We start from the raw sequence: 136900 nt of genomic DNA, 5'->3' as shown, positions 1-136900 counted from the left end.
ATTTCTACTACAAGCAATTCCCGGAGAACATGCGGAGCGTCGCCGGCGCCGTGCTCTCGCTGGGATTCGCCGTCGCCAGCTACGCCAGCGGGCTCATGGTGACGGTGGTGAATCAGAGGACGGGTGGGCGCGACGGCCGGCCGGACTGGCTGGCGCAGGACCTCAACCAGGGGCGATTGGACCTCTACTACCTGCTTATCGCGGCCATGGCAGCGGTGAACCTCGTGTACTTCGTGGCGTGCGCGCGCTGGTACAGGTTCAAGAAGTCGGACGCCGGCATCGCCGTCGTCGTGCTGCAGGGAAACAATGACGGCCTCAAGGTTAAGGCTGCAGCTCCTCCCGTATGAAGGCTTCCACACCTTAATAAAGATATGGAATAGTTGCCATCGATTTAACGTCTGAATTTGGGAGAAGAAAACAAGCAAGAACAGAGCAAGCTTTGAGGATGGTAGTACAATGGACAGGTAGAGCAGTCCTGGGAATCGCCAAGTGCTATGGTCGCTGTTTCATCTTTTGCAACTCGTGCTGCCAATTGTTCGCGCCATACCAAAGTTTCTGATGATCGGAGCTACAGTGATTAAATCAGAGATTCTGCAAGTCAACAGCATGCACTATGTGTGATTCTTTAGGTTCTCGTGCTCCTGTCCTGTCAAAGTAGGGTGTTTCCAGGGACCCGGATTGCTCTGCTTCTGCTGTCATGTGATGTGAGTGCATCAATTCGCACTGCGTTTCACAGAAATGTTCAAAGCACTCCCTCAAAAAGAAGTTAATAGCAGCACAAAACACTTTATTGCCAAATTAATAAGTTTAAAATCTTTTAAAGTTACAACGGAAAATAAACATCAACAGAAGAGCCTAGGATCGCTACTTGCACCAAATGTCAAATTGCTATGGTCGGAGGAACTGGCAGTCCAAGGGCCCGCAGGGTTCCGGCTCTAGCTTCTTCCACAGTTCCAGTTGGAGCTCTACCAAACAGTTTGGTTAAAAATAGTTCCACCCTTAGAGCATTAGAGTAGTCGGAGCTATTTTATATAGAGAAGTTGAAAAAAAATGGCTCCTCCAGCTCCTTCTCATATTAGGAGGAAAGAAGGTCTAAATTACGAGTTTTCATCCGGTTGACCCACTCCACGTGCATCCGGCATCCCCTCCTTCTCCGTTCTTAATAAAAAAATATTTTTTACACAAAAATTTATGCGACAAAAAGATCGTAGAAAAATATTTGCATGCAAAAGTTTGTGAACAGATTTCCGTGAAACAAAACTAGAAGAAAAGGTTTTTGAAAACAAACATTTGGGGAAAGAGTTTTGAAAAAGATATAGAAAAATTTTAGGAAAGATGTTCTGAAAACAAAAAATTGTGAACAAAGTTTAGAGAAAAAGATTCGAGAAAAATCTAGAACCAAAACTTTAGACAAAAATTTTTGGAAAAAAACGAAAAAGAAAATTGGCCTGACGGCGGTGGGAGGCAAGCTCGCCTCTGCGCTCCCAGCGGGGGAGCTTGCCACGGCGGCCCGCGCGCTACCGCCCCTGGCAGGAGAGCACACCCGGCCTAGCGACGCCGCTCCCCGTGGGGGAGCTCGCCGCGGAGGCTCACACGCCGCCGACGGGAATGCTCGGTCCATCCTAGCGCCGCTGCTGCCTGCGGGGAGCTCGCCCCCAGGGAACGAGCACCGCCACTGCCAGTGGGGGGCTGAAGCTCGCCATGGGCCGGAAGTCGGGGCAGCTCGCTTGGCCCGCGCACCCCCACCTGCCTCCGAGCAGCCGCGACACGCACCTCGCCTACGAGAGGAAAGAGAATGAAAGAGAAGAAAATGGAGGAGGCAAAGTCGCAGATGATAAGGTTGTCGTGGGGCCGTGCACATGAGGGATGGGCGTGTCGGGATATAAAATGGACCGGTAGCCGGCGAGCTTACAGCCATCCGCAGAATTAGGAATGGGCAACACTTTCAAAAATAGTTTTTTTCCCTGGAACAAGTCGCAATAGATTTGCTGTGCACATTTATTTGAAGAGGTAAAAGGAAAACGAATGATTATTACTCAATCACATTCAGTTAAATTATGCGGACAGTAGCGCCTGGCATAGCATACTTCCAGTTTTAAAACTTCATAAACTAATGCAAAGTTAGATATATTCAGTGTTTTGAGTCGTACAATGTCTAAATCTCTTATGCGAGCTCGAGAACAAGAGATTGCAGAGCAACACCGATGTTGCAGATTTATCTACGATCGAATTCGCATATATTTTGCACATTGAAAATTGAATGTTGGATTTAATGGGCATCAGACAGAATCAAGACGTTCGCTGAGGGCCTTGATCTGGGCAATGGTGTACTCCACACCTTGCAGGACCTCGCGCCTGGTGCTCTCGACCGTGTCCATGAACGGAGCAGTACCGGTGCTCTCGACCTCGTCGCCTGTAAAGGAGCTGAGCATGGAGACGACGTTGCCCAGCTTAGCCCGCGCCTGGTCCACAGATGCGCGACAACTGATCGACGGCCCTGCTATATCTCCGACTCCGATCCTGCTGCTTCAGTGAATATAATCGATCATCAGATGAACACTAAAGTATGTCGATCAGTATGCATGTCTGAACAGTATTGGCATTGTCTGGAATTCTAATCACCACAAACAACGGCAGCAGCCCAGGCGCAGGTGCCGGCGGCGGCAACTCATCACCCTCCCCAAGCAACACCAACGGCAGCGACCCGCCCACGCCCCCGGCCGTGCCCGTCATCTTGGACAGCAATACAGCATAGCCGATCTGGTGGATCCGGAGTCCAATTTCGATGAAGGCCCGATTTCTTGGTGCCCGTCATCTGGCGGTGGACTTTTGTAGCAGGGGTGCAACCAACAGGTGAAGGCCCGATTGAACCAACAGTTTCCCAAACCAAAACAGACACCATCAATTTCGATGCCGATTCCCCCATCCAAATATCAAACTATTTTTTCCATTTGTTCAAGTTTTTTAATTGGATTCGATTCACTTTGGATGGGAACGCACAGCACAGCCGGCCTTGCAGCAGGTTCACACTGTTTTTTGTCTTCCATCGCAGCGCAGCCTCGGTCGTCGTCGTCTCGTCTGCATGTGCAGGATTGTTTGTTTAGCAGTTAGCAGATATCCAAGCAATTAGGGTTAGAAATTAGGGCCTTACAAAAATCTGACTTAAATCCCAAAAATTGAGTTACCTGGCTTAAGTCAAATGTGGCCGTACAAAAATCTGACTTGTGTTCACAATTTCAGGCTGGCAAAGTGGGGTGGTACTTCATGGAAGTCAACATGAATTAGAAGCTAAATTTTGTGAGTTGTATAATCTTTTATTCGGCCAACCAAATAGACCAGCATAAGAACGGATATTATTTTCGGTTTTAAAATATCGAATTTGAAGGGAATTTTGCTACCCTCTTGAAAACTGGTGTAAGATTATGCTAGGGAATCGCTGAGTGCTAAGTTTCAGTTTTGATGGGGGCATTGGGCTCACCAGGTTTTGATGGGCCAACCGCTGCCCCACACCAAGGAGGTGTGCAGGCCCAGTTCAATTGTTTTTACCTTGCTTTCCACTTAAATATTCTTTTACAACGATGTGGCGAAACCATTTCTTTCCTTAAGAGTGTTGCGTATGGTCGAACTATAAAACATTGGGTGGTTAGATAGACTTTCCGACACCATTTTAGGGGCGATAGAATCGTTGGTACGGTGCACGGCATGACACCACCCCTTTAAATCCTGGTACCCATATTTAGTTGGGAAGATTCGACCTGAGCATTTTGCAAGCTGGGTCGGGCTCAGACGGAGCTGAAAAAAAAAAGCTCCGTTCGTTGCGAGCTGAAAAATTGTACCCTCGAAAGTCCCATAAACATTATCGGACTGAGTTTTTAGGTTGGGCTCAGGCTGACCTGATTTTTTTCGGACTTAGTTTTCCTGACCACGAAACCTACTGGGCTCGAGCCGTTCCCGAAATGCTTAGGGGAAGATACAATAATTTACCGGATTGTCTCCACTAATAAAAATTGTACACTCCTATACGTCCTAATTAGGAGGTACTTATGTTGTACTTAGAAGAGAAAGGTGCTGACATTGTGTTGGCGATCTCGGCACAGGATATGACAGTGTATTAGAACTAGTTTGTGACACCATCCACGCTTTTATGGGTCTGAACCGTATCACCAGACAATTAATCGTACGTATACAAAATTCTCAACAATAAATTAATTCATGTGTATATTGTTCAAAACTCAATCCATTTACTTATACTTCAAAAACCAATCCATATGTATATACTTAAATTCATTTACTTATACTTTAAAAACCAATCCATGTGTATATACTTAGAAAAATTATATTAAGTATTTCAATTCATTTGCTTGTACTTCAAAAACCAATCCATATGTATATACTTTGTAGAAAAATTAAGTATTTCAATTCATTTGCTTATACTTTAAAAATCAATCCATGCGTAAATACTTAAAAAATAGATTAAGTATTTTAATTCATTTGCTTATACTTCAAAAAAATTTCAATTGTTCAAAAAATTTAGATTAAGTATTTCTAATTCATTTGCCAATGACACAGATAATGACCAGGAAGGATAAACTCCTCGAGACCGAAGTTTTCAGGGGAATACAAGAACAACTATGTGGATTTCTTCTAGACGAGGTCACAAATCCTGCGGGGGAGTTTCATAATGATGGATCAAATCTAGTGCACCCTGAGGAGTCGGGTTCGGGATAATACATACGATATGTGTATGCACAATATGTATGTATGTATGTATGTATGTATGTATGTATGTACGTCTGTCTGTCTGTAGCACAAGCAATATATATATATATATATATATATATATATATATATATATATATCTCAAATGTTATATTAAAGATAAATAGAACTTTACATAATAGCGTATTAGAACTAGTATAAGTAAAGGAAACAAATACGAAATATGAATATAGAATAAAGAAACAAAAAATAAGGAAAGGAGGAAAAAACAACCGCTCCGTATATGGCGTGACATGCCCTTTAGTACTGATTATTTCAACCGGTACTTAAAGGACCTCCTCTAATACTATTAGAATAATTGTTAGTACCGGTTGTACGAGAGACGGGTTATGAATGGGTACTTGACCAATTTTTTCGGTAGTGCAAGTGTTCAGTTTTTGGGCGGTCGAGCCTCGAGGTCGGCTCAAGTGGCTTGATTTGTTATTGTGATGATATCGTATATTGGGATTTAGAACTTCAAGACAAGATGCCTCGCTGGCGTGTTTTTAACGTGATTCTCCCCTTGTTTGGAATAACGAGGTGTATTTTATTTTATTAGGACAAGCATTTGACCAATGAATACTCTATTAATACAATTTTAATATGACACAAAATATAATTATAAGTATTTTGTAATATGGGTAATCTAATAAAATCAAGTTTGTGTTCAAAAAATATATATAGTCGACTTGTCAACCAGTATCTCCATGTTATCTTGTCTGTTGGCTCTGAACGTCCAAAAAGAATGCTAATTGGTGAGCTACTGAGGTCAATTATAACCTGTGAGACCCATTGGTCCAAAAAGAATGCTAATTGGTGAGCTACTGAGGCCAATTATAACCTGTGAGACCCATTGGTACATCAGTGAAATCACTAAATTGCTTTGACTAGGTAAAAAGGGTTAATTTGTCTAGTTTTAAGAGATGTGAGATGCGTGTTGTCTAGTATTTGAGCTCAAGGTTTTTCTTACTCATCCCTTCCTTCCTCCTCCGAACCTCTCATCCGAGCCCAATCTCTCGCATGGCGCCCGACCCCTCTTAGGCCCCCTTTGGACCATAGGATTCATGTAGAAATTTTGTAGGATTTGAATCCTATAGGAATTTTTCCTATGTGTCTCTTTGGAACAAAGGATTGGTCAACCTTTTAATCCTTCCAAATTCCTCTGGAATGGTTCAGTCCATAAAAATTTTGCAGGAAATCTAACATGAGGTCTAACCTCTTGGAAACTTTTCTTTGTGTCTATCTCTCCCTTCTCATTTGTTTTTTTTTCCTACGTTGCATCTAAATACACAATTGCAAACTTTCCTACATTCTCAATCCCTCTAGAATTGGAAATGTCTACGTTTTTCCTATTCCTATGTTTTGAGATTTCTTTCAAAGAGGTCCTTAGCTTTTTGTTTTATTTGTTATCATGACTGATAGTACGTGACAGTAACCGTGCAACACCTAGGTACGTGACAAGGCGACACATGCATATACCAGCTCATTGGCTCGCCCTAATCAGGCACTACCATCCACAGAAGTGGCGCCAGAAATCTGACAACGGGCGTGAACCAGGCTGTACCCTCGTGGTCATTGTAGAATGCACATGGAAAGCCGTGATGATATTATTTTGTATTACGGCTTTCGATGCAACCAATAAATTAACAAGGTGTTAACGTGACTCTCCCTGGTTTGGAATAACAAGGTGTATTTTATTTTATTAGGACAAGCATTTGACTAATGAATTCTCTATTAATACGATTTTAATGTGATACAAAATATAAATATAAGTATTTTGTAATACGGGTAATCTAATAAAATCAAGTTTGTGTTCGAAAAATATATATAGTTGACTCGTGGATCGGTGTCTCCATGTTATCTTGTCAGCTGGCTCTCAACGTCCAAAAAAGAATGCCAATTGGCTCAATGTCCAAAAAGAATGCCAATTGGTGAGCTGCTACATGAGCGGAAAGCAAGTCGATTTGTCAACTTCAGATCTAGCAGCTAAAACAATTATTTTAGGCGAGCGCCATTTTGTATTACGGCTTTCGATGCAACCAATAAATTAAGCGCCCCAAGAAGGTCAGTGCTTGGCGTTGGTCTCCAAAGCGCTTCCGCAGACCATCCTCTTCTCCACTCCAAAGTGTTTCCCTGTCTTCTCATTTCTCAGCGTGCGTTCTCGTGAGCTCTGACTGCTCCAATGGCCGAGCTTGTGGGCAGCATGGTGGTCAGGCCACTGCTGTCCCTCGTGATGGAGAAGGCGTCCAGCTACCTCCTGGACCAGTACAAGGTGATGGAGGGCATGGAGGAGCAGCACAAGAAGCTCAAGGTCATGCTGCCGGCCATCCTGGAAAGGATCACTGACGCAGAGAAGCAGGCAACCTCCAGAGAAGCAATCAGACCCTGGCTTCAGGAGCTTAAGGTGGCGGCGTACGAGGCCATCCAAGTCTTCGATGAATTCAACTATGAGGCCCTCCGTCGTCAAGCCAAGAAAGAGGGGCGCTACATCAAGCTCGGGATGGGCAACCGCATCATGTTCCGTTACAGGATGGGCAACAAGCTTTGCAAGATTGTGCGCAATATTGAGGCCCTTGTCAAGCAGATGCGCGACTTTCGGTTCGACAAACAGCCACAAGCGCAGGTCCAGATAAACTATCTGCGTGAGAATGACTCCACCATGGTTGACCCAGAGATTGTCAGCAGATCCAGAGATGAAGAGAAGCAAAAGATTGTTAGAATGTTGGTCAAAGAACAAGCTAACAATAAGGATCCGATGGTCGTTCCCATTGTTGGAATGGGTGGGTTGGGTAAGACCACCCTAGCTCAGCTCATCTATAATGATCCTGAAGTGAAGAAGCATTTCCACCAACTGCTGAAGTGGGTCTGCGTGTCAGATGATTTCGATATTTGTAACCTTGCCAACAAGATCTGCAACGCTTCTGAGAGCAACCTGGAGAATGCCTTGCAGAACCTTCAGAGAGAACTCGCTGGAAAGAGGTACTTTTAGAATTTATTAAATTGATGTTGATTCACTCATCTCAAACACGCACACGGGTTTTGTTTCCTCGCACACGCTCAAAATATGTGCATTGCCCTTGATAATAACATGTAATTGAAAAGGACAAGTAAAGCGCATGCAAACTACATACACAAAATTCAACTTCAAACTTAGATCAAGAAGACAACAACGCCTCACCGCTAGCAAGTTTCCCTCTTGGATATGCACGGAACTTGCACATCTCACATACCATTTACGCTTCCTCTTGTGGCATTCACATAACTTAAGAAAAAAACGTACTCAAATAGAAACGCACTAATGGCATGATTATTTGTAACAGGTACCTTCTTGTATTGGACGACGTCTGGAATAAGGATGCTAACAAGTGGAACAAGCTGAATGCCTGTCTTAAACATGGTGATGTTGGTAGCGCCATACTAACGACAACCCGTGATAAAGAAATAGCTCAACTCATGGGTACAGTTGAAGAACATGGCATTGCACGTTTGGACAATAAATTCATCAAGGAAATTATTGAGGCTAAAACATTCATTTCGCAAGAGAGAAAACCAGCTGATTTAGCTGGCTTGGTTGATGATGTTGTTGAGAGATGTGCGGGGTCTCCATTGGCAGCGAAGGCACTAGGATCTGTACTACGTGGCAAGACAACCAAAGAATGGGAGGCTGTGCTTAGCAAAAGCATCGCCCATAACAAGGACGATCAAATCCTGCCTATTCTCAAGCTCAGTTACGATGACCTGCCATCACACATGAAGCAGTGCTTCGCTTTCTGTGCTGTGTTTCCCAAGGACCATGAGATTGACGTGGAAATGCTGATCCAACTATGGATGGCAAATGACTTTATTCCCGAACAAAAAGATGTTCATCATGAAACAATTGGTAAACAGATTTTCAGTGAGCTGGTCTCAAGGTCATTCTTTCAAGATGTGAAGCAAGTCAAAGGGGGAAGATATTTCTCTACAAGTACATGTAAAATCCATGATCTTATGCACGATGTGGCACTATCTGTCATGGGCAAAGAAGTTGCTACCATAACTGAGAAGCCAAAGCAGAGTGATGAGTTTTTTCAGAACACTTGTCGTCATATATTGTTATCATGTGACGAGCCAGAGGCCGTTTTGAATGATTCTCTGAATATAAGGTCTCCAGCTATGCAAACACTACTATGTGGTCGGCGCATAGGGAGTTCCCTGCAGCATCTCGCAAAATACAGCTCTCTGCGTGCATTGGAACTTCGGCAGGATAAGAGCACAATCCTACTGAAACCAAAGCAGCTACATCTCTTGAGGTATCTTGATATCTCGTGTAGTGATATAGTGGCACTTCCGGAAGATATCAGCATTTTGTACAATCTGCAAACGCTGAATGTTGCGCACTGTTGCAAACTTGGCCGGCTTCCAAAGGGAATAAAGTACATGACTGCCCTCCGTCACCTCTACACTCACGGATGTTGGGTGTTGAAGCGCATGCCACCAGAGGTTGGACATCTCACCTCCCTACAAACACTTACAAATTTTGTAGTTGGTACAGGCCCTGATTGCAGTAGTATTGCAGAGCTGCAGCATTTAAACAACCTTGGTGGTCCACTACTGCTTAGTCAACTCGAAAATGTGACAAATGCAGCAGATGCAAAACAGGCCAATCTTGGAAATAAAAAGGAGCTCAGGGAATTGTCATTAAGGTGGACAGCTAGTGAGGAGGAGAAACAACATTGTCATAAGGTGCTGGAGGGTCTCGAAGCTCCTCCTGGACTAGAGGCTCTGAGGATTGAGCATTACCAAGGAACCAGTTTCCCAACATGGATGGGTACGCTGACAAAAATGGTGGAGCTTCATCTTTCTGACTGTAACAAGTCCAATAAGCTTCCTCCACTTGGGAGTGTACCAGCTCTACAAGTTCTTCGTCTGGAAAGATTGAAAAAACTGGAAAGCTTGTGCAGTGGTGGTACATTCTTTCACTTTCCTAATCTGAAGGAGCTTAGGCTGGACGAACTGCCGGAATTTGATAGATGGTGTGAAGTAAACTGGGTCCAAGGAGAACAGATAATGTTTCCTCAACTTGAGAAGTTGTTTATTAGAGATTGTGGAAAGGTTACAGCATTACCAGGGCCAGCACTTCTCGGAGGATCGTGCTGTGGAGATTACAAGGAGCAAGACGAGAGGAAGCTTTGGTCGGCATTTCCAGTCCTGAAGGAACTCGAATTAGAATGCTTAGCAAAGTTTCAGAGGTGGGGGGGCGCTGCTGAAGCAACTCAAGGGCAGCAGATAATATTTCCTCAGCTTGAAATTTTATCAATTGGCGGATGTGAAGAGTTGACAACACTGCCAGAAGGACCTGAGCTCGGAGCAGCACCGAAGGTGCTAAAATCAGAGGACTTGACAACATTGTGTGGTGGAGATTATGGAAAGGCACGATCATCCTTTCCAGCACTGAAGGTACTTAGATTGTGTCGGTTGGACAACTTTCAGAGCTGGGAGGCAACGGAAGCAGATCAAGGAGATACAATATTTCCAAATCTTGAAGAGTTATCAATCGAAACGTGCCCCGAACTGGCAGCATTACCATCAGCTACATCTCAGGGAGTATCATTTGACCATAGTGATGTTACAGCATGGTCAGCATTTCCAAACTTAAAGAAGCTCTTGTTAGAAGACTTAGATAGTTTTAAGAGCTTGGGGATGACGGAAGCAACTCATGGTGAACAGCAGATATTCCCTGACCTTGAGACTCTGCGTGTTGAGAAATGTCCGAAGTTGACAACTCTACCGGGGGTGATAGAAGCACCAAAGCTCGGTGTATTAAAAATAAATGGCAGCCAACTGACAGCAATAATGGTGCCTAGAATTATTAACTCATTGTCCGAACTGGCGTTATCAGTCGAAGACACAGAAACTACTTTACCAACTGTGCATAGTGCCTTTGAGCTGGTGGACGCCAATAATAATAAATCCCCTCTGACACGTCTGCAGCTAAGAGGCTGCAACTTTCTGTTCCCCTCAATTCCACTGGCACTATGGACATGTTTTGTCCAGCTCCAATATTTGGTAATTGAGAGGATCAACCATGCGCTTGTCTACTGGCCAGAAAAAGAGTTCCAGATCTTGGTATCCTTGAGGCGCCTTTCCATTCAGGAGTGCAGGGGTCTGATTGGGTACGCGAAAGCTGCTCCTGGCCAACCAATATCAGAAAGGAGCCAAGTTCTGCCCCGTCTCGAGTCTCTACGCATATGGGATTGTGAAAGTCTGGTAGAGGTCTTCAACGTCCCCGCATCTCTCAAGAAGATGGATTTGCGCGGCTGCCCTGAGCTTAAGTCCATATTCGGAGAGCAACAGGACGAGCCAACATTCAATCAAGGGCCCAGCGCTGCACCGAAGCTGTCATCATCGGCCCGGGATCACTTACTACTTCCGTGTCTTGAATCTCTATATATACAGCGGTGCGAAAGCTTGTCAGAGGTTCTCAACCTTCCCCCATCCCTCAGGGAAATACATATTTCTTGGTGTGGCAAACTCCAACTCCTATCAGGCCAGCTGGATGGACTCCAAACACTACATATTTGGGTATGCCCAGAGTTGAGATCACTGAAATCTTGCTTGGGAGAGTTTTCAACCCTGGAACGCCTCAATCTTAACGGTTGCAAAAGACTGGCATCCTTGCCCGATGGGCCACAAGCATACTCATCTCTCCGTCATCTTTTCATTAAATCATGTCCAGGTATACAGTCGCTTCCTTCATCCCTGAAGAAGAGACTGGACAACCTCATTCATAAAAAATTGGATGCTCGTTACGAAGGTACCCACCAAACTCATTTGTCGTTTCACCATCAAATGCATAAATCTGCTCATGTTTATTATCCTCTTCAACCTGAGACCCCGCATTCTAGAAATATATATACCAGTCGCCTTAAAGCATCCATACAGTAGTTTGAACGATATGGTGTGATTATTTTTACATTAGAGAAAGGTGCAGCACACGACCACAGAATTTTGGTGCCTTGGTATAATCATGTCAAGTTGTATTACTTAATTATCCATTTCGAATTTCTAAATAGATATGACTACTAAAGAAGCTGCTTAACGAGACTGATATGTAAGGAAAAATAGATTATCTTTGGTCCTCCACTTCTGTCTTCAGTTCATCTTTATTCTGTGAACTGCTACTAGTATTTGCGTCTATAGACTATAGCTAGGTGTGAACTGTGCCCAGAAATTATTGACAAGAATAGTGGAAAGAACTCAGCAATCACTAAAAAAGCATGAAGAGTGTCCCATTGCACAATACGAAATTTAAAAAATCCAAGTGATCCCTCCCCACTTGGACAATTAAGAACACGACTATAGATTGTTTTCAATTTGCATTGAACTGATATTTTTCTATTTCCCTAATGTTACACCTCAAATAGAGATGCCAAGTTGCCAATGCAACGAAGGTTTTTACTTATCAATTTAATTGAATTTTGCTGTCTAAAGGACAAAATGTGGACTAAATAAAAGGTCCCAGGAGCCTACTGTGTGGTACCTTTCTTTTAATGTTTTTGGCTAACTTCACGCCTTTAGATGCACAAAAATGTACTATTTCTGTTTTTGTTTCATAAAGAACTGGAGTTTTTCTCTTTGCAATTCGGTAGTTGTATATTTTAATATGCATACTCGAATCTGCTTGACGCACACGTTTTTCATGTTATACTCTAGATTTCTATTGATAAATCCTAACATCAGCGATTACCAGGTGCCAAGTTATTGAAACCAAAGACATGGAAATATGCCATTCATTTGTAGAAATCAGTGAGCTGTCAAAACATTAAGTACCAGGTTAGTAGCATAAAAAGTTTGGGTTTTTATTAGAATCATTTCAATTAATCTAGTGTTGATTCCATATCCTGTCTAATGTAGGGACATGTTTGCCTCATTTACTATAATATGGAAATGCTATTTTCCTTCTATGTTGATCGTTGATCAAGGTCTGAGTTACCATACAGGCTCTGATGCAAGTTGTTAAAGGCAGTATAAATTCTATACCAGACATTTATTTATATTTGATAATCATGAGAGATATATTACTATTTTATTTTTACATCAAATGGATGTGGAGGCTGGGATATTAATACTTTCTCCCATTAATACAGCTACATCATGGCAGTTATCTCCCTGTGATTGGAAGAGAGTTCTGCATTTTGCATACCAACTGCAACTATGATGTTTATAACTGAGCCTGGAGAGATATTATGCCATTTCTGTGACCATTCTCTTCTATTATGTCCATTTCACATATTCAAAACAAAATTTTCCCTTAAGTGACTATTCTATTGAATTGATATTTTCCTTTTTCAGATAATACTGACATTTTTAACTTGCTTTACTTCCCCTTAACATGATTGGAAGTTGAAGACCATGCCTAAATTTCAAATGTGCCTTCCTTTTAGTGCATTACTTCTTCGGTGACCAATTAGCGTTTTGACTAGTTGCTACTGATCAATTATTCATACATGCCAAAGGACCAATAACTTCATGGTGCATCCAATTAAATTGTAACTGATTTCATGCTATCAACATGCAAAAAGATAGTCAGTTTGACACCCAGCCACAATCAAACAATAACTTAGTATTTTGAAATGATTATCGCAATTGCGATGCTTTGTGCAGAGAAGATGACTCTTCGAGGTTAAGGAAGATTCTACAAATACCCAACAAGTTTCGCGAAGGAGGCAGTGAATTATTTCAAGCTGGTGGCATAATAGTGCACACGAATACATACTTGTATGCGCATTGCAATATTGTAAAATGTACCAAAGTGCAGTCACTGCCTTCTTCCCACAAACAAACAGCACTCGATAAACACATAAAGTCATTCGCTCATGACTTGCCGGTGAGCTACTAAGACTCCAAGACACTGGCACATCTTGTACAAAGGTGGTTCACTCTAGAACCTGATCACAAGGTAGGCACACCTTGCACTCTCTCTTCTCTAGTCTATCCTAGCACTAATCATTTTTCTAAGTTTGTGCTAAGCTTTTGATGGATCACTTAAGCACTTTTGGTGGTTTGGATCAGGATGTGTTCTTGTCTTTAATGAACTCCTGCACACTTCAACATCATCCAGCAACTCCAAATGGCCAAATGGAGGGGGTATAAATAGCTCAAGAGCTTAAAGAGCCATTGCTCCAACAGCTAGTTAAAGTATACCATCGGATGTTTTGATGGTCTATTTCTAGGTAGCATCGGAACATCCGGTGCAACTAGCCGTTGGCTCCCTTGTGCCCAACTTCTTCGAGAATTCATCCGACACTTCATCCGATGCCCCCATCGCATCATCTGATGCTGATGGTTTTCTGGCCAAAATCTCTTTGAAACTTCTCAAAGTAAATATGCTTCATTCGAGGGTCACCTCCATAGGGCATCGGAACATCCGGTGCTATAGGTCAATTCCTGCCTTTCCTGAGAATTGCCCCAACACTACTAAAATTTCCACCGTTGGATCATCTGGTGCTTCTTGGAATTCAATTGATTTCCCCATTGGACCAATTGTTCCGATGCTTACTCCGATGGGCCATGGCTTGGTTACTTGAATACCAAATACCTTGATTTGGACCTTGCCATGGTTTGGTTTGCATACTTGAATACCATGATTTGGACCTTACCCATGGTTTGGTTTGCATACTTGGGACCTAGAAAAGTTTTCTACAAGGCATATCCTTGACAAACCATTAGTCCCGATGACTATGTTGTCACTCAATCACCAAAATCACAAACTACGAACCAATGGGGCCATGTTCGCTACAAGGTGCACGGTGGAGTGCTTGGAACTTGGAAGGTCATGTATTTGAGAGCTCGTGCCACTAGGAATGGTGTTGGGGGGAAATGTTAACGACCTCCTTATACTCCTTAAACAATGGTTATAAGGGCCCGGGCCCACCTGCGACAACAGTAACCTCAGCCGACTTGGCACGTACAAGAAATATTTCACTCCGCCTCGCCCGACCCATGGTCCTAGGGTCGGACGCGCCCGACCCCTCGCCGCAAGGCTTCGCCTCGCTCGACCCCGGGCGCAAGGGGTCAGATGGGCCCGACCCCTCCCCGCAAGGCTCCGCCTCGCCCGACCCCAAGCGCTAGGGGTCGGGCGCATCCGGGCCCACAAGACAGGGATTCGCCTCGCCCGAGGGCGGGCGCGGACCAACAGACGAGAGTGCGGATCTCGTGGGCCCCCACCGATCTCACCATAAATGCGACCTGTGGGGCGCCTACCCGGAATGCGGCTCTAACGCGCAGAAAGGCGCCCGCGCTCCTCGACGTGACCCGCCACAGTCTTCGGGTTGTACACTGTAGCCACGACCGCACGGGGCTACAACGGCATCGTCCTAACTCTCCCCTGTGGCGTTCGTCGTAGGGCACTCATTGCCCACGCCGCCTAGCAACGGAGGGAGCGCCGCCCGGTTTCCCGCACGGCTTGGCAGCAGGGGCATGTTGGCCGCACCTCCCGGTCGGCACGTGAGGCTACAGAGGTCGATCGTCCTCCACGACGTGCACAACAACGGCGGCTAGACATCATCATCATCACGCATGGCTACAGCGGACGGTCGCCACGCATATCTTGCATGCCCGGCTACAACGGCCGACCGGAGACAGACAACCATCCCCCTCCGGTGGTCATGTTGACAGGGGACAGAGACCGGAGGGGAAGGCGACGACCCCGGGGGCCTGGCCTTTCTCCCTACGCTTTTACTTCCCTCCTCACCTTCTTCACTTCCCTTCGGGTCCTGGCTCAATTGTAACTTTTGTGCCCTCCTTGCGCTATAAAAGGAGGACCAGGAGGCCCGAGACAGGGACGGCTCTCAAGCAACTAAAACGCCCAACTCACAACCCTTCCATTCGAGCATCAGTGCATACCCATAGAGACTTGGGACCAGCTTCCCTCTCTCGCCCGTTTGTAACCCCTACTACAAACTCTGCGTGAGTAACACGAGCAGCATCCCACACTGGACGTAGGGCTATTCCTGCCCGAACTAGTATAAACCCCGTGTCCTCTCGCGCAACCATCCGAGCCATACGCGCATAGAAAACAAATTCACTTGCCGTAGTCTTGACTCGTAATTCTTGACAATGACAGTTGGCGTGCCAGGTAGGGGACCTTTGCGCGTACGACGATCATCACTGGCTTCGGATGGCCAACCGCGACATTGGCTTCGCTCCCGGCTCCCACGTCCGCTTCGGGAGCCTGGACTTCCTCGCCACGGGAGAGGGAATCGAGCTGATTTCTCTCCTCATCCTGCCCGCTCACCCCATCGCCTCCGGCTCCACCGCCAGAATGGTGGTGAGCCGTCGGGCGCGCACCACGGGACCTCCTTCGGAGGAGTGGCCCCTTGGCCTGCGCAACACCGCGGCGACTTACGGTCGTCTCCTAGCACGGTCCATGATTGTGCCACCCGCGAACAATGAGTTCGTGGGCGTGATGGGGACAGCCTCCGATGTTGGTTCCGACAACAGGAGCCACCACCCCTCGCGTGAGTGCTTCATGGCTGACGTGCACTCTAAGGGGTCCAACAACAACGGCGCCGAAGGGAGGCAGTGCACTCCCCCATCGCGCGCCGTAGCTACAATCGGGGCCCTCGCCAGGGTCTCGGAGTGGCCACGTCTGCCGGAGGCGCGCACGGTGCCCAATCAGGAGGTCGAGCACCCCCGCAATGAAGGCGGGGCGCGTCAACGGGCGTGCGACGTCCAGCGGCGCATCTGCGAGGACGAGAATCGTCCTCAACTCTTCGCACGTGCCAGCCAGAACATCGTCGCTGCAGCGGCCCTACTTTGATGACTCCCCGAGCCGACGACGCCTGAGGAGCATCAGGCCCACCAAGAGGTGCACAACCTGCTCGAGTGCGCCGCAGTCCAGCAGGCGGAGAGCTCCGCGTCCCAACGACGCAGGCCCAACGCCAGCAGGGCAGTGCACACCGCGCCTCCCAAAAGGCGTGGGGAGTCTGTCCACCAACCTCCCCCCGGGCGGAACCGGGCCGCGCCCGCTCGACGAACCCCACCGCCTGCAGGCGGTGGAGCACCATCCGTCCACCAGCGCGTCGGTCCTGTCCGCGACGCCCGTGACACCCTGGACGCGCGGAGGCGTTCCCGCGCGGACAGGGAGGATGGAGCGGACCGCGGCTACCACGTCCACCGTGGTGGCCACTATGATAGTGAAGAAGACCGGAGCCCCACCCCGACCTGGCGGGGCCCAGGGCCTTCTCCGCACGCATCCTGAACGCGCCGTTCCCAGCGCACTTCAGGCAGCCCACCAACGTGGCCAAATACTCCGGGGAGACAAACCCCAGGCTTTGTCTCAGCGACTATCGGCTTGCTTGTCAGGCTGGTGGGGTGGATGACGACCTATTCATCATTCGCAACCTCCGGCTGTTCTTGGCCGACTCAGCGCGAGCTTGGCTGGAACACATTCCTTTGGGTCGGATCTGTAACTGGAATGACCTGAAGGAAATCTTTGTAGGGAACTTCCAAGGCACGTACATGCGCCCCGGAAACTCCTGGGATCTCCGGAGCTGCCGCCAGGTGTCGGATGAGTCCCTCCAGGACTACATCCGGTGCTTCTCTAGGAAGCGCATCGAGCTCTCCAATGTCGCCGATGCCGACGTCATCGGAGCCTTCTTAGCGGGAACCTCCTACAGGCCCTTGGTCCATGAGCTGGGATGTAGGGGCCCGCGGACCACCGAGGAGCTCCTCAACATCGCCACCAGCTTCGCCTTGGGTGAAGAGGCCATCGGGGCGATCTTCGACCGCTCCTAGGGCAAGGCAAAGCGGGAGGAGGACGCCAACGAGGGCACCTCCAACCGCCAGCAGAAGAAAAAGAACAAGCAACAGCGCGAGGCTCCCCTCGTGGCTATTGCCGAGCGAAAACGGGGACAGCCGCCTCCTGATGGCACCCCCAGCTTCTTCGACAAATTGCTTGAGGGACCGTGCCCGAACCACGAGTTCCCTACCAAGCACGCCTACAAGGATTGCAACCTCATGAAGAGGTACTTTGTGGGCAACCCGGTGAAGGGCGACCGGAGACGGAAGCCCGAAGAGGAAGAGAAGAAGGACATCGGAGAGAAGGAGGACGGCTTCCCCAACGTGGACGACTGCTTCATGATCTTCGGTGGGCCGGCGGCCTACGACTCCCAGTGCCGCCGGAAGCTGGAACGCCGCGAGGTCTACACGGCCAACCCCGCTACCCCGACCTTCCTCGACTAGTTAAGGTCCGCCATAACCTTTGACCAGTCCGACCACCCGGAGCGTGTCCTGCAGCCAGGACGCTACCCCCTCATCGTCGACCCCATCGTCGGCACAAAGCGCCTCACCAAGGTGCTCATGGACGGAGGCAGCGGTCTCAACATCCTCTACGCCAAGACCCTCGACGCCATGGGGATTGACCGATCCCGCCTCCGTCCCAGCGAGGCGCCATTCCACGGCATTGTGCCGGGAAAATGGGCAATGCCCGTCGGGCAGATCGACCTGCCCGTCACTTTCAGGACTCCTTCCAACTTCAGGAAGGAGACTCTCACTTTCGAGGTGGTGGGCTTCCGCGGGACCTACCATGCCATCTTGGGGCGGCCATGTTACGCCAAGTTCATGGCCATCCCTAACTACACCTATCTCAAGCTCAAGCTGTCGGGGCCCAACGAGGTCATCACCGTCGGCTCGTCTTTCCAGAAGACGTATGAGTGTGACGTCATGCTGCGAATACGCCGTGGCCATCACTTGTTCGGAGGACCACGCGGTCCGGCTTGCAGAGGGTGCCGAGGATCTGCTTGACTCCAAGCAGTCCACCACTTCCTTCGAAGCCACGGAAGCGTCAAGGAGGTCCCCCTCGACCCCAGCTGCACCGACGGCAAGACGATACGGATAGGCGCTACCCTATCTCCCAAATAGGAAAGCGCGCTCGTCGACTTCCTCCACGCAAACAGTGACATTTTTGCGTGGAAACCCTCAGACATGCCAGGCATCCCGAGGGAAGTCGCCGAGCACTCCTTGAACATCAAGGCCGGCTCCAAACCGGTGAGACAAGGCTTGCGCCGCTTCGACGAGGAGAGGCACAAAGCCATCAGTGAGGAGCTCCAGAAGCTTTTGGCGGCCGGGTTCATCAAGGAAGTTCACCACCCCGAGTGCTTAGCCAATCCTGTTCTTGTACGAAAAAAGAATGGGAAATGGAGAATGTGTGTTGACTATACGGGTCTCAACAAAGCATGCCCAAAGGATCCATTTCCTTTGCCGCGCATAGATCAGATAGTCGATTCCACCGCAGGGTGCGAAACCCTTAGCTTCCTTGACGCGTATTCCGGTTACCACCAAATCACGATGAAAGAGTCCGACCAGCTCGCGACCTCTTTCATCACCCCTTTCGGACCCTACTGCTACGTCACGATGCCTTTCGGCCTCAAAAACGCGGGGGCTACGTTCTAGCGATGTATGCTCAAGTGTTTTGGGGACCTCATCGGGCAAACCGTTGAGGCCTACGTAGATGACATCGTGGTCAAGTCCAAGAAGGGCGACCAGCTCATCCCCGACCTTGAACTGGCCTTTGAAAGACTGAGAGACAAGCGCATCAAACTCAACCCCGAAAAGTGCATTTTCGGGGTCCCGAGGGGCATGCTGCTCAACTTCATCATCTCCATGCGCGGCATCGAAGCCAATCCAGAGAAGATATCGGTCATCAGCGATATAGGGCCGATCCAAAACCTGAAGGGAGTACAGTGCGTTATGGATGCCTTGCGGCCCTGAGCCGCTTCATCTCATGCCTCGGTGAACGAGGACTCCCTCTCTACCAACTCCTGAAGAGGACCGACCGCTTTGTGTGGACCGCCGAGGCCCAGGAGGTGCTTGACCGGCTCAAGCACATCCTGACGAAGGCCCCGATCCTGGTCCCGCTGACCGACGGGGAGCCACTCCTGCTCTACATCGCGGCAACCACCCAGGTGGTTAGCGCAGCTCTAGTGGTGGAGCGAGAGGAGGAGGGACATGCCCTCAAGGTGCAGCGCCCAGTGTACTTCGTCAGCGAGGTGTTGTCCGAATCCAAGGCCCGCTACCCTCAAATACAAAAGCTCATATACGCAGTCCTCATCACGAAGAGGAAGCTGCGCCACTACTTCACCTCCCACCCGGTGACAGTCGTGTCATCATTCCCCCTCGGCGAAGTGATCCGAAATTAGGACGCCACGGGGTGGATCGCGAAGTGGGGGCTCGAGCTTATGGACCAGGGCATCACCTACGTCCCCCGGACAGCCATCAAGTCCCAGGTACTCGCCGATCGCAGAGTGGATGGAGATCCAGACGCCATCAGCACCAGAGAAGCAGGAGTACTAGACGATGTACTTCGATGGGTCGTTGATGAAAGCTCGCGCCGGAGCGGGTCTGGTCTTCGTCTCTTCCCTCGGCGTGCGCATGAGGTACATGATCTGCCTCCATTTTCCCGCATCTAACAATGTCGCCGAGTACGAGGCTCTCCTCAATGGGCTTCGCATCACCATCGAGCTGGGAATCCGGTGGCTGGACATCCGGGGCGACTCTCAGCTAGTCGTCGAGCAAGTCATGAAGGACTGGAGCTGCCACGATCCCAAGATGGCGGCGTACTGCAACGAAGTCCGCAAGCTCGAGGACAAGTTCGACGATCTGGAACTCAACCACGTCACAAGATGCTTCAACGAGGCAACTGATGAGCTGGCAAAGGACGCGTCCGGCCGAAAGCCATTCCCCGACGGCGTCTTTATCAGCGACCAGTACAAGCCCTCGATCCGCTACAAGGAGCCGGGAGAGGCCGGCAACGCGCCACCTGTCCCGAACTCGGGAGCCGACCCGGGAGAGGTCGGCAACACGCCACATGTCCTGGACTTGAAGGCCAATCCCTTTGACCCCGAGGTCATGGAAATCGACATGGGCCTGACCCCGCCTGACTGGAGAACCCCGTACCTCGATTACCTCCTCCACGAGTTGCTCCCAACGGACAAGACAGAGGCGCGAAGGATTGCCCGCCGTGCCAAATCCTTCGTCATCGTCGACCAGGAGCTCTACTAGCGGAACGACAACGGTATCCTGCAACGCTGCATTCCGATCGAGCAAGGAAAAGTGTTGATACAAGACATCCACGCCGGAGCCTGCGGCCACCACACCACACCGAGAACCATCGTCGGGAATGCCTTCTGACATGGCTTCTACTGGCCGACGGCGGTAGCCAACACCACCCGCGTGGTGCGCACCTGCGAAGGGTGCCAGTTCTTCGCGCGACAAACCCATCTGCCCGCCCAGGCACTCCAGACCATCCCCATCACGTGGCCCTTCAGGGTTTGGGGTTTGGACCTCGTCAGTGTAACAACTCTACGTAAATTAAGTGCTTTTGACTATAAACCAGTGGTTAATCCCTAATGAAAGTAAGGTGAAATGACCTTTATAAACCTAAGAACCTCTTTTTGGAGTTTGAAATAAAGCTTCTGCCCAAATGAGAGTTTTAAAACTTTTTAATTCAAACAACTTTTGTTAAAGACACTTTGGCTAATTCGGAGTGGAAGGGAGTCAAAAACAGCAATCCAAAACCGGTTTACTAAAGGACCCTAAAAATCTCTTAAGTCCTGGAATTCAAGTTTTCCTTCATCGTTGCAAGCTTTTATTTCACAAATTCTTATCTAAACTCAAGTCAGGGCCTGAATGAAAGTTGTAGTACCTAGAGTGTGTTCCAACTTTGTTACACAAACCCATGTCCAAATCGGGCCCGAACCTGTTCAAAACCCCGGTCAAAGTGAGGTAAAACGGTCAACTCACCCCTAATGCCTTAAAATCCTAAGTCTGGAATTCCAGATTTTTGGCTAACTTTGGCATGAAATATCTTCAAATCCTTTCACATTCTAAACCGACACCTTAAACAAAGTTCGAAGGACGTCCAGAGTTGAGCAAGTTTGTTTAAAAGAGTTTTGGAAATTGTGTTGGAAAATCGGGAGAAAGATCTCCCCAAAGCTGGTCGGGCTTGCTGCCTGAAGGGAGCCCCGACGCCCGCGCGCCAGAACATGTTCGCTCGCGCGCCGCACGCCGCGTGGCCACCGGCCACCAGCAGCTCGCCGGCGCCCTATTACCAGCGCGACAGCGACAGGACGAGAGCCACGGCGCCCAACCCGCGCCCGCGACAGGACGGGGCGAACGCCGGGCTAGCCAAACGCCGGCCGCACGCGTGTCGCCTTCCGCCTGCCACGGCTCTGTTGGAGGTATGCCCTAGAGGCAATCATAGAGATGATGATATTCCATTTGTATCCATGATTTGTATATTGTGTTCATTGAATATCCATTAAAGGCTACTTGAATTGATTTGCAATTATGTGAATTGTATGTGAAACTCTTTACTTGTATGGTTATTCTAAAGTTGTCCCTAGTCGGAGTTCATGTGAGGACACACATGAATATTAGACTAGCACATGTATTAGTTGATGACTATGTTTCACAAGTCATGGACATGGAGATGTTGAACTAATAATGTGGACACATGTGGAGACATGTGCTAGGACTGACCCAACATGAGAAGTAGTTCTCTTTTTAAACAACATATACGCTTTGTCCTTAGACCTGAGATTGTCGCATGTATTCTAGATGTGGATCGACCTACTTAGGGGCTATCAAACGCTACGCCGTAACAGGGTAGTTATAAAGGTAGCTTTCGGGTTTGTCAAGAAGCATGCTATGAGACATGGTCAATCAAGATGGGATTTGCCCCTCTCTGATTGAGAGTGATATCTCTGGGCCCCTCGAGTGATCGGATCCGAAAATGCATGGCCATGCTACGTACGGTTAAGAGTTAACCTACAAAGGGATTCCGAATCACAGGATCGAGAAAGAGCGGTCGGCTTGAAGCTAGACCAAATATCGTGAGGCAAAGGGAATAGCATGTATATTATGTTGTGATGGTTCGTCTGATATGATCTTCGTATGCGTATAGGAGTTGGCACGTCTTGCTAGAGGTCGCTACCGACTATTGGGCCGAGTAGGAGTACTCGGGCCATGTCTATACGTATCCGAACCCATAGGGTCACACACTTAAGGGGCTGGAAGCCCAATTCGGATCTGATCCGAGTTGGATTAGGTTTAGGAGTACTAATGGGCCTCGGATCCAGAGGCCCATCAGGAACCTCTATAAATAGAGGGGTGGGGGCGCCCTAGGGTTTACACCTTTTGGCGAAACACATCTGCCGCGCCTCCCACGCCCTCGCCTGTTGCAACTCGCGGATCTAGCAGTCCGGCTTGCGACGCTTCCTCCCTGCACGTGTGGATACCTTGGAGGTGTTGCGCCTGCAGCACTTGGACGAGCCATCGACGAGCCGCCGACGAGCCACGACGAGCCGACGACGAGCCGCGGCACCGGAGGCGATCTTGCTGCACGTGGACGAGCTGCTGAGGAGCTGCTGGACGTGATCGACTACGTACGACTACGTTGATCGACTACGTACGACTACGTGATCGTCTTCACTGCATCGACGCATATCTACATCTTCCGCACCAGTAGTGCGTCGAGTGGTAATCCCGTGATCCTTATACGGCAGTTCTTCCTGGTTATACGCGGTAGAAATTTTGATTTGCACTAGCGTAGCCTACCTCGTATCCCAACAGGCTCTGCTCCGCCAACCCCGTTCCGCCCGTCCGCCGAGAACGTTGCCACGCCCATGGCATCCCGCGCCTCCGCCTGCTCGCCCAACCCCCACGGTAGCCCTCCGCCTCGCCCGCCCGACAGACCGGAAGCCCCAGACGCGCGCCGCCCAAGGCCAATCGCCGCCGAAGACCACCGGAGCTCCGCCTCCTCTGCCCAATGGCGCCGCTGGCCAATGGCCGCCTTGCCCGCGCACTCGCCGCTCCCGGCCTTATCCCTTCCCCACCGGAGCCCCGCCTCGACCCTCCGCCCCACCACGGCTCTATAAAAGGGACCCCCTCACCGGCAATGCCACCCCTTGCCACCGCCCGCACCCGTGCCACCGCTTTCTCCTCTGCGCCACCGCTGAGCTTCCGTGGAGCTCACCCCTTTGCGCCACCCCACACTCCGGCAACTTTGCCACCACACTCGGTGAGGAAGTTTCCCTCTCCGCTCAAGCCACTTCTCCCAACCCACCAGCCGCCTGATCCTACGCACGGTGCTAGAGCTTGCTAGTTGTCCACAAGAAGCTCCGCCACCGCTGGAGCACCGTCGAAGCCTCGCCGCCGCCCAAGCCTTAGTGCGTACGACCTTCCACCCAAGTCTACTCCTTTTCAACCCCAAGGCTTCACCGGTAGACCTGGAGGTAAGCCGCGGACCCCTTTTGTTTCGTCTCGCCCGACCCCTTTTGTTTCAGTTCGCCCGACCCCTTCTGCTCGGTTCGCCCGACCCCTTTCCGTTCGGTTCGCCCGACCCCTTTTGTTTCGTCTCGCCCGACCCCTTTTGTTTCGGTTCGCCCGACCCCTTTCTGTTCGGTTCGCCCAACCCCTTTTGCTTCGGTTCGCCCGACCCCTTTCTGTTCGGTTCGCCCGGCCCCTTTTCTTTTCGTCTCGCCTGACCCTGTCAGTTTCGCCGACCTTTCTCCGCCTCGCCCGAGGGCTCAGCTGTATCTTTTTCTTTGACCCGAGGGTATCGGTGAAATTTTTTGGGGATTTCTCTGTGTTAAGTCTGAGGACCTCGGTACGGTTTTTCCTTAAATCTGAGGGTCAGACCATAAGTTTCTCCCAATCCGACCCTTTTATCCTGTTCTCCACCAACTGAAGTTGGACTCCCCCACCTTTCCTATAGCTTTGCTACAAGTGCCTGAGTTAAAACATGCGAGTGTGTTGAAATAACCATCTAAAATGTTTAACCCCTGCATTGCATTTCCGTGTAGAGTTAAATCTCGCCGACGGAACTTACGAGCTCCACCCGGCACCGGAAGAAGACCCCGCTGAGGAGCTTCACCCCTTCGAAGGAGAGCCCGAACCGGAGCAAGACCCCAAGGACCCACTAACTTTTCCTGAAGGCAAGCCCCGATGCATGAATTCCCTGTTTTCCATTTATGCCACTTATTGATGCTTATGATTGTGCATTTATGTTGGTAGGAGTTGATTGGAACCGTAGATGCATGAACTTAGTACCTTGATTTGAATACTAGTTGCTAAGGTCGAGTAGTTGTAATGCTTAATAGGTCCCGGTTAAAGTCGAGTGATTTCCTGTCACTAGCGAGTTATAGGAGTTGAATGTTTCAGTTATGTCGCAACTATAAGGACGACGGACGGGGTCAGGCTTATGTTTGATACTTGGTGGATTGCCCCGTCTGTCTAAATGAAAATGGACTAAGGTTGAAACGTGTCGGCGTTCGTGATCAAGTGTTTGAAAGTACTAATCTCATACCTAGTATGGGATGGGGAAGCCTAGTACCTGATTGAACTGGGACGTGGCATACCCTTCGGCTATCCTTGGAACGTCGTTCCCATGGTGCATCATGTGGGTGCAAGTGCGGTCACAGTGCAGCAATAGGCCAGGACTGTGGAGCATTGCACGCCAAAGGCAGTTGGTCCTGACACGTGCCTAAGGGATCGATGGGGACGGCTGACAAATGAAGCGACCCTTCGTGGTGCGCGGATGTCGTGAGATTAGGTTTGCCATGCATGGTTAATAAATTCGAATCGATTCGTCTGCCTCTCACAGTTTGGGACTACTTGATCGCTATTCTGCACTGAGTAAAGATGGAACACGATGATGATATTAATCTTGATGCTTGTTAAGTAATTGCTTGGAAATCATGCTTGTTTAGTATAAGTTGCTAATCTAGACGGGATAAAGAACGTATAACATGAGCTAAAATGTTGAAAGTAAGGACTGACTTTAGACGCTTTTGGCAAAGAAAACCCCAGAGCCAGAAAGCCTTGCATGTCTAGGTCTTGGTCGTGTTTATCCCCCGACGGGTCAGTCTTGCTGAGTACTAGTTGCTCAGCCTTGTTGTGGCTAATCTTTTTTAGGTAATGTAAATAGTTTGGTTGCTGGTACCACTTGGCCTACCTAGCTCCCTCCAGGCTGGACAGTCGAGTGGGATCCCTCCTCGGACGGCGAAGGAAGGAATTTTTGATGTCATGATCGGCTCCATCATGATGTCATGTATCGACGTTTAGCTTCCGCTGGTTTTATTTGACTTTCGAACCTCGCATTTCGGTCTGAATTTCGAAAACTCTGATGTAATAAAATGTTGAACTATGTTGTCGTGATGGAATGTTGTAACCTCTGTGCTACTTACCTTCGCGTGAGCGATGCTTCTCGATCCTGTTTATGTGGTTAATCGGATGAAATCCGACGGTCGATAAAGTTGACTTGCTTAAAGTGCATAATTGCGTGTCAGGCGACTTCAATGCATTTTAGTCAGGTTAATTTGGGCGGTTCCGCCACAGTCGGGCCCTTCAAGAAGGCGCCCGGGGGCTTCACCTACCTATTCGTCGCTGTCGACAAGTTCTCGAAGTGGATCGAGGCTCGACCGGTCGCGCAGATCAAGTCCGAGCAGGCGGTGCAATTCTTCACTAACATCATCCATCATTTCGGAGTCCCCAACTCCATCATCACGGACAACGGCACGCAGTTCACCGGGAAGAAATTCCTCAAGTTCTGCGATGATCACCACATACGAGTGGACTGGTCAGCCGTAAGGTCAGCCGTAGCGCATCCCCGCATGAACGGACAGGTTGAGCGAGCCAACGGCATGATACTCCAGGGTCTCAAGCCATGGATCTTCGACCGACTCAACAAGTTCGGCGGCCGATGGGTTGCGGAGCTCCTCGCGGTCCTATGGAGGCTGAGGACGACCCCTAGCAGGGCAACCGGCTTCACCCCATTCTTCATGGTCTATGGGTCCAAGGCAATCCTCCCCACCGACCTGGACTACGGGTCGCCGAGGGTCAGGGCATACGACGAACAAGGGAATCAAGTATCGCTCGAGGATGCGCAAGACCAGTTCGACGAAGCGTGTGATGTGGCCCTATTACACTCAGCCAAGTACCAGCAAGCTTTGCAACGGTATCACAGTCGTAAGGTGCGGGGTCGAGCCTTCAACGTCGGTGACCTGGTGCTTCGCCTCGTCCAAGACAACAGAGGCCAGCACAAGCTGACCCCTCCATGGGAAGGTCCTTTCATCGTCGTGCAAGTACTACGCCCGGGCACGTACAAGCTAGCGACCCCCAATGGGCAGGTCTTCACCAACGCTTCGAACATCGAGCAGCTAAGATGTTTCTACCCTTAGCTATTGCTTCCAAGTTTGTACATACATACTTCCGTCATCTTTTAGTTTGTGAAAAAGGGGCGGTTTTAACTTGCCTTCGCTAGAGTTTAGTCCCAAGCTTAGGGATATCCGACACTGGTTCTACCCCAGGGTCGCATATCCCTCGGGAGCTATCAAGGGCTCTGGCCCAAACCACTTGGCGTCTTCTCAAAACACTATTTTTCCAAACCGACCCCCTTCCTATACGTTTGGGTGCGAAAAGAAAGGAGTGCGCGAACAACGCTCAGGCAAGACCGATCGGACTGCGAGAAACCCACGCCCCAGCGGCTACGGTGCCTTCGCTCATCGGCACTTCCTGACGCGTCTGACTCGCGCTCTAATTTTTCCGAACCCAAAAAATAGGAAGAGGATCGAAAACTTTTTCGAAAAATTACACAAACAGAAAGGCCTCTGTGGCCATCGCAGAAGCAAGTTCAAAGTTAATTAACATATTTACATATTTTTGGGCACCTGGGCCCGATATAGCTAACTCGTCCCTGGGTCCTCCGGCGGGATGGCCTCATCCTCCAGGAGCTTCGCCAAGGCTTCCGCTGGATTGAGCACCGATGCGTCGATCTCGTCCAGCTCGGCCTCGGAGTAGCCGGAGGTGTACCCCCCGCTCATCGCGGCGAAGTTGATGCCAGAGCAGGAAGGCCGAAAACGCCAAAGGCCCACCTCACGCCGACGTGGAGTGCCTCCCGAGCGATCTGACGGGCCCGCCGGTACATCCCGATGACACGGGCCGCCAGCATGCTCGTCCCCTCCTCTTGGACCACGCTAAGGTCCTCGCAGACGATGCGAACAGCGTCCCGCAGGTTAGCGAGCTCGACGTGCTCCGCATCGGCGGCGTCCCTCAGTCGGGCGAGGTCGGCCTCAAGGCCTGTCCAAAAAAGCCTGCCAAGTCAGAAACCACCGCAACGCCGCAAAACAAAGGAACACGAAAGCCTTACCCTCAGACTGAGCTCTCAGCAAACGTTCCCGGTCGAGCTCTTGGGACACGACGGTCTAAAGCCCCTGCATCTATGACTGGAGCCGACCGACCTCTGCCCCAAGGTCGGCCGCCATCCTCTCAGCCTCAACCTTCCGGCCTGCCTCGAGGTCGCGCTCCTGCCGAGCCGTACATCGCTCGTGCCGGATGCGCTCAACGGTTTTTTGAAGGGCCTCATGCTCCTTCCTCAATCGCGCAAGCTCCTCGGCATCATGGCGAGCCTTCTCGGCAACGGCCCGGAACTCCTCGGCATCAAGGCGGGCCTTCTCGATGACGGCCCGGAACTTGTCCTCCGCCCGTCGCGCGCCTTCCCGCGTCTCCTGTTCCCATGCTCGCAGGTCGGCGGCGTTTGGCTGGGCGGCGGCGAGCTGCCCGATCAGCTCCCCAGTCTGTCGCACCTCCCTGACGAAGTGCTCCCAGACCCCCCGCTCGTGCCGGAGCAATTCAGACTTCCCCCGGCTGCATTCCTGGAGGGCCTGCAGAACAATTTATGCTCAGGAACCGTCGGGAGAAGAAAGGGACAGAGAAATGAAAGAAAAATAATCACCAAAGACGGCACCGTACCTGACCGCCGGGAACAACAACGCCATCCAGCTTCCCCATCACGGAAGATAGGGCGGCACGGACATCTTCGAGTCCGCCCTGCACCTCCTGCCATCTCTTCCGCTCCCTGGCATCGTCCAGCACGAAGCCGGGCCTCTGCGGGTCCTCACAGGACATCCAGCGCACGGTCGGCCCTCCCCACGCGTTGGGATCGCGACCAAGCGGGACGAGGGCACGGGAGGACTCTTCGGCCAGCCCCGACGCCATCGCCCCCGTCGTCGCCGCCGGGGTAGGCGCCACCGTCTCCGCCACCGCCGCCGTCTCCGTCGTCGCTGCCGGGGCGGGCGCCACCGTCTCAGCCGCCGTCGCCGTCTCCGTCGTCGCCGCCGGAGCAGGCGCCACCGTCTCCTCCACCACTGCCGCTCCAGTCACCGGCTCCTCCTCTGCCTCATCGTCAAGGTTTATCACCTCGCTGGGCGGAGGAACCCCAGGGGCAGCATCTTGCCCTGCAGGGTCGGCTGCGGGGGCAAAAGGTGGAACAGGGGTCGGCCTTTGCTCTGTGCCCGACTGCGGCACCCTTTCTCCAGTCGCCGCCGCAGAGGCCGCCACCGCAGGAGGCACCGCGGCCTCTCCAACGACACCACCGCTTGCTCCCGGCGGGGTCACGGTTGGCCCCACGGAGGTGGTCGGTACCCAGAGCGCCTTCTTCGGCGCCAGCGGCAGGACGAAGTTTCGAGGAGCAGCAGTGTAAAACAGCGACGACTTCATCAAACGCAAGGATCGGCTCGACACCAAAAAAGAATAAGGTACGCGGGAACTTTCCACTTATCCTGCCGCAGCGTGAGGGCGACGGGCACGCTTCACCTCCGAGCTCGACGCCGACCCTGGGACATCCGATAGCGGGCGCTTGCTGCTACCCCTCTGCTCATGCGATGCAGGCAAAGGGTCGGGGTCGGTCCGGTCGGTTCCCGAGGCGCGCCTCTCACCGACTCCTGGGGCGCGGCCCCCGAGCCCCGCGGGGACGGGCCCTAGGTGGGCGGTCCGCTCGACCTGTCATCCGCGGCCGGTTGAGGGGGCTGGTCCCGGATGACGAGCGCACACGGCAGGGAGGCCGGAACATAACCCTCCTCCTCCTCCTCCTTGGTCTCCTCCTTATCATCCTCATCGTCATCGTCGTCGTCGTCGTCCGACACGACCGCGCCCCTCCGCCGCCGTTGGAACTCTTTCGCGGCCCTCTTCCTCTTCCTCGTCGTCTCTTTATCTTTCCTCCTCTTCTGCTTTTTGGCGAGGAGGCAGTTTTGCAGCTGCCGCACTGCGTCCTCTGGCACTGGCGGGCGTGAGGTCACGACCTAGTTCAGCTCACCCTGCAGATCCAAAGACTCCGCGTCAGAACGGCAGACCAGGAAATGCGGGAAAGAAGAACGAGGGTGCAAAACTCTCACTAGCGTGACGAAGTCCTCATCCGGGCGCATCGGAGGGTGACCGGGTACCGAGTAGATGACGTCCCTGTAATCCAGTGCCTCCCGGACGTGCTGCTCGATCTCGACGTCGGCAAGCACACCTGTCGCAAGGACGGTGCCCTCGGTCGCCGCGCCGGGAATCATATCGCCAAGCGCGCGAGCCCGGAGCATCAGCGGCGCCACCCTCTGAGCGTGGTACGCACCGATAACTCCGGCCCCGGTCAGGCCCTTCTCCTTCAGGTGGTCAATGGCCTGAAGAAGACCGGTGATGTGCTTCTTCTCCTTCTCGATCGGACCGTACGACCAGTGGTCTGGTGCCGCCGCAATGACACGGCCCGTGAACTCCGGCAAGGGGGACTCGGGGTAGTTCTTCACATAGAACCACTGTTGATGCCACCCCTTGTGGGATGTCGCGGTCTTCATCGCCATGTACTCCTTAGCGCGGTTCTGGCGGAGGTGGATGCCAGTGCACCCCATCGGCACCGTAATTGCCCGCACCTGGATCTTCTTCTTCTCGGTCTTCTGATACAGGCTGACCGTGAAGAAGTACTTCAAGAGCGAGAAGTTGGGCTCAATTCCCAGGTACCCCTCGCACAGCGCGATGAATGCCGCGATGTGCTGGATCCCGTTGGGGTTGAGGTGTTGTAGCTTGAGCCCGTAGTAGTGCAGCAACCCATGGAAAAAGAGGCTCGGCGGAGCCGCGAACCCCCTCTCGTGAAAGTGCGCGAACGAGATGACGTATCCGTCGTCCGACTGCGGCGCATCTTCCCTCCCAGGGTACCTCCACTCGTTCTTGGTGGTCCTCTCGCAAAGGAGGCCCTTCTTCACGAGGCCGTTGGCGCGCACGGTACTGAAGCTCGAGCACATCCAGGACTTCATCGCTGAGGGAGTGGAAGGCTCAACGGCGGGGGCGGAGAAAGCTGCTGCGCTGAGCGAAGGGAGGCGAAAGGTGCGCAAGAAGGCAAGAAAGGCTTGAGGATGAGCGCGGGGTGGAACCAGCGAGGCGGACTCCCTCGTCTTATAGGGGGGCGCGTGGGAAGCGAAAGAGGCAATCCAATCGCAGTTATGGCGACGCCAGGTACGCCCGTCACCCCCACCTTTTTTGGAAACCGTGCGCACGATCTCTTCCTGCTGCAGGGAGCGTCTCCCCCTCCCTCATTTTGCGGGCCCGGTACTTTCCGCCACTTCGCCTAACAGAGGGCACACGCGCGTGACTTCCTCAACGTACGGTCCGGGGCCCACCAGCAAGTAAAAGGGGATACGGAGCTGAAAACGCTCCTACGGCCCATTACGGTCCAGGGGTTCAAAGGCTGGCCCACCGTGGGTTCGACAGCCGCCCCAGGATGCTCCCGAGCAAGGGGTGAGAAGGGACGGGTCCGCTAGCGACCACCACCCGGGCGGGCGAAAGCCAAGGGCGTCCTGGCCTCACGTTCGAGTCCGGACCGGTGTTTAAGTTCATAGTTTTTCCCCGAAGAAAGGCAACGAGCCCCCGAATCCAATCGAACGGACTCGGGAACTATATGAACTGACCATCCAGAATCTGGAGTACGCCACCGGCTTGGCCTGAGCCGAACCGCCCCGAACGGGAATCGGGACTCCACTCGAACTGACCCGTTCGCAGCTCAACGAGCACCACGGTTCGTCCAAAGAGGATAACGTGGCAAGGCTTACCCCCTCCGTCCCAGCGAACGGACGCTTGAGGGGTAACGATCGAAAGTCGATCTAACCTCTCGATCGGTCTCCCGCAACACGCGGGGCTCGGGGGCTGACATCGCAACCAATGACCACGCGTGTGGTCACAATTTGGGGTCTTGGAGCAGGAGTGGTCATTGGAACGATAGGGAACCTTCCCGAGCCGAGCCATCCTCGGAACACCCTGCCTACCCAAACTCCCCGGCCAAGCCGAATGAGCGAAACTTCTTCTCCCTGGTCAAATGCAGGTTGCAGGACAAACAAAGATCCTTGGCGAACGACGAACGTAGCCTCTGGAGGAGCATTTTTGCTCCACCAAAGGATCGAGGGCTACTGTTGGGGGGAAATGTTAACGACCTCCTTATACTCCTTAAACAATGGACATAAGGGCCCGGGCCCACCTGCGGCGATAGTAACCTTCGCCGACTTGGCACGTATAGGAAATATTCCACTCCGCCTCGCCCGACCCATGGTCCTAGGGTCCGACGCGCCTGACCCCTCGCCGCAATGCTCCGCCTCGCCCGACCCCGGGCGCAAGGGGTCGGACGCGCCCGACCCCTCCCCGCAAGGCTCCGCCTCGCCCGACCCCAGGCGCTAGGGGTCGGGCGCATCCAGGCCCACAAGACAGGGATTCGCCTCGCCCGAGGGTAGGCACGGACCAGCAGACGAGAGCGCGGATCTCGTGGGCCCCCACCGACCTCGCCATAAATGCGACCTGTGGGGCGCCTACCCGGAATGCGGCTCTGACGCGCAGAAAGGCGCCCGCGCTCCTCGACGTGACCCGTCACAGTCTTCGGGCAGTACACTGTAGTCACGGCCGCACGGGGCTACAGCGGCACCGTCCTAACTCTCCCCTGTGGCGTTCGTCGTAGGGCACTCATTGCCCGCGCCGCCTAGCAACAGAGGGAGCGCCACCCGGTTTCCCGCACAGCCCAGCGGCAGGGGCATGTTGGCCGCGCCTCCCGGTCGGCACGCGAGGCTACAGAGGTCGACCGCCCTCCACGACGTGCACAACTGCGGCGGCCAGACATCATCATCATCACACATGGCTACAGCGGACGGTCGCCACGCATATCTCGCATGCCCGGCTACAACAGCCGATCGGAGATAGACAACCATCCCCCTCCGGTGGTCATGCTGACAGGGGATAGAGACCGGAGGGGAAGGCGACGACCCCGGGGGCCCAGCCTTTCTCCCTGCGCTGTTACTTCCCTGCTCACCTTCTTCACTCCCCTTTGGGTCCTGGCTCAATTGTAACTTATGTGCCTTCCTTGCGCTATAAAAGGAGGACCAGGAGGCCCGAGACAGGGACGGCTCTCAAGCAACCAAAACACCCGACTCACAACCCTTCCATGCGAGCATCAGTGCACACCCATAGAGACTTGGGACCAGCTTCCCTCTCCCCTCCTACAAACTCTGCGTGAGTAACACGAGCAGCATCCCATACTGGATGTAGGGCTATTCTTGCTCGAACCAGTATAAACCCCGTGTCCTCTCGTGCAACCATCCGAGCCATACGCGCATAGAAAACAAATTCACTTGCCGTAGTCTTGACTCGTAATTCTTGACAAGGACAAATGGCAAACAAATTGGTGTGCTGGAGGTAGAAGATGATAGAGGGGCCCGCACAGTATGGATGGAGAGAGAAGGTAGAAAGAGAAAGCTTAGGTGGCAGTGGGCTAATGGCTTGGATGGAGAGAGAAGACAGAAAGAGGAAGCTTAGGTGGTAGTGGGCTGGCATTGGGCTGACATGGACGAGTTTGGTGCCACATGGCTGCTGAGGTCAATTATAACATGCAAGACCCATTGGTACGTCAGCGAAATCACCTAAACTGATTTGACTAGGTAAAAGGGGTTAATTTGTTTGGTTTTAAGAGATGTCCGATGCATGTTGTCTAGTATTTGAGTTCAAGGATTTTCTTACTCCTCCCTTCCTTCCTCCTCCGAACCTCTCATCCTAGGCCGATCTCTCGCATGACGCCTGACCCCTCTTAGGCCCCCTCTGGAACATAGGATTCATGTAGGAATGTTGTAGGATTTGAATTCTATAGGAATTTTTCCTATGCGGCCCTTTGTTCCATAGGATTCATGTAGGATTTGAACAAAGGATTGGCCAACCTTTTAATCCTTCAAAATTCTTATGGAATGGTTCAATCCATATGAATTTTAGAGGGAGGTCTAACCACTTGGAAACTTTTCTTTATGTCTATCTCTCTCTTCTCATTTCTTTGTTTTTCCTACGTTGCATCCAAACACACAATTACAAACTTTCCTGCATTCTCAATTTCTATAGGAATGCAAATGTGATGCAACTCTATTCCTATATTTTTTTCTATTCCTACCTTTCGAGATTCCTTTATTCTGAGGACTTTAGGGGGTGTTTGGATATGAGGTGCTAAACTTTAATAGTGTCACATCGGATGTTCAGATGCTAATTAGGAGAACTAAACATGAGCTAATTATAAAACTAATTGCAAAACCCTGTGCTAATTCGCGAGAAGAAGCTATTAAGCCTAATTAATCCATCATTACCAAATGGTCACTGTAGCACCACATTGTCAAATCATGGACTAATTAGGCTTAATAGATTCGTCTCGCGAATTACACTCCATCTATGCAATTAGTTTTGTAATTAACCAATATTTAATACTTCTAATTAATATCAAACATCCGATGTGACGGAGTTTCCCAACACCCCTTAGCTTTCTGTTAAAAAATTCGGAGTTTCCGTTTTGAAACTAGTCGGACTCGATGTTCCGATGGCAGCCTGCATCAACGTAACGGCTAGTTTGTGGTTGGAGGCAGCCGTTCCGTACGAAGCATCATGCAGCAGCAGATCGTGGTCACGTCAGGTCAGGTCCCGACATACATGACAATTCCAAGAAGCACTAGTCTCATCTCAAGAAGCACATTCAAACGCAGAACCGAATCATATATAGGCCATGTTAGTTCACTACAAAATTCCAACTTTAACACTTGCAAAAAGAAGATTTCTCATCATATCAAACTTGCGGTGAGTACTGAATGTAGACGAAATCAAAAACTAATTACACAGTTTTGTTGTACTTTGCGACACGAATCTTTTGAGCCTAATTAGTCAATATTTGGATAATAATTCACAAATACAAACGAAACGCTACAGTGTTGCTACATTAATTTTGGTTGCCCAAGTTGGGCAACTAAACAAGGCCATAGGGTCTGTTTACTTTGACACTATGCAAAAAGAAGATTTCCCATCACATCAAACTTGCGGTACATACATGGAATACTGAATGTAGACGAAATTAAAAACTAATTGCACAGTTTGGTTGTACTTTGCGAGACGAATCTTTTGAGCCTAATTAATCAATATTTAGACAATAATTCACAAATACAAACGAAATGCTACAGTATGCTACAGTGCTGGCACAGTGATTTTGGACAACCAAAATCAGCAACTATAGCATCGGAGTGTTTTGGTTTCCTTCCCTCTGTGGCCACCGTCTTTAATTTGATTTGGCACATATTTGTAACTGCCGCATGCATTCGAATACTGGCTGTTTTTTTACATTTGTTTTCATTCGGAATTTGTTCTTGCTATTCCTGTTTTTCTGGCCTGGTATCCTTCACGGCTTCACCTGATATCCGTCCTACCTACAATAATGTGTAGATACAAACACCTGCTGTATGAATGGCAAAAAGACTTTGATCATGATAATTTATCGTATACTACAAAGGAAAGAGTCTAATTTTTGACTATCAGTTCGGTTCCTATCATCAAACTCGAAAACCAGAAATATCTGACCACTCAACTCTATAAACCGTGTACAAATGATCATCGAGCCCTGTTTTGACTGGATCGATGTGGTTTTGACTGCCACATTGGTACTCTGTTCGTTTCAGCTTATCAGCCGGCTTATCAGTCATCGAACAGTGTTTTTCTCTCACAACAAATCAGCCGTTTCAGCTTTTCAGCCGGCTTATAATTCCAGCCGAACAGGCCATGGATTGGGACGCCATGTCACCGTGCTGAGTCAGATGGGACCCACACGTCAGGTCAGGCTCTTCGCCTCTGTCGTGGAGTGGGATGGCAGGGTCGGGATGGGGATGCCACGGCCGTCGTCCTCCTCATCGAGGAGGAGCGGCGTGGCGAGGCCGGCGGCGGGCGGCTTGCCCTGCAACTGCCAGCGCTGCCCTCACCAGCACGAAGCCCTCCAATCCGCCGCAGCTGTTGACCCGCCCAGAATGGCCTCCGTTCCTCCCCACCGTCACCTTCTCCCTGCCCTCCACGCCGACCACCCGTCGGGAGCTCCGCCGAGCTCGCCCAAGTGCACGCCGCCTCCAAGCGCCTCAGCTCCCTCCCAGCTCCCGCCCCCGCCTCCGCGCTCTCCGCCAACGACCCCTCCACGCCGCTCTCGCCACACCCGCCGACGTCCAAGCACAAGTCCAAGAAGGGCAGGGGAGCCCCGCACCTGCTGCAGCACGCGCTGTTCCAGTCGGTTGGTGACGCTCAACTGCTCTAGCAGGCGCTGCGGGCCACGCGCCTCCACGCGGACGACCCGCACCGGCGCGTCGTGCTCGACGCATGGCTCCGGTACAAGCGCCGCGAGGACGAGCTTGACCCGGCGCCACTACTGCTCACGCCCTGCACCGCGACGACGCCCTCCTCCTAATATGCTCCCACGCACCTGCAGCAGGGCGGCGGCGTGAAGCTCCGGGCGTTGGGCAGGGCTGCGGCAGCTTGCAGCGAGCGACTCCGACGGCGGCTGGCGTAGGGGAGGCGCGGGGAGGGCGGTGGCTGGCGCGGGTGGGAGGAGAGGGAGAGGATAGAAGAAAGAGATGGAGAAGAGAGAGAGGTGCTGGCAGTTGGGCCCGTCGCCACATGGCCTCCCCGTCACCAAAACCACCCAATAAAACAGCTCCATGTTCATATATGAACGGTTTTGATAGTTGAGTGGACAATAATTTTTGATTTTGCGATTCGACGGTCAAAGGGTCCGTTCAGCTTATAAGCCGGCTGAAAAGCTGAAACAGCTGATTTGTTGTAAGAGGAAAATACTGTTTGGTGGCTGATAAGCCGGCTGAATAAGCTGAAGCGAACAGACCCAAAGATAGTTAGATGGTTAAAAATGGACTTTTTCCTACTACAAATATACTACAACTAAATTCCAGGAGTACATGCTACTACCTACAGTGAGTGGCAGGAGAAGTAAAGCAATATGTCGTAGTAGCATAAAAGTTGAGCTTAGGTCAGTCTCAACTCTCAATGCACAATTTCATGAACAGTTATCAAGTTTTCTTCTCTCATATATGTTGAAACTACTTCTCCTCTCTCTTCGTAATGAGTTTGTGAGGTCAGTAAAATTGCTGGTGAGATATAGGGGGCGTTTGGATATCAGGAGCTAAACTTTAGCCCTGTCACATCGGATGTTCGGATACTAATTAGGAGGACTAAACATAAGCTAATTACACAACTAATTGCAGAACCCCTAGGCTAAATCGCGAGACGAATCTATTAAGCCTAATTAATCCATCATTAGCGAATGGTTATTGTAGCACCACATTGTCAAATCATGAACTAATTAGGCTTAATAGATTCATCTCGCGATTTAGCCTAGAGGTTGGGTAATTAGTTTTGTAATTAGTCTAGTTTTAATACTCCTAATTAGTGTCCAAACTTTCGATGTGACGGCCCCTCCTCCCAAACACCCCCATAATATGATAATGAAATTCTTGATGACACCTTCTTAGGCCTTGTTTAGTTCCCAGATTGGAAGTGGCAAAGTTTGCATTTTGCCATAAATGCGCAACTGTAGCATTTTGTTTGTATTTGTGAATTATTGTCCAAACATTGACTAATTAGGCTCAAAAGATTCGTCTCGCAAAGTACAACAAAACTGTGTAATTAGTTTTTGATTTTCTCTACATTTAGTACTCCATGCATGTACCGCAAGTTTGATGTGATGGGAAATCTTCTTTTTCATAGTGCCAAAATTGGGATTTTGGGTAACTAAACAGACACCTTATGCCAAGATTACGTGCTAGTACGGCTAGTGGATTAGTCAAGGATTTTAATTTAAAATCCAACAATAGCTTCTCGGTTCTCCGCGACCACGTACGCACGCCTGCCTGCGTCCGTCGTGGTCCGTGCTATGCGGACCCCACTCCCTGACACCTGGGTCCACGGAGGGTGGGTCCCGCAAATCAGTGGCCCAAGTCACGGGGAGCACGTCCGGACAGCCTTTTCTTTATTTTCCGGTCAGAAGAGGCTCGTAATTAAAGCAAGGCTGCAGACTCGCTCACTGTACCAGCTCAGTCCTCAGCTCACTCTTCTCCCACACACGGACACACCACTCCCCACTCCACTCGCTTCAAAACCTCCCAAAGAAGCCACAGGCCATCCTTCCGAGAAAAGCCAAGAACACTCCTCCCCCCTCTCCACCACCACCATGGACAAGATTGGCAGCAGGAGGAGGAACAAGGGGAGAGGCCGCCATGGTGCGGCGGGCCTGCGCGCCGCCGCCATCACCATGCTGGCCGCCCTCCTCCTCCTCTGCTCCACGGCCGCCATGGGTCTCACCCCGGACGGTACTGATCTGCAGTCCCGCATTGCAATCCATGTCCATTTTTTATTTTTACCACATTGCCGGAACCAGCTCTCACCTGCTTCATTCTTGCTTGCAGGCGAGGCCCTGCTCGAGCTCAAGCTGGCCTTCAACGCCACAGCACAGCGCCTCACCAGCTGGAGGCCCTCCGACCCCAATCCCTGCGGCTGGGAGGGCATCTCCTGCTCCGTCCCGGACCTCAGGGTCCAATCCATGTGCGTCCTCCTTGCCTGATCTGCATTTCTTCCTCTCCTTCCTTCCTTCTCCCCCTCCCTACCCATTTTACATTCCCCCCCTCTTCCCTCGGTTATTATTTGAATGAACTGTCAAATGTGTGATGATGGCTCGGCTACCGATGCCCTCTTCTTGGATTCCTTGTTCCCTCCTTTTTACAGCATCTGAATAGTAGTAATAATGTGTGCCTTCTTTTGGGTGCAGAAATCTACCATACATGCAGCTTGGGGGCATCATTTCACCAAGCATCGGGAGGCTGGACAAGCTGCAGAGGATGTAAGATTTTCTTCACCATCTCTAGGACCATATGCTTTTCTTCTCTCTCTCTCTTTTTTCCTTTTGTGTTAAGATGTGTAAATAGAAAGAACCAATACCGACTGAAATTGTCCTTTTCTCTTTGTGCTTGTGCATGTATTTATGCTGCCTGTGGACGGACGGACGGGTGGACCTTTCCCTTTTCAGAGCTCTGCACCAGAACAGCTTGCACGGCCCAATCCCTGCAGAGATCAAGAACTGCACAGAACTGAGGGCAATGTATGTAAGCTACTACTAGTATGATTTTGCAGCTACTCCCAACTATACTAGTTTAGTTTCCTCGATTTGTTCTGCTAACTCGTCAGGCTGTTCAAATCAATGATTGAACCTTTTTCTTGCTGTTTATGTTCAGTTACCTGAGAGCTAACTACCTGCAAGGTGGTATCCCTTCAGAGATTGGCGAGCTCGTGCACCTCACAATCTTGTATGCTCTTCACACTACAATCTTTCATTGTGCTTTTACGGCCTTCTGTTGATCTAATAATGTGCTGAAACTGCAGGGACCTGTCGAGTAACCTGTTGAGGGGCACAATTCCTGCGTCGATTGGAAGCCTTACTCACCTCCGCTTTCTGTAAGTTTTCTGATGAGCATTCCTCATACCCTTGTTGTTGGAGATGTAAAAGTAAAACTGAGAGGGCTGCACATTTACCATCTCCAGGAACCTGTCCACTAATTTCTTCTCCGGAGAGATCCCAAATGTGGGTGTCCTCGGAACCTTCAAAAGCAGCTCGTAAGCTTTGGTCCCGTCAACCTTTGTCCCTTGTTTCATTCATGCTTCCTATTGTGACGTTGGATACCTGTATTTAATGTTGTTGTGCATTTGTTCACGTGATGCAGGTTTGTTGGAAATCTGGAGCTTTGTGGCTTGCCCATCCAGAGAGCTTGCCGTGGAACCCTCGGCTTTCCTGCTGTGCTGCCACATTCCGATCCTCTCTCTTCAGCTGGCAAGTCTCCCATTCTATTTGAGTACAGTTCTTAACTCTTTTTTTTTACCAATTTTAGTGCATGTGTGGGCTAACCGCCGTTGATATTTATTATTTCTGTTTCAAATAGGTGTTTCTCCTATCAACAACAACAAAACATCGCACTTTCTGAATGGCATTGTGATCGGTTCAATGTCAACCTTGGCCCTTGCCTTGATTGCTGTACTCGGGTTCCTATGGATTTGCTTGCTGTCCAGGAAGAAGAGCATTGGCGGGAACTATGTAAAGATGGACAAGCAAAGTGTTCCTGATGGTAATGAAAATGACACACAATTTCGTAGTGTTTCTCCTCAAAAAGAAATATAATAGAAAGAAGAAAGAAATAAAATAGAAAGATGCTGATTGTGGTGACTAACCAGAGTTGTACAGTTTTATCCAGACTGACTACATGAAAACTAATTTTACTTCCCCCCCCCCCCCCCAATGATTTAGGTGCAAAGCTTGTGACATACCAGTGGAACCTTCCGTACTCAACAAGTGAGATTATTAGAAGGTTGGAGCTGCTTGATGAAGAGGATGTGGTTGGCAGCGGGGGGTTTGGCACAGTGTACAAAATGGTAATGGATGATGGCACATCATTTGCTGTGAAGAGGATTGATCTCAGCCGGGAAAGTCGTGACAGGACCTTTGAGAAGGAGCTCGAGATTTTGGGCAGCATCAGGCACATAAATCTTGTCAATCTGCGTGGCTACTGCAGACTCCCCACAGCGAAGCTACTCATATACGATTTTGTGGAGCTGGGCAGCTTGGATTGCTACCTTCATGGTAAGAATGCCCACCATCATGCATCTCTTGGCATGATCACTGTAACAATTCACTGGCACCAGTGCATTGCCTTCTTTGACATGCTGTTCTACCTGTGGCAGGAGATGAACAAGAGGACCAGCCATTGAACTGGAATGCACGTATGAAAATCGCCCTGGGCTCAGCTCGGGGTCTGGCGTATCTGCACCATGATTGCTCACCTGCGATTGTGCATAGGGACATCAAAGCAAGTAATATCCTTCTGGATAGAAGCTTGGAGCCTCGTGTCTCTGATTTTGGCCTTGCGAGACTGCTTGTGGACAATGGCGCCCATGTTACCACTGTTGTGGCTGGTACATTTGGATACCTAGCACCAGGTACTTATCTTACTTTACTAGGTGGACGTTACTGTTTTCATTTCTACAGTGCAAAATTTTCAACTAGTCAGACGGTTCTAATTGGATGTTAAGAGCTGACAGATGAAAGTTATTAGCTGTTACTGAAACATAAGACTGAAAGTGTGTCTTGTAGAACATCCTGACCAACAAGAAGTTAAACAAGGACAGTAAAAACAGATGTTCATTCACTGAACTGTAGAATTTCTGCATTATTCAGAGAACATTGAATGCTATTAGTTGTACTGAAATGAAAGACTGAAAGTGCATGTTGTAGAGAAACACGAACAAGACCAAAAAGAAGTTAAACAAGAACTGTAAAAAAAGGTTGATCATTCACTGAGCTGTAGAAATTTTCTGCATTACTCTTTTAATGGTAAAAATTGTAATTGTAGACATAAATTTTTGAATGTAATGTTGTGTAGCTCCAATTGAAAGTGAAATTTTGTTTTTTAAAAAAAGGTGAAATTGGATGCTTATTTTGACACTTTGGGTGACAGAGTACTTGCAGAACGGGCATGCTACTGAGAAATCGGACGTGTATAGCTTTGGAGTGCTTTTGCTGGAGCTGGTGACTGGAAAGAGGCCAACTGATGCATGCTTCATCAAGAAGGGACTGAACATTGTAGGCTGGGTAAGTGCTTTACTTATTACCTGTGGTTATAGTTGTTGGTGAAGTGGTGACCTGAACTCCCAAAACTGTGCACCTGCGCCTTTCTGCAGCTGAACACGCTAACAGGGGAGCACCGGCTGGAGGACATCATCGACGAGAGATGCGGCGACGTGGAGGTGGAAGCGGTGGAAGCCATTCTAGACATTGCTGCGATGTGCACGGACGCCGACCCCGGGCAGCGGCCATCGATGAGCGCCGTCCTGAAGATGCTGGAGGAGGAGATCCTGTCTCCCTGCATGAGCGAGCTGTGCTACGAGCAGCACCTGGAGCTCTGAGCTGATGAGTAGTAGTAATACACTACTTTGGTAGCTGATGCTGGAGCAACATGATGGATGAGAGTGGTGGGAAGCATAAGTTTTGTAGATGCATGATGATGAACCAAACCGTGTAGGAGTGTTGGTGGACAAGGTGCAGATTCTCACCTTCTTTTTTTTGTGCTCGGTCAACGCAAGTCAGTGGTTCTTGGCACAGAACCAACAACCTCTAATGGCTAATGAGCGTTGATCTCTGTTGTACATAGAGATGATCTTTTGCGTTTTTATCTGTCTGGTTGCCATTTTCTGATCAACTGCAGCTGGGTTCAACCTACTCTGGTTGCAGTGCAAATTTGACATCTTTGTTGCAGCAAGATATGGCTGAGGGGGGGAATCTACACGACAGTGGTTCTTGCACAGAACCAGCAACCTAATGGCTAATGAGCATGTACTGTCGTGCATAGAGATGATCTTCTTTTGCGTTTTTATCTGCCTGGTGGCTATTTTCTGATCAACTGCAGTGTAAATTTGACATCTTTGTTGGAGCAAGAGGGCTGAGGAGGAATCTACACGACAGGGGTGAGCCATTTTTTTTTTTTTGATAAAGAGGGGTGAGCCATTTTGGAATTGGGATGCAACATGCGAGAAAGAAAAGAAGTACAGCTGCAGTTTTATCTCAGAATAACCTAGTAGTACCTGATAAGATGAGCATCATGAGCGTGTCAAAGAGTTCGTGGCTCAACTCCACATGAAAATCTGCAGTGGTGATCCCTTTTCGAGAGATTCGACGGTAGTGAGATTAGAATATTAACCCAAATTGCAGGTGGTTCGGCAGTGAGATTAGAATATTAAGTAGTGCTCCGATGTAGTTCCAAAATTGTAAGTCTTTTTAATTTTTTAAACTAAATATAATTAAATTTGAACGGAGGAGTAATAGCTCGGGTGCAACGCTCGAGACGAGGCATGGACAGTCTATGCTGATGTGGCTCCCCACCCGGAAGGAAAGAAAGAAAGAAAACTGTGCCGGGTCACGTGTCCGTGTCCCACGCTGTGCGGCTTCGTGCCTCTGTCTGTCCGGCTGCCAACAAAACAGAGGGAGACTTTTTTTTTATTTTTTGAAAAGTAGTAACACAGAGAGTGTGACTGGCACGGGCATGAGTGACTGTTGCTGAGGTCTTGGCCCACCCACGTTCTGGCCGCAGGAAAGCAGGCAAGAAGGCTGTGCTGCTGGTTGAAAATGGGCTGGTTGGGCCAAGAGCCCAGGAACGGGCGGCCCGCTCTGGAGTCTGAAGAGTTATTGTTAGGATGCGTGTCGCAGCAACCGCCGCCGTGGAAATAGCCCGTAGTAGCGCCGTTTGATACGCTTTTCCTAGTTATTTTTTATTATAATTTAAGTGGAGATTTTCTCGCTTCTCATTTCTTGTAGTTTAAATCTCTGAAGCTTACCATATAAGCGAGCATCGATGGAAACAAGCAAAGTGATTGACAGAATTCTTACTTATTTCCACCAATAAACCGCTTATAGGTGGAAACAAACGGGGCATAGTACGTGGTCGTCTACTCTATTGCATTCCTCCAGAAGAAGATCATCTGCCTTGCCTGCATACCATGGATCGAGCCGAGTGTGAAGAAGGATTATTATCAGATTTACCTATCAATCAACTAATAACGTGTCCGATTGATTTGCACTCTGCTCCCCGCGCCAGATCCAAGGTGGCGTCCGCCATCGCCGACGGATGGCTGTGGGGCGCCAGCACGGCCATGGCGCACACGAGACCACCACGGCGGCGGCTGCAGCGGCTCCGGCTAGCAGCCCGTGCGAGATCCACGTCCAGGCCTTCCAGGACTGCATCAACCACAACGGCAGCGACATCAGCAGGTGCCAGTTCTACGTCGACGACATCCTCAACGATTGCCGCCGCGCGCCAAGGGCAGGTCGCCGTCGTCGAGGCCTCCGGATAGATAGCTCGCTAGCTTCATCTACACCGGTCACCGGCCGAAGAATCGAAGCTACGGCTCCAATCCACAATTAATAATAACTAATTATTGTAATACTTGAGCTCTTGGATTAGGATCAAACTTTACTTGAATTATTTCTTGTTGGTTCTCTTGAATCAAACTTTAATCATCATCGATCAAATAAATATTTATCTCGTGCGTACGTCCATTTGATTTGATCACTACAGTAGGAGCGATTTGTGATTATGATTGTGAATTCGAGTTAAATCCAGTTACAGTGATTGTGATTGTCATTTGTTTGCACGATCTCGACAGTTAGCACTGAAATTTGGCCGTCTAGTCAATCCTCCTCAAGGCCAATAATTGAGGGTCTTTTCCATGCATGCTCATAATCCTAATCGTGGCTGATAATCGTATATATTGCTGAGGACACATGCATAAAAAAGGACACAGAGTCGTCGTTGCCCGTGACCCTTGTGCCGTAATCAAGCCGCACGAAACGATCCTTCGGTAAACTACATGCTGCCCTTTTGTTGTCTACTACTCCAGTTGGATGCTGTGCATCATCAACACTACGGGAACCAGAAGCTTTGCCGAGTGCCACAGGCACTCGGCGAAAGCCCAAAAACACTCGGCAAACAGCACACGGCAAATTTCCTGTCGGCAAAGCCTAGTTTGCCGAGTGTCAAATCGCGAGCACTCGGCAAAAATTTTGCCGACGGTCAAAAAACACTCGGCGAAAAGATGTACTCGGCGAAATACGCGATGACGGCGTCGGGTTTGACGGCAGGTTTGCTGAGTGCCGGACGGGAGGCACTCGGCAAACACCAGGGCTTTGCCGAGTGTTGGCACTCGGCAAACACCCTAGCTTTGCCGACACACGGCAAAGCCAGGGTGTTTGCCGAGTGCCGTGTCCCTGACACTCGGCAAACATGGGCACTTTGCCGAGTGCCGTGTCCATGACACTCGGCAAACAAGCCGCGGCTCGACCTGGGAGTGGCCCCTTTGCCGAGTGTTAAAGCCAAAACACTCGGCAAAGGTCCCTCTTTGCCGAGTGTAACACTCGGCAAAGTGCCCAGAACCCCCCCTTTTTCGACATTTTGCCACGTATAACGGACCCCTCTCAATTCACAATACACATATCACAGGTATTTGTAATAAACAATCACATGCATAATTCACAACCACAGGCATAATTCAACATAAGCACGAAACAATCCATAAATCCAAGTTCAAGTCACAATTTAGTTTCCACATTGTTCACAACCAAGTCTACTTCCGTGGAGGCCAAGGAGACCACTGCGACAAATCTTGATCTTCATTATTCGAAGCCGCCGATTGATTCTGCACATAGGATAGGACATTCTGAGCTAACATCTAAAGTTGTCAAATTTAAAGTATTGAATCTTAAGCACAATGTGTCAAGTGACTCACAGGAGTAGTCGTGGGTGGCTGAGGCGGAGGGAACATCATCGGCGGTGGCGGAGGCAAAGACTGTCCCATGCTCGAAGCAAAGTTCTACATGTACTGGAACATCTGCTCCATCCTAATCCGGTTTTCCTCCTCCATCCTCCGCCGCATTTCCTCCATCTGCGCCGCCATCTCCTCTTGTTTCTTCCTTGCTTCTTCCACCTGGGCCTACAATATTTCATTGCAATGTTATAATGCAAAGCTAAAGTATAACAACAAACGAACGATGAATGGAAGAGAAAGAACCTGTAGAGCCTCCATCTGGAACTGTGCAGCGGTGGGTCGTGGCCGTATCGCCGGGCTCGAGTCCATGCTCCTAGCTCGGATCTGGGAGAGAGTTAGAGTAGAGGCCGTGTCGATGACGTCGTCGCCAATCCAATATCGGCCATGCTTCTTGCCTCCTCCCACTCTCATCACGATTTCTCCATCAATGTCCTCGGAGCTCGGATCGAAGTCTGGCCCGTGAACCTCCCTAGCCATCTTTGTATACTCGCTGATGCGGCTGTGTATGCTAGGGTGGCTGTACGCCTCGGACGGGTCGTCTGGGTTGAAATCTATATCGGCCGTCGCCTTGCCCTTTTTGGAGAGGACTCATGCCTTGAGCTGGGAGCAAGGTCGGCCATCATGTGACGCCGACTGCGGCAAAATACAAAATCATTAAAAAATACGTAGAACTGAACGTTACAATAAAGAATTGAAGTTGCGTACCCATTTTTCTCTATATTCATCAAGGCTTAGGCTGCCTTGATGGTGTGGTGCAGTCGGCATCTGCAAACGCCGCTGCCGGCAAGCAAGGTGGTTCTCCAACCACCCGGGCTCCAACCACACGTCGACCATCCTCTCCCAGCACGGCATATGCGCACGACACCACCACGGAGGCACCTACATCATCAAGCGTGTGACATATGAAAAAGAAAATGAGCCTAATTAATCTTAAATAGTAAGCATCAACGTTCTTTACTTACCCTCATGAATTGGTCCTTAGTCATGTTCATTGTTCTTGCCTCCTCTTTTCTAACCTTCATCTGTCTGTATTGAGCGTGGAATTCGATGATGGCCTGGATGCGCGCCTCGTAATGCATGTCCTTCACGAGCAAACATCACGGCAAACATCGGGACACTCGGCAAACTACATATTTGCCGAGTGCACCATCGAGACACTCGGCAAACATGGAGTTTGCCGAGTGCCCCCCGTCGACACTCGGCAAACCCTAACGGTCCATCACGGCGGCGGCACAGCGCGGCACGTGGAAGTCACGTGCTCAAGGATTTGCCGAGTGCCCCAGGTTTGCCGAGTGCCCAATGGGTGTTTGCCGAGTGTTTTTTTGGTGGCACTCGGCAAAGCATGTTTTCGCCGAGTGTATTATTTTTGCCGAGTGTTTCTAGGATTGCACTCGGCAAACCGGTCCTTCGCCGAGTGCCCGCAATAATACACTCAGTGAAGAAATTACACTCGGCGACTTTGAGGTTTCCCGTAGTGCAACAGTAAGATACAAACCAAGTCCTATAAAACTTCCTACCATGTGTTATCAAGTTAACTCACAGGTTAGTTGCTTAATTGCTTATTAGGCCAATGCAACAGGTAACCAATATCACTGCATGTCCAAATTTTATTCTACTACTGCGGCTAATAAGAAATAAACAAGAGCAGAACAGTATCAAATGCCAACTTCTTGGTCTAAAGTTCAATCTCATCTCTTCTTTTAACTTTCCAACTCACCGGTCTACGCATGCTCCGGTAAAACAACAAATACAGCACGCATTTCTCCCCCCACAAACTTTAGAACTAACTACTCCTTTCCAGTAACTGTTATTTATACTCATTAAGTAAGCAACTAGTAATCCAGAAGAGCACACACTCTGCTCGCGACAGGCAGCGCAAGCAAGCAGTCGTCGGCCATGGCGACCGCCGCGGCGGCGTTCGCGGTGCAGGTGCTGCGCGGGCGGTGGTTCATGGCGTATGGCTCCTTCCTCATCATGTCCGCGGCCGGCGCCACCTACATCTTCGCCATCTACTCCAAGGACATCAAGACCACGCTGGGCTACACACAGGAGCAGCTCAACACCGTCGGCTTCTTCAAGGACGTCGGCGCAAACGTCGGCATCCACGCCGGCCTCGTCGCCGAGGTCACCCCACCGTGGCTCGTCCTCGCTGTCGGCGCCGCCATGAACCTCGGCGGCTACCTCATGCTCTACCTCTCCGTCACCGGCCGCGTGCGCCCCGCGCCGCCGCTCTGGCTCGTCTGCCTCTACATAGCCGTCGGAGCCAACTCGCAGGCGTTCGCCAACACCGGCGCGCTCGTCACCTGCGTCAAGAACTTCCCCGAGAGCCGCGGCGTCATGCTTGGTCTCCTCAAGGGGTTCGTCGGGCTCAGCGGCGCCATCTTCACCCAGCTCTACCTCGCCTTCTACGGCCCCGGCGGCGGCGGCGGCGTCGACACCAAGCCGCTCATCCTGCTCGTCGGCTGGCTCCCGGCCGCCGTCTCCGTCGCCTTCCTCGGCACCATCCGCATCATACGCGCGCCGCGGTCACCCGTCGCGGCGCGCCGAGAGTACCGCGCGTTCTGCGGGTTCCTCTACGTGTCGCTCGCGCTCGCGGCGTTCCTCATGGTCTCCATCATCCTGCAGAAGCGGTTCCCCTTCACCCGCGCCGAGTACGGCGTCTGCGCCGCCGTCGTGCTCTCCATGCTCCTCGTCCCCTTCGCCATCGTCCTGCGCGAGGAGTCTGCTCTGTTCAGGAACGCGCATGAAGCGCGAGCAGAGGCGCCGGAGCCGTCCCCGGCGACCGTGGCCGCCAAGCCGGCGCCGTTGCCGGAGCCTTTGCCTGTCACCTCGAAGCCCGCGAGGGTCGGTGCGAGATTGGTCGCCGCGCTGAGGCCGCCGCCGCGCGGCGAGGACTACACGATCCTGCAGGCGCTGGTGAGCGTGGACATGCTGTTCCTGTTCACGGCGACGGTGTTCGGCGTCGGCGGCACGCTGACGGCGATCGACAACATGGGCCAGATCGGCGAGTCGCTGGGTTACCCGCAGCGCAGCATCGCCACCTTCGTCTCCCTCATCAGCATCTGGAACTACCTCGGGCGCGTCGCCGCCGGCTTCGCCTCCGAGGCGCTCCTTGCCCGCCACCGCATCCCGCGGCCGCTGATCCTCGCTGCCGTGCTCCTCCTGACCGTGCCGGGGCACCTCCTCATTGCGTTCGGCGTGCCGGGGTCGCTGTACGTGGCGTCGGTGATGATCGGGTTCTGCTTCGGCGCCGCGCAGCCGCTTATCCTCGCCAGCGTGTCGGAGCTCTTCGGCCTCAAGTACTACTCGACGCTGTACAACTTCTGCGGCACGGCGAGCCCGGTGGGCTCCTACATCCTCAACGTGCGCGTCGCCGGCCGCATGTACGACAGGGAAGCGGCGCGGCAGGGCGCGGTGGCCGCCGTGGCCGGAAAGGGCGTCACGTGCATTGGCGTCCGGTGCTACAAGGAGTCGTTCTTGGTCATCACCGCGGTGACCGTAGCCGCGGCGGTGGTGACGGCGGCGCTGGCGTGGAGGACCAGGGATTTCTACGCGGGAGACATCTACGCAAAGTTCAAGGCGGGAATTGGTGAAGACAGGGTAGAACCGAAAGAACAGCTGTAAGATTGGACCACATCCATGGAAAGTTTTTTAGAATATCGAAGTGTTCTTGTCCAACTCCAACAAATGTCACTGCAAAGAAACATGAAATCTGCAATACTCAACTCGATGCATGGTTTCACTATTTCAGTTAAATTTTGGTGGGTTTCAGGCGGAGAGCTAGTGCTTTGATTTAGATGCACATTGCTAGTCAACTTTTTAAATTTTGTCTCTTCTCCCTTTTTTAGTTGCAGAGAAGATATTGTTGTAGAGATTAACTATCACCTGGTCATACAAAATTCGCAATCCAAAACCCACCATAAAACGAACAAAAATTTCCAATCTTACCTGCTCTCTGGACAAAAAAAACTTGTTTTGATCCGACATTTGCATCCATCAGTCGCTTTCTCGCTGAACGCCTCCCCGGCGCCCATGCACCTCCGCCTGCTCCTTGGACTCCGCCACCGCCTCCTCGGCGGCGCCATTGCCCGCGGTTCCCTCCTTGAACCTGGCGTAGATGTCCCCAGCGTAGAACTTCCGCGTCCTCCACGCCAGAGCCAACGTGACCGCCGCCGCGCCTACGGTCACCGCCGCGACGACGAGGAACGACTCCCTGTAGCAGAGCGTGCCGGCGCACGTGACGCCCTTTCCGGCCACCGCCGCCACGGCGCCCTGCCGCGCTGCCTCCCGGTCGTACATGCGGCCGGCGACGCGGACGTTGAGGATGTAGGAGCCGACGGGGCTGGCCACGTTCCCGACGTTGTAGAGGGTGGAGTAGTACTTGAGGCCGAAGAGCTCGGAGATGATGGCCAGGATCATCGGGTACGCCGCCCCGAAGCAGAATCCGATCATCACCGACGCCACGTACAGCGACCCCGGCACGCCGAACGCGATGAGGAGGTGTCCCGGCACGGCGAGGAGGAGCACGCCTGCCACCAGCAGCGGCCGCGGGACGCGGTGGCGCGCCAGGAGCGCCTCCGAGGCGAAGCCGGCGGCCACGCGGCCGAGGTAGTTCCAGATGCTGATGAGGGAGACGAAGGTGGCGACGCTGCGCTGCGGGTACCCCAGCGACTCGCCGATCTGGCCCATGTTGTCGATGGCCGTCAGCGTCCCGCCCACGCCGAACACCGTCGCCGTGAACAGCAGCAGCATGTCCACGCTCACCAGCGCCTGCAGGATCGTGTAGTCCTCGCCGCGCGGCGGCGGCCTCAGCGCGGTCAGAAATCTCGCACCCGCCGTCGTCGTCGCGGGGGATTCTTGCGTCCCCTGCTTCGTGGCCGCGGTCACCGGCGGGGACAGAACCGGCGCGTCAGCGTGCGCCGGGGGCGCGTTCGTGATGTTGTGGTACTTGAATAGCGCGGCCTCCTCGCGCAGGACGATGCCGAGGGGGAGGAGCAGCATGACGAACACGACGGCGGCGCAGACGCCGTACTCGGCGCGGGTGAACCGGAACCGCTTCTGCAGGATGATGGCGACCATGAGGAACGCCGCGAGCGCGAGCGACACGTAGAGGAACCCGCAGAACGCGCGGTACTCCCGGCGCGCCGCGACGGGCGACCGCGGCGCGCGTATGATCCGGATGGAGCCGAGGAAGGCGATGGAGACGGCGGCCGGGAGCCAGCCGACGAGCAGGATGAGCGGCTTGGTGTCGACGCCGCCGCCGCCGGGGCCGTAGAAGGCGAGGTAGAGCTGGGTGAAGATGGCGCCGCTGAGCCCGACAAACCCCTTGAGGAGACCAAGCATGACGCCGCGGCTCTCGGGGAAGTTCTTGACGCAGGTGACGAGCGCGCCGGTGTTGGCGAACGCCTGCGAATTCGCCCCGACGGCGATGTAGAGGCAGACGAGCCAGAGCTGTGGCGCGGGGCGGACGCGGCCGGCGACGGAGAGGTAGAGCATGAGGTAGCCGCCGAGGTTCATGGCGGCGCCGACGGCGAGGACGATCCAGGGCGGGGTTACCTCGGCGACGAGGCCGGCGTGGATGCCGATGTTGGCGCCGACGTCCTTGAAGAAGCCGACGGTGTTGAGCTGCTCCTGGGTGTAGCCCAGCGTGGACTTGATGTCCTTGGAGTAGATGGCGAAGATGTAGGTGGCGCCGGCCGCGGACATGATGAGGAAGGAGCCGTACGCCATGAACCACCGCCCGCGCAGCACCTGCGACGCGAACGCCGCCGCGGCGGTCGCCATCGGTGGAGTGGAGTGGCTCTGCTTCTAGGATTCCTTTGGAGGCGTGTGTATGGTGATGATGAAGGCTTTCCTTGGCCGGGAGTGGTAGGCTGGCGGCAAGTAACTGCTAAGGTTGGTCAGGCTGCTCGGCAATAAAAGTGTTTGGACGAAAGCTAGCTAATTCAATGCAGACGTGCAAAGAAATCTCAACTCGGCATTCAGTTCATTAGCATCATATCAGATTTGCCATCTTCTTTAAGGGCAGACAAGAAGATTTCAAGCTCTTATATTATCCGATGATTAAACATTTCAAAAGTAAATAAGAAACCATAATTATTTTGGAAACCTTAGTGCTGCATGGCGGAGCTAATTGAGTGCAGCACTCTTGAGCTATATATCTATCAAGTGGACTCTCGTAAAGTGGTGACACCGACAGCTATGCGGTCTTGAACTAGAGGGATTTGTGCTGGCAGAGTGACAAGAGCAAGTGTGCTACTAGTGTGCTGCTAGGAGGACTAGGAGATGGTCATCCAATCGAGACACGCCCAATCCAATCTGGATTATCGTGCCACGACGTCGGGAAAAGCACCATCTCCTGACTTCATATTCAGAATCTTATTTGTAGCTGTCCTCCGGTTAGTTTGATTACAAGTACGTTTACCCTCTGTCGTATCGAGTGTTTAGGATTAAACATAAACTAATTATAAAATCAATTGTATAGGTGGAGATTAATTCACGAGACGAATCTATTAAGCTTAATTAGTTCATGATTTGACAATACGATGCTACAGTAAGTATGTGCTAATCATGAATTAATTAGGCTTCATAGACTCGCCTCGCAAATTAGCCTCCATGTGTGCAATTGATTTTGTAATTAGTCTATATTTAATACTTTTAATTAGTATCTAAATATTTAATACGATAAGGACTGATCTTTAGTTCCCCATTTTATTTTTGAGATGGAAATTTTTGGAACCGTCTATTGCCTCAAATCTCGATGAAACCCGTCTAGCCTGGCTGGTACTAGACATATATACGGTATAATGCTTACGGTATTGATAATAGCATATGGACTAGGCTTGCATTGCTCCCGTGTAAACGGGGCAAGGATCGGAATAGCCTCCCGGCGTCACTTTTCGTTAACGAGTAAAGAACTCGTGCCGAGGCTCGACGATGCTCATCCTCTCAGCGAGGCTCGCAACAATGATATCGAGATGACGCTCATAACTCATGCACTATTTGCTAGATCATGCTGTTGATCGAAGAACGGCAAGCCAGCGACGCTGGTGGAGAGTACTCGTCGGCGTAGCGAGAGGCTTGCTCAATATCCAAACCGTACGTATACGATCAAATCAGCCGGTGTATGACATGCGGCAAGGTACGTATACACCCCATGAAAGCTTGTACATCTTGGAGACGGATCATATTAACCAGCTAGCGTAGGTATGACTAACATCACACATGTTGCTTTCGCCACAGAAGAATGAGCATTGGGGCAGCTCACTCAAGCACACTATGCAAAAGTGAAGTACCCAATGGGTAACCACTTAATACCGTTAGCCATAACATGCTACAGGCAACTTGAAAGAAGCACAATCATATCTTGTAAGCAATAATCCCCCACATGGTTCTAATGATTCATGTGCAGTTTGATCAATTGCTCATCATGGAGAGTAGAATGGAAAGGAAGGCACTATGAAGCAAGCATTATACCCCCAAAACTTGTGATGTGGCTACCCACACACGCACATACATACTGAGAACAAATTGTGGTGGTGAGGTTCCACCGCTCGAATGGTGGTGTGGGTGGTATCCATCCATCCAAAAACGTCTTGTCTTATGGCGCTGCTGGTGATGCTGCTATCGCAAACGACAAGCCCATGTGGTTCCCATTGGGCCTGTGGGGGATGGGCTTCGAAGGCCGCACGGTTTAGCCGGTTTCAGTTTTGACTTCTCGCTACAGTAGTCGGGCATTATGCGGCACTATTTTCTACTGCAGCGTGAAGCCGGAATACAAAATGAGTTCAAAAATAAACTAAAACGAGGGAAGCCCATGGAGCTGAAAAAATTAGCTTACCCGTGTTAAGCTCCAGCACGCGCCACAGTAACGCACGCTGCTAAAGCGGGAGCCGGCGTAAGCCGCAGCCCATAGACAAGCTGAGGGGGAGGGAAGGAGGCAACTCGGCCGCATAATAGATGCTGGGCCGAATAATTTGTGGCCCAAACAAGATTTGCTCAGGCGTAGTGCAGTGCGCGCAGAACTCGCAAACTGCAGAACATGCCGCCCCGGCGTAGCAACTGATGAATTGACGCCATCATCTACGGTGGATCGCCGCCGTCGTCCGAATCCTTCGTCCCCTGTTTGCTCCCTCCCAGCCGAGGATGGCGGGGTCCTCCTCGACGTAGGGAACAGCCGACACCTCCTGTGCGGCCGTCTCCAACGTATGTACTACCCACAGGCTGCTCGATTTGCATCATATCTGTCGTCGTCTGCAGCTGGTCCACAGTGTGCAAACGCAGAGATGCCAAAGGTCGATGAGGACGAGGGTGTGCAAACGCAGAGATGCCAAAGGTCGATATGAGGACGAGAGCTGAGCCAAGAACGTATGTAGCCTAGCCGAGAGATCTCTGTCACCCTGGCAGCGACGACGCAGCACTGACTCCGACTTTTTATCCACGTGACAATATTGTGTACGAACAAGAAGAGATTAGCTATACCTATCGTATCGGCCGGGGCTACGGATGGCGCGCCAGCTAGCTCAAAAAATGAATGCATCGATGGATCGGAGGCAGCATAATTTTCTCTTCCAATGAAATGACTCCAGCGGAGGACCTGCACCATCATCACCGATAATTGCATTTCAACCTGAACGGGAAGCTAGCAAGAAGCCAATCACCATGAACAGGGCTCCAAACGACTTGATGCGCATGGTAGCGGATGATCCACGTCGTCTGGTACGCAGGCAACCACACGCCTCCTACTGCCCCTCTCCTGCCTGTACTAGCTGCTGGTGTTGGTGAATGCTGATGCCTTCCTCCGCTCTAGCTACTTAAAGCCAGCACTAGTGCAGCAGCATGCAGCCAGCCAGCGGGTAGTAGTAGTAGCAGTTAGTGCGTGGCCGCCATGGAAAGGAAGCCCGCCGCTGCGGCGGCGCTGGTAGTAGTAGTAGTAGTACTCGCCGCCGCGCTCTTCTCCGTCGGCGAGGCGGCGCACCCTCGTCGCTGTGTGACGAGCACGTACCGGCGGAAGCACCAGGCCTCCGACGACATGCCGATGGACGCGGACGTGTTCGCGGTGCCGCCGGGCCGCAACGCGCCGCAGCAGGTGCACATCACGCTCGGGGACCAGACCGGCACGGCCATGCTCGTGTCCTGGGTCACCGTGGAGGCCGAGGGCAACAGCACCGTCCTGTACGGCCGCGCCGCGGACAGGCTCGACCTCGCCGCCGAGGGCACCACCACCCGCTACACCTTCTACAACTACACCTCCGGCTTCATCCACCACTGCACGCTCACCGGCCTGGACCACGGCACCCGGTACTACTACGCCATGGGGTTCGGTGACACGGTGCGCACCTTCTGGTTCACCACGCCGCCCCCGCCCGGCCCTGGCGCGCCGCTCCGGCTGGGTCTCATCGGCGACCTCGGCCAGACGCCCGACTCCAACAGCACGCTCACCCACTACGAGCAGCACCCCGGCGACGCCGTGCTCTTCGTCGGCGACCTCTCCTACGCCGACAAGCACCCGCTCCACGACAACAACCGCTGGGACACCTGGGGCCGCTTCTCCGAGCGCAGCGTCGCGTACCAGCCCTGGATCTGGACCGCCGGCAACCACGAGATCGACTACGCGCCGGAGATCGGGGAGACGGTCGCGTTCAAGCCCTTCTCCCACCGCTACCCGACGCCGTACCGCGCCAGCGACTCGTCGGAGCCGTACTGGTACTCGGTGAAGATGGGGCCCGCGCACATCATCGTGCTCTCCTCCTACTCGGCCTTCGGCAAGTACACGCCGCAGTGGAAGTGGCTGGAGCAGGAGCTGAAGCGCGTGGACCGGGAGACCACGCCGTGGCTCTTCATCAGCGCGCACGTGCCCTGGTACAACAGCAACAACTTCCACTTCATGGAGGGCGAGCCGACGCGCGTGCAGTTCGAGCAGATGGCCGTCGACGCCCGCGTCGACATCGTCTTCGCCGGCCACGTCCACGCCTACGAGCGCAGCCACCGGTACTCCAACATCAAGTACAACATCACCGACGGCAAGTGCACGCCCGTCGCCGACCGCCGCGCCCCAGTATACATCGTCATCGGCGACGGCGGCAACATCGAGGGCCTCGCCGACGAGCTCACCTGGCCGCAGCCGGCCTACTCGGCGTTCCGGGAGTACAGCTACGGCCACGCCGTGCTGGACATCAAGAACCACACGCACGCACACTACGCCTGGTACCGCAACCACGACGGCAACAAGGTCACCGCGGACACCACCTGGTTCACCAACCGCTACCACATGCCCAACCACGACGACTCCGTCTACTCGAACACTGCCTACGTGTAATACTATCCACCACACAAACCTGCTTCCCCGAATGCATGCAGCAGAATTGTGCACTGCTTGTTGCCAACAATAAGGCTACTTACATTGCTGCCATGAAAATCGATACGATCATGTAGAGTTCCATCTACATGCATGGAGGAGATGTGCACTTGTGTATTTACATACAAATGAGAATAAGATGGCATGACCAGTTCATCATGATAATTGAGGGGTGTTATGAGTTGCATGTGTCACTTGTTTCGACGGCCGGTATGCACTGGCTGCTCACCCTCGCCGTACGTCTTCCCCGGTGAGATCTGATCGGATTGCGCCGCGTCGCCATGGATGAATACGTCCCCTGCTTGGATCCGCCGCTCCTCCCAACCGAAGTTGGCGGCCATCTGAGTCCCAGCTCGGTCATCCTCGACGACACGGCCTACATCTCCGCCGATGCCGTCTCCAACGCCACCACCGCCGTCGGGCAAATGAGCACCGGCGCTCCCATCCACGTCTCCTTCTGCCTCACCCGCCCCCCACGCCTCTCCTACATCTGCGTCCACTTCCCAGGCCCCGACGTCGGCACCGTCTGGACCCCGCCACCGGCACCCCCGCCGTCCGGTGCGTCTGGGATCCCCCGCTCGTCATCAGCACGCACGCCAACCTAGCCCTCCTCCGCGTCTCCATCCCGGGCTCGCTGCGCGTCAACAAGCACTGCAACTTCGACTACTTCGTCTACGCGGCCCGTCCGCGCCCGGGCGCCTCCTCCCTCGACCTCCTCCCGAAGCCCACCGGCTTCCGTCGCTTCCGGGACCAGGATGCCGCCATCATGCGCTGCCCCGGCGGCTCCCGCTACGTCATCACCGTCCTCAGGAACATCCTCGGCCCCATGGAGTGGAGCCTCCAGCTCTACGACTCCGACACGAACTGCTGGACCTCCAAGCCGTTGCCCCCCGTTGAGGCGCCGGAGAGGGACAGGGTGCTCCCCATCCCGGACTCGGCCACCGAGGTGCTCTTCCACGACACCACCAAGGTCATCGCGCTCGAATCCACCACCATCGGCTGGGTGGATCTCTGGAGGGGCATCCTCTTCTGCAAAGATGATATTCACAGGCAACCAAACTTTGATTAGATTCCATGTCAATGGTTCAGTTGGAACAACACCGGACAGGGATAGAGTAGAAACTATGGTCACTGATACGATGTTCTGCAGTAACAGAACATGGAAAAGATGCTTGAAGGAAGGAACAAAACTGTGTTGCATGAGAATTGGAAAGTAAATAACCAGCACTAGCAGTATACCTGGTACAGCATCAAAAATACTGGAGCATTGAAACCATAGCCAGATAGAACAAATTTGTTGACTAAGATCATGCTGCATGATGATATGCAGTAAGCCAGACCAGATAGGAAAGCCTGATTCTGAATCTTTGGGAGCCTGAGTGACTGTGCGGAGCTCTCCCTTTCTTTTGAGGCCTTACCATCTTCTAAGTCATTGTCATCAACACAGAAGGATCTTGTCAACGATCTGGAGAACATGATACTTCATTATTATCCAGAAACATAGCAGATTGTGTTAACTTCCAGAGCAGTTGCTACGGAGACATTTCATTAGGTAGACAAGATCATGTTTGTGAATGTTTTTTTCTTTCAGTTATAACTATCTGTGGAGACATTTTCATTCAGATAATCAGATAGAGAAGATCAGTGTTCATGGAGTTATTGTGAGTTTCTAAGTTTTATCTATGCTGAGGTAAACAGTGAAATTGTATGGGAACAAAAAAGAGAAAAAAAGAACAGATCACACCAATCAAAGGGTTGCATAGATGCCTGTTTCCAATTTCTCTCCTCACAGGACTTGCAAGTGCAGTGAACCCTGCATTCTGATTCCGAAAGAGACCCTTTTCACCATACATGAGAGGGCTACTTACACTCCCTGGTACATTTCTCCTAGGAGAGGCCTCAGAATCTGCAGAAACGTCTAACTGAAGGACTCTACAGGACAAAAGAGAATGGTTGTAAGTTGTAACCAACAGTAATCGAATTTGTTTGCAGGAAGCCTGCACATCACACAGTGTTGTGTTAACATTGAACCATATTAGCTATGATATTCAAACTAAAATTTGAACATAAGGATCAAGCAAAAGAATGAAACAGCTGGCTATGATCCCAGAAATTATCTATACGCTTCAACTCTGAACCACCAAGCTGTTTCTAAAACCGGGTTATTCATACAAAAGGAATAGGTGTGCACAAGATTTCCATATACGGGCGGTTTAAGCTGTTTATTGCTGAAACTAAATGGAGGCATGAGCATGACCCATTTCCATTTTGCTAGTCACTGACGTCCAATCCACTAAGCAACATGGTTAAAACATTCTTAACTGCAGTCATCAGCCTCAAGTTGTCAACAGTTCGCGGTACCAAAACAATTAGTAGTAACCTCAAGTGCAACAGTTGGTGGTAAAGTAGAGATGCAGACAGATACTGTACTAGTAACCTTGAGTTCAGAGCAGTTAGTAAACAGTTTTTTTTTAATGCAGTTACTAAACAGTTAGTCAGTAGTAAGCTGATTCCATGTTTTCTACAGTCCAATTTGACTACAGTTATACCAAGTGTACCAAAAATCGAAGCCACTAGCTTCATTTGTTTTCAGTTACTACAATCAGAGGACCAGGTACGGGACTGTACTATGCCATGAAACAAAAACTGAAACGTGCAAGAGCAAGCAACAGAACGTGCAACTTGTGAGAGGCCACCGGTCAGCTCAGCTGCAATCAATTGTCGTTTTCCGTGGGGAGGTAGAACCCGAGATCACATGGACCTGTTTGCTTCAGCTTATAAGCCGGCTGAAAAGCTGAAACGACTGATTTGTTGTGAGATGAAAATACTGTTTGGTGGCTGATAAGCTGGCTGAATAAGCTGAAGCGAACAGGACCCGCTGCCTATTCCTTCCAGTCAAACAGTGGCAAGCACGGAGTGAATCAATGTGAGAGGTCACGGTGAAAGCGGCGGGGGGTCACGGTGGAAATTTCCGACGTGGCCCGCGCGGTTGGCCCCATTCCCCTTGTTCGACGGTTTGGTTAGGGTTCCAGACATTTTGCTGCTCCTCGCCGTCGTCTCCGGATCACGCCGTGTCGCCATGGTTGAATTCGTCCCCTGCTTGGATCCGCCTCTCCTCCCAACCGAGGAGGGCGGCAACCTGAGTCCGAGTTCGGTCATGCTCGACGGCACAGCCTACATCTCCGCCGATGCCGTCTCCAACGCCACCACCGCCGTCGGGCAAATGAGCAACGGCGCTCCCATCCACGTCTCCTTCTGCCTCGCCCGCCCCCCGCGCCTCTCCTACATCTGCGTCCACTTCCCAAGCCCCGTCCTGGGCCCCGACGTTGGCACCGTCTGGGGCCCCGCCGTCCGGTGCGTCTGGAATCCCCTGCTCGTCATCAGCACGGAAGCCAACCTCGCCCTCCTCCACATCTCCATCCCGGGCTCACTGCGCGTCAACGACCACTCAGCCTTTGACTACTTCGTCTACGCCGCCCGTCCGCGCGCCGGCGCATCAACCCTCGACCTGCTTCCGAAGCCCACCGGCTTCCCCCGCTTCCGGGACCGGGATACCGCCATCGTGCACTGCTCCGGCTCCCGCTACGTCATCGCCGTCCTCAGCACTAGTAGAGAACTAACTTTCGATGCGTCCCCTTTTAATCCCGGTTTAAAGTAGGCCCGGTATAAAAGGGGTGCGCGGAGCTTTACTCCCGGTTAGTATTTACAACCGGAACTAAAAGTCACCTTTTGTCACCCTTTAGTCCCGGGTGAAAAAATCAGCTACCCGTGGGGGACCCTTTAGTCCCGGGTGAAAAAATCAGCTACCTGTGGGGGACCCTTTTGTCTCGAGTGGTAAGAATAACCCGGACTAAAGGTCACCCTTTTAATCCCGGTTGGTGTTACCACTCGGGACTAAAGCTCACGATACCAACTGGGATAAAATGGGGTCTTTTATCCTGGTTGGAAACTCCAACCGGGATAAAAGGGTCCCTCACGCGTGGCTGAAAAAGAGCTAAAGCCCTCGGACCCTTTTATCCTGGTTTGTAATAACAACCGGGATAAAAGGGGGTCTTTTATCCCAGTTGGTGTTTCCAACCGGGATAAAAGGATCCCCCACGTGTGGCTGGGCCAGAACTAGATTTTTCGAACCCTTTTATCCCGGATAGTATAAAAGGATTGGATCCCCTATATAGTTAGATGTGGTGTGAAGGTGGGATGGCAAGGAAGCTACGTGCGAGGCTTGAGATTGTGGGTTCGAATCCCACAAACCGCGCGCGCGCATATTTCGCGTGACTTGTGACTTGCGCGTGTGCGGAGGCCTCCCTGGGACCCCTGGGAATTTATTTATTTTTTTGCAAAACCATTTATCCCGGTTGGTAATTCCTGTATCGCGCCTGACGTGGCAACCTATTTAGGGGTGTCTTTAGTCCCGGTTGAGTGACCCGGGATAAAAGACACCCCCTTTTATCCCGATTGCATTATCCCGGATAGTTTTTCGAGAGATTTGCACCTTTCCAACCGGGATTAATACTCAGTTTTCTGCTAGTGCCTCGGCCCCATGGAGTGGAGCCTCCAGCTCTACGACTCCGACACGCGAGGGTGGACCTCCAAGCCGTTGCCCCCCGTTGAGGCGCCTGAGAGGGACAGGGTGCTCCCCATCCCGGACTCGGCCACCACGGTGCTCTTCCACGAGAACACCAAGGTCATCGTGCTCGAATCCACCACCGTCGGCTGGGTGGATCTCTGGAGGGGCATCCTCTTCTGTCACGTGCTCGATGAAAAGCCCGTGCTCCGTGACATGCCGCTGCCCAAGCCTGCTAGGTGCAACAGGGGCTCCTTCTGCAAGGGAGACCCGTATTGGCATAGGGACATCACTGTCGTCACACTCCCAGAGCAATCGCAGATGAGCATCAAGTATGTCGAGATGGGAACTCGTCCTGGCGATGTCCCATAATCTCGAGGACAGCAGGTGGATCGCTCCAGCTCTAGCTCCGATGATGATGATGTTGATGACTACTGGACAGCCACCGTCTGGACTATGCCTGTGCCAATTGCTTCATGGAAGGATTGGCACAAGGATTGCACAATTGATGCGGCCAGCATTGCCATTGACAACCCAATGCATCGTGAGCTGCTGCCAAGGCTGACCGTTGATCCAGAGGAGGTGTCGGTGACCTTCAGTAGACTGCTCACTGCTCATCCCACCTTGGGGCTTGGCATGAATGGTGATGTGGTTGTTTATTTGCTTTCCAAGGTGGATTACAGGGCCCGTGAGGGATGGGTGATTGCTGTTGGCACCAAGGACAGCAAGCTGCAAGGCATAGCCAAGCTTGATGACAGGAAAAACTTCTCCTTAAGACGCTACTACCGTTCCACTGACATCTCCAAATATCTGACCAAGGCTACCGGTAACTGACTATACTATCTTCATCTACTTATATTCGCAATTCGTAGCTTAGCATGCATGCGACTGTCTTATGATCTTACAAATGTCATCTGGTTGGCTGTATGGTATACTTTCTTTTGTTCAAAAATAAAGTAACTAAACATGTGTAGTCAATCACAAGGCATGCATGAACAAGTTTAATACTCCGGGCTGCCAAGTCAGTTTACAACTCCCAGTTTCTAGGACCATGCTTCTTAGACATGACAAGTTTGTCTAGAAGGCCTGGAAGTGCAAATTCTTTGTTTGATCAGTCTATCAGAATAGACCAGACTCTGGGACAGTGTTGCTCTGGCTGCACTCGCCAACCTGCTCCCTTTGCAGGAGGCTCAGACTTGGCATCCTGTGGCACAATGGACTGGCATCAACTATCTTGCAAGTTGGTGGATCAGCATCATGGAGCAACCAATCAGAAAAGGCCATGGCTATCGTGTTCATGTTTCAGTTCTGGAGCATAATGCTTTAGTGTTTCAGCGCTAGGAATTGTTGTCACATTCACTTGTCTTTGACCCAGCTTAAAAACCTCTTTTGTTTTATTTTTTGTTTGCCCCTGCTCTGATAATATGGTCTTTGTTGGCAAAAATTTAATGCGGTTCTGTAGTTGGCTCCATGGGGGTATTTATAACATTTAGCAGCAGGGACTCAACTGTCCCAAAGTAATTCTTGCTTGAACTCCGTTTACAAATGGTCAACTGGAAAACAAAAAAAAACAAATGAGTATAGTTTAACCTTGTTAGGGAAGAAAGTAAATCCACAATGTTTTGTTCTTGATGCAGGTGAGGCAGGGAGACTTGAAAGAAGAACCAGGTTCAGTAGACAGAGGCCTGAGGTTCAGTGCAGCAGAGCTTTAGGAACGTCTTCTCCAGAAGTCCCAGGACAATCCGGATTCTTCTAGCGTTAGGGTGTGTTTGGAAGACAGGGGCTAAACTTTAATCCTGTCACATCGGATGTTCGAATGCTAATTAGAACGACTAAATATGAGCTAATTACAAAACTAATAGCAGAACCCTAGGCGCGAGACGAATCTATTAAGCCTAATTAATTCATCATTAGCGAATGGTTACTGTAGCACCACATTGTCAAATCATGAACTAATTAGATTTAATAGATTCGTCTCGCGATTTAGCCTAGGAATTGTGCAAATTAATTTTATAATTAACCAATGTTTAATACTTCTAATTAGTATCAAACATCCGATGTGGTAGGGGCTAAATTTTAGCCCTTGTGTACCAAACACCCCCTTAGTAAGATCCAGAGCATCAAGCATCAGTAATTAATAATTAACAGTGGCTTGAACAAAGGAATCGTCAGGTGACAAGCTGTGACCTTCGTCTTCAACAAAGGAATCGTCAGGTGAAGTTCATCACCACTGTGAAGGTGACCTAGCAGCTGTAACCGGCATGCCCTGGCGCCAGTTGCAAGCTTTGTTCTGTTTTTTTTCGAGATGCAATGCAAGTCCATGCAGCGGTCCCTTCTTTCATGTTCCCCTTCCTTGCTTCCTTGTTAAGATCAGATCGGAATCCTTGCCGAGACCATCCACCTCCATGGACGATTACGTCCCCTGCTTGGTTCCTCCTTCCCTACCAACGAGGAGGACAGCGGCCTAAGCCCAAGCTCTGTCCTTCTCGACACCACAGCCTACATCTCCGCTGCCGCCATCTCCAACGCCACCACCGCCGTCGGGGAGATGAGTACCGGCGCACCCATCCACATCTCCTTTTGCCTCGCCCGACCCCCGCGCCTCTCCTACATGTGCGCCCACTTCCCAGGCCCCGCCGGCTGACATCCCCGTCGACACCCCTGCCGTCCGGTGCATCAAGGAGGCCCCTGAAGTCATCAGCACGCACGCCAACCTAGCTCTCCTCCGCGTGCCGCTCCTGGGCGCCCTGGATCTCGTCACCAATCACCGACACCATGACTACTTCGTCTACCAATCCCCGGGCGCCTCCTCACTCAACCGCCTCCCGCACCCGCACCCCAAGGGCACCGTCTTCCAAGACAACGAGGTCGCTATCTTCCACTGCTCTGGCACCTCCCACTACGTCATAGCTGGCCTCAGGAACACCGTCCGCACCAGCAAGTTCAGGCTCCAGCGCTACGACTCCGACACCGGCAGCTGGACCTCCACCCTGCTTTCCGTCCACGCGCCGGTGAGGGACGAGGTGCTACCAATCCCCCTCACGGACACCGAGCTGCTCTTCCACGAGACCACCAAGGTCATCACGCTCGGAGGCCCAAGGGTTACCATTGGCTGGGTCGATCTCTGGAGAGGCATCCTGCACTGTGACGTGCTCGATGAGGAACCCGTGCTCCGTGATGTGCCGCTTCCCAAGCCGTCAAGAGCCAATAGGCGCTCCTTCTGCAGAGGAGGACCGCACCGTTACAGGGAGATCGTTGTCGTCACACTACCAGGGTAGCAGCAGCAAACCGAGATCAAGTACATGAGATGGAAGTTTCTTCAAAAAAGTACATGAGATGGAAACTAGACCCGGGAAGGATATGCCGCCATCCCGGCAGTCGGTGGACACCTCCGATGACTCCGGCTCTGATGATGGTGCTGAGTGTGATTTGTACGTCGCCCCATACTGGAATGCCACCATCTGGACCATGCCAGTTCCAGTTACGTCATGGAAGGATTGGCATAAGGACAAGGATTGCAAGCTTGATGTTTTAGGCTAGAAGGGGTCTATGCTAGCGGGCCCCTGCCGATCTGGAGTCGGGCCCGCCGGCCTGGCCCACCTCCGCCCTCCCGCCCCATCCTGCCGCCCCGGGAGATGGCGAGCGGCGGCAGGCCCCGCCGGCCCCTCCTCCCGTGCCGCCCACCGGCCCCTCCGCCCGGTGGTGGGGTGGCCGCTGGTGCGGTCGTTCAGGAGGAACCTGGCGTCCACCAGGCAGTCGCCGCAGTCGTCGTCGGCTCATCATCAGGACGATGGAGTTAAGGGAGGCCGCGGCGCCAAGGGAGGCGGCGCCAGCGAGGGAGAGCACAACCGCACAAGGGCGGCGGCCTGTTCGTGAAGATCAACATGGACGGAGTGCCCATCGGGCACAAGGTGGACCTCACGGCGTACGGCGGCTACACCGAGCTCTCCGCCGCCGTCGGCAAGCTCTTCCGCGGCCTGCTCGCTGGTACGTACTCCATCGCCGCATCAGTCACGATGTCGATTTCATGGAATTCTATGCTGATGGTCATAGTCAAATTAATATGAGAGTATCTTAGTTGCCATCATTTTCGTTGTGTTTTACTCATCACTCCCAGAGATAAAAGGATGAGTGTTCTGTGCAACAAATCAGTCTGTACCCAACACATTTTTTGAAGGCAATGTTTATTGTTTTCAGTCACACCAATACAATTACGGTGTATGCATATCAATTTGTGTTGTCAAATCAAGCCTCTCATTATCCTGAATCCTTCGCACTTGATAAATCACCTGCCACAGTTTGGGTACTAGACGTTTAATTATGGTAAATAGCCGTTGTCCTGATTGTAGTAAATCACTTCATAACTATCGTCCATAGACTGTTGAATTATGTAAGATTCTACCATTTTGCATTGCTAAATCGTGTCTTCAAGCATCATTTTGCTTGCTTGTGGTAAATGACCTGTCACATTATCATTGCTAGATGTTTATTTATAGTAATCACAATTATCGTAAATCGGTTCCTCAATGCAATATATATATATAGACACACACGCGCCTCCGCTATTCAGTACCCAGGGTACAGAACTGTCTTTTTTATTTTTTAGCCTTTTTTTGAAAGATTCTCACAAATAGGCCCCTGGAGGTATCATTTCAAAATCTGGACCCTTAGCTCGGCGCCATCATTGGTGGCGTCAAACTTACACGTCTTGGCGCCAGGGGGTTTAGCGCCTAGGTCGTAGCGCCGTTGGCGACATGGACGCTGACATGGCAGCCCGCTTGGCGCCAGGATGGATGGCGCCCCCTTGGCGCCGAGCTATTATCCTATGGCTCTTGACGTTTAAAATGAAACAAGTATATTTATTCCGAGGGGCATGCAACAACCACATTACGGTTTAGCTGGTTAGGATGTGTGCCTTTTATCCCAAAGGCCTGAGTTTGAACCTTAGCACTGAATCTTTTTTTGCTACATTTTTGGGTATTTTTGTGAGGTAAGCTGACCAACTATTTTCGTCGACGGCAGCGTAGCGTACTCTAGTACTCTACCTACGTAGCCTGGGGCGTTCTGGCAGCAGTGGCTGCATCAGCGTGCGTAGTGGAGTTAAGGCTCTCGCTCGGGTGGTCTTGATGGCCGTCCTGCCCGCGGCGATCCCGCCGGCTCCTCATTCGCCGCCCGGCCCCGACGTGACCGGTTCTTTTCTCACACAGTGCCGTGTGATCCTCCTTGAATTCAGCTTACCTCACAAATAAACATTCGTTCGTGCATGCAAGTCAGTCACCGCCGCAGCCGCCCCCGCCGCCGCCGCAGCTGCAAGAGCCTTGCTTCGCTTTGACAGGGAGGATAGCAAGGAAAGGGCAAGGGCGGGCCGCAACGCCGACAAGTTTGCCACCAAGAATCCAAAATCACCTCTAGCCAGCCAAGTCGCCGGCCGCGTGCAATCATATGCTAATGAAGCGGGCCGAGCACTGGACCATTTCAGTCATGCCGCCAGATTGCAACCCAACTGTCTCGAGGTGGCCTTTTCCCTCGCTACGGTGCACAATGACATGGGAAACTTTGATCTGGCTGGGAGTGAATGCAAGCGTGCCCTCGCTATCGCTCTTCCCTGCGATCCACGAGGTGCCGGAGCGTGAAGGCCTTGACACAAGTGCCGCAGAACAGGAGTGGAGGATTTCGCTTGCCAAGGAGCGCCTTGAGGCCCTACTATCTCAAGCAATTCCTCTACATGAAGCGCAGAAGGACAGCCTTGAAGCATCATCATCAAACGTGTCCCAATCTTCCGAACATGGCGACGCGCCTGATCAGGACACCACTGATGTGTAAGCATGTTCAAAATGGTTTCATCTTAGGGGTTGTTTGGATACGAGGTCCTAAACTTTAGAAGTGTCTCATCGGATGTTCGGATGCTAATTAGAAGGACTAAACATGAGCTAATTATAAAATTAATTGCAGAACCCCTATACTAATTCGGGAGACGAATCTATTGAGCCTAATTAATCCATGATTAGCACATGTTTACTGTAGCAGTACATTGTCAAATCAGGGACTAATTAGGCTTAATAAATTCGTCTCGTGAATTAGACTCCATCTGTGCAATTAGTTTTGTAAATAGTCTATGTTTAATACTCCTAATTAGTATCCAAACATCCGATGTGACAGGTACTAAACTTTAGGGGGTGTTTCCCAAACACCCCCTTACTCTCTCTATGCTTGTTTTTGTAATGACAGTTGACAATGTGGTTTTCTATGATAGGCCTTCACCTCCAAAGGCGAGTTTCGCTGCAATGGTGAGCAAGACGAATATTGAGGATAATGATAAGAAAACAGCAGATGAATTCCTCGACTTCCTTAGAAAGTGAGTTGGTTTTCGGCTAAAATAATTTAGTACTGCAGCAAATTAGAGATGAACTAGATGCCTGATCAAGTCATGTTTTAAAATGCCATTATTAAGCCATTAAATCTCCAACTGTTGGAAAAAAAAAAGTACAATCGCCTAGGAGCTTGGCAAAGGTTAACCACTTAACACTTGTCTAGCGCCTAGCGCTTTTTGCAACATTGGTTCCACTGGTAGTAAGCTTTGTGTTGATATTTGACACCATATGTTTGATCTACAGGTTCAAAAGGGAAGAAACAACAAAATCATATTATGCGGGTGAATTAGTGGCGATGGTGTGTCGAGAAGAAAAAACAATTCCCCTACTATCTCAAGCAATTCCTCTGCATGAAGCGCAGCAGCCACCTCCGACGCTTGAGTGATGGATAGGAATTCCGATTCCCCTTTCTTCCTTCCTTCCTTCTTGCTCGACACCCCGCCGCCTCCGGTCAGATCGGATCACATCCTTGCCGAGGTCGTCCACCTCCATATTTCGTTATCTCCTTCCCTACCAACGGAGAAGGACAGCCCAAGCTCGGTCCTCCTCAACAGCACAGCCTACATCTCCGCCGCCGCCGTCTCCAACGCCACCACCGCCGTCGGGAAACTGAGCACCGGCACACCAATCCAAGTCTCCTTCTGCCTCGCCCGCCCCCCGCGCCTCTCCTACATCTGCGTCCACTTCCCAGGTCCCGTCCTGAGTCCCGACATTAGCACTGTTGTTAGTAATTCCAGCTCTTTAAGTCGTGTCAAGTCTGTTTTTCAGTTTCAATAACTTGGGCTCGTGTATGAGCGCGTCCGTAGGAGCTTGATGCATGCTCCTGTTCATGCAGTGGCTCAGGTCGTTTCTTTTCTGTTTGAGACTCCGAGATGCACGGCATGCGACTCCGTCGTGGGATGGCACGACAAGACCGGAAGCATGGCGTGCGTGCACGTTTGTGGAGTTAGTGGCCACATTCGTGAGAGTTTGTTTTTCCTATTAATTTGCAATACAGAGTCAAGAAAAGTAGCGCGTTCTAGCAGCACAAAAAAGGCTCCGTGAGTTCCAGTTGTATACGTGAGTTCGTATTCGTATTCATATACGTATTCCGGCCATCGCTGCCGGCCGTGACGGCAACAATTGGTATCAGAGCTAGTTACAAGGCTTGGGAGCGCAACCGGGCGATCGAGTGGGCTTTCATGGTGCGCCCACGATCAGCCTCGCCGCTGCGAGGGATGCCCGGGCATGGGAGCAGTGCCGGCGCGTCGGGGAGCCGCGGCGCCAACGGCGGGGGAGCGTCCGGGAGCGGCAACCACGAACGCGGGCTCGTGATCCACAGGGTCACGAAGGAGATCAGCAGCGGCGGAACCTTTCCAGTACTCACCAAGACGAACTACTACGACTGGGCGGCGCTCATGCGCGTGATGCTGCAGGCGCGCGGTCTCTGGATCGCGGTGAGCCTCGGGACAGAGGACTACGTCGAGGATCGCATGGCGCTCGAGGTCATCGCGAAGGCAGTATCGGCGGAGATCATGGGCGGCATCGCAAGCAAGGCGACGGCCAAGATCGCGTGGGACGCGATCAGAACCATGTACGTCGGCGTCGAGCGCGTCCGCAAGGCGAAGGCGAATACGCTCCGGCGGGAGTTCAACGCCCTGAAGTTCCGTGACGGCGAGTCTGTGGATGACTTCAGCATTCGAATCAACAGAATCGTCCACCAGCTCGCGGTCCTCAACGACGGGTGTACAGAGGAGGAGATCGTGCGCAAGTTCCTGCAGGCGCTACCGGCGAAGTACGGCCAAATCGCGATGTCGATCGAGACCCTTCTCGATCTCAGCAAGGTCTCCGTGGAAGAACTGATCGGGCGCCTCAAGTCGGCGGAAGAGCGTCACGATCTTGGTGGTGGATCCGGCTCCATCGCCAAGCTCAACCTCACGGAGGATGAGCTGGTCGCACGCATCGCGGCAAAGATGAAGATCTCCGGCGAGGGGTCTTTGGGGCATTCGAGAGGCTCATCATCAAGCCAAAGGCGGGGCCGCGGCCGCGGGCGTGGCGGTGCACGTGGAGGATCCAGACCACCCAAGGCGGGAGGCAACGGTGGCGAGGAGATCGCCGACGACCAGTGCAGGTACTGTAAGAAGACGGGCCACTGGGCTCGTGAATGCCGCAAGAAGAAACATGATGCTGCAGCCCACGTGACCCAAGTGGAGGAGGAGGTCGAGCCCACCTTGCTGGTGGCGACAGCGATGGTCAACGCAGCGGCTTCCTCTACTCCATCCAGAACCACGACACCGGCGGACTCCTCCCCGATCCACCTCGAGGAAGACAAGCTCTTCGTCCAACTCGGCGGCAACGGTGAGGGGGATTGCACCCGATGGATCCTCGACACCGGCGCGACGAATCACATGACACCGGTGCACTCCGCCTTCGCCAACATCGACACAGGCATCCGCGGGACTGTGCGCTTCGGCGATGGCTCCGTGGTCGGGATCGAGGGGCGCGGAACCATCCTCTTCATGTGCAAGAACGGGGAGCACCAGATGCTCTCTGGAGTGTACCACATCCCCAAGCTGACTGCAAATATTGTGAGTCTCGGGCAGCTAGAGGAGGATGGGTACAAGATTCTCCTGGAGGGTGGCTTCCTCCGCATCTGGGACCACCGGCGACGGCTCCTGGCGAAGGTACCTCGCTCTCCAAGCCGGCTCTACGTCCTCAACCTCAACATTGACAAGCCGGTGTGCCTTGCGGCGAGGAGCAGCGAGACGGCATGGCAGTGGCATGCAAGGTACGGTCACCTCGGCTTCCAGGGGCTAAAAGAGATGGCAAGGAAGGAGATGGTGCGCGGGCTGCCGAAAATCGAGCACACTAATCAGGTGTGCGACGGCTGCCTGGCGGGGAAGCAGCATCGACATCCGTTCCCAGCGGCAAGCAAGTTCCGTGCCGCGCACTGCCTCGAGTTGGTCCACGCGGACCTCTGCGGCCCGATCACGCCACAAACACCAGGAGGGAAGCGATTGTTCCTGCTCGTCGTCGACGACAAGAGCCGTTTCATGTGGCTCACGCTGCTGCAATCCAAGGACGAAGCTGCAGCAGCAATCATCCGTTTGCAAGCGCGAGCGGAGGCGGAGGCGGGGTGCAAGCTGGGCACCCTGTGCACTGATCACGGTGGGGAGTTCACGGCGCGGACGTTCGGCAACTACTGCTCCGAGCAAGGGATCCAGCGCCACCTCACCGCTCCCTACACACCTCAGCAGAACGGAGTGGTTGAGCGGCGAAACCAGACCGTGCTTGGCATGGCGAGGAGCATGCTCAAGGCAATGAGTGTTCCCGGCTACTTCTGGGGTGAGGCGGTCACCACGGCCGTGTTCATCCTCAATCGATCACCGACGAGAAGCGTGGAGGGGATGACACCGTTCAAAGCCTGGTATGGATATAAGCCGCCTGTGCATTTCTTTCATGTATTTGGATGTGTGGCGCATGTCAAGAATGCTGCCGGCCACCAGAGCAAGTTGGACGATCGCAGTACGCCGATGGTGTTCATCGGGTACGAGCCAGGATCCAAGGCATACAGGTTCTTCAACCCGAACAGCGAGCGGGTCGTTGTCTCGTGCGACGTCGTGTTTGATGAAGGGCGCACATGGAGCTGGAACAAAGGGCAGGAGGTCCCCAACGCCGTCGACATCGAGCCGTTCCATGTTGAGTACGTGACAGTGTCCACGGGCTCAGGCATTTCGGGGGAGCATGGATCCGACGAAGCGACGCCGGAGCCTACATCACCAGTTTTCCCGATGCCACCAGCACCTGCATCACCACGAACACCTACGACACCGGCAGGTGGCCAGGAGTCGCACGCGCCCACTATGGCGGCGCCACTCGACCCACCAGGGGAGGCAGTGGAGTTTGCCTCGCCGCCGAGCGAGGCGCTGGACCTCGACGCAGAGCACGATGATGACGCGCCTCTACAGTTCCGCACCCTCGACAACATCATTGGACCTTCATCACCTCCAGGTTGGGCCGAGCGCACCCTAGACGCTGAGCTGTTGCTCACGGTTGGGGACGAGCCTACAACATTTGAGGAGGCGCGCAGTGAGGAGAACTGGAGGAAGGCGATGCTCGAGGAAATGGCTTCGATCGAGTAGAACAATACATGGATTCTCGTAGACCTCCCACCAGGCCACCGCCCAATTGGCCTGAAATGGGTGTTCAAGCTGAAGCGCAATGAACAGGGTGTCGTCGTCAAGCACAAAGCCCGGCTGGTCGCGAAGGGATACGTTCAACAGGCCGGGATCGACTACGCGGAAGTATTTACTCCAGTGGCTAGAATGGAATCCGTAAGAATGGTGCTCGCCATGGCGGCACGGGGAGGCTGGCTTGTGCATCACATGGATGTCAAATCAGCTTTTCTAAATGGCGATCTACAGGAGGAAGTATACGTGCGGCAGCCACCTGGCTTTGTGGCCGCTGGACATGAAGGCAAGGTGCTGAGGTTGAAGAAGGCACTGTACGGGCTCAAACAGGCCCCGCGCGCATGGAATCAGAAGCTGGACAGCAACCTGCGTGATCTCGGTTTCACCAGATGCGTCAGCGAGCACGGGCTGTACACTCGAGGTGCAGCGACGTCGCGGGTGATCGTTGGCGTCTACGTCGATGATCTCATCATCACGGGAGCCTGCGCGGAGGAGGTCAAGACATTCAAAGGTGAGATGATGCGCCTATTCCGCATGAGTGATCTGGGGCTGCTCTCGTACTATCTTGGGATAGAGGTGAAACAAAGCAGGGGGCACATCACGCTGAGCCAAGCAGCATATGCACGCAAGCTGCTTGAGAAGGCTGGTCTGGAGGGCTGCAACCCTTGCCAGACCCCAATGGAGGTGCGCTTGAAACTCAGGAAGGACAGCGCTGCGGCCGAGGTGGACACCACCATGTACCGGAGTTTGATCGGGAGCCTGCGGTATTTGGTGCACACCCGGCCTAACATCACGTTCGCCGTCGGCCTCGTCAGCAGGTTCATGGAGAAACCCAAGCAAGACCATTTGGCGGCCGTGAAACACCTCCTGCGGTACATCTCCGGCACCATCGACTACGGGATAGTCTACACCGAGCAAGAGAACGAGCACCCCTTCCTGGTGGGTTTCAGTGACAACGACTTGGGGGGAGACGTCGACGACAGGAAAAGCACCACCGGCCTCATCTTCTTCCTCGACGGCATGCCAATATAATGGCAATCCCAGAAGCAAAAGGTAGTGGCACTCTCCTCCTGTGAAGCTGAATACATCGCAGGCGCGGCAGCGGCGTGTCAAGCGGTGTGGCTCGCGCGGCTGGTGAGGGAGATGACCGGAACAGAGTTATCGCCGCCGAGCTTGAAGATGGACAATATGTCCGCCATTGCACTCAGTAAGAATCCCGTTCTCCATGATAGAAGTAAACACATTGATACAAAATTCCATTTCATCCGTGAATGTGTGGAGAGCGGGAAGATCAAGCTGGACTATGCAAGCACCCATGATCATCTTGCAGACCTCCTGACGAAGTCGCTCGGGCGCGTCAAGTTTCAAGAGCTGCGCGAACGGATCGGCATCGTCGAACTGAAGTAAACGAGACTGGATTTAGGGGGAGAAATGTTAGTAATTCCAGCTCGTTAAGTCGTGTCAAGTCTGTTTTTCAGTTTCAATAACTTGGGCTCGTGTATGAGCGCGTCCGTAGGAGCTTGATGCATGCTCCTGTTCATGCAGTGGCTCAGGTCGTTTCTTTTCTGTTTGAGAGTCCGAGATGCACGGCATGCGACTCCGTCGTGGGATGGCACGACAAGACCGGAAGCATGGCGTGCGTGCGCGTTTGTGGAGTTAGTGGCCACATTCGTGAGAGTTTGTTTTTCCTATTAATTTGCAATGCAGAGTCAAGAAAAGTAGTGCGTTCTAGCAGCAAAAAAAAAAGCTCCGTGAGTTCCAGTTGTATACGTGAGTTCGTATTCGTATTCGTATACGTATTCCGGCCATCGCTGCCGGCCGTGACGGCAACAACCGTCTGGGGCCCACCGCCGGCACCCCTGCCGTACGGTGCATCAAGGTGGCCCGAGTCATCAGCACGCACGCCGACCTAGCTCTCCTCCGCGTCCCACTCCCGAATCACCAAAACCATGACTACTTTGTCTACACGGCTCGCCCACGCTCGGGCACGGGCACCTCCCGCACTCGCACCCCAAGGGCGCCATGTTCCAGGACAACGAGGTCGCCATCTTCCGCTGCTCCGGCAGCACCTCCCGCTACGTCATCGCCGGCCTCCGGAACACCATCCACCGAAAAGAGTTCAAGCTCCAGCGCTACGACTCCGACACCGGCAGCTAGCTGGACCTCCACCCTGCTCTCCGTCCACGCGCCAGAGAGGGACGAGGTGCTACCCATCCCCCATCCCCCGCATGGCTACCGAGCTCACCTTCCACCTGACCACCAAGGGCTACCATTGGCTGGGTCGATCTCTGGAGAGGCATCCTGCACTGCAACGTGCTCGATGAGGAACCCATGCTCCGTGATGTGCTGCTGCCCAAGCCGTTGAGGATGCCCGCACAGTTACGGGGAGATCGCTGTCGTCACACTGCCAGGGCAGCAGCACCGATCCGAAATCAAGTACGTCGAGATGGAAACTCGACCTGGGGAGGATCTGCCACCATCTCGGCAGTACACCTCCGACGACTCCGGCTCTGATGATGACGCCGAGTGTGACTTGGACGTCAACCCATACTGGAATGCCACTATCTGGACCATGCCAGTTCCAGTTGCTTCATGGAAGGATTGGCACAAGGACAAGGATTGCAAGGTTGATGTCACTGACATCGTTGTTGACAACCCAAGCCATTCTGAGCTGCTTCTGCGGCTGCCACGGCTGAGCACTGATCCAGAAAGCGCGACCATGAGCTTGAGGAGGCTGCTCACAGCTCACCCCACCTTGGAGCTTGACGCGAATGGTGATTTGGTCATTTATTTGCTGTCCAAGGTGGATTACAAGGACCATAAGGGATGGGTGATCGATGTTGGTGCGAGGGACAAGAAGCTGCAGGGCATTGCTGAGCTCGACAGCAGGAAAAACGATTTTTTTTAGGCACTACTACCGTCACACCGAGATCTCCAAATATATGATCAATGCTACAGGTAATTATTCTTTCTTCCACTCTCTTTGCTATATAGTCATGTATATATGCATGTGGTGGCTCTTATTATGATCATGTGGTTGGCTACAGGTCATAGAACTTACATGACATTGCTGATAGGTAATTGTATGGGTTTTAGCAGGATTTAACTCTTACTACAGAACATGATGTTTGATGTTCAATGCAGGGAAGCAGCACATGCCTTGGGGTATTAAGATAAAGTGTTTTGTCTTTTTTTTTTGCTATTGTTATTACTAGATACCGGCCAAAACTAACTGTTTCGCTAGGTAGTAAATACCCTGGGCTGACAAGCCTGGCTACAGAAACCAGTTTTTAGGATCATCTTCCTAGACATGAGCAAGTTCGTTCGGGAGGCGTGGTGTGGGCACCACCTGAGTGCAAATTCTTTGTTTTGTTAGCTAGTATATGGTTGTAGTCAAAACATTGGAAGAATAGTAGTATATGATTTTTGCCGGTAGCAATAAAAGAGACATGGTTGGCTCCACTGGAGTGGATCGTGGAACATCACATTTAGCAGCTGGAACTGAACCATAACATGTATTTCCTTCTTGTGTCCCGGTTTATGGCAATCAGTTAAGAAAAAACCACATGATTGCTGATCACCCTTGTCAGGAAGAATTAATCCTTTTGTGTTTTGTTTGGTGCAGGTGAGGTAGGAGCCCTTGTGCAAGATGCGGATGTTGGGGTACTGAGGAAGTGAGGGGGGTTTGTTGTCAAAGCAAAATAAGAGGTGTAATTGCTGCTGATGCTGGGAAGAGTTTTGTGACCGGGACGATGACCTATCAGAAAGACACTAAATTTTTGGCATTCGTGCAATGCAGCAGTGTTTGCCGGGAAACTGCTATGGTTATGGTGTATGTTTCCTTGCTGGCTGAGCCTGATATTATGTAGGGTTGTTTTGGTGTTCGGAGCTACTATTATGTTATGCTTGTGTCACTACTGATCCGACGCTTGCAATGGAGTAGTAAATGTCTTCTTCGAAACACGGGCGAATATGATTTATTATGTGCAAAGCTAGTGAAATCCATGTGTTTTAAGTGTGGTCTAAACCAAATGTCTCAAGTTGTTTAAGGGTGCAGTTTCGTATTTTGGTGCAAGCGTTCAATGAACAGACTGAACTTTATATCATGTGACCAATAAACTATGATGTTAGTTTTCCAGAGTGGATCCTTACTACTGAAAATGTATTTCAGTAACCACAAGCTATGCAGCAGCTACGAATTGAAAGACCGAGCGTCGTTTCAAAAAAAATTGAAAGACCGAGCTTTAGTTATAGAAAGTAGACAGGCATGGAATGCTGCAATGGGCTGGTGCAAGTTGGGCGATTCAGAAGCTTGCTCGTCAGATCAAATCAAGAGTTGTGACTGATGCTGGTGCTGGGTAGAGTTTTGTGACCTGGACAGTTAGTAAGACAGTAACATTATGCAGCTAACCTGTAACCTTACCAGTTATCAAATGATGCTTGCAGTGCTCTCAAGTCACAACCTCTACAATCAGTCAGTTCCTCAGTACCAACTGATTTTCGGTCCTTGAAAAGAAGAGGAAAAGAAAAGAAATAGCAAAAACTACTTTGATTGGATAGGATGCGGATTCAAGCTTTATATCCCTCAACTCAACTCAACTCAACCCCAGATCTTCTTTCCCATCATTGCCAAGTGGAATTCAACAGAGAAAGGTAGAGGAAAAGGGAACAAAGATATGCATGGCCCCATCACAAAAATCCTTCTTTTCTGCTTTGCTTGCTCGTTTGCACAAGAAAGAACTAGCTTGACCGAACGGCCGGTGCTCCTTTTACCTTTTTTTTCAGCCAAGGAAATTGCTGCAACTCCACTTTCAAGATGCTTATTTGATGGCGATGCTGCGACCCTCAGAATCTCTTGCTGTTTGTCTGGAGAAGAAGAAAAAAAATCATTTTCATTTCATTTCAGAGAAAATGAATTAGTGAAAAGCTATGAATTACAGATTCGGTTCATTCATCCTTGAAAACATTCATTAATTTTACTCTCGGTCAGTGGTTGCGCTCTAGTCTATATGGCGTCCTGACATCAGCACGAGATGGGATGCGAATATGCTTTGCTATCAGCGTAGGCGTAGCCGAAAATGGTTGGTCTTGGTCGCATAAGTCAGACTCGAGACTCTTATCAATTGGGTGGATGATGAATCAAATTATTGAAGCCTGTTTGTGACGTCTCACAGAGGTTGTTGCCTCATTCATCATGTGAAAGAGAGCCTGACGATGCCCCGTCAAGCAGGACAAGAACTTCCATAACGAATTTATTAGGTCTAATTAGTTCATGATTTGATAATGTTCATTCATTTCACTCACGCCACATTATCCTCGAGGTTGATTTGCTTATTATATCGTGTGTCTTGGTAGAACTTCATTTTTAGATGCAGCACTGCACTCCTGAAGAACATACTAATAAGAGAAATTAAAGTAACAAAAGTGCATTTTTTTACCAGGATCAAAAGTAGGAATGTTAGACATGCATTTTAAGGCTTACTATACTTGCTATAAGTCAACCTCTAAATGATCAGTCCTAAATCCTAATCTTGGAAAGGCTTTGCCTTTTGGGATTGCGCAAGAACACGGCCACAATTCGTGCACCTAGCATGCATGATGCATCTAGTACGAGCACATCCTCTCTCTTGTGATCCTCATTTGTCCATGTAGGAAAAGCACAGGCCTTTATGCTACCATGCTTTTGCCAAGGGCACAAGCACAACTTGTGATTCCCTTCTGTCCATGCCCACTGGTCCTTCTGAGGCCTATAGTATGCTATAGTCCGTAGCTGACTGTTTTCGGCTAGCCTAGCGGCCAAAGTGGTTCAGGATGTGAAAGAGGAGTATGTGCTCGTTTTCCAAGCTACAATGTTTTATCACAAAAGAACTTTCAAAATGATGCAGTGCAGAGTTTACTTGACTGGTATATACGGTGATGGTGTCGTCCTGCATCGCCATCGTTGTAGTCGTTAAGATGGGTCAAATTACGGCTGCCTTTCGCTGTGGACGCGCCCACACGGCACGACGGCGATGCGCTTGTATGAAGATGAATGATACCCTTGATAATCTACTAGCTCCAGAGTCAACTTGGAACACCTTAATCAAATGCAATCTCTAATCCAAGTCTAATTGCGCGCCTGAGCACAACTCATGGGATATTCCCCGGAAATTGTGCTGCAGACTGGACTCGAGGGATCTATTTAAACGGCCTCGAGGCCAGCCTGCGTCTCCATTGCATTGCAGACTCTTTCTTCCTTGTGCCCTGTTTCTCGAGTCCCAAGTTGTTGTGGGGAGAACAGAACAGGGGAAGCAGCCGGAGAGCAGAGCAGCATGTCGTCGGGCGGTCGCCGGCGGCTGGCCCTGGTGGCGGCCCTGGCCCTGGTGGTCCTCGCCGCCGACGCTGGGGTGACGAGCGAGTACCGGCGGAAGCTGGAGGCGACGGTGGAGATGCCGCTGGACGCCGACGTCTTCCGCGTGCCGCCGGGATACAATGCGCCGCAGCAGGTAGGAGTAGCCGCCAATCTCCTCTGCTTTCTTCTTGGGAATCTTGCCTCTCCATCGTTGATCATTCTCGGGGTGAAAAAAAAAAGATTCAATCTTGGGATCGGATATACGGTTTTGCAGGTGCACATCACGCTGGGCAACCAGGAGGGGACGGCGATGATCGTGTCGTGGGTGACGCCCAGCGAGCTGGGCAGCAGCACGGTGATGTACGGCGGCGCGCCGCACAAGCTGGAGCTCCGGGCGGAGGGAACGCACACGCGCTACGACTACTTCAACTACACCTCCGGATTCATCCATCACTGCATCCTCAAGAACCTCAAGGTTGGTTGCTCTGCCCTTCTTATGTCGTCTTCTTGTTATGCATTGCAACCTTGCAGGTGAGCAACCAGCTAACAATGGCTGCTCTTCTTCTTCTTCTTCCCCATTAACTCGCAGCATAGCAGCAAGTACTACTACGCCATGGGGTTCGGGCACACGGTGAGGACCTTCTGGTTCACCACGCCTCCCAAGCCGGGGCCTGATGCGCCCTACAAGTTCGGCCTCATAGGTAAGCCACGAGATGGATCCCTCCTCCTCTGTCCGTCCTCTCCGTTGAATTGTGTGCTCCTCCACCCAACCCTTTTCGTCTCCATCTGGAAGCACTCTGCAACGTGCCAAACACGTGACCAATCAGTTCGAAATAATCGAGGTTCCTCACAAGAAAAGAAAAAAATAAGAAACTGGATACGACGAGATTGCGATCGTAGCATACTACTAGCATCCAATGCTTAATGGCCAATAGTTTTATTTAACCCTGGAGATTATACTAATCATGACCCAATCCCCATGCTGATTTTTATGTACAGCGGTCTCTTAGCAGCTGCTCTGTAGTAGTCTGGCCGTCAGGGATGAAAATGTGGAAATAGATATCCGAATCCCTATACGTTAAAACGACAAATATGGATATCCGTATTCATATATGAATTTAACGCGGTACTAACATGGATACATGCGAATTCGATTTTCTCTGTCATTAGTAGTCTGTAGTGGCAGTGCCATGCTGACTGTTGCCATCTGCACGGTCAACTTGCGCACAAAAGTCTGAGTCCTGCCAAGCGCAATCAGTCACTCAATCAAGGCTAGCTAGCCGTGTTGTGTTGACCAGGAATTCTGAATCCTCATTTCCACTCTTCTTGAAACAAAAATGTGGTCGAATTTGGCCCTCCCAATTCAATGAATCCATTCAATCCCCAACGGCTACTGACTCTCTAGTCTCTGCTGGTACTGTACTGCAGCTCTAGCCTGACGACTGACAATGCTCTGAAAACTGAATGACTGCAATGCAGGGGACCTTGGGCAGACGTTCGACTCGAACCGCACGCTGTCCCACTACGAGTCCAACGGCGGCGACGCCGTGCTGTTCGTGGGTGACCTCTCCTACGCCGACAACCACCCTCTCCACGACAACAACCGGTGGGACACGTGGGCGCGCTTCGTGGAGCGCAGCGTCGCCTACCAGCCATGGATCTGGACGGCGGGGAACCACGAGCTGGACTTCGCGCCGGAGCTCGGCGAGACGACGCCGTTCAAGCCCTTCTCCCACCGCTACCCGACGCCGTACCGCGCCGCCGGCAGCACGGAGCCCTTCTGGTACTCGGTCAAGATCGCCTCCGCGCACGTCATCGTGCTCGCCTCCTACTCGGCGTACGGCAAGTACACGCCGCAGTGGACGTGGCTGCAGGATGAGCTGAAGCGCGTGGACAGGAAGACCACGCCATGGCTGCTGGTGCTGATGCACTCGCCGTGGTACAACAGCAACGGGTACCACTACATGGAGGGGGAGACGATGCGGGTGCAGTTCGAGCAGTGGCTCGTCGACGCCAAGGCCGACCTCGTCCTCGCCGGCCACGTCCACGCCTACGAGCGCAGCCACCGCGTGTCCAACGTCGCCTACGACATCGTCAACGGCAAGTCCACGCCGGTGCGGGACCAGGGCGCGCCGGTGTACGTCACCATCGGCGACGGCGGCAACATCGAGGGCATCGCCGACAACTTCACGCGCCCGCAGCCGAGCTACTCGGCGTTCCGGGAGGCCAGCTTCGGCCACGCCACGCTGGAGATTAAGAACCGGACGCACGCATACTACGCGTGGCACCGGAACCAGGACGGCGCCAAGGTCGTCGCCGACGGGCTCTGGCTCACCAACAGGTACTGGATGCCCACCGACGACACCAACTGATGATCATTCCCGGCATCATCCCGTCGACCATGCAAAGATCATTTTTCAGTTGTCGGCAGTGACGACATGTGAAAAACCTGCAAGTTCCTTTTTCTTCCCTGAGATCGATCAGCCGGTTGGCAATGATCCCTTGCAACTTAATGAAACTAGTGATTCACGAAAAATACTTGACATTTCATGATTGTTGTAAAATGATCAAGATATCATAAGAGCAGCATGCGTGCACAATGCGGCATTTGACATTGCAAGTTGTCTATCAATCAATCAAAAGTAAAAGGTCCATGCTACAACCTACACAGCACGGGTTGATGTTTTGTTTGTTTGAGCTTCTGTTTTTGGACTTTTGTAGGTTGCTTCTGCTTTTGAGGTTTTGGCTGGAAAATTAGCTTTCTGAAATCTGACTTTTTGGTTCCTGACTTTTTGCTATTAGCTTTCTGAAATCTTCTTAGCACATCAAAAGTCAGGAAAAGCTCCTTTCAGCCAGTTTTCCAGCTTTTAGTTCATTTCCTTGGAAGCTAGTTTTCTAGTTTTCCAGAAGCCAGCCCAATATCTGAACTCTTTTAACTTTTAACTGTCAGAAGTCAGAAAGCTGACCCGAGAAGCTAAAACAAACCGGGCACGACAGGATGACCCACGCACAAAGCAAGCAAGAGGGTTCACACATGTTGGGGGCTCGGACCGTTCTTGTCTAGAATTTAGCCCATAAAGATGTCAAAGCAGGTTCATGGGCCGTCCGGAAAATCATGGGCGATAGATCTGCTAGCAAAAATCTATTGGATTTGCAACATTTCGGTCTAAGGAAAATGTTCCAGCAGTGAAATAAAAATGTTCGAAGTAGATAAATAAAATATCTTAATTTTGTTTTAATTTTTCTATCAATAGATGGATGAATCCAAACTATAGGATTTTAAACCAATGGTAAAAGAAGTGATAGTTTTCACCCATGAAGTTCATCACAGATAGCATTGCCTATACATATTTATACACATAAGTCATTAAATGAATGAACTGAATCTTAAAATCATGGAAGGCGAGACTTTAGGGATGATGTATTTAGGGATAATGTATTTCAATATAACTATGAGCATCACCAAAATGATTCCTCCACTCACCTTATTTACTCACGTTGCGCGCCACATCTCTTACGAAATCTCCTTTATCCGTAATTTCTAGTTAAAGAACAATATCTAAATCATAAAGTTAGCATAAATGTAGTTAATATTTATCTAATAACATAATTATTAGTAGTAGAATAAAGGACATCTACTTCTTCCAATTTATAGGCGAAGGGAAACAATTCCACTTAGATGGTTACATAACATACAAATTACTAATTATATGTAATATATAATTAAACTCATTATCTAGCTAGATCACACTAGGATATCTGAAGCCATAGAATGCGAATAAGTGCCTATCTGGCTCATCTCTGAAAACCAAGCGGCCAGGTTCTTCTTCTCTATGAACCCAAAAGGAGAAAAAAAAAAATAAAGAAAAACCGGAAGCATCCAAAGTCTGAAACCGAAATAAAGAAGGGCGAATAGACGACTCCGCTGCGGTTTCTCTCCCTCCCCACCCCTCCGCCTTCGTCTCCGCCTCCCGTCTTCCTCCACAATTCGATTCCCTTCCTCAAGAACCCATCCCCCCACCATGACGAGCTCCTCCTCTCCTTCCCGAAAGGTACCGCACCATCCTCCCCCCAATCCGTCCGATTCGCCCGCAGACCGGTGGGTTTTCCTTCTCGATTCGTTCTGTAATTCGATCGATCCCTTTCCGCGTGTGCAGGCGCTGAGCAAGATCGCTTGCAATCGGCTGCAGAAGGAGCTCGCGGAGTGGCAGCTCAGCCCCCCGGCCGGGTTCAAGCACAAGGTCTCCGATAATCTCCAAAGGTGCCGCCTTTCTCCCCGCGTCCCTCCCTGCAATTCCTCACTTATCATGTCCCCCTTTCTTTCCTGTTTATTCTGGGATTTTTCTTTGGCCTTGCTTGAAACTTCCAGACGGATGGATCCAACCGTTCAAGAACCATTTTCTTCTGTTGATCTTTGTTCTTGATTTCTAGGGGTTTTCCTTGATCTCACTTGTTATGTGTGGAGGGGTGGATTTGGACTGCTTCCCTAGTAGCATAATTCTGTCTTGATAACTGAACAGGTGGGTGATTGAGGTCACCGGAGCGGCAGGCACCCTCTATGCCGGCGAAACCTACCAGTTGCAAGTTGACTTCCCCGAGCATTATCCCATGGAGGCTCCTCAGGTCAGGTTTTCACAACAAAGATTGCACCTTCAGTTAATTATATCTTCTATCTTCCTCTGTTCATTACATTTGGTTAGATGCTAACATCATCTTGCTTCCAGGTCATTTTTCTCAATCCCGCCCCGATGCATCCACACATTTACAGCAACGGCCACATCTGCTTAGGTAAAAAGCCTGTTCCTTATGCATCTTCTCTCATGGAGAAGATTTGTGTACGACTCACTCCACGTCTGATGCTTTTGGTTAACTTCATGGCTGTGACCTTATGGGAATGTTCTTTGCCTGACCTAATGTTCCATCTAGCTGTCAGTTAGGTGCTAAGATTCCATTTGTTAGCAGAAAGTTGCCAACTTAACCAATTGTGTGCTTTTATAGTTCTATAGTAGGCTCACGACTGAGATGCCCCAACACACCATTTCCTTTTGTTACTAGAGGGTCTTAATGGGATAGCCAGATGTGTGAACTTGCTGTTGCGCAGGGGTTTTGTATTCTCCCTTCTGAAGTTCTCTTAATGTCTGGATGTTGGTGGCTTGTCTGGTTGTACCTTTATCTTGCTGATATTATAGCTTCCATCAATGCATCTATAGTCATTAGCAGAATACTGGAACGAGTCTCTCTTTTGTTTCTGTTTATCCTTGCATCATGAGTTATAACACCTTTATCTATGACGACATCATGCCCTCTCTTCCCTCTGAAATTGAGTACTTTGAGCTGTCTCGATGCTACATTTGTTTACAGCTTCATGCTTTGTTGTTTGTCTGTAGGTTAGTTTTGTAACAATTGGTATTGTAGGAAAATTATTGCTAAACCTCCTTTTCTGTTCCCTTTTCAGTTGCATAATTTCCTATCTGCTTTCCATGTTATCTTGCATTGACTTGTGGAGAAAATCCTATCTGCCAGACAGTATTATACTATGCATGCATGCATAATAGAAACCGGCATTATATTTATGCCGAGTGTTTTTTTTTTGGTCATATTTCCTCGAAGGTAGCGAAGAGTTCTAAAAATGAAGAAAATGCAAAGTTCAATTAGAATCACCAGTTCCTTCTTTTGAAATCATTTTAGCTCCCAAAATACTAAAATTAATGGCTTGAGTTATGTGCCTGGATATGGATGGCAGATATAGGCAGAGTATAGCAGGTGATATTGTGTTAGGCGAGGAAGCATGTTAGCCTGTTGGTTGGTTGGCCACATGCAGAGGTGTTTGGCAAATAAATCTTTTGGAAAATTGGTGACATATCTTAATAGTTAATGCGAAGATATGGTTAGAATGAATTATTGAAAGAATGTTTACTTAAGACTATTCTACAACTTGAAGGCTGGTTCTCATGTTTCTTGGGTTTCATCATTACTTATATGAAAGAAGATACGGGTACATTGGGGAACTAAATTAATATTTATTCAAATGAAACCCCTTCAAGTAGTTGTGAAAAGATTGTTTTTGCCATTATTCTTCACATGTAACCATAATGTATTCACATGGGTTGTGTCCTTGCTCTATGCATATATACATATATTATTTCAAATAGCAAGTTAAATGGAACAAGCTATCATATACGCATATACTATTTCAAACCATCACATGCAAAGGGACTAGACTACATGTGAAATGAGATATAGGACTGTTTTACAGTTGGCCTTGTTTATTTGTAACTGGGGCATTCTCACTAAGTTCTCTCTGTCCGTATGTGCCATTTACTATCTCATTTCTGATACAAATTATAACTACTAGATCTAATATATTAGCTGTTGGTGGTTGTATATATTGACTCAAATATGATGTCTCCACTCTTTATGGTACGTCCTGAATAGCTTCACCTTGCTTTCCCCCCTCTTGCCCATAATTCCAGCCATCCCTATGCTGTTAAGCTGTTTATTTCCACTGCCTTCCATATATTGTATGGTTGATCACCCTTGCTATCCATGCCTATATAATGCGGTAGCATTAGTATGGCAACAATTAAGAATTATAGTTTAGTGATTGGCGCTATCCCTCGCTACGACACTTTTAAAACCAACCAATTTGAATGTGAACCGAATCTATGATATCTTGCGCAGCAAGCATCTTACTGAATGACTCGTACAGTATCTTCTTTTCTTAATCTACCTAGTTCTGTTGATCACCTTGACAACTTTGCAAAATGCTTCAAGTGGGAGGTTATGTTGTTTGTGAAAGCTGTACGTAGTTCTTTGTCCAAATTGAGGCGACAATCTACATATTTTCATGGGCCATAGCCCTTATGGGGAGGGCATGATTAAGAATTCAGCTGAGCCTCAGCTTATCAAGACAGCTTCTCACCAGGGATTTTAATTAATTTTGAATTCATTGAGCGGCAATTTATAAAGTGCTCAGCAGGATTTAAATTAATTAGTCTCATGTGTCATTTACTCTGTAGTCTCTTAGACAACAAGTTGTGGTAAATGAGCCTCTGAATCAGAAATTCACATAGCCGGAATTTTTTTTGTACTTTGTACAACTAGACCTGTTATCATCTGATTCTTTTCTTAGGTTAGAAGATCTAGAGCCTTGCATTCACATCTGAACATGTCTTGTTTTTTTCGTAATTCTTTCTTCTGTCCACAAAATAGCTAATAGCTGATCCGTCTTCCATGAATTTTCTGAGATTGTGAATGAAATGAAAGTTATGTTGTAGAGACATGATGACCATTTGCTACAGTTTATTGCATGATTTGTATGAAATAATGACAGCTTCCTGCTGCTGCTCTTATGTGCAGATATTTTGTATGATTCGTGGTCACCAGCGATGACTGTGAGTTCTGTCTGCATCAGTATCCTGTCTATGTTGTCTAGTTCGCCAGCAAAGGTGACTTTGATCTATCAAAACTCCTGCTCTCACTTGGTATTCGTCTTCTAACTAGTTGCAGTGTATGGTTGCAGCAACGCCCGGCCGACAATGACCGCTATGTTAGGAACTGCCGCAATGGGAGGTCGCCAAAGGAGACCAGATGGTGGTTCCATGACGACACAGTGTAATGAGCATCAGTGGCATGCTTGCCATCCTTCCTTACCGTGATATATCTCTTCCAAGGGGAGATGAGATGATTTAGGCTTATTTCTAAGCACCCCTCTATTGGACTGCAAAGCTTACCTTGCTGTGGTGGTATGTAAATGAGTTGCACACATGTGTCGAGTTTGGGAATATATTATCACCATCAATGATATATATATATATAGATATATATATATATATATATATATATATATATATATATATATATAGAATAAGCAAGAGTGTACCGTGCCTGAATAACTGAAAACGAGTTCAAAAGGAATATGATTTGCTATGCACCCCTGTACCTATCTGCAGTCAGCCTATGGATTTGCTGATGTGCTGCTACTCTGAAGTCCTCACACTCGCACCGATTATCTGTGTGCACATTGATTTGGTAGATTCCTGCTTTCTTCCTATGTGCTGAACCTGACACTTTGAGCTGCAATGGTGTCTATCTGTTTGTCTCAAGATGTCGCCTGTACAATGCTAGTTCCATTTTTCGTTGCAAGAATCCGTTGCTGGCTGCGGTCGTCGTTGAGGCCTGCCCTGTATTTCAACGCGTAAATGAAATTATTCTGGCTCGTAGATTGCTTCTGGAGGAAAAAGAAAAATAGTGCTTCAGCTGGGAATCTGAAGTCGATGGATAAGCCAATGATCATACAACAGGATTTTGTAAGTCGTCTCCAGATTCTCTGTTTGGTAGCATCAACAATTCCAACTGTTTGTAAATTTGTATGTTCCCAGCTATCTCTATGCTATCTATATTGTATAAAAATATTTTCATGCTCACCTAATCAGCTTGTCACCTTAATCCAAAAGGAAAGCTCCCACGTCTCTAAAAATGTTAATTTAATTGCACTCGATGACTTGAAGCTTAGATCCAAATCGATACCAACGCTAGAGCTGACTTGTTGAAAAGGATGTCATGATATGCAAAAGAAAATTCACAAGATAATTTAAATAATTATTATTTGTTTGGTACAAGATTTAAAATCTTTGGCCATTCTTTTTCTACAACGTGGATAGCGAGAGCATATTGACTGACCCGTGACCGACGTAGCAGCCAACCAGAGGAAGCAAGAGCGGCGAGCCAAGCATGGACGGCGGCGGCGCGGTCGAGGTGCGGCACTGGAACGCGGACGTCAACGGCGTCTCCATCCACGTCGCCGAGCAGGGGCCCGCGGATGGGACGGTGGTGCTCCTCCTCCATGGCTTCCCGGAGCTCTGGCTCTCCTGGCGCCACCAGATGGCCGCGCTCGCCGCCCGCGGCTTCCGCGCCGTCGCCCCCGACCTCCGCGGCTACGGCGACTCCTCCGTCCCCGCCGACCCCGCCGCCTACTCCATCTTCCACATCGTCGGCGACGTCGTCGCGCTCCTTGACCACCTCCGACTCACAAAGGTGCCGCCTTTTATCCCCTCCCCCCCCCCCCCCCCCCCCCCCCCCCCCCCCCCCCTGCTGCTGTTGGTTACTCACCTGAGTCACCTTACGCATCGTGAATTCGTGATCTTGATTGAGCTCTCCCTTGTTGGTGCTCGTCATGGATGGATTTATTGGGCGGCGGCGCAGGTGTTCGTGGTTGGGCACGACTGGGGCGCGCAGGTGGCGTGGCACCTCTGCCTGTTCCGGTCGGACCGGGTGCGCGCCGTCGTCACCATCGGGATTCCCTTCTTCCCCCGCAGCCCTCGCTCGATTTCTGAGACGTTCGCGGATCTCGGTGATGGCTTCTACATCACGCAGTTCCAGGTGGTATCTTCATCTTCCTTTGCCTGCCTCATCTGTTTTGCTTCAAACTCGCAATTTCAGGACAGGGTACCTGGTGGGCACTAGGCTACAACTTAACTTCTTGCAGGCCACTCATGCGAGAATTTCATGTCTGCAGGAGCCTGGAAGAGCTGAAAGGGCATTTGCTCGTTACGACGTTGCGACCGTGCTAAAGAAGTTCTACTCCATTGAATTCGACAACCTCACTGCTCCTCCTGGAGTAGAGATCATCGACTTCCTCGAGGCACCTTCCTCGCCACTCCCCTGGATCACCGAGGAAGAGCTGAGCCAGTATGCCGAAAAGTTTCAGAAGTCTGGGTTCACAGGGCCCCTCAACTACTACCGCATGATGGACATGTATGTAGTGTAGTTTCCTCAAACTCTGTCTGCCTTCCTGGTATTTCATTCAGCTGCACCCATCTGAATAGTAATGCGTGGTGAATGCAGGAACTGGAGGCTTACTGCACCATGGAGCGGTGCGAAAATTACTGTGCCTGCCAAGTTCATCGCCGGCGATAAGGACATCGGTGCCAAGTCCTTTGGAATTGAGCAGTACATCAAGAGTGGGGGGTTGAAGTCCAATGTTCCAGATCTTGAGGTTGCCATCATCGACGGTCACCATTTCCTGCAGCAAGAGCAGGCCGAGAGAGTGAACTCTGAGATACTTTCCTACCTGAACAAGTTTGCCAGCGAGTAGAGAGGCTAGAGGCTTCATCAGCATGATGTTACTCTGCAGTCGTGTCGTGTATGGGAAAACCAACAAATCTTTGGGAGACTGTTAGCCAGTTTTTCCTGAACTGAAAACGTAGAATAACTGAATAAAGCCCCGTTTGGTTACTTTGGCTTATTTTTAGCACCCGTCACATCGAATGTTTAGATAGTAATTAGAAGTATTAAACGTAGATTATTTATAAAACCCATTACATAAGTGGAGGCTAAACTGCGAGACGAATCTATTAAACCTAATTAGCCTATGATTTGACAATGTGTTGCTACAGTAAACATTTGCTAATGATGGATTAATTAGGCTTAATAAATTTGTTTTGTCGTTTAGTCTTCATTTGTACAATTAGTTTTATAATTAACTCATATTATTTTGAATTTTCGATGTGACATGGACTAAAAATAAAGTTTTATAATTAACTCATATTATTTTGAATTTTTGATGTGACATGGACTAAAAATAAGCAAGGTGAACCAAACGCATCCGATTGCTAAGCCATCTGTTGGCTCGCATACAGGAATAAAAGAGTTTTGTTTGTTTTTTCTAGAAACCATGTGAAGTACCACTTGGACTTGGTGCTTGATTTTTCTGTATTTTAGCTGCCTGGTGTTATTTCAGGTTATGCACATTCTCTAATCCATCTGCTCCAAACTAGTAGCCCCTTAGGGTGCGTTTGGTTGCGAGGACGAAGTGGGACGGGACGGGACGATCCCACTTCGTCCCGCGTTTGGTTGGAGGACAAGTGGGACGGGGACATCCCTATCGAGGAATATACCGCGAAGATCCAGGACGTCCCCGTCCGGGAAAAACGAGCGGACGGGGGCATCCCACTTCGCCCCCGTCACGCGCCGTTTGCGCGGGCGAGCGCGGCCGGCGCGGGGACCCGCCGCCGGCGCGGGCGGGCGCGGGCGGGAGCTCCCGGCGCGGGCGGACCCGCCGCCGGCGCGGGCGGGCGCGGGCGGGAGCTCCCGGCGCGGGCGGACCCGCCGCCGGCGCGGGCGGGCGCTCCGCCGCGGCCGGCGCGGGAGGGAGCTCCGCCGCCGCGGGCGGGAGCACCGCCGCGGGCGGGAGCACCGCCGCGGCCGGCGCGGCCGGCGCGGGCGGGCGCGGCCGCCGCGGCCGCCGCGGGCGAGCGCGCCCGGTGCGGGCGGGCGCCCGCGCCACCGGGCGGGCGCGGCCGGCGCGGGCGCCACGGGCGAGCGCGGCCGGCGCGGCCGCCGCGGGCGAGCGCGCCCGGCGCGGGCGGGAGCTCCGGCGCGGGCGAGCACGGCCGGCCCATGACAGGCGGGCCCCACGAACGGTGTTAACAGAATGAGAAAACGGTGCTCGTCCCGTCTGTCGCAATCTCTCCAACCAAACAAAAAATTGGGACGACCCCATCCCATTCAACCAAAGAAGAAATGGGATCATCCCATCCCGAAAAACTAGGACGGGACCGTCCCGTTCTACATTGTCTCCCAACCAAACGCACCCTTAGTGGCTTAGTGCGCCAGTCAACTTGGGCACTGACTTGAAAGCTACATGTGAAATGTGTGATCCAGGAGGTTCAGATAATCATTTGTGTTTATGTCAGTGACTCAGTGGCCGCATGTTTCTGTCGGACTGATTGAGCCGCTAGCGACTCGAGCAGCGCAAGCATGGCGACCGAAGCCGCCGGCGAGGTGCGGCAATGGACCGCGGACATCAACGGCATCTCCCTCCACGTTGCCGAGAGCGGCCCCTCCACCGGGCCGGCGGTCCTCCTCGTCCACGGCTTCCCGGAGATGTGGCTCTCATGGCGCCACCAGATGGCCGCGCTCGCCGCCCGTGGCTTCCGCGCGCTGGCCCCCGACCTCCGCGGCTACGGCGACTCCTCCGTCCCCGCCGATCCAGCCGCCTACTCCATCTTCCACATTGTCGGCGACTTGGTCGCGCTCCTCGACCACCTCCGCCTCCAAAAGGTGTTCGTGGTCGGGCACGATTGGGGCGCGCAGGTGGCGTGGCACCTCTGCCTGTTCCGGCCGGACAGGGTGCGCGCCGCCGTCATCCTGGGGATTCCCTACTTTCCCCGCGGGCCTCGCCCGATGACGGAGTCATTTGCCAAGCTCGGCGATAGCTTTTACATCAATCAGTTTCAGGTGGAGTTCACTTTCGCTGCTCAGCCACTTAATTCCTTCCGTTGATCTCTGCATGTGGAATGAGAATTTGGGCGAGGAGATTGGCAGGCGGCGGAGGACGGGCTGGTGGAATTTGCTGTTAATGTTAATCTGATTGGCTATTAATGCAATGCATACAAACTAGTTCAAAGTAATTTTGCTAAACAAATAACAAGCTCACATAATAGTCTGCGGTCATCCTTCTTCTTGCTTAAATACGTTGCGGTATAAATTGTTGCTTGAATCTTCCATTTGGGGTGGAGAACAAATTTCAGGTGACATTTTTAATTGCGATCACAGACTACCTTGTCTTCTTAAAAGTTGGATCGGCTATTCATCTTCTCTGTGTATCATAAAAAAAATAGGAGCAAGTATTTTGTTCTAAATTAAAGTTGGTCTATTTCTCTTCAAATTCATATAATCAGTTCCAGGGCGCAGGGTTCCATGGAAATGAATATGCAACTACATGATAAAGCAGTACAGATTGTAGTGGTGGTCCTTTTTTTTCTTAAGATAATGCAATATCATTATCCTAGGTGCGGCGCCTCAACCTAGGATGCACATAGCCATTATGTAGTGATGGTCTATATATTTACTATTTACTGCAATATATCTTATTCCATAATACATACTTGCAGGAACCTGGAAGAGCAGAAAGGGCATTTGGTCGCTACGATGTTGCGACTGTCCTAAAAAAGTTCTACGCCCTTGAAATCGATGAACTCATTGCACCTCCTGGAGTAGAGATCATAGACTTTCTTCAGGCACCTTCGTCGCCACTTCCCTGGATGACGGACGAAGAACTGGGCCAGTACGCCGAAAAGTTTCAGAAGAATGGGTTCACAGGACCCTTGAACTACTACCGCATGTTGGAAACGTAATTTCCACACCTTATGTCCTCCTCTTGATGCCTTGTATTGTTTTATTTAGTTCAGCAGTGATGTGTGGTCTTTGCAGAAACTGGAGGCTTACTGCACCTTGGAGTGGAGCGAAGATCATAGTGCCTGCAAAGTTCATTCTTGGTGAGAATGACGTCGGTCTCCAGTCCTTCGGGACTGAGAAGTACGTCAAGAGCGGGGGTTTAAAGTCCAATGTTCCAAATCTTGAGGTTTCGATCATCGAAGGTCACCATTTCCTGCAGCAAGAGAAGGCCGAAAGAGTGAATTCTGAGATACTTGCCTTCCTAGACAAGTTTGCCAACGAGGAAGCATCAGCATGATGTTGTTATTTTCAGTCGTGCCTCTGAGAAGATGGTCTCGTATCTGTGAGTAACTGGAGCCTTACCGAACTGAAATTGGTGAAGCTGATATGTATCTCTGTTCTTGAATAAGTGGGTTAGCCATCTGCTGGCTCGCATTTAGGAGTAAAAAGAGCATGTAAAACAGTTGATATATGCCAAACTTTTCGTCCATGAATGATGTCATACGAGGTCCTGTAATTTTTCCAGTCCAGCTGTTCTTTTGTGCAGGTGGAGATTCAATTGGGAATGAACTTGTATGATCCAGGAGGGTGATCGACAGTTCCTTTCACTTCACTTTTTATGAGATTTAGATGTATCTTTCCATTAAAAAGTTAGACAAATTGTGCACATGCAACTAGGCATTTTTCCCCCCATAACATCGAAACAATGCAGAAACTCGTCATGTCTAGTTATTTTTTTTCAATAAAATTTATCTGTCTCGAGTGGCAAACTTGCAGCTGTATCGCATCATCATATATTCTCATCTTGGTTCCCGTATTACAGTTAACAACTCATCAATCAAATATACTAATGTGCGCACACACAGGAATAAGGAACATTTTCAAAAAAACAGAAACTTGACAAGATGAATCAACTGATTTACACAGTTCACTGAATTTCTTGCTGACCTCAACATATAGGCGCCACAACGTTCTTCTCCGGTGCATGCTTGGTCTTGATGGACCGGACTCTCACGTACCGGCGCATCATGCCGATCACCTTCCTCCCCGCCACGTGCTCCTCAGGCCGGCCTGCTGCAGCTGCTCCTGAAACGCCTTGGGCAACAGCATCGGCAGCAGGATCATCTTCGTGGCCTCCGGTGGCGGCGTCCTCCTCGCCGTCGATGGCGCCGCCGGTCTCGTCTTCTATGAGCTCCTGCAGCGAGAAACGGCGAGAGTCATCTTGGCACTCCTGCTGCTGGTGCTGCTGCGTCTCACTCTCCTCGGTGGCTTCAGGCCGTGCTGAAGTCTTGTGCGCCTCGGTATCTTCAGAGTGCCGTGCTTGCAGGTGATCTGACAGGCACAGACATTGCGACGCCGGCGCTGCGTTCAGCTTGGAATCTTGAACTTGATGCTCAGGCTGTATCATCGTCTGGGATCCCTGCTGCATGGTGGCATGATCTTCTTGATGGAAATTGGCAGCCAAGCTTGCTGCTGGTCTCCTTGTCCTCCTTGACATGGTAAGATCAAACCGCCGAGGCCGCGTCGCCTGAACTCTGAACGACATGGCAAAACAGAGCTCCTTGCTCTCAGCTGGGATGATGAGAGAAGATACCAATATACAGATTATATACACAAGCCTGCAGATAGCTTGTGAATCGATGCGTTTGCGTGCACGTCTGACGTCTCAAATCCTGCGGACTCTGGATCGATCGAGGTCGGTGTTAAGTGGGAGTGAAGTCTGCATATGCATGGTACACGAAGAGGATCCATCGAGCTATCTGAATTTAATCTGAACGGCAGGTACGCTCGCAGAGGGATGCAATGCAGAGCACTTGTCAGTACTGAGCGATGGCTTTGGGGTAAAGTCGAAGGGATGGATGATGGAGAAATCGGTACTCTCGTCCTGGATGTGCAGTGAAGCCTGAGAATCCGATCAAGAAACAGTACGATGTGAGATCCCTTAATTGACAGCAGCAGGGCAGAGAGAAACACTACAGGCCTGCAGGGAAAACTTCATCAGTTTCTTCATCACCCGATGCGTGAACAGCAGATGCTCGTGATCAACTCGGTGACTTAACTGGAACGTCTCTCGCATGCAGAATTGTCTGGTCAATCAGAAACACGGTGACTGTCACTTGCTCAATGGCGGGCCTACGTTTTCATGTGCGGCTGCTTACTCAAGGTGTCATTGTTTGTCGATGCAACATGCAAGTGCAAGTGTGCGCCTCCAGGTCAAGAATTACTGCTCCTGTTCCTTGTCCATGGGCGACAATGCTTTGGCGGTGACTGAAGACCTCTGCTGCCCACGCAGAATTTTATCAGCTTACTTTTTTTTTTTCTGGAAAAAAAAATCAGATGAAGGTGCATGGAAGGGCCTCTTCAGTCTTTGGTCAGAATCAGCTGTCCCTGAAGATAACCCAACACTGTTCATCAATATTCTGTGGCGTAGATGGGCTACCTGAGCAAAGATTGTGACAATCTTCTGAATACGAGGTGTCTCATTGCATCACTGTGATTGGCAAATGCACTCAGCAGCGTGTCATGGCACGCAGCTATATAAATAATCCTACACGGTTTGGGGAGCACCAAGTGGATTACTGCCGACATGGATGCTACTTATTGCCACAGGAATTAAAGCAGGATGTCCTGACATGTTTTGCAATGATCCCGAATGCTTTACCTTGGCTTTTGAATCACCCCCACAAATGCTTTACGAGATAAAGTTCAGGCTTTGCTGCGAAAGCTATGTGCATTGAACAGACTAGCAGCTGCAATCCTAATCCTCCGATGATCTGCAGCCCAGAACAGAAGAAACAACCTGAACTCATGGATTCCTCTTTCCACGCTGCTGATACAACACAACGAGGTACTGCTCCCTTCCATCTTGAAATGAATCTATAATACTGCAGTAGGATAGGAATTTTTTTAGATTAAGTGCAGTAGGATAGGGATATGCTCTTGTCACTGCTAGCTTCAAACATGAATAATTAATCAGCCAATTAAACTAAAAAACAGTAAATGACAAAAAGTAAGAAAAGAGAAGGTACAAAATGTGATCATTCTAGGTTTCGTGGGCCAGATGGGCTCAACTGTAAGGTTTTTCTCATGATGATACTAGCTTGACCAATGCCTCCTCTTTCCCTTTCCCTTTCCCTTTTCTCTTGAGAAAGAAGATGAGATGAGACTTATGTTCTGGTGCAGCTAGATTCTTATCAATAATTGAGACAATCACGGACCACACAACATTTTCTACGCGCTAGCTAATGTGATCGGTTCCCTCACGCCAAGTTTAAGGGGCCGGCCGGCTATGGTCCATGGACGCTAGCTTCAATAATGTTATCATCATAAACACATTCACAATCATCTCATAGCCGGCTTAACAGGCATCTATCATAAGGCTCTTTAATTCCGTTCTCCCATAGAAGTTGACGGCTGAAATAAAGCAACCAGGATTGGCTAATCTCCATGATGTCCAGGGCGATCGGAGCTGTTTGCATGGGCTTTTCGATCCCCAACTGTATCCTGCAGTACTGGTTTTTCTAGTTGGTGTGTTAGTTGTGATTGGTCTCGTACTGATATGCTCACAATTGGTAGGCACTGTACTCTGTCCTAGGGAAAGCACAAGAGCTCATCTTTTTGCATTGTGGCCCATGCATGCATCTATTATGTATTCCTTTCCTGTACGATACATATTGAGCTCAAAAATCTGCAGTGCTTAACTTCAATCCTATAAAACTGTTTTCACGTCAGTTAGAAGCTCACAATACAAAATGAGCATATTTTTCACAAGGAAATAATCAATCCTCGGCCTCCAACCTCTAACTACTTTGCATCCGGAACTAAGATGTCATCAGTACAAGTGACAGGTCATTATCCTGCAGTCCACGGTGCTACATATGCACTTGTTAATTATTAGTCACCAAGGCTGACGAGAACACAGTACTACTATGGTACTAGCTTAATGTTTCGGGAAAAAAAAAGTACTAGCTTCTGTTTATCCTGAAATAAAATGGTGTCTGAGTTAGCTCTGCTTATCCTGAAGTCATACACGCACAGGTTACAAAAGTAGGAGCGCACACTTTTAATCCTGAAATCATACACATGTGGCGTGCAGAATCACAATGCAAACTTCCTTGAGATCATTATTCCAAATGTTTATGAAATTGATATGATCTGCTTATGTAGTCGTATATGATATCTTCAGATTGTAGGATCGAGGATTTGCCTGTCCACTTTTGATGCGTCCATGGTTAAGCATTCAAAAGCGTAGGCATGTTTTTTCAAAAGCCTGGGGAGCCATACGTGTTCATCAGACACGGTAGTCGCCTCCTTCGCAACATATGTGAATATACTATGTCTTCGATAAGTTAAAACTAAGATGACGCAGGGGCTGGCAAGTGGTGCTAATCAAATGTATTGTGCAAGCTCATTCACATACTTTTGGTCAAAACCAAACCCTGCACACTTGATTATACAAGTTCCTAGCAAAGTTGCAGAAAGAACATTACACCCATCATCGACAAATGGACAATATAAACTCTAGCTGGCTAGTATCCAAACAAATGAGAGAAGGGCAGCATGACCAGAGCCTTGCCCAATAGATGCTCCATCTGGTTGTAGCATTGGACAATTGAGTACCAGCAGTTACCTAATCATGCAAGAGATAATCACTATATCTAATTCGTGGCCGGCTTTGGTAATTCTTCTCAACTGCCTCCTCTTAATCATAATCATAATTTGAATGTGTGGCTAGAGAAAGACAACTTTTTTTTCATTGTACCTAGAGAGATTTGATGCTGCCCTGTCCATTTCTCTGCCTATGCATGCATGCAGTGAACCCTACCTATCCATCATGCTGGTGCCTGGCCTTGCTGAAGGCTGAACCTACCTACACATGGCATGCCCGGCCTCTGCCTGCCTATATATCTAGCTAGGGTTGTAGCCCGGGTACGTGTTCAGAGTAACAAGGACGGGCCCATTGATTGTGTCAATTGGGACCCGTGAACCAGTCAGCATCTCTGCATCAAGACACCTTTTTTCTCTGCATTGTCTGCCAATACCAGGTCTTGGCGGCACATGCTGCAATGCTAGCCAGATTGCAATGGATCATACTGTAGCTAGCTGCTGCAATTCCTTTCCCTACTCCTCTGCATTAACATAACGGAATGTTGCCATGAACAGAGCAAAGCTGCAAGGGTGCATTAGTGCATCTGCATCCTCTTCTTTCTCTGATCATCTGAACTGACTTCTGGCAAAAGGTCTGGGAGCACATAAATATAACACCCAAAGTTTTCTGTTATCCTGCAGTGCAGCACCCTGTTTCTGGTTTCTGGTTTATTTTTTCTAAGAAGTAAGTGAAATACACAGCATGGTCATGCACTGTTCTTATGAGAGGTAGTAAGACAACCTAATTATTAGGTTTCTAATGAAACAGACCAAACTATGGTTTCACATCAGGTGCTATAATTAATTGGACCAACTGAAACTGTGGCTTTTAAATGCCCCTTGGACCCAAGGCACCATTTTCCAAAAGGAAAAGGAAAATACTAATCCAGTGGATCAAAGCTACATATGGATGCCCTGGTAGATACTCCTCGAAGTCCTATACATGTCTTGAACAAAGAATTTGCTGGTTTTGTTCTCAGAGCTTGAAAATGTTTGGTGGCCAATTTCAAACGTAGAAACGGGAGTGAAAATGTTTGTTGTTTGGTGAGTGATTTGCTATAATTGCTGGTTTTGTTCTCAGAGCTTGAAAGTGATTTCACGCATAGAAATGGAACTTTTGGTACGTGCCAAATGTGTGCAATAACCAAGAGACCAATTGAATTGCTCCACTCCAACCAAAAGGCTACGAAGGTTATTGATGGATGATAGCACTAGTCACAGATAGATACATAGATAGGACAGACTCATAGACAGATGGCTGGCAAGCAGGCTGGTTTTTTTTTCCTGTTAGTTCCTGTCATGTTGAATGTTTAGATACTAATTAGGAGTATTAAATATAGACTAATTACAAAACTATTTGTATAGATGGAGGCATAATTAGTACATAGACTAATTAGGTTTAATAGATTCGTCTCGCGGATTAGCCTCCATCTGTGCAATTGGTTTTATAATTAGCTCATCTTTAATCCTTAATTAAATTAGTATTTAAACATTTCGATAAAATGTGATAGACTAATGGATGGGCAACTGGCAAGGCAAACTTGTTGAGCAGTAAATGCTGACAGGCCACAGCAACAGTGGCACCATATCCTCCTTGTGTATACTGTACTTGCCTAGGTTCCTGCTTTTCTTCCTGGCTCTGCACAAAGAGGGAAGCTTTGACCAATGTAAAAGTGCAAAGCGCCTAGGGTTTCTCCTTGTCCTTTGCAAGGCATGCAGGCCTAGTGTACTGCTGCTATCTATGCAGGGCAGCAGCCTTCTGACTTTGAGGGTAATGGCATGCATGTAGTATATTCTAAAGTCTCATCTTCCTGACTCACATGCTTATTAGATAATTTTTCTGTTACAAATAAGTGCAAGGAAATCGATCGATTATGTTGCTTTAGCTTACCAAAACTGGCAAACTACTCTAGTTCCATGAAATGCAATACATGTATTTATAGTTAAATAACGTGATGTGCTTGTTCCAAAAAAAAAATAGAGAGAGAGACAAGATAGAGATCGATGGAGAGGGATGTGCTGGGTCTGAAACCTTCGTCATGGGTCATGCATCGAGCTGCATTATTACTAGCTAGGCTTATGGCTGACTGGTATAGTACGTGTGGTATGAACAAGGATAGCTCTGCCTGCTGCTGTCGGCTTGATGGTTCAGTCGTTTGCATGCATTCGTTTACATGCATCATATCCATCACCGTCGGTGCAACGAAAAAGCTAGCTGTTTGTCTAATAAGCCTAGCTAAGAGTTGCCGGAACTGCTGGTCATCTTGGTCTCTATCCGGAGGCAACTTTTCCACGTATTTTTTGTGCCCAAAATGCATGCATCCGCATCCGCTGGCGACCGACAGAGACGCCGAATTGTTAGGTCCATTTCGTCCATGATTATTTGACATGTACACGCACCATGATATGTACTGCTTTCTAGCAGCTGTTCTAACACCTGAAAACTTGCCAGCTTAGGGGTATATGTAGATGGATGGAGGAATGTAGCTGGCACCAATCATGAGTCATCAAAAGGTCCTTCATGATCTGGCCGGCTTCATGCTTGCATCTCCCTTTCACAAATATTTTTAAGGTGAACAAAGTAGATGGTGACAATGTCTAAGTATAGCAATTCGCCTTTCATAAAGCTAAAAACAATTCTATCTGATTAATTATATCTTTTGTTATGTACTTTATTTGGATCATATATAGTTCATTTATGGTAGATGGTGAAAGTCGATGAAAATTATTATTAATAGATGAAGGCCCTGTCAAGGTTTTTAGGGGAATCAAACTTATTAGCTGCACTATGTATGGATCATTTAATTTGTTCACCTCTCTAGCTAGCTAGGTACACTTACATGGAACATAGGAGAATGAAGGCGCAGCAAGTTAAAATTGGTGCCATGGGGAAGGATGCAATAAAAAAAAAAGCTGTTTGAAATGAAATAGGATTAGCCTCTCGATGACGCTTCTTTAGATTTAATATACCCCATGATGTTGTTTAATTTGGACATATATTTAAGTGTTTGACACAGTCTAAGATCCCTAGCTAATTGTTCTCTGCATAATTGCATATTCAAGGATGGATATACCCTCACCTAGAGATGCCAAGCTGAATTAAACAACACAAATAATAGTTCCATGGGAAGAAATTTCCCTTGTAATTAATAGCAACCAAATAAAGAAGTGGATCTTGCTTGTGTGGCACAAACACTAAAGCATTTGTTTTATCAGCATTTGACAAGACTTGTTTGTCCAGGTGTGCCCTAGAATAAGAGCACAATCAGTGCATTCTTTAGAGCCTTCTGATCCTCCGGCCTACAAGCCACTATAGTTTAGTGACAATATATAACTGCTGGTAGTTTGGATGATGACATGGTTAAGATGGAAAAAAATATTTTATACCATCGTGATGGTGATCCAGTTGGTTAAGTCAATTTAAGTTAATCTTATGTGGACTTTGGATTTTACCGCGAGATTTTTAATGTCAATTTGTCTATACCGTGTGTTACACATCACCGGAGCCATGTACAAACTTACACACCATGAATCACTCGAGATATTTGTATGAAGCTTTAGACGGATGAATGTTTTCTGTTCACGTAATTAATTTGATTTCTGTTCACGTACAGTCCAAGCCCTTTTAGCATCACATTGAAACTTTATATACAGCAGGTAGATACAAGGTGAAAATGTAAGCTACTAACCCTGGATAAGAAAAGAAAGCATATCCACAACAATTAAATTATTCATGCGTAGGTTTTTGTGATTCTTATGCAGATCTTTCTGAGACATAGAGCAAGATTTGCTTCGCACATGGAAACCAAACAAACAAGCAGGTCCAGATCAGCTTGTAAGTTTATAGTAATTTAATCATTGGTTTCGGAGACTAACAATAGTACTAAAAGCTGACAAGGTTGATTTGTCCGGTAATCGGTGGCCACGTGGCACGCCCGGGACACCTAATTCAAAGAGAAGCTTCTGTGATTGAAAAGCAATCAAAGAGGACGACAAGTATATATAATATAATAACAAATACAAATGCGTTAGGAAAAAAGAAATGGTTGAGGGAGGAAGGCTGAGTAAGCAAGCAGGAACAGATCAAGAGCCCCCACACTAAATTCAAGGACCATGACAGCAACTCCTACTCGCCTACCATTGTCATTGTGTGGTGTGGCTAATAATAATAATTGATCACCACACGTCACCACGATATGAGCACTGCTTAGTAGCTAATCAAAGAGCTGTATAATGTGTTAAGTTCGTGCAAATTTACGGAATTGCAATTTTGGAAGTCCCTACATATATTTTCCACCTTATCAGTTGATAGATCCAGCTTGTCAGCGAAAATTAATTCGCAACAATTTCAAAAGGTAGATCATAGTAACTGCCATAGAGTATATATAACTCTTCGACAACTAGATTCTATCGCTGCACCTTATGATCTGAGGGAATTTATTTCCCTCTACTATATAATTTACCATGGTTGGAAATTCATTGGCAGTTTCATGGACGTTCTTGGCTATATACAATACACCTGGCCTGTGGGAATACCATAAGTGGCCATTAGTTACACCAAAAGGAGGAGAGCTTACCAAGGTAGCCAAAGAACAAACTATCGATCAAAATAATCATGCTGATAATTTTATCTTAAGCCCACTCATTTGAATAAGATATCAATGGTGGGATGGTTGCTGAACTTGGCTTCAACTTGTAAGATGACTGGATTTCCCTGAAAAAACAAAACAGCCAATCAATGTGTTTCTCTTGTCTAACAAGGTACCACTTAAGATTTTCCATCCAGCAGATTGCATATTATTCGGTTACTTGCTTAATTATTGTGTGTTTCCCCTCTTTTTTATGTGTTCTAGTACTACAAATAACTATATCATATCACCTTCATTCTGACAAGTAATAGGACCAAAGAAACAATTAGGATGTAAACATGAGCTCTGGTTGTTCACGTTATATTGTTTTTTCTTTCTTTCTGAAGTTCTTCATGATCTGATTGTTCTGGTGATGGTTAGGTAACTAAGAAACAGTTAGAGTAACTAAAAAATAGTAACTCCTGTAAGAAATTTTATTTGAACTGTGCTCCTCTTAACCAGATATTTTGATTGAACTGCCATGTTTAAAATATGCTACATATCCTCGTCACAATGAAGCAAGCTAAAAGGTGAAAAGGGGTTAATTAGTGGGTTGTTACAGGAAAGTAAAAAAGATAGGGAGTAGATGGTAGAAGTAGCCAGTAGGATAAAAAGGAAGGCATGCACTCACTACAGGTAGAGAGGTAGGGGGTGGATGGATGGATTTGTAATTTAAAGTCTAAGACAAGGCTGGATGGATTGTTTTTATATTAGGTCCACCCACTGGTTGTTAGGGAGATGAGATGAAGAGCATCCATCCATCCATCCATCTGACCATCCCTAACCACAGCACCCACTCCCAACCTCAATGTGTGCACAGCAAGCCCTTCCCAATGCAACCTTTGATTTGAAGAGAGGAACTTAACCACCGTTAGCAAGACTACTTAATTATTAGCGTTATCCCTGTCCTGATTCAGATGCCTCGGGATTATGTCCAAGTTACAGTTCAGGTGTACTAAGGTCATTAAATATAGGTATCATTGCTAAGATGTGTGTTCACAGGGTGAAAAAGTACTAGTATTTCGTATGTATGACCTCAACACAAGGTAAAATTGGTGAAAAAAAATATGCAATAGTTAGGGGAGGAACTAAAAGGTGCCTCTTTTGGGGTATTTGACATTGATTATCCTTCGGCTCATCAATTTTTTGTGCTTCTCTACTAATTATTTGTATATGTTATGTTAGCTTTCTTGTTCACTGCAGAATATGTTGGCTTTCTTGTTGTAGCATTATGGTAAGGTATGGTACTTCTTTTCTTGTGAACACATTTTTATTTACTCGCTTTGCGTATGCAAATTTTGCCTAAACATGTTCATGTTCACTGCAGCTGCTACTGCTACTGCTACTGCTAGGGTGTTGCTCCGATTCAACATTGCATCAATATTGCGCAACCAGGCAGCTAATAAGCCAGCTCTGCAATTTGGTGCAGAGGAAATGAGGAGGTTTGGTTTGGTTTGGTTGGTGGACCCGTGCCATCGCGTAAGCTCGTGGACCACATGAACCACCCAATGACCCAAGCAAAGGAAAGGAAGAGGAGAGGGATGGGCCCCACCACTAATTGTTTTGGGGTTCTCTCATTGGGGCGTTGATGTCACACGTGATGAATCCCCTTGCCTCCATGCCTTTGTCCTCAAATGGTCTCATGATTCTGCGTATCCTCCCCCATCAGCTAGCTGGCATCAAACCCAACCCCCAAAAGCCAGATGCACTAGCAATGCCATCAACAACAGGTTTTCATCTGAAACAAAGCCTGGATTTTTACCGCATAACACACTTCCAAATCCAGTTCTAACCTAGTTGACAGCACAAGGGAGATGCCTAGACTTTGTCGTAAAGAAACAATTCGGCAAGTAGCCGCCGAAGGCTCCTACTCCTGTGGTGGTTACACCAGCAAATAACTCCAAGCTGCAAACAGTAGGAAGGGGGAGAGGTTAGTTAAAGCCAGTATAATCCTGCTCAGCCCAACAACAACCAATTAATGAATAGGAGGAGGAAAAACAATTTCTTTTTGAGGCACCATTATTCCGTATTTGGTGCTGTTGTTAGTGGGTGGTGCGAGCTCAGCTTCTTCTCCCTTTTTTATTTGGGAAGGAGCAGAGGAGAGGAGAGGAGGGAGGGAGAGCAGCCTGCCTGCAGAGGAGCTCAGAGCTATAGCAGCAGAGGGAGAGGGAAAGAGAGAAGGGGCTCCTTTTTCTTTCTGGAATTGTTATTTTAATCCTGGGATCTGATTTTGTCCCCATATTGGGAGGATTGATTATCTTTCTCATCCCTCCCCTTCGCTTCTCTCCTCTTCTCCTCCCCTCTCCCCTCAGCCTCAAGAGGATCAGCTTTGCTGCTGTGGAGGCAATCCCTGCCTGCCTTGTTGCCTGCTCCTGCTCTGCTCCCCATGAGAGGAGCACAACCCGCCCTCAGGTCGACTTCCCTCCCATTTTCTTATTGCCTCTCGTACCATCTGCACCTCCTCCTTCCTGCTGCGGCAGCAGCAAAGAATTGCTTGGTCTCTGCATGTATGTCTAGCTCTTCTTTGCTTCGGTTGGCCGATGAAAATTTCTCTGAATTCTGGTGCTCTTGCTGTTTTCGGTTCCCGGGCTGCTCTTGCTTTCTTGGATTACTAGAGTTGGTAGGGTGTGCTGCTGTTTATTCTGTCTGAATTTGGAGAAAAAATCGAGCTCCTTTCGTTGTTTGCCGGTTTTGGTCGGATACGGATGATAAGCTGGTGTTGGGTTTTCTTGTAGAAGCGAAAGCTCCCCAAGAGAAAAGATGTTCCTTTTTGACCTTGAGGTGACATGCGCTCATCAAAGTTCTTCCCTTTCTTGCTCTACTAACTACTACTGATGCTCGTCTTTTATTCGATTCACTACTCATGGTCTCGTTCCTTCGAATTTGTGTTTGTTACCTCCTCTTTTCGAACTGACAACCGACTCATTCTTTGAGTATCTTGGCTAATAATTTGAGCTTGTTTAGCCTTTGGAATTGGATTTGCGACATAATCCTACGAAGTTTCTCTTTCTTCTTTCGATGCCAAGCTCTTAAAGCTCTGTTCCTTTTACCCCTTTTGTGCTGCGTGTTCGAGTTACTGCACCACAAGTGTTCTTTCTGCAAAGGAAATATTACGTGTTTTGATCAGAACTAACTGTTTCTTTTATTCTGTACTACAAGCTGTAACAGCAAAGTTTTTGCCTTGGAGTTTTCTCCTGGTTTCACCTCTTTTATGTCGTAAATATTAGTCTCTACAAAGATTTTTCTATCCTAACTGTGGTCTAGGATGCTAAGCAGTTTTATCTCTTCTTCCAGATTGATCAAAAAAGCTTGTTCGTATTGGTAGTCCACCGGTGAAGCGTCTTTGAGGAATCTCAGTTTGGTTGAACAAGGTATTACTGAAAATTGACTAGTGCTCTCTCAAGACTCTGACAAATTATTCGTGCAATTCTACTTTTCTTAATGGATACTGTGGTTTCCATGGAGACAGGGTTATATCCAGCCGTGTTTTAAAAATATTGTAGTCCAATCATTTGATTTTGGTTTCTTTGTGATGCGCAATTGTTCATCTCGGTATAACAAATGGAATTCACAAGCATATATTCTTGTTTATCATGATAGCGGGCAGTGCACAAAGCCGAGTACTTTCTTGATCCAATCTAAAAGTGGAAGAGGACCACCTGTGCGGCTCTTTGCATTTCAGTTCATATTATCCCACTTCTCTAGCAAAATTTGCATGGGCTTCTATTTGATATCTCACTTGTGACCGGCCTCTAAGTATGTTGTTTTGGTAAACCTTTTGCGTGCAAAGTTTCTGTTGCAGTCATTATTTCTATTTCACGGAACTGCTTTGCTAACATCTTGCTGCTCTACTTCATGAAACTTGGGTGCCTTTTGATACTGCAATAAAGAATAAACCTTTATAAATCTTGAATTATGTTTAGGCTTCTTACCTGACCCACTTCTCTTCATTCAACTGCAGGCGAGCTGTAAGTGAATGGTTTTGGTCTTCTGCTGAAACTTGATTCATCAGTCAATATCCAAGTTGGTTCTGCATACACATATCTCTTGGAGTAATCTTGATCAGTGAGTAGCCAAAACTGTATGATGGCTACTTACTACTCAAGCCCAGGTAGTGAAAGGGACTCACAGAACATGTACTCAAGAGACCCGGGCAATGCATCCTATCCTATGCCATCAGCTCTAGGGAACTTGCTTTATCTGAACAATTCTACTTCCGGACCATACACGGAATTCAGTGGCATTCTGCATCCTCAGCAGAATTGCATGGAGATGCCTGACCCTGGCCATCCTTCAGTGATGTCCCAAGACTCATCTGCAAGGGAGTCCGACATGCTTGGTTCCCACCAGGGGCAGCGCTCTTTTGGTCCAGTCAAAGATATGAAAAATGAGATGTTGATGCATATGATGGATGGATCACAAAGCAGCACAGCTGATCTCATCCATGATGATGCCCACAATGGTGCACAGCTTGATTTTGGTGTTCTGAACAACCACAGCTCATCGAACATTCCCTCAGTGCAAGGCCAAGGTTTATCTCTGAGCCTCAACACACAAATCCTGGCACCTTCCTTACCATACTGGTCTGTCAAACCAGACATGTTGTCGCCGCACTCTTACCATGACAGTCTTCGAGTTGATGACATCCGAATGAAGAGTATGCAGTCTGAGGCGTCACGTGCAATCCGGAACTCCAGGTATCTGAAAGCAGCACAAGAACTGCTTGATGAGGTTGTGAACGTTTGGAAGAATATTAAGCAGAAAGCTCAGAAAGAACAAGTCGAAGCTGGAAAAACAGATGGCAAAGAGACCGAGGGAGGGGCAAAAAGTGAGGGCTCTAATCCGCAGGAGTCTGCTGCCAATGCAGCACCTGAGCTTTCTACTGCTGAGAAGCAAGAGCTTCAGAACAAGATGGCGAAGCTGATGGCTATGTTGGATGAGGTGGGTGACACTGTCTGTCTGCTATCATGCACTTTTCTTCTGAAATAAACTCCAACAATCAGCGTCAATTCATTTTTAGTACACAAAAAGGTCTATATCTAAATGATTAGGTCGAGTTTAAAAAACGTAGCGTTTCATCCTGGTTCATCCTTTAAGATTTTGGACGTAGTGTTTATTTAATGCTGGTAAATATATTTTAGGTGGACCGGAAGTACAAGCACTACTACCACCAAATGCAAAGTGTGGTTTCATCTTTTGATGTGGTAGCTGGGCCTGGAGCTGCCAAGCCTTACACTGCAGTTGCCCTCCAGACAATCTCACGACACTTCCGGTGCCTGAAGGATGCTATCAATGATCAGATCAATGTCATCAGGAAGAAGCTTGGTGAGGAGGAAAATTCATCTGGAAAGGAGGGCAAATTAACTCGTCTACGGTACATTGATCAGCAGCTAAGGCAACAACGAGCTTTCCAACAGTATGGCATGATTCCACAAAATGCTTGGAGGCCACAGAGAGGGCTTCCTGAAAACTCTGTTACCATTCTTCGTGCTTGGCTCTTTGAGCATTTCCTTCACCCGTAAGCTGCTTCCCCTGTGGCGCTTTATCCAATATTCCTTCTGTTCTTTTTTTTCCTTGTTCCTCATCATTTGTCATGACATTGTTTTGCAGGTACCCTAAAGACTCTGAAAAAATGATGCTAGCAAGGCAAACAGGCTTGACAAGGAGTCAGGTAATGTTTCTTATTCATCGTTTCCTGACCCATCTCTTATGTTCCGATGGCAGAAATAGTTATGCTGATTGCTGCGCCTCAAACCTGTACTCAAATTCCAGAGGCTGTTCAGCATAATTGTTATTCTGGCCTCTGACGTTCCTGTCATTGAACTGTTGCTACTTCAATGATTTTACTGATGCATGTTCACCAGGAATATATCTCATATTTGTACTAGATTAAGGCCCTATATTTTCATTTATTTAAGAGTTCTATCTGTTGACTATACTTTCATGTCTCTCCAGATTTCAAATTGGTTCATCAATGCCCGTGTCCGTCTTTGGAAACCGATGATTGAGGACATGTACAAAGACGAGATTGGAGATATCGAGCAAGACTCCAACTCTTCCTCTGACAATGCGCCAAGAAGCAAGGGCAAAATGGCATCTTCTGAAGACAAGGAGGACCTGAAAAGCTCTACACCTCGAGTTTGTGAGAGCAGCCAGCTGAGCGAGTCGAGAGCCAGCATAGGGACTATGAACATTGGCGGAGCACCTGTTGGATTCCAGAACGAGCCCAACCCTGACGACAGCTTCATGAACCTGATGCTGAAAGACCAACGATCGAACGAAGCGGATGGTGGCCTCCTCCTACACAACGCCGTCGCACATCATCAAGATGAGAACGCCCGGTTCATGGCCTACCACCTGGCAGAGCTTGGGAGATATGGAAACGGCAACGTATCGCTGACACTGGGCTTGCAGCACTCCAGCAGCAGCCTCTCAGTTCCTAATGCCCAGCAGAGCTTTCCTGGTGTCGGAGACGATGACATCTACAACGCTACCGCTCCTCTCGGTGTGAGCGTCGCGTCTTCAGACTATGAATCAATGAACCAGATGGATCAACGGCAACGGTTCGAGCAATCACCTCTTCTGCATGATTTTGTGGCCTGAATGCCATACCTCTGAACATTTGTAACACCTGGCTTGGCTGGGTGAATAACATATATGCCTAAAAGGAGCATTGGGTCGTAGCCTGTAGTTTCAATTCGACACAGATTGGAGGTATAGCAGGAAATGTAATATAGTGTAGGTGGTGGGGGTGATAGGGTAAAAAAGGATCTTGTAAAGATGAAACACACTATACTATACGTGTAAAAGCTTGTGATTTAAGCAGCATATTGTAAAGTAATGGTTACTTAGGGTCCAGGAATTGGTATATGATCACCTGCTGCTGCTGCTGTTATTCTTTGTTTTACTCATTATTATCAAGCACTATATTAGAATATTTGGATGGGAGTTAGCCATGTAGACTAGTACTCAATTTGAAAACGTTTCTGTGAATTTGTCTCAGCTGAAGGAGGCACAGTGCAATGTTTGAAAATTCCCGCAAGGCTACGGTTTGTCACACTTCCTGCTGGTAGTTTGCTCCAACTAAGCAACATTACTGGGATTGAATGCTGGACATGCGTTTCAATTGTCAAAGCATTTGTGACATTGATCTTCAGTTAACGGCTTCATCAAACACTGCACTTGCAATGGCATGCTACCGTACACAAACAGGACATGAGAATGCTGTATCTGAGGCGACTCCAAGATATTAGTGACCTATGCTGGTATAAACTCTCGCTACCCTCCCTGAATTGAGCATTACAAAAAAAAAAGGGTGTCCTTGTTTCAAGTCTAGCGACCCAGCTAGACGTAAACAAGAGAGGGAACCATCCAAAAGAGCATTTGTGTCCATATCCATGATCCATCTACGAGAACAAAATTGAAGAGCTTCCAGTTTTGCATCAGCTTCTTGCAAGCAGTAACTACTTCAGCTCCATCGCCTCCCTGCAACAACCACCAGTTGATCAGAACATGAAGCAAAGGGAATGATGGCTAAACTCAGCTGAGGTGTTTTTGATTTAAAACATAGTAGAGCATCAGCTGCTAGTTACATACTATCCGACACATTCGTATCATTGAATGAAAGTAAAGAGGAAAACATGGATCAGATCTCCTACCAAAGCAATGTCTCCATCTCTTCACTTTCAGGGTCCAATTCCAAGCCACGGGACAGCGCATCGTAAGCACTGTCATAATCCTGAGGAAGGCGAGTGCATAGTCAACTCAAACAGCAGACATAAAGAACAATGAGATTTGTCAGACTCTACTATTTTGTTGTTGCACCTTCATAAACATCAGAGCAGCTCCTTTGCGATAGTAGGCCTTTGCCCACTTCGGGCGCAGGTTTTTGCATTCAATCGCATCATACAAAGCCTTCATTCCATCACCCAGGCGAAGCCAGCAAATGCTCCTGTTTGAGAACAATGTAGCGTCGAACTGATCAACCTTCAATGCCTGCAGTGAATCAAACAGTTTCAAATTTTCCTTAGTTGCCACATACCAGAAATACCAGTTAATTTAGACCAACAAATTGCCATTTGCTCCTTGGGTAAGATGGCCAAAATTGCAATGCTGGGTAAAAGAGCAACTCAATAGAATTCCTCCCAATGAAATGGGAGCAGGTTTCTTGTATTGCAACAATGATTTTAAACTTTGTAAAGAGTAACATGGGTAGTATAAAGAGGTAACTGGGGAAATTGTAAAATGATAGAACGTTCATGCATCACTGAAGTCAACTAATAGTAAGATCACATAAATGAAGGGAAAGGGAATCAAGATGAACAGAGACCATACATGGAGTCTATGAGACAAAGACAGACCTGCAATCAATGGACCTCCAAATGAAAATGATGTCTAAGAATATACCTGTGTGTAGAACTCTAATGCCTTTAAATAATCCTCATTCCTAAAAGCATCAGTTCCTTGTCTTTTCAGCTCAGACTTTTTCTTTTTGACAAACTCATCATCCTAATCAACCCACAATAAATTGAGTCAGAAATAGGTCCAAGCATCCAATGCATGTAGAAAACTAGTGGTGTAACAAGTCATTAAGACCTCCTCCAACAATGCCACCACAGCTACCTCATAGGAGTTCAACTTATCATGTTGCATACATGGAAGAGATAGAAGGCAAGGAGAGAGAGAGTGTACTATCTCTTCTTCAAGAGATAGCTCATAGAAAGAAAGTGGACCCCAAACTTTATGGATGTGAGAGAGGATGTATGACCCAAGATGCTTTGAGCAATGTGCTATGAGACAAACCACTGGAGAAGTTATCTCCTAGCTATCATTTTTATGAGATGGACAAGCTTAGAGCTAGTGTGCTAGCTCAATTGTTGGAGGTGGCCTAAGGTGAAGTTAGGGTATGTTTGGTTTTGGGACCATGTGGGTTGGGTTGGAGCTAACCCACTTTTTTAGGTTGGAGCCGACCCATCTCTTGTTTGGATGAGAGGGGTGAAGAGGGATGGGTTGGACCCAGTCCCGTGTTTGGTTGAGAAGGTTGAGAGGGTTAGGATGGATGTCCTTCTAACACCGTTAGTTGTGGGCCCCACCTGTCAGCTGCGGGGCCCACCTGTCATCCCCTCTCTCTCTCTTTCCTCCTTCCCCTCTTCTACCTCGCACCCCCTCTCTCCTAGCTCCTCCCGCTCGCCGGCTTCTCCCCGCCTCGTCTCCTCCCGGCCCAACTCCTCCCGGCCCGACGGTGCTCCTCCCTGGCCGGCGGCGCACCTCCACGGCCCGGTCCTCCCCGGCCCGGCGCCGCTCCTCCCCGCCCGCCTGATGACCCCGCCTCGCCCAGCCCCTCTCCACCCCAGCCACCACCTCCTGCCGCGCTAGCTGCCACCGTGCTAGCCGCCACCGCCGCCGCACCATCTTCCGTTGCGCCCGTGTCCGCTACGCCCGCACCCACACGGCTCCGCCGTCCTCGCGCGCACGAACAAGAAGACGGAGCTGACGCCGTTCAAGTGGGTCGGAGGGATCCCACCAATTTAGAGGGATGAGTTGAACCCGGATATTGGGGGAATATTCCCTATCTGGGACGAACCCAACCCACCTCTACTCCAACCAAACATGGGTCGAAGTGGGTTAGCCGACCCACTTCGACCCCAGAACCAAACACTACCTTACGGAATATGAGAAACATGTTTTATGAATGCATTGCCTTAAGTCCTTAACAATAAGGAATCACCATTTGAACTAAATGATCTATACAAGAAAGCATCATTCAATCAAATAGCCATCCAGGAAAGGAGTTTAAGGAGCAATGCAGATGCATCACGCAGCAAACAAACATGCATAACGCAATCGATGTTCAATGGAAAAAAACACTAATTTCTCGAGTTCTTGCACTATATGTTATCACCAACATTGAACAGGGAGTGATTTTGGACAAGAAGTGCTGAAGATGCATGATATCTATTATTTTTACTGAAAAGGTGCATGATATTGTTAAAAAGGCATACCTGGAGTTGCATGACTTCCAGGTACACATGACTAATTATTCCATTAACACTCCAATCTGCCACTGTTGGAATTTTGGAAGTGACAGGAAATAGAAGCTCAACGTCTTCCCATGTACCATATTCAGCGGCCAACTCTATTGGCAGTCTGCCAAACTGTTGAGCAAACAAACAAATTGAGGGAAGCAAAAATTAAAAGAGAAAAAAAACAAAGCGGCCCTTCCCAATTAAATGCTACCATGTTTAGAAGAATTATGCTCCCTGTACAACCAATACCAAACCATGAACAGCATCAAATTAATTGCCTGACCAAGTACCTACTACTGCTAGTCCAGAACACAAGCACTTCTAAATTCATCCCATACACCAATGCACAAATTTGTTAATTCACTACAATCAGAACAGAATAAGTAAGCCTACTGTGTCACAACTATCTATATATACTTCACATATCATAACAGAAGACATGCCAAAATAATTATGCAGAAAAAAGGTAAGTGAGCAGTCAAGCCACAGCCTATTATTTACTTTTAACATATAGACTTTTACCACAATAAGAGAAATTTCCAGACACTGCATGGCATCATAGTTGTGTATTACATCATCCAAGTGTTGTGTATGTGTATCAGACAGTGCTATTGGAGATATAAAGCCAAGCATATCGCTAGAGTGATGCACTGATGCGACAAAATCGAGTTCTTACTGAGTCAGGAACATTTGGATCTGCACCAGCTTCCAACAAGCACTTGATAGCTTCAGTTAAACCTTTCTTTGCAGCTTTTGCCAAAGGATTATAAGATCCAAAACCATTCACATCAGCTCCAGCCTGCCAAATGTAATTAAAGAAGACAAACCAATCATACGCTTTCCTCACAATATGATGACTACCACAGACAGAATAATCCTGTTGCAGTCGATATACAGATAGCAACTTACCTGAACCAATAGCTTCAAACAAGGCACAGAAGAGTGTCTTAATGCGAAGCTTATAGGTGTAACTTGATCACCCATATGCACGTTCGGCTGAAAGAACCAAAAGAAAATTGAATTAATGCCAAAATAATGACAGACGCTAGAGAATGAGAGAGGAGGGGGGGGGGGGGGGGGGGGAGGGGGGGTTAAGGGCAAAAGGGAAGGATGTAGGTTATATGTTCCTCATGTGCTCTCATTTGTTTATTCTACCTCAGAACTGCTTATGCCTTGGTGTCCAGTTACCCATATCTGGGATGGCTCACACATCAAAAGCTCTGAGAAAATGAGAATACAGAAAATGGAAGAGAGTAGCGAACCATGCAGCTTTCAGGACAAAATAGAACAGAACTGAATTTGAGAGCTGTCAGAATAAAAGTAGTGTAGTTAGCATATTACATCTGCATTTTGCTCCAATAAAATCTCCAGAATACTAGCATATCCTCCACAAGTAGCAAGGAACAGTGGCGTGAAGGAAGTTAACGGGGAAGTTGATTCCACATCAGCACGAGCTCCTCTAGAAAGCAGAAATTTGAATATTTCAGGCCGCCCTGGCAAAACGTATGAAAAACAGATGGTCATAGTGATGTATAATAAATAAACGGTTCCTAGGCAACAGAGTTTTAATAGTTAGAGCAAAGATTTTTTAGTTCACAGTTCCTGAAGGAAATACATGGGAATTTATGGTTATCCTAGTAGCTTAACAAATCATCCACAGAAAGGGAACTTTTTTCGAAGCAAAGATAAAGCTAGCTTCAGTGGCTAGAACAAAACACATGAAAAAAAAATTATCTTGATGGAAGATACATAAATTAATTGAATAAATACAATGCTACGATCGAAGATACCTAGATGATGAACAGGGAATTTTACATAATTGAGGGCACAAAATGTGAACTGCTATGACAAACATGAAGAGCAGTTCCTGAAGACAAATTAACATGCACATGTTGATTGATATCAACAGCTCATAAAGTGGGGCTTGTTTTTTTTTTTCGTGAATAAGTGGGGCTTGTTTTAACTTATAGCAGGAAAAGTACAGGACTAAGACAAGTTGTGGAGCCAGGAATAGGCTAGGCCCCGGGCTGATCCAATATTAATACGAGATCAAGTCTTTTACACCTTTCATATCTGTATAATTTGTCATGGATCTCCATTGTTTCTCTTGCCTTGGACCAGGGCTGCAGCCATGGCCCTGGATCCTCCACTGATCGACTAGAACCATAAGGTAGAAGCATTTTTCTCATATAGGCAAGCATAGTCCTTGGACAAATAATCGTACAATAACAGCACCATTTACATCTAAGGTAAAGTCGCTCTATCATATACAAATTATGATGCTGGAAGGTATTTACAACATAAAAAAAAAAGGAAACAAGACGATGGTAACAACTACAGAATTTCCATCAAAAGCAAATTGCAGCACTTAGGAAAGGACAAACGTTTCCCACAGTTAAGGACTGAGCAGGAAGAAACAGGTGGCAAATGAACAATAATCATGTCCAAATCCTACGAACACATCAGCGGTCAAGCATTGTTTATTTTCATACCTCCCTCTGCAGCTGCATGGAGAAGAGTAATTCCCTTAGGCTGTTGATGCAGATTAGCACCATGATCAGCAAGAAACCTCAAGGCAGGAAGTTTCCCGTATAACACGGCATGCATTGCTGGCGTCAAATCTAGGAAAAAGAGCACACATCCCATACGGTTTAAGTCAAACGAAATCAGAGAATGTGGTCACCTCAAAGAGTAAAATTTGCAGGAAGTGAATAGAAACATGTGCATTATATGGCAGCTCACCTCCCATAGTGTCAGGCTTGTTGACGTCCATGTTGAGGTCCTCGACCAGATACTGAAGGGTAGGCATGTTGCCGCTGTCACAGACGGCGTGGAGGGCGTACGTGCCGAGGAAGTTGGCATGGGCCAGGGTCTCCTGAAGCCCTTTCCCCTCGACGTCCATGCTCTTTGCAATCTCTTCAGTTATCAAAAGAATGAAGAAAACAGACAGAAAAGGAGGGATATTTTAGGAATGGGTCATGGTAGGAGCATATAAAGCAGGAAACACTAGCATTTTGTTTACAAAATCCCGTTTTTATTCAAATGATGAGATGAACGAGACCGAGTTGAGCATCCACAGCTTTAGGTAGCAAAATCAAGCAGCTTTTGTAGCAGGACAAGTCGATTTGCAAGCATATATGAGCAAAAGAAAGACATCTGTACACAGTTAACAATTTTTTCATTTCATTCGGTAGAGATCTACTGAGCTAGGTGCTTCAAATTAAGTCCCAGTACATGCATCGATCAGTGTAATGATTAAATAAACCCTATAATGCAGTAACACAGAGATGGAATCCAAACATATTTCCCTACTACTGTAGATACCGAGAGAGAGAGAGAGAGAGAGAGAGATCCAGAGCACGCAAAAGGCAAAATCCTTTTTTTGGGGAATAAAAAAGGCAAAAATCTTGAGCCGTGGTGGAGGGAGGAATTAAGGGGTTTACGCACGTACCCTTGAGGCGGCGGATGTCGCCGTAGTAGGCGGCGACGATGAGGGTAGCCGCCGGAGGCCACTGGTCCTGGTCTGCTCACAAACAGAATCGCACATGCAGCAGCAGTGACATGGAGGGTTAGCGGGGGGATTATTTGGAAGCAAAATCGGAGGACCCAACCAAATCAACCTTTGCCGAGGACGAGCTTGAAGGCGTCGGGCAGCGACACATGCCGGCGCGGCATGCTTGATGCTCCGCCTCTCCTCCCCTCTCCTCTCCGGTGGGTTCGGCTAGGGTTTCTTCCGCTTCGCGGAGCCGCGGCGGCCTCGAATCGATCGGAGAAGTGGGAGGAGTAGAGTGGGTGGGATCGGGGGAGTGGGGATGGTAAAGAAGCGGGAGGGGAGAGCAGGAACGCAATGGGAGGTCGACACGTGCTCCCTCCAGTACACTGACACCCGCTTGCTTTTCAGTTCCTACTACTGCGCTTTGCGGTTCCCTTGCCCGTTTGAATCCCCATCCCATCCCGTTCCGTTCCGTTCCATTTTGGAGGCCCAAGACCAGCCCAACCGTACGGTGAGGGCCCATTAACCAAACTCCCTCCTCCTAGTAGCAGCAGAAATTTGCTCCAACTCAACTGAAGCTTTTGGCCGCATTCAGTTTCAAATTGCATTTAGACAGGATAAGTTTGATTCCTTCTTCAAAGTTCAAACCAAACAAGTCATGACCATTTGCCTAATGTTCAACTTACAGATATCCAAAGTACAAGGGGCATACACGCAGGGTAAAATGTCCTTGCTACATTCCATTCAAACAAACAGAGTTACAGAGGTTCCAAATTATTCATTGTATAATCAAAACCGCAGTATACCTGTAGGTGCTCCACAGGACCACATCCAAACAGTATGTACACGAATTTCTCTATCAACACTTCCATGCAAACGCACCACTCAATTCAGATTTAGTCGTGTATGGAGGCAAAGCTAGGTAAATGCACACAACAACATCAGAATCGGCAATTGTCTGTATCTCCCACTTATTACCAGCAAGGCTGACCAGCAATATGACACCAACAAGCAAGCCTAGAACGTGATGAGGCTTGCGATCACGAGAAATCCAACCAGGATGAGAAGCGCCTTCAGGTACACATCCGCCTGCTGCTGCTGCCCATGCGGCCCGTGCTGGGGAGCTGCGGCATGAGCATGTCCAGCGTGCCCACCGTGGAACGCATGCCCGTGGCCGTGGCCATACCCATAAGGGAACCCAGCCGGCTGACCATAGGCTGTTGCATCAGGGAACCCATGCACCTGGAAGCTGAGCAGCGGGAACAGACCCCCGAATGCGGCTGAGAATGTGTAGTTCCCCCACCGCGCATTGGCCAGCGGGATGCCTCCGCCCATGAACCACGGGTTTGGGTTGGCGTTGGGGAAGTGGTTGTTAGGATCAGCCTGCGGAGCTGTTGCAGGCCTCTGCCCAGCTGGCCGGTTGGGAATGTCAGCCCCTGGGACGTTCTTTGACCTTGGGTCAACACGGTCCTTGCCACGGCCATACAGGGGAACGAGCTTATCCTCCTCGACGACAGCCTTGCACACTGGGCACTCTGGCGAGTGCGAGTGGATGCGCAGCCACTTGTAGAGGCATGGCCAGCAGAAGAGGTGGCCACAGAGCGTTACGATCGGCTCCTGTGGCAGCTCGAAGCATATGTTGCACTCGAAGCTACCCCCAGCATCAGCGCCACTGCTGCTGCCGCTTGTCGATTCCCCAACATTTGCCGCCATATTGGGTGTTCTCGGAATGATATTAGCTGAAAGAGATGAAAATTGCCACAATTGTCAGCAACACGAAGTATATGCATCGAAACAAGAATCTGACTGTAATTTTCAATAAATACTGCCAGGTTGATGTATGCTATTCGCAGCGACAGCCAATTTTCAACATATTCGTTCTCTGTACATGCCACCCTATATATCTATAAAATTTGTTAGTTCTGAATTGGGATTTAACATCTACAATATTTTGTTTCTCAGGAACGCTACCTACAAGCAGTTGCCACTGTTGGTTAACCACGATGAAGACAGGCATAACTCATTGGATTCGACTCCTGTATTCTGTCTTCTCAAGATAACACCACCAGACTGAACAAATGATAGAGGCAGCCTGCTCCACGACAGTACCATCAACGATAGCTATTTCGAGAAATAAGGCACTCAGTCAAAGCAATCGGAATGTTTACTGCAAAAGAATTGTTTTGGCATCCATCATGTCAGTATGTACTAGTACTGGAGGGCCAGGAGCTCCATGGCTCTTACTATATTCCCATCGAGTAATAGCATTCCCCAGAGTGCATTATCAGAGGTAGAAAGGAAGATGTACATTTCCATGTTTCTAGTAGTTTTTGGTTCATATATACAGGTGGCCGGATGAGTGTGAAGAACTGAGCAAGTTTCAGGCCCTTTTGTTTTCAGAGTTCCCTGTCACTACTCACTACTCTACCTTCATTTCATTACAGGTGGAAACTAGAGAGCGTGGCAATGCCCAAAACGAGTAAAAAAAGGTTAATAGGGATAGCATAGTAATCCACCACTGGTTAATAGGGAACTAGGAAGTCATTAGTTCTGTGACCCTGAAAACGGGAGGGGAGCTTTCGGTCACCCACCACCGAAGTCCAAAGGCTGCAATCAGTTGCAATTAGCTACTCTATCAGCGCTTCCTATATATAGGATAATGAACCAAAAAATGTTGCCGCGCTTGTTTTAAGGAGTGGAGGAAGCAAACAGGAAGTAGTCGCTACTAGTACACTGGAAATGGGGAAATCCCCAGCTGACTGCTCCGGTGAATCGAGAGCCACAGAGATCTGAAGCTGGCAGTACCTTGCCTAGAAGGCTAAATCAGAGGAAGCAGGAGGAATCGGACGGATTCGGGGCATATATAACTACTGAAGACAAATGCTGCCGGGAGAGCCAGGCTATACGAGTGTCAGGGAAAGGCGATCTGAGTTGAAAGGGAGCAAAACCCGCGCACCGCGTGTAACTAGAATCAAACAAATCCATGGGGGCAGGCAAGGCAAATCCCAGTACTCTACGCTAGCTAACGGGGGCAAAGCGGATCGCCGAGCGAACAGCGCCGGGTAGGAGATCAGATCAGATGAGTGGGATTGCAATGGAATGGAACTGGTAGTAAGATAGATAAGAGTTACCTCGTCGTGGTGAAATCGAATCGGGCGGAGAGGAAAATCTGATCCGATCCTAAAAGTGGCTAGGAATCAAACCTAGCTTGGCGCGAGCGGTGGGAGGGAGAGGAGGCGCGGTGGAGGGGAAGGGGACGGGACGGGTGGAGGAGGCGAGAAGCTTCGAGGCAGGCAGGCGGGGGCAGCTGCAGCAGCAGAGCCGCGCGGCCGACGGGGACGGGACAGGAACACGCCGCCATTAATTAACTACCACTCACTAGTCTACTACGTTGGGCGGGCCCTCTTTCTTGGTGGGCTGGGTGGGCTTCTCCCTAAAAGTTATTAGTTGCGGTGGGTTGGGCGGGCTCATCACTCTCCAAATGGGCCTGAAATAAATGGGCCACCAGAGAGATTGGTGACGACGACGCATGCACTTGCACGACCAACGAATCATTCATTCACATAACTAAAACGCGCCGCACAAGTCGAGTCTACGCGTTGTTAGTTTTTATATTTCTTGAACAAGTAGGAGCAGCTAGCCAAGGCGAAGTGCCGGCCGGGTAGCTTCGCTTGACGACGGCAAGTACCTCCGCACGCGTGGCACTACTAGTATACTACCATAACAGCTCTCTCTCTCTCTCTCTCTCAAAGAATCGCGTGGAACACATGCCCAAATTAACACACTGAAAACATCACTCAGCAGTCAGCATCTGTCGCTGTCCCTGTCACTTAGCAATACTCCCTCCATTTTTATTTGTCAAAATTCAAACTTTACGATCTTTAACAATAATTTAACTATTAATTTTTTATTTTATAATGTAAAATTTATATGGTTGGATTCGTAATAAATATATTCTAAAATAATCATAAGTACAAACAATACACAGTATAAGAGTAGTAATTGCTAGTCCATCCATCTCATCCATCACCACTAGTCGTATTGTATTACAATTGTCGCACTGTGTCAACCTGTCAACACCATCTTTGCGCGCGGTTACGACCTGCAGCTCCGATCGATCAATGGCAACCTGAATAGTAGGAGTACTTGGAAACTAACGGATGGTGCACGTTTAGTCAGTCAGCTGTGGCTCACGCACCAGCCAGTTGGTAGGTCTGGTCATCACACCATCTTCATCGATCGAGTCGCCTGGGGTGTACTGCTGCTACCTGTTCGTAGTCCTCCTCTTCCTTCCTTGTCTCACACGTTGTCCACGACCCTGACCTCATCGCCTCTGTTTTCCTTTTCCTTTTAGGCCTTGTTTAGTTGCTCAAATTTGAGGTGCTAAAATTACTATAGCAACATTGTAGCGTTCGTTTGTATTTGTGAATTATTGTCCAAATATTGACTAATTAGGCTCAAAAGATTCGTCTCGCAAAGTACAATAAAACTGTGCAATTAGTTTTTAATTTCGTCTACATTTAGTACTCCATGCATGTACCGCAACTTTGATGTGATGGGGAATCTTCTTACCAAAGTTGGGATTTGAGGGTGAACTAAACAAGTCCTTATATTTTTTCGGTCTCATGTTACCCCCTCTCTCTCTCCCCCCTTCTGAAAGGAACCTCTCGAGACTAGAAGATTGACTCTAACCGATCTCCTGTTGGAAAGGAAAATGATACGATGGGTCGTCGTCGCGTGCTTTTCACCCGCGCGCGTCCTTTTGTTTTTGCTTCTTTCTGGTGCCGGGTGTTCCCTTTGCACGGAATATATACTCTGTTACGTGACGTAGTTTCTCTGTCCTAAATTATAGGTCGTTTTGCTTTTTTAGATTTATAGAATTTGCTATGCACTTAGATATATCACATGACTAGATACATCTTAATATCTACGCATTTAAAAAACTAAAATAACTTATAATTTGGAACTAAAACAACTTATAATTTGAAACGGAGGGAATATGTGATACGAAAGATGCCGCAGCAGCTACAGCTAGCACGGTCTGAAACAAAAGAAAATTCCTCAATCCATCTTAAGACGCCTTTTTGTGTCTGCTGATAGTTCAACTAATTAGCCATGTCTATCTTTTTTTCCAAAGGAACGAACCTATAGACTACAGTACGTACAGCAGGTAGTGGAGTCTCTCCTCCTGTTGGACAGCAATATAATTAATGTGCTTTTTATTTCTACCCTCTCTTCTTCATATATTCCGCCCTGTCTGACTAGCTACTTTTATCTGCGTTAAACATCTTGAGATTTTTGTCTCTTGAGATCGATGTTGTGCCACGTACAGACATCATGTATTACCATGCATGTGTAAATATAAATTCCATTCCATGCTTGATTTATCCTAATGTAATACTAGTTTATTTACATTATTTTTATTTAAACAATCCAGGTGCTTCTACCTGCCGATTATATTAAAAGGAAGATGATATTCAGGAACCAACCTAACAATATTCCAATATGCTTCTCCATCCACTCGATCCTGGTCATCAAAAGCGAAAGGTTGGTAGAGCAGCAACATCGTCCGATGCTCTTTTAATTATTCACTACATGGATTTCATGCATGAAAACTGAAACCCAGCCCAGAAGCTTAGCTGGGGCATCGCAATCTTTCTTCACTTCATTATGCTGCCCAATGCAATTGAAATATGCTGACAGCCTTAGAGTGGCAAAGAATGAAGCAACCAACCAAGATTCTAGAAAGGGAATGAAGCCCGCAAATAAAGAAACTTGCTTTGGTTTCAGACTTTTTCAGTGAACTGAAGCTGCACGCAGCAACCTTTATATATCCAAACAAACAAATTCTGGAACGTAACGGCGATGTTGGTTGGTTGGAAGGGCCGGGCGACCGACCAGTCGACCACAGCCTCGTGCATCCACAACTACACAATAACATTTGCTCCTCTTTTTCTTCACAACCAAATCCAACACTGACTTTGGCATGCAGGCAGTTGGATGGCTCGCACTGCAGATAAAAGGGAAGAAAACAACAAAGAGATGACCAAAGGACACAAGTGATGGTGAGCACTTGGTGGTACCGGAGAGTGGAGAGAGCCTGATGCCCTCCTTCATTTCTGTCCTTTTCTCCTCTTTCTGGAGGTGGATGGGTGTACATGTCAAATATCCATACGACAAATACACCTCTATCTCGATTTCATGGGCATTGCATTTCGCATATTTTTCATGCATGCTTTGACAAGTTCTATGTCTGTCCGGGTGTGGCGTCAGGCGTCTAGAACAGAAGAATTGTTTTTCATTCCAATGCTGCCTGAGAGTTGCTTGAGCAGAGAGGACAGGCAAACTGATGGATGCGGTGGAGATAAACCAGGACACCGGATTGATTAGTTAGAAGAAAGACACACGTATCGCCGCTGCAGGCGAATAGATCAGATTAATCAGCACCGAGATTGGCAGTTTGTTTAAACCGAGGACAGGAGATTAGGTAACAAAATAGAAATAGTGGTATGATGCAGGCAACGGTGCCGACCGCCGACCACATCCTCTCACTCTCACCTCACCTGCAAAAGGATTGGATTGGATTCCTTAAACAATATACAAGCACCAGCCTTCGGGGCTTGTTGTTCTCATTTTTTTGCCTCTCAAGATTCAAGTGAATGATGGTCTCTTGACGCCACATGAAATTTCTATTGGCCTTTTTCTCTTCTGTCATCTGGATTCAGCTTTCCTCTAGATTTAGTGGACAGTAGAGGCCAAGTCATTGTTCAAAAAATTAAATAATTACATTTCTATTGCTTTGCTCATTCCATTGTTAAGAAAAAAACTGAAACCTGTACGGTTGTCAATTGCCTTCTTTAGGCCTTGTTTAGGCCTGGTTTAGTTGGCCAATTTGGGAGATACAAAATTACTGTTCTAGCACTGTAGCACACTGTAGCGTTTCGTTTGTATTTGTGAATTATGGTCCAAATATTGACTAATTAGGCTCAAAAGATTCGTCTCGCAAAGTACAATAAAACTGTGCAATTAGTTTTTAATTTCACCTACATTTAGTACTCCATGCATGTACTGCAAGTTTGATGTGATGGGGAATCTTCTTTTTGCATAGTATCAAAGTTGGGAGTTGGGAGGTAACTAAACATGGCCTTAGTTACCCCAAAATCCCAACTTTGACACTATGCAAAAAGAAGATTTCCCATCACATCAAACTTACGGTACATGCATGGAGTATTGAATGTAGACGAAATCAAAAACTAATTGCAAAGTTTGGTTGTACTTTGCGAAACGAATCTTTTGAGCCTAATTAGTCAATATTTGAACAATAATTCACAAATACAAACGAAACGCTACAATATGCTACAGTGCTGGCACAGTGATTTTGGTTGTCCAAAATCAAGCAACTAAACAGGCCCTTATTATTTTCCAACTGATGCCCAAGGCAGGAATTGATCAGTTACACAGCCTTACAGATATCCAAAGGTATTCAATTGCCAATTAGGAGGAGTTGTCTCAAGAGACAGGATTTGAGTGTCCCATTTCGACAGGCAACTTTGGATGGCGACACACAAACTTCTCATGACCCTGTGGCCGGAAACGAAGCAAAAATGTATGAAGGATGCTCCAACGGAGCCGGCATAGCATGCAAACCGTCTTCTCTTGTGTGGCCCTAAAACGATCCTCTAATAATAGGCGAGTTTTTAGCACATTTCATAGTTGGCCTCCTTCCTCTAGAAGAAGACTAGACCTTCATTTCCTTGGTCTAAAGAGGAGAAACAAGATGCTCTAGAGATTAATCATCAGCATTCAGTACTAATAAAAATAAAGTCAAAAACTGAAGATAGAAACCGAATAAAAATATCAGCTTTCTAAATAAAAATATCAGCTTTCTAAATAAAAAAGAATGGGGCTTGACCGACAGACGGAGGCTGAAGCTGAACAAGGGAGGAAGGAAGGAAGGAAACCAACTAACCTCCTGCAATGGCGGCCGGCTATATATATCCATCCCTCTCCTCCCCAAATCCCTTTCCATCCTCCACACCGGACACGCGCAACCACCGTCATCTCTGATCGGGGGACGCCGGGGGTGCGATCCGCCCATGGCCGCCGCCGCCGCCTACTGGCTCGCCGAGCACCCGGCCATCGTCGGCTTCCGGTGGAGCCCCACCCACCTGTGGTTCTCCACCTGGGCCTTCCTCCTCGGCTTCCTGGCCTCCTACGTCGCGCTCTGCCTCGCCCTCGACGCCTTCCTCGGCGCCGCCCTGCGCCGCCGGAAGCCGCTCCCGCTCGGCCCCGTGCCCGCCGCGCACACGCTCCTCATGGCGGCCGTGTCGGCGGCCATCTTCGCCGGCACCCTGCTCTCCGCCGTCGCGGAGATACGGGACACGCGGTGGTCGTGGCGGGGGCGGAGCCCCACGACGCCGTTCCGATGGCTGCTCTGCTTCCCGCCGGGGACCCGCTCCTCGGGGCGCGTCTTCTTCTGGTCCTACGCCTACTACCTCTCCCGGTACCTCCACGCGGCGCGGGGCGTGTTCGCGGTGCTCCGGCGGCGGCGGGGCGCGTCGGCGCGGGTGTTCGCGCACGCCGCCTCCGTGGCCATGGCGTTCCTGTGGCTGGAGTTCTCGCAGTCGTTCCAGGTGCTCGCCATCCTGGCGTCGACGCTGGCGCACGCCGTCGCGTTCGGGTTCCGGTTCTGGGTGGGCGCGGGGCTCCCCGCCGCGCGCGCCGCCAGGGGCGCCCCCGTCGCGCTCGCCTGCCAGCTGGCGCTGCTCGGATGCAACCTGGCCTGCCACGTGGGCGTGGTGTGGATGCACTTCGGCGCCGTCGGCGGCGGGTGCAGCGGCATCGGCGCCTGGGTCTTCAACACGCTGCTCAACGCCGCCCTGCTCTGGGTCTTCCTGCATTGCTACGGCAAGCGCGGCGTCTGCGACGACGACGGCGGCGCCACCGCCGCACGCGCCAGCAAGAAGGAGCTCTAATCTGATCTCATGGGTGGCGATGCCAGGCCAGGTGATGCGAGGAATCAACCAGCCAATCCTGTAATATTTTTGTAAATAGGCCAGGCGACGATCGGAGGGGGGATAAACACCACCAACAACAAGATAACAAGGGATGAGCAATACATCCTCTTTGCTTGCAGCTTTGCAAACCAGAGGAGGGGGGCATCCCTGCTTAGTTTTCTTTTTTCTTTTTTCTTTTTTTCACTAGTCCGTTCTGTGTTCATGGAAGAAGGGAATGGAAGAGGGGGAAAAAAACAATTTTTGCAAACCAAACCGCTCCTGTGTCATTCTTGATCCAAGTTGTGCAGTCTGAGGATTGATAAAGAGTGAAACTTTATGGCTGGGTGGGTAGGTTGCGTCGCGTACCATCTCCGGCGACTACGAGCTGAAGCTGAGATGGTACTGATAAAAAATTCGTTTTTCTGAGACGCCCGAAATGGTATTAGTAACAGTACAGGACAAGGGTGTTTCAGCCGATGGGTTGCACAACCGATTGACTGCCTACCGGTAAGTAATGCGATTTTCAGTCCCAAATTGGTGATGATCAGCCATGGTTCTGCAGTAAAAACCTGCTGTTGATATGGCAATAAAGCTGGGATTGCAGTATCATTTTCAGTTGGTGGCCCTTGAGTACTTGATGTTCATGGTACCTGCATCTATCTTGCTGAATGTGACGGAATGGTGATAACCTTTCATTTCGTGAAGCAAAACAAGGTGCGCGACACATAGTATGAGGAATAAACAAGCACGGTGGCCCTGTTCTCAAGCATGGAAGAAACAAATCCCAGGGCAAATGGGTACGCTACAGTATTCTGTGGACCAAGGAATCTGTGCCTGCCTCGGTATCTTGCTAACGGAAGAGTATCCTTTTCACAAACACAAGCTACTCATCACATTCACATGCCTTTGGTTACAGACTTACTCCAGCTTGTAATGGAGTATTAACAGAGCAACAGTACATCCAGTGTCCTTTAGTGCTCTGAGCTCACTTGTCCTATGTCGTGGACGCTCCTGCAACCACCAGAATCAAGCGAGGACAGAGGAGATAGTAGGCCATTGTTGGTGCTGCTGGGCATCATCATGGCATGGCCGCAGCAGAGCAACATGTGAACTTGTGAAGCTCGGCTCGGCTCTGCTCAGCGGAGGGGAGGGGAGCAGGGAGCAGGGCAGAGCAACATTTCCATTTCCTGCATCTGTCACTCTGCCTGATTCGCCGTCAGAAGTCTGAGCACTGTAAACAACTGTACTGGAAGGCATCGAGCCATTTTATAGTACGTACGGAGTAGTAAAATGATAATGGAGCTGCAGCAGCGAGAAGCATGGCTGCGTGCCCGGATCCCCTGCATCGACGTGTCCTGCTCTCCTCCTGGGAGAATTGCTTTGCCTCTGACACTGATCATCTATTTCATTTCATTACTCTGATGAAAGGGGCAGTGTTGGGACGCTGATCACCACTGACCGACACAAACGGAAGACAAACGGTTGCCAGGCTTGAGCTAGGCTGCCTTTCTTAACCAGCAAGGAATAGGAATTGATATCTGACGATGGTGGCTGCTTCTCCACGCACCTATCGTGTCATGTCACTGACCGAGTCATGCCTGGCCGGCGGCCACGGCTCACGACGTTACGCCGGCAAAGTGTACGGTGGACCTGGAGGACAGGAGGCCTCTGCATCGACGATGGGCTATGCTGCTTGGAGCACGCGTTGGCCCAAATCGGCCCTGCCCATTAAGATGCCGCGTGCTTACTTGGACCTGTGTGTGCATCTGACCACTGGCTGGACTTGATGCAACCACTCAGCACATGTCAAGGCCCAAGTTGCTTCATCTAGTTTAGCCAAAACCACGAATAATGTGAAAATGTTATTCCTCTAATCTCATCGAGTCCAAAAAAATTGATGTACGCACACGGCCTGTAAGTGATGGAGAGCTACATCTATACATCGATGATCACTGAGCAGAGTATGCATACCAACATTAGCGATGCGATTCACTGCACATCGATCGTGGTCATCTGCAGAGGTGATCGATGGCGAGCAACGCTTAGCCGTATCCTAGCATCTTGGGCGCAAGGGTGAGCAACGGTTGCAGCGTGCTGGGCGCAAACTTCCTCGCGAACAAGAAGCATACGTCCGCCGGCTGGCCGTTGTAGGTACACGTCCCCTGATCCTTCCCAGGTGTCGTTAACCTCTTCAGGAACGCCTCCTTGACGTCGGCTTCCCCGAACGTGGCCGGGTGCGCGCCGCCGCGAGACCAGTCCACCCAAGTCACGCTGCGGTTGGCGATCCGCCCCGGCGCCTCCACGGAGAGCACCGTCGGCAGGTAGTGCTCGTCCATGTAGCACGGCGGGCGGCAGTGCTTCCGGAACTTGGGGTAGTACCGCTCGTCCGCGACCACGTCCACGGCGAGGGCGCGGTCCAGCTCGAACCACTGCGCGCCCTTGCGCCACTGCTCCCGGCGCACCTCCGGGGCGAGGCCGGCGCGGTACCGGCCGCGGCCGTGCGGGCCGGGGTCGTCGAAGGCGCCGACGAAGCTCTGGTGGGAGCGGGTCAGGTAGTGGTGCACCACGGGGAAGGCGTAGAGCGGCACGCAGGACTCGGAGACGAGCACGAAGCGCTCGTTGCCGGGGTCCAGCAGCGCGTTCGCCAGCAGCCGCCGCTCCGCGTCGCACATGCTCGTGTCGCCCCACCGAGCAACCTGCAAGTACATCGGTCGATCACTTTGCTTACAAGAGCTGGTGTGGTGAATCTAGTTTGGAATTTTCAAAATTATGCTTTTGGAATTCGGATTTTGCTTTTGATCTTGGTGGTTATGGCACTAGAAAGTGAAAGCGAAATGAAGTTTGTAACCATAGCAAATTAAAAGGTGAAGGTTCCTAGTGATGGCATCTCATATTGACCCGCATCTCGTGGAGGAAAGAAAGACTAGACCTTTAAATGGATGTCATTTTCAGGGTATCACATGTCTGCCGCACGGGCCGGCATGCCGTCGATCGGACGGACGCGCTTGGCTGAATCGTCAAAGGCAAAACTAGAACTTGCGAGCAGATGTCAACCGTGGCGTACCTGGCTGGGCACCTGCCGGCGGTAGAAGGGTGACGCCGGCGGGAAATCGTGGCGGTACCCCGGCGTGGCGTGCACGTAGACGGAGAAGAGCTCCTTGTCGGCGCCGGCGAAGAACCTCTCCCAGAGCGGCGCCAGCGGCAGCGGGCCGCGCGTGAGGAACATGAACGCCACCTTGGGCACCCGCCGGAACGGGTACCGCCCGATCCTCGGCCGCCACGACGCCGCCCACAGCAGCTCCTCGTCGGTCATGTTGTGCCACGCGCTCGCCGGCGCCCGCGTCCACCGCTCCAGCGGCGATTTCCCACCGCCGCCCGCGCACGCCTGCTGGGCCGCCCGCTGCCGCGACGACGGCACGGACAGGGCGTCCGGCACGGACAGCCGTGGGAGCACGGAGTAGGTGGAGCCGCCGAGGAGCAGGGCGACGACGGCGAGGAAGCCCGTGGCGAGCACCGCCAGGAGGAGGAGCGGGCGGAGGAGCTTCGGCTTCATGGGCAGCGGCGGTGGTGGCCGGGTGGGAGCTGGGTAGCTGGCGGCGTCCTTGCCATTGCCGTCCACGGCCGCAACTCCTCCGACCATGCTGATCATCTGAACAAGAGTCGAACAACAAATTTAGGAGAGATTTTTCTAGACGAAAATTCGGTCATGTGGAATCGAAAGACGGAAACTTTGATCGATCGGCGGTAATTACAGAGCAGCGGTTGCTGTCCCTGGCTGAACTGAAGCCAATCAATGGAACAGCGGTTTCTGATGGAATCAAGCTAGTAACGATTTTCTCTCGGAAAAGGAAAATCGATCGGAGGAGCAATCGGCAGTATGACGGAGCTAGTAGTAGTAATCAAGCTGGCAACTGGCAGCCGTTTGGGTGTGCAGGAGCAGGAGGATTCCTTGGCGACGCCGCAAGAAACGCATAAAGATGACGCACGCACGCAGCTTTTTGAGCTTTACCCGGTCGGAGAAGATGAAGTCACCAGAAAAAGGAGGAATCGCAGAGTCGGATGGGATGGACCTTGGATATGCTTCAGGGAGGAACAGGAACTCCACCTTCGATTCGTCTTCTTCTTCGCGCGCGGCGCGGCGGCGGGGCAGCTCAGATCATCGGCGGCGGCGACAAAGACAATCGGACACGACACAGCAGGAGGGGGTGCGCTGGTAGGATCCTCCGCCTCCTAGGGTGGACGGTGCAGAATTCAGCTATGGCACGCGCCAATAGCAGAGCTGCCGTTTGGGTTTGGGAGGCTTTTCGGCAGGGGATGGGATCATCTAGTAGTGTATTATATTTTTGTAGACTTTTACATGTACACACCCCAAATTCCCAATTTTTATGCTGTGTCTACGTTCATGGTTGCCTTTTTTGCTCATTTCATTTCATACATTAATAGAAGACCATGAACTGCACACGAGCAATTTGTAGAACTAACTTCCTAACACAAAAGAAGGTCTAGAACTAGGTCAATCTGAGAATAACTTGAAACTGGTAAGGGCATGTTTGGAAGGCTGGTATTAGGTCCAAAACAGGTGTAAGCTACGGATGCAAGTGTTTTTCCGACATGGCCTAGGGAATATAGTTGAATTTCATACAAAAATATCCCTTAATTCATGATAATCCGCATTAAACCGACGTCCTAGAGGAAAAGGAAGATAAAAGAAGGGGAGAAGGAGAAATCAATAAAAGGGGGTGTTTGGATTTCGGAGCTAAAATTTAGTCCGTGTCACATATCGAATATTCGGAGGCTAATTAGGAGGACTAAATATGAGTTAATTATAAAACTAATTACACAGATGGAGGCGAGACAAATCTATTAAGCCTAATTAATCCATCATTAGCTATGGTTACTGTAGCAGCACATTGTCAAATCATGGACTAATTAGGCTTAATAAATTCGTCTCGCCGTTTAGCCTTCATCTGTGCAATGAGTTTTGTAAATAGTCTATGTTTAATACTCCTAATTAGTATCTAAACATTCGATGTGACGGGGATTAAAGTTTCTGTGCAGTGAGTTTTGTAAATAATCTATATTTAATACTACTAATTAGTATCTAAATATTCAATGTGATAGGGATAAAGTTTAGCAAGAGTTATCAGTTTACGGGGTTAAGGAGGCTGATGTCGTGAACTGAAAGGTTGTTGTGCCTGTCCAAATCCACGTTGTGTGGTGGGACCCACATGGACTAGGTTACGGCGACCCCTTCCTTCATTCGGTCATTCCTTTTCCTGGAGATTTCTAGACTATGCTGACGATTACGGGTCAGATAAGGCGATGAAATACCTCTGACCCATTAAGATGCCCTGTTCCTCAAACTCGGCTCTCCCGATGCAAAGATGGTAACCACTTGAATGATGTAAAATGTTACTCTTTCAATCCCAAAAAGTGATGGAGCTATATCTATAAATCCATGATTATTAAGCAAAGTACACCAACATTAGCAATTAAGGTCATTGGAGATCGACGAGCTGAGACGACGGTCACCAACAAGGCAACACTTAGCCATATCCAAGCATCTTGGGCGCGAGGGTGAGCAGCGGCTGCAGCGCGTTGGGAGCGAACTTCCTCGCGAACAGGAAGCACAGCTCCGATGTCCAGCCGTTGTAGGTGCAGTTCCCCTGACCCGCCTTCGTCGTCAGCCGCTTCAGGAACGCCTCGTCGACATGAGCTTCCCAGAACGTGGCCGGGTGCGCGCCGCCCCAGGACCAATCCGTCCACGTCACGCTGCGGTTGGCGACCCTCCCCTGCGCTTCGATGGAGAGCACCGTCTGCACGTAGTGCTCGTCCGTGTAGCACGTCGGGATGCAGTGCTCCCGGAACTTGGGGTAGTATCGCTCGTCGGCGACGACCACCACGGCGAGGGCGCGGTCCATCTCGAACCACTGCGAGCCCTTGCGCCACTGCTCCAGCGACACCTCGGGGGCCAGGCCGCCGGGGTAGCGTCCACGGCCACCCGGGCCGGTGTCGTCGTAGGAGCTGACGAAGCTCTGGCGGGAGCGGGTGAGGTAGTCGTACACGACGGGGAAGCCGAAGAGCGGGATGCAGGACTCGGAGACGAGCACGAAGCGCTCGTTGGCAGGGTCCAGCAGCGCGTTCGCCAGCAGCCGCCGCTCCGCGTCGACCATGCTCACCTCGCCCCACTCGACCACCTGGCTGGGCACCTGGCGGCGGTGGAAGGGCGACGACGGCGGGAAGTCGTCGGGGCGGTGGTACCCGGGCATCGCGTGCACGTAGACGGAGTAGAGCTCCCTGCCGGCGCCGGCGAAGAACCTCTCCCAGAGCGGCGCGAGCGGCAGTGGGCCGCGCGTGAGGAACAGGAAGGCCACCTTGGGCACCCGACGGTACGGGTACCGACCGGTCTTCGTCGGCCGCCACGACGCCGCCCAGAGAAGCTCCTCGTCCGTCATGTCGTGCCACGCGGTCGACGGCGCCCGCGTCCACCGCTCCAGCGGCGCCTGCCGGAGCCGGACCCGCTGCGGCAGCGACGACGACGGCGGCGCGTGCAGGGCGGCGTCCGCCGGGACGGAGAGACGCGGGAGCACGGAGTAGGCGGAGCCGCCGAGGAGGACCACGACGGCGAGGAAGCATGTGGCGAGCAAAGCCACGAGGAGGAGCGGGCGGAGGAGCTGCGTGGGCAGCGCTGCTCTGCCCGGCGGCGGCCGGGTGGGAGCCGGGTTGCTGCCGCCGTCCTTGCCATTGTCGTCCGCAACTCCTCCGAGCATCCTGATCTCAGCTGAGTGAGATTTCTTGGGATGGAGGAAATAGCAATGCATGGTTGTTTCAGACTTTGATTCAGGTATAGTTTGATTCAATGGTTGTCCTCGATCGCGTCCTGCTCGGCGGCGTCGTACGTGCAGAGAATTTTGAAGGAAGCTGCATGCAGTTTCAACTTGGAGCCCATGCATGCATCCATCCAAAATACCACTACTCCGTATACAATTGAAACTTAGAATGGAATTTCCAAGTGCCACGGATGGAGGATGAATGCAGGCTGCCGTACCCTCCTTGGGCGGGCCTGATGGCCATTGCCATGCATCACCCCGTCGTCGACTTCTCGTCGCCTCACGGACGGACGGACTCTTCTGACCAACCACCGGCCGCGCGCGTACTAGTACGGAGGAACTGGTGGCCAATCATCTCGGCCCGGACCGGCCTGAATGTGTAGCAGGCCTGCGCGCGCACAACCATCCCCCGAACCCGGCCAACAACCCAAACAATGTTGTTTGTTCCATCTTATCTAGAAATATTTATATTGATCTTCTTAAAGTGCGACAATTTAAAATGGGTCACATTTGTATCATCCTTCACCCAAAAAAGTCTCAGTATTTTTTTACCACCTATCCATTTCTATATATTTTTTTTCATACAAAACAATGTTTTATCTCCCTTTCAAGATTCTGAATCCAAGTCATTTAGCCAAACGATTCTACTAAGTGTTCTCATTCATTAGAGAAACGTTTCTTCAGAAAATCTGAATCCCTACCAAATACGGCCTTAGTACGTACCCTCCTTTATAATAATATACTTAATAGATGGATGCCTCGTGAGTGAGTGACGAAGTGTCAACTTGCTGCCGCCTGCGATGGTAAAGTCGTGTTGTGAGGCAAGGCTGATGGGAATAAAAGTTTTAAAGATCAAGAAGAAATTAGCTGCACGCTTAGTGTTTGCTCTGTGAATGAACTTAGCTGGACCCCTAATGTTTCCATCCTAGCTCTGTCCTTGTATGTTACGATTTACATATGCTTATCTAGAACTAGATTTGGTTTAGAGGTTTAGTAGCAGCAGCAGAATTAAACGCACGGCAGATGTCTAATATCTTCTAGCGCACTTGAGGCGCCATCAACATCATTCAACAATGAAGAAGAAGAAGTCATGGTCATCATCAACATCATTCAACAATGAAGAAGAAGAAGCCGTGGTCGGCTAATTTGGTCAGCGGCGTATTCCTTCCGTCTTAAATTACTATTTGTTTTAGCTTTTCTAGATTCATAGTTTTTACTATACATCTAGACACATGACATATCTAGATACGTAGTAAAATCTATGTAGATAAAAAACTAAAAGGAATAATCTATGTAGATAAAAAACTAAAAGGAATAGTAATTTGGATTGGAGGGAGTAGCTACGAAAGAAGAAGCCGCGTGGCTGCTCGGTTGTGTGCTCAACCCAGCCCAAGCTCCTGAGTGACCTAGAGGGACGGAATCAGCCAGCGTCTTTCTTTGACTGCATGCCCTGCAGAATGGACGGACCTGACCGACGACGCATCACGCGCACACGGGCGTGTGGCCGTGCGTCTTGGGTTGGGGCCTCTTGACTCGAGTGACGTACGTCGGATGAGTCTCCAGTCTGCTGGTCGGTTCGACTTTGACCGACTCAAAATCTTCTCTTCATCTCCCAGGTCGGCACAACAATATGACCAACCGCACTACACGTTGGTTTGGTATTCCTATTTCAAGACCAGACATTCTGCCTTTTTCCAGGCTCCATGTCATGGGCAATTTTATTCTACAGTTAACAAGTTTATGTCCGCTAATACATTTTACTTTGAACTAACACGCGAGTCCGAATTCGCATGCCAGTGATCCAAAACATATACAACACGTGCAACATGTTGGTGGTCCGAAAGAGCAGGCATGCACCTACCAACGCCAGTTGGTAACCACACCTGCAAGCTTACTTTGCCCTGCGATGCAAATTCCGATTCCCATCAGCCACGTGTATCATGTGATTGCCAACACATGGAGAAAAGAGAGAGAGAGAGAGAGGCAGGCCGCATTTCTTTGTTTTTTTGTTTTCGTCTTCAGACGACAAACTCATAAAAGGGGCACCATTCTCCATCATTTTTTCGGCTCTTTTGTTCAAAAAAGAAAATGGAGGAGTTGTTTGAGTGCATATTGTAGGCCCAACCCAGTTCTGATCGATCGATCTACTGCCACTGCCTTATCTTGTTTTTTTTTTCTGTGGAAAAGCATCTTGTAGAATTGTATTGCAAAGCTGTCGAGATCTTAAAAGTGAAACACTGTATTTCGTGAGAACAATTAACTTTTTCTTCAGATGATGGAACAAAGCAGGTAACTAAATTCTCCGATCCATGGAATGTAGTCACCTCTGCTTGACTGGCTGATGGCGAGATGCAGCTGAAACGGCGGCTAAGGTCACTCTTTGGCTGCTGTGTGGCGTGCTCAACAATCCAGCCTTGTTGTTCTAGGGAATCTTCTTTGCTTGTTCTTGAGTTTGCTGAAATGAAAAAAATCCACGTAGCATGATGCAGAGGATAAGAAGCCAATAGAGCAGCAAGCTTGGCCTATTGCAGGCGGCGGTCGGTAAGGCCTAGGTCTAGGTGGTGATGCATCCAAGGACCTGATGACTCAGCAGCAGCAGCAGCTTGATGATGCTGATAGCGGCCGGGCGGGCAGGCGCCTCCCAGCATTGACCGCCCCCGACCACGTGCTCATCGCCGCGCCCGCCACCACTACGCCCTCCACCCCCTCTAGTCGTCTTCTTCCACGATCCCCATCCCCATCCACGCGCAGGCAGCAAGACCACGGCAGGCAGGCAGGCAGGCACACGTATATATCCATCTCCACCTCTCCACCCGGCCTCATCCTCACCGCTCCTCGCTCGCTTTGCTCATTCATTAGCTGCTGCTAGAGCTCCGATCCTCTGCTTCCTTCTCTGCTTCTCTCCCACCCTTCCTTTGCCACCTCCAAACCAGCATCGGAATCAGATGGACCTGCAGGCGGAGCTGCGGCGCCCGGCGGCCCACGAGGCGGCGCTGAGGGCCGTGCAGAAGCCGCCCGCCAAGCCATGGCGCGGGGGGTCCTCCGCCGCGACCCCGCCGCCGCCGCCCAAGGTGTACCGCGTCGAGCCACGGGAGTTCCGGGACCTCGTGCAGAGGCTCACCGGCGCGCCGCCCGCGGCCGCGGCCAGGGGCGGCGTCATGCGGCCGCAGCATCATCAGGTGGCGGCGGTGCAGCCGGTGCCCGTCCGTGCTTCAGGGGATCAGCAGCAGCAGCAGCAGCAGCTTTACGGCTCGCCGTGGTTCTCGTTCCCGCTGGCCGGGGTGGACGGCGCCAACGGCGGCGGCGGCCTCATCTAGTCAGTCAGCCGGTGATGACTTAAGGATGCAACAAGACAAAGCTTTCTCCTTTTCTTCTTCTTCTTGGTATCTTGGTTAGTTTGTTTTGCAAGGAAGGAAGGAAGGGAGGGAATCGACTGCACAATCAAGTGTAGCGATGGAGCATAATCTTTTATTAGCCGTTCGTTGTTGGATTATTACAAGTCGTAGCAGCAGCCACCCTGCAATAGACAGGCAGACAGGCAGACACATAGATGATGTTCAATAATAGTGTCATAGTCGTATACTTAGCTCTGTTAATTACCACAGTACCAGTGTTCATACTTCATAGACAGTCGTAGCACTGTAACAGGTGTGATTAATGTACTCTATGTGGGAAGGTGTTGTAGCCCACCTGCTGAAAACAAACTTTTTTGTTTTCCGTTTCCCCTTGCAACAAGGATCATGAAATTGGTGTCTGAATTGTGGATCGATTGTGAACGGTAGACCGACTCGCCCCCGCGTCGTCCGCTCTGGGCGGCTCCCCCGTCCCCCGTTCAACCCGCGCGCTCCCTCTCACCCTGCCTCCGCCGCCGCCGGAGCTGCTCGTCAGAAGCCCGGCAAGCAGCGAGGAAGGCGGCGGCGGGGCCACCTCGCTCTTCCCCCTCCTCCCAAGCCCCTCCTCGCTTCCTGCTCCGGCGGCGGCGACATGGCTGCCGGCCAGATCCTCCTCGGGGATGGCCGGATCCGCGTGAGAGGATGCCGGATCTGTGCGGAGCTCGTGGTTCTTGCCGGGTTGCGGTGGCCGGCGGAGGTGCTGGCTCCACTGATGGCTGGACCTGGACGGCGGCCGGGGCTTGCGCGGCTCCATCCGTTGCGTCCCCTGTGGTGCGGGGTGCTTGCAGCCCGGTTTTCTTGGTGGATGGCATGGTTGCCAGTGTGGCGGCCGCGGTGCGCCCGCGTCGCGACGAGCGGTGCGCCGCCGCCCCTTCCTGCCCATCTGGCGGCTCGCGACCCAACGGGGTGTCTCGCAGCCGGGGGTGGCAGGGACGGCACACGAAGCCCTTGACTGTGAGCCAGCGACGGGCAGCACCAGGGGCTGCGACGGAGGCGATGGCCGCGGCGCTGTCGTCAGCCGAGTCCGTGCGGAGGTGCGTAGGTGGCGTCGAGGTGGCGTGGCCGGCAGCGGCTTGCTCGGCTGCACTCCAGCGATGCCGTGGTGGCGTGGTTGGCTGTGGTCAAGCGAAGGCGTGCCAGCAGCGCCGTGGTGGCGGGGCTGGCGGCGTTGGCCGCCTCATGCACCTCTGGTCCGCGTGGGCAGGCCATGCTCCATGCTCCTGTCACTCTCTCGTGGATGGCGGTTGAGATTGAGGCGAAAGCTTGGATGGCAGCCGTCACTTCCTCCTCTTGGAGGCATACTCTCTTAACCTCACGGTCCCGTCCTAGTATGCTACGATGGTGCGAGTGAAAATCTAACCCTTCCTGAGCCGGTGTCGCTATTAGCGTCATGTCCTTCCTGAAAGTGACATCGGATTTTTTTGCATGGTGGTTCGTGGCTGTGGTGGGTCATTTCTTTTTCTTCTTTCTTTCCTAAAAAGTAAAAAGGCAAAAAAAAAAGAAAAAAAGAAGAGAGAGCTGCTGGTGGTGGTAGTGCAGGCGCTGCAGGGCTTATGTTTCGGTGGAGCGGTTGCTGGAGATGCTGCGGAGGTGCCAAGGCCGCTGGCGGTGGAGTTGCAGCAAGATGATGAGGTTATTGCAGCAAGATGATGAGGTTATGTGGCACGGATTGATATCCCAATCCAACATGTTAAATGATGTTTGTTGAGTTGAGTAACAAGTTGCTTGGTGCGGTGTGGTTGATATCCCAATCCAACCGGCAATGCTGCGCGGCGCGTGTTGATGTCCTAATCCAACTGGCCGGTGTTGTTATTTGTTGTTTGCTGTGTCTGGGCTTATTTTTCTTTTAATATAATCGGCAATTCTTCTGCATGGTTTGTTTAAAAAAAAAATTGTGAATCGATTTTGCTGAATGGAAAACAGATTGATATTGTGCTCTTTGGATTATTCTTTGTATTCACACGCAACACAGGTAGCAATCACTGGGAGAGGACATCGATCGCTGTACAGTAGAGCTATCTGCGCCATCAGTGACGAACTGAAGGATCTTCGCTTGCTGATGCTTCATCAGTCATGCTAGCGATCTCTTCTCCTGAATGGGTACAGTGGAATGCCTGAATGTTGTTGATTCGAGATGGACAGCTTCAGTCGGTCGTCACGTATGGAATGGTAGCTGAAGCTGACTGACGTGCGTGATCCGGTGAGGTGATGGTGGTTCAAACATGCCCGCGTGCGTGCGTGCGTGTTGACCGGCCGGCCCACCGACTGACTGATGAGATGAAAGCCAACACGCACGCCTGTCAAAGTTGCTGACCACGCGCCTCATCTTCTTTCGTTTTCGTCTGAATATGACTGACGAATGGAAGGTGGGTGCCTCTTGCATTCAGACATTTTAGAGTGGATTCAGACTTTCAGAGCCATGGCTGCCATAGTCCATACGGCGCGGCGCGGCGCAGCTGAGGCGGCGTCGGAATCTTCCAAGCTATCCGGCTCCCATCAGAGAAACTGCATGGAAAAAAAAAAAACTCACTGCATGACCAAAAAGAATAGACAGATGGAGATGCGGGGGATCGAACCCCGTGCCTCTCGCATGCAAAGCGAGCGCTCTACCATTTGAGCTACATCCCCGAATCTGATTATGCAATTCGTCCTTCTATACTAATGAACATACTAAGCACGCAATCAATCAACACCAGTGTATGCTTGTTTACCACACACTCCCATCTCTGATAATGTTGCGGTTCGGTGCTTTTTATCAATACTTCATGTATATAAGCACATGCTAGAAATAAGTTGAGGCCAGGCAATCGACACCAATTTCATACAAAAGGCTTCACACATCTTTCTGTTCAAATCATAAAGCATCTGTCTCTGATAATAGAAGGCTTCTATTATTCAGAATTACCCATGCCCTGTCAGGACAGAGTACAGTCACTACAAATCCAGTTCAACTTCAAAAGGTGCAAATCTGCTCATCACATCTGGAGCTCGCAGGCTCTCTCCTTAGTTAAAACAAAACAACACGAGCCTTCATCTCAGCTCAAACAGTAACAACAATCGCCAGCAGACAAGAGGTTTTCACCAGAGTCGTTCTGTTTGGGCCGCCAGCAGCTCCAGCTCTGACACCAACAGTCCCAGGTTTCTTATATCGAAAGACCTCTTAGCAGCACTTATGATTGAAAACTTTCCTTGTATTTGTGATGCTGATTTGCAGTGCGGTGGCCTGTTGCTTTGTCAATAGCCTTTTGAGAATTCAACAAGTCCATGTTAGCATTAAGAAGCTCAAGTCGTATCATAGAATAAATGAGAAGATTTACTATATAGCTGCACCTTCAGCAGCTACTTCAGTGTAAGGTAGCTAGGAATCAATGACACCAAACTGAATCTCTCTGCGGCAGTCTTAAAAACACTGATATGATTACTTCCATCTTTATAAAAAAATGTAAGTCTGATTACCTGTAGATTTACTAAGAAACTTGAATGGCCAAAAGACTTTAAAGCTATAACAATTTTAAGCCAAGCTGAAGCAATGATTGTGCTCTATGCTGCATTCAGACCAAACAGAGCAATACAAGCCCAGAAAGCCACATATTGTTAGAATCATATACAGATAGGCATTTCAGACAGATTACTTTAGCTCTATTACTGGTAGGGCCATAATTATGATGCAGTCTGTACCAACAGCAGCTACAATAACACTAAACACCGATTAGGATCTTCCAAGAGATCTGCTCAATTTAATAAAAACTTTATCTCTGGAAAACATGGGTAAGAACTAAGAAGATGCTATTGTGACATGGGTATGAGAAAATAGTAGGTCTACCGTGAAGCTTTTGCATAAAATAAATAATTGAGATATTTCATAACCATTGGATGTCATGGATCAAACGCTTATTGTCTGATAATTCAAATAAACACATTAAGAAGTAACCTAGATGAAAATAAGGGGCACTGCTGCAAAATATCCACATATAATGATTAAATCCAAGATCATTGCTACTCTCACCAACATAGAGATCCTTGGAAACTGAGTTTTCCTGAAGGTACAGCTTAAGGAGAGTTGTTGCACAGCCTCCTCCACAAGGCTGGAACTAAGAGTCAGTGTTTTCTCTAGCTGGTTGTTGGAAGCAACTAGGGTACTTGGCTACAGGAAGTAGATTAGTCATTGATACTTAGCTAATCCAGCACCAAAGAGCAAAACATGTAATTTATTCATGTTATAGAGTGTTGAGCATATTCTATTCCATGCCGAATGAGTTTATTTACCTAGCAGCAGCCTGCAGCCAGCTGCAGTCTTGGGGTAAATTTTTAAGGCTCAACATAACACAAAATTACCATTCACAACCCATACACAGTTGACCCATTGTCTCTCTAACCAATATCTTCAGGTCTACTTTTTCCCCCCTTTGAGGGGAAAATGGCAGGTGCTCTGTGCCTCTGCCTTCTCATTTTATCAGAATAGAAGTTATTTACATGTTCCAGTCTTTGAAGGTCAGAAATCAAGTCTAAACACAAACTAGATGCCATTAGTGTTAGATATGCAGTTTGTTATGCTGAAATGTGCACAGACCCTCTAAACAGAAAGCTATGTTAACTCTTCAGGAAGTTCCACAGACACAACTGC

General features: G+C 49.7%; 16 protein-coding genes, 1 non-coding gene and 3 pseudogenes across 27 annotated transcripts in view; 14 read left to right on the top strand and 6 right to left on the bottom strand.

Annotated features, from left to right (window-relative positions):
- Positions 1–717, top strand: part of LOC117850351 (protein NRT1/ PTR FAMILY 2.11) — a 3161-nt gene extending 2444 nt beyond the window's left edge. Inside the window, exon 2 of the mRNA XM_034732182.2 lies at positions 1–717. This exon is cut by the window's left edge and continues 1281 nt beyond it. Within this exon, the coding sequence (XP_034588073.1) occupies positions 1–347 (347 nt within the window). The 3' untranslated portion in view covers positions 348–717.
- A 6098-nt stretch (positions 718–6815) lies between these two features.
- Positions 6816–14259, top strand: LOC117846863 (putative disease resistance protein RGA3). Of its 4 annotated transcripts, XR_004638485.2 has the most exons (5): positions 6817–7737; positions 8079–11551; positions 12488–12570; positions 13402–13696; positions 13810–14259. XR_004638485.2 is itself a non-coding variant. In XM_034727967.2 (4 exons), exons 1-3 carry the CDS (start codon positions 6941–6943, stop codon positions 12535–12537), a joined length of 4320 nt encoding a protein of 1439 aa, XP_034583858.1. In that variant the 5' UTR covers positions 6817–6940; the 3' UTR covers positions 12538–12570; positions 12885–13108. The 4 variants fall into 4 exon arrangements, 3 of the variants coding, with proteins under 3 accessions (XP_034583859.1, XP_034583858.1, XP_034583857.1); XM_034727967.2 differs by lacking the exons at positions 13402–13696; positions 13810–14259 and adding an exon at positions 12885–13108; XM_034727966.2 differs by lacking the exons at positions 13402–13696; positions 13810–14259 and adding an exon at positions 12652–13108.
- A 23706-nt stretch (positions 14260–37965) lies between these two features.
- LOC117850948 (LRR receptor-like serine/threonine-protein kinase FEI 1) lies at positions 37966–42176 on the top strand. The gene is made up of 13 exons (XM_034732837.2): positions 37966–38246; positions 38343–38478; positions 38702–38773; positions 38960–39031; positions 39165–39236; positions 39313–39384; positions 39472–39543; positions 39651–39757; positions 39867–40049; positions 40229–40561; positions 40663–40917; positions 41436–41569; positions 41659–42176. The coding sequence occupies exons 1-13, from the start codon at positions 38108–38110 to the stop codon at positions 41881–41883; spliced, it is 1872 nt and encodes a 623-aa protein (XP_034588728.1). The 5' UTR covers positions 37966–38107; the 3' UTR covers positions 41884–42176.
- Positions 42177–47152: 4976 nt separating this feature from the next.
- Positions 47153–48918, top strand: LOC117847305 (protein NUCLEAR FUSION DEFECTIVE 4). The gene has a single exon (XM_034728493.2). It carries the CDS (start codon positions 47191–47193, stop codon positions 48916–48918), a length of 1728 nt encoding a protein of 575 aa, XP_034584384.1. The 5' UTR covers positions 47153–47190.
- An 89-nt stretch (positions 48919–49007) lies between these two features.
- On the bottom strand, positions 49008–51332 carry LOC117847304 (protein NUCLEAR FUSION DEFECTIVE 4). Its single transcript, XM_034728491.2, has one exon. The coding sequence runs from the start codon at positions 51076–51078 to the stop codon at positions 49291–49293; it is 1788 nt and encodes a 595-aa protein (XP_034584382.1). The 5' UTR covers positions 51079–51332; the 3' UTR covers positions 49008–49290.
- Positions 51333–53839: 2507 nt separating this feature from the next.
- LOC117850960 (purple acid phosphatase 2) lies at positions 53840–55816 on the top strand. The gene has a single exon (XM_034732849.2). It carries the CDS (start codon positions 54182–54184, stop codon positions 55610–55612), a length of 1431 nt encoding a protein of 476 aa, XP_034588740.1. The 5' UTR covers positions 53840–54181; the 3' UTR covers positions 55613–55816.
- Positions 55817–60157: 4341 nt separating this feature from the next.
- On the top strand, positions 60158–61049 carry LOC140222313 (uncharacterized; annotated as a pseudogene).
- Positions 61050–61685: 636 nt separating this feature from the next.
- LOC140222312 (uncharacterized) lies at positions 61686–63755 on the top strand (annotated as a pseudogene).
- An 8631-nt stretch (positions 63756–72386) lies between these two features.
- Positions 72387–73703, top strand: LOC117849417 (uncharacterized; annotated as a pseudogene).
- A 3118-nt stretch (positions 73704–76821) lies between these two features.
- On the top strand, positions 76822–79752 carry LOC117848106 (purple acid phosphatase 2). Its single transcript, XM_034729424.2, has 4 exons — positions 76822–77240; positions 77361–77561; positions 77676–77787; positions 78566–79752. The coding sequence occupies exons 1-4, from the start codon at positions 77067–77069 to the stop codon at positions 79456–79458; spliced, it is 1380 nt and encodes a 459-aa protein (XP_034585315.1). The 5' UTR covers positions 76822–77066; the 3' UTR covers positions 79459–79752.
- Positions 79753–80975: 1223 nt separating this feature from the next.
- LOC117848108 (ubiquitin-conjugating enzyme 15) lies at positions 80976–85015 on the top strand. The gene is made up of 6 exons (XM_034729426.2): positions 80976–81138; positions 81244–81347; positions 81607–81709; positions 81811–81874; positions 84446–84534; positions 84609–85015. The coding sequence occupies exons 1-6, from the start codon at positions 81109–81111 to the stop codon at positions 84702–84704; spliced, it is 486 nt and encodes a 161-aa protein (XP_034585317.1). The 5' UTR covers positions 80976–81108; the 3' UTR covers positions 84705–85015.
- A 718-nt stretch (positions 85016–85733) lies between these two features.
- On the top strand, positions 85734–90790 carry LOC117848107 (uncharacterized). The gene is made up of 7 exons (XM_034729425.2): positions 85734–86122; positions 86291–86467; positions 86604–86842; positions 86933–87174; positions 88821–89326; positions 89983–90221; positions 90302–90790. The coding sequence occupies exons 1-7, from the start codon at positions 85820–85822 to the stop codon at positions 90561–90563; spliced, it is 1968 nt and encodes a 655-aa protein (XP_034585316.2). The 5' UTR covers positions 85734–85819; the 3' UTR covers positions 90564–90790.
- Positions 90791–101212: 10422 nt separating this feature from the next.
- Positions 101213–106435, top strand: LOC117848946 (BEL1-like homeodomain protein 7). 3 transcript variants are annotated; one of them, XM_034730539.2, is made up of 6 exons: positions 101213–101470; positions 102835–102911; positions 103502–104481; positions 104682–105058; positions 105151–105211; positions 105496–106435. In XM_034730539.2, the coding sequence occupies exons 3-6, from the start codon at positions 103624–103626 to the stop codon at positions 106141–106143; spliced, it is 1944 nt and encodes a 647-aa protein (XP_034586430.1). In that variant the 5' UTR covers positions 101213–101470; positions 102835–102911; positions 103502–103623; the 3' UTR covers positions 106144–106435. The 3 variants fall into 3 exon arrangements, with proteins under 3 accessions (XP_034586430.1, XP_034586428.1, XP_034586429.1); XM_034730537.2 differs by lacking the exon at positions 101213–101470 and adding an exon at positions 101507–101952; XM_034730538.2 differs by lacking the exon at positions 101213–101470 and adding an exon at positions 101507–102047.
- A 207-nt stretch (positions 106436–106642) lies between these two features.
- LOC117848947 (uncharacterized) lies at positions 106643–113426 on the bottom strand. Of its 2 annotated transcripts, XM_034730540.2 has the most exons (12): positions 113186–113421; positions 113017–113088; positions 112308–112481; positions 112058–112186; positions 110907–111058; positions 110475–110561; positions 110242–110364; positions 109542–109694; positions 107947–108048; positions 107365–107535; positions 107199–107278; positions 106643–107025 (listed from the first exon to the last, which is right to left on the bottom strand). In XM_034730540.2, the coding sequence occupies exons 1-12, from the start codon at positions 113238–113240 to the stop codon at positions 107004–107006; spliced, it is 1320 nt and encodes a 439-aa protein (XP_034586431.1). In that variant the 5' UTR covers positions 113241–113421; the 3' UTR covers positions 106643–107003. The 2 variants fall into 2 exon arrangements, with proteins under 2 accessions (XP_034586431.1, XP_034586433.1); XM_034730542.2 differs by lacking the exon at positions 109542–109694 and having other exon boundaries at positions 113186–113426.
- A 341-nt stretch (positions 113427–113767) lies between these two features.
- Positions 113768–116409, bottom strand: LOC117848949 (uncharacterized). Of its 2 annotated transcripts, none has more exons than XM_034730545.2 (2): positions 116190–116409; positions 113768–114797 (listed from the first exon to the last, which is right to left on the bottom strand). In XM_034730545.2, exon 2 carries the CDS (start codon positions 114769–114771, stop codon positions 114076–114078), a length of 696 nt encoding a protein of 231 aa, XP_034586436.1. In that variant the 5' UTR covers positions 114772–114797; positions 116190–116409; the 3' UTR covers positions 113768–114075. The 2 variants fall into 2 exon arrangements, with proteins under 2 accessions (XP_034586436.1, XP_034586435.1); XM_034730544.2 differs by lacking the exon at positions 116190–116409 and adding an exon at positions 115030–116146.
- A 4543-nt stretch (positions 116410–120952) lies between these two features.
- On the top strand, positions 120953–122327 carry LOC117847078 (fatty acid elongase 3-like). Its single transcript, XM_034728240.2, has one exon. It carries the CDS (start codon positions 121155–121157, stop codon positions 122031–122033), a length of 879 nt encoding a protein of 292 aa, XP_034584131.1. The 5' UTR covers positions 120953–121154; the 3' UTR covers positions 122034–122327.
- A 1576-nt stretch (positions 122328–123903) lies between these two features.
- On the bottom strand, positions 123904–126371 carry LOC117847077 (glycosyltransferase BC10). 4 transcript variants are annotated; one of them, XM_034728237.2, is made up of 3 exons: positions 125807–126371; positions 125119–125703; positions 123904–124750 (listed from the first exon to the last, which is right to left on the bottom strand). In XM_034728237.2, exons 2-3 carry the CDS (start codon positions 125701–125703, stop codon positions 124097–124099), a joined length of 1239 nt encoding a protein of 412 aa, XP_034584128.1. In that variant the 5' UTR covers positions 125807–126371; the 3' UTR covers positions 123904–124096. The 4 variants fall into 4 exon arrangements, with proteins under 4 accessions (XP_034584128.1, XP_034584129.1, XP_034584127.1 ...); XM_034728238.2 differs by having other exon boundaries at positions 126064–126371; XM_034728236.2 differs by having other exon boundaries at positions 126125–126371.
- Positions 126372–127454: 1083 nt separating this feature from the next.
- LOC117850153 (glycosyltransferase BC10) lies at positions 127455–129140 on the bottom strand. The gene has a single exon (XM_034731956.2). The coding sequence runs from the start codon at positions 129005–129007 to the stop codon at positions 127601–127603; it is 1407 nt and encodes a 468-aa protein (XP_034587847.1). The 5' UTR covers positions 129008–129140; the 3' UTR covers positions 127455–127600.
- A 2379-nt stretch (positions 129141–131519) lies between these two features.
- LOC117849434 (uncharacterized) lies at positions 131520–132601 on the top strand. The gene has a single exon (XM_034730986.2). The coding sequence runs from the start codon at positions 131830–131832 to the stop codon at positions 132199–132201; it is 372 nt and encodes a 123-aa protein (XP_034586877.1). The 5' UTR covers positions 131520–131829; the 3' UTR covers positions 132202–132601.
- A 2230-nt stretch (positions 132602–134831) lies between these two features.
- TRNAA-UGC (transfer RNA alanine (anticodon UGC)) lies at positions 134832–134904 on the bottom strand. The gene has a single exon. It is a non-coding gene; the product is annotated as a tRNA-Ala (tRNA).
- Positions 134905–136900: the final 1996 nt, after the last annotated feature.

This window comes from Setaria viridis, chromosome 3 (genome assembly GCF_005286985.2).
Source record: "Setaria viridis chromosome 3, Setaria_viridis_v4.0, whole genome shotgun sequence".
In the NCBI taxonomy this organism is placed as follows: domain Eukaryota; kingdom Viridiplantae; phylum Streptophyta; class Magnoliopsida; order Poales; family Poaceae; genus Setaria; species Setaria viridis.
The sequence above is the reverse complement of the archived record's forward strand: the minus strand, read 5'-3'. Positions and strand labels throughout refer to the sequence as shown.

What these genes read in the sequence shown, in the direction of transcription:
- LOC117850948 (XM_034732837.2), top strand. Translation starts at nt 38,108, where the DNA reads ATGGACAAGATTGGCAGCAGGAGGAGGAACAAGGGGAGAGGCCGCCAT. An exon ending in TGCACAGAACTGAGGGCAAT is followed by an intron (nt 39,032 to 39,164) that starts GTATGTAAGCTA and finishes GTTTATGTTCAG; the next exon opens with TTACCTGAGAGCTAACTACC. An exon ending in CTTGGATTGCTACCTTCATG is followed by an intron (nt 40,562 to 40,662) that starts GTAAGAATGCCC and finishes TACCTGTGGCAG; the next exon opens with GAGATGAACAAGAGGACCAG.
- LOC117848107 (XM_034729425.2), top strand. Translation starts at nt 85,820, where the DNA reads ATGGACGGCGGCGGCGCGGTCGAGGTGCGGCACTGGAACGCGGACGTC. An exon ending in CTACCTGAACAAGTTTGCCA is followed by an intron (nt 87,175 to 88,820) that starts GCGAGTAGAGAG and finishes GGACTGATTGAG; the next exon opens with CCGCTAGCGACTCGAGCAGC. An exon ending in TTTACATCAATCAGTTTCAG is followed by an intron (nt 89,327 to 89,982) that starts GTGGAGTTCACT and finishes ACATACTTGCAG; the next exon opens with GAACCTGGAAGAGCAGAAAG.
- LOC117846863 (XM_034727967.2), top strand. Translation starts at nt 6,941, where the DNA reads ATGGCCGAGCTTGTGGGCAGCATGGTGGTCAGGCCACTGCTGTCCCTC. An exon ending in AGAGAACTCGCTGGAAAGAG is followed by an intron (nt 7,738 to 8,078) that starts GTACTTTTAGAA and finishes TATTTGTAACAG; the next exon opens with GTACCTTCTTGTATTGGACG. An exon ending in ATTGGATGCTCGTTACGAAG is followed by an intron (nt 11,552 to 12,487) that starts GTACCCACCAAA and finishes AGCGATTACCAG; the next exon opens with GTGCCAAGTTATTGAAACCA.
- LOC117848949 (XM_034730544.2), bottom strand. Translation starts at nt 115,075, where the DNA reads ATGCCTGTCTTCATCGTGGTTAACCAACAGTGGCAACTGCTTGTAG. An exon ending in ACAGTGGCAACTGCTTGTAG is followed by an intron (nt 114,798 to 115,029) that starts GTAGCGTTCCTG and finishes CATCTCTTTCAG; the next exon opens with CTAATATCATTCCGAGAACA.
- LOC117848106 (XM_034729424.2), top strand. Translation starts at nt 77,067, where the DNA reads ATGTCGTCGGGCGGTCGCCGGCGGCTGGCCCTGGTGGCGGCCCTGGCC. An exon ending in GATACAATGCGCCGCAGCAG is followed by an intron (nt 77,241 to 77,360) that starts GTAGGAGTAGCC and finishes ACGGTTTTGCAG; the next exon opens with GTGCACATCACGCTGGGCAA. An exon ending in GCATCCTCAAGAACCTCAAG is followed by an intron (nt 77,562 to 77,675) that starts GTTGGTTGCTCT and finishes ATTAACTCGCAG; the next exon opens with CATAGCAGCAAGTACTACTA.
- LOC117847077 (XM_034728237.2), bottom strand. Translation starts at nt 125,703, where the DNA reads ATGATCAGCATGGTCGGAGGAGTTGCGGCCGTGGACGGCAATGGCAAG. An exon ending in GCCGGCAGGTGCCCAGCCAG is followed by an intron (nt 124,751 to 125,118) that starts GTACGCCACGGT and finishes ATGTACTTGCAG; the next exon opens with GTTGCTCGGTGGGGCGACAC.
- LOC117847078 (XM_034728240.2), top strand. Translation starts at nt 121,155, where the DNA reads ATGGCCGCCGCCGCCGCCTACTGGCTCGCCGAGCACCCGGCCATCGTC.
- LOC117848946 (XM_034730539.2), top strand. Translation starts at nt 103,624, where the DNA reads ATGATGGCTACTTACTACTCAAGCCCAGGTAGTGAAAGGGACTCACAG. An exon ending in TTTGAGCATTTCCTTCACCC is followed by an intron (nt 105,059 to 105,150) that starts GTAAGCTGCTTC and finishes ATTGTTTTGCAG; the next exon opens with GTACCCTAAAGACTCTGAAA. An exon ending in CAGGCTTGACAAGGAGTCAG is followed by an intron (nt 105,212 to 105,495) that starts GTAATGTTTCTT and finishes ATGTCTCTCCAG; the next exon opens with ATTTCAAATTGGTTCATCAA.
- LOC117850153 (XM_034731956.2), bottom strand. Translation starts at nt 129,007, where the DNA reads ATGCATGGGCTCCAAGTTGAAACTGCATGCAGCTTCCTTCAAAATTCT.
- LOC117849434 (XM_034730986.2), top strand. Translation starts at nt 131,830, where the DNA reads ATGGACCTGCAGGCGGAGCTGCGGCGCCCGGCGGCCCACGAGGCGGCG.
- LOC117848108 (XM_034729426.2), top strand. Translation starts at nt 81,109, where the DNA reads ATGACGAGCTCCTCCTCTCCTTCCCGAAAG. An exon ending in CCTCCTCTCCTTCCCGAAAG is followed by an intron (nt 81,139 to 81,243) that starts GTACCGCACCAT and finishes CCGCGTGTGCAG; the next exon opens with GCGCTGAGCAAGATCGCTTG. An exon ending in GTCTCCGATAATCTCCAAAG is followed by an intron (nt 81,348 to 81,606) that starts GTGCCGCCTTTC and finishes ATAACTGAACAG; the next exon opens with GTGGGTGATTGAGGTCACCG.
- LOC117850960 (XM_034732849.2), top strand. Translation starts at nt 54,182, where the DNA reads ATGGAAAGGAAGCCCGCCGCTGCGGCGGCGCTGGTAGTAGTAGTAGTA.
- LOC117847304 (XM_034728491.2), bottom strand. Translation starts at nt 51,078, where the DNA reads ATGGCGACCGCCGCGGCGGCGTTCGCGTCGCAGGTGCTGCGCGGGCGG.
- LOC117848947 (XM_034730540.2), bottom strand. Translation starts at nt 113,240, where the DNA reads ATGCCGCGCCGGCATGTGTCGCTGCCCGACGCCTTCAAGCTCGTCCTC. An exon ending in CAAGCCTGACACTATGGGAG is followed by an intron (nt 112,187 to 112,307) that starts GTGAGCTGCCAT and finishes TCTTTTTCCTAG; the next exon opens with ATTTGACGCCAGCAATGCAT. An exon ending in GAGATGGAGACATTGCTTTG is followed by an intron (nt 107,026 to 107,198) that starts GTAGGAGATCTG and finishes TGGTTGTTGCAG; the next exon opens with GGAGGCGATGGAGCTGAAGT.
- LOC117847305 (XM_034728493.2), top strand. Translation starts at nt 47,191, where the DNA reads ATGGCGACCGCCGCGGCGGCGTTCGCGGTGCAGGTGCTGCGCGGGCGG.